Source organism: Plecotus auritus (genome assembly GCF_963455305.1).
Source record: "Plecotus auritus genome assembly, chromosome: 9".
NCBI lineage: Eukaryota > Metazoa > Chordata > Mammalia > Chiroptera > Vespertilionidae > Plecotus > Plecotus auritus.
The window spans coordinates 124,138,550-124,259,493 of NC_137783.1; the positions used below are offsets into that span (position 1 = coordinate 124,138,550).

Genomic DNA, 120,944 nt, shown 5'->3' on the forward strand with positions numbered 1-120,944 from the left:
AAAACTTACTGAAATGGCCACAGATCACTGCAAGGGAATCTGGAAAATGTAATCTTCTGCTAGGTGGCCATGTTTCAGGCTAAAAATTATATCAGTATATGAAACTATTTTAAAAAAAAAAAACACTGTCAGTATGCAATCAGAAAATAGATCATATGAAACTCCACAGGACAAACATCCCCGTTTGTTTTCCCCCAATAAATATATTGCAAAGGAAACAAAAAGTTACAGAGGAGGAACTTTTAGGTTTGAAGAAACTTAAAAGACAGATCAACCAATCACAATGTATAGGCCCTATTTGGATCCTGATTCAAAGAAACAAAAACATTTATGAGATCATTGGAAATTTGATTACTAATTGGATATTTGATGGTTTAAGGAATTACTGTTGATTTTTTAACACTTCCAGCCACTAATGGTATTGTGCTCATGTAAAAATTGGTTCTTATCTTTTATAAATATATAATCAAATATATGTAAGTGAAATGATATGATGTCTGAAACTTGTTTCAAAATAATACAGGAGGGGAGGAAGTGGGCAGGATGTTAACAGGTTACATTTGGACATGGGTTAATAGTTGGGGATAATTGAGCTATTGTGTCTATTTAAATGTTTGAAAATCTTCATAATAAAGAGTGAAATAGGAGGTTAGGCTGGAGAGGGAAGAGGGAGGGGAAGGACTGAATGGAATGGGAGCAAATTTGATGTACCCAGCAAGTCCCAAAGACCAGATATCTCTCTCTCCCCATCTCCCTGCCTCTCCCTAGTCCCTGGGACAAGCACAATCTGAGCCCTCATCTGAAAATCACTAAGGAGGGGCAGTGAGATCCAAAACCCCTGAGCCAGATGGGTCAGAGGCCAAATGTCAGGGCAGAGGGTGACCCTCTTGACCATAGAGAAATCAAATCAGTGCCAGCCCCTGGTGACCCTGTGTTTGCCTTTGAGTAACACAGGTGAAAGTGTCCCTGCCTCAAGAGCATGAGTGGGGCAAGTTCATTTTTATTCATTCGGAGAATGCTGGCCATTAAGGGGCCTCAAGAAGCCATCGACTCCATTCCCCTGTCCCCAAGGTCTGGACTTTGTAGAGTTGGCTGGGTATGTAGAGCCAAGAAGCCTATGTTCCTGTCCCAGAGCTGCCTTAGCTAAACTTATGAGAGCCCTGGGCAAGTTGGTACAGATTCCCTGTACAATGGGCATGCACATGGGAATAAATGCTGTCACTGGTGTTGGGGCAGGGCAGGGCCACTGGCCACTGCGATGTAAACTCTGCTGGGCCCAGCTTTCTCTGGGGATGCCTTGCACAGAGCTGCTTCCTTGGGCCTCTCCCAGCCCCCACCTCCTGGCCCTGCCTGCACCAGCCTCTCTGCATCTGTCATCAGTCCGCTCTGCTCCCCCAGGACCAGGCTTTGTTTGGGGGCGACTGGCAGGCTGCCCATGCGCACAGTGGAGGCAGTGACGCCCGCTGCTGCAGACAATACTTCACAGGCTGCATGGTTACCTACACTTCCAGCCACCCCACACCCCACCATGGCCCCCAGTTCCAAGAAGTCCAGAATAGCCAGGCCACCCAGTGCCCCATCCCCACCCCACCCACTGCTTGCTTATAGCTTCCATCCAAAGGGAGAGCAAGCAAGGCAATAATAATCCCCAAGCTCCTGCTGTGCACCACAGGAGATACATGCCTTGGCGAATTGAACTCTTACAGTCCTAGGAGATGGGTGCTGGGACTAGTCACATTTTACAGCTTCAAAAAGTGAGACTCAGAAAGGAGAAGTGACTTACCCAAGATAAGTAAAGGGCAGAGCCAGCATTGGCATCTGAGTTGATCTGTCCTCTAACTTTAGAGGAGACCGCTGAGAACACAGCTCCAGGCACTGGTCTCTGTGTCAGGCAAGATCAGCACCATATTCTTTTTTTTTTTTTTTAATATATATATATTTTTTATTTCAGAGAGGAAGGGAGAGGAGAGAGAGAGAAAAACATCAATGATGAGAGAGAATCATTGATCGGCTGCCTCCTGCAGGTCCCCTACTGGGGATAAAGCCGCAACCCGGGAATGTGCTCTGGCCGGGAATTGAACCATGACCTCCTGGTTCATAAGTTGACACTTAATTGCTGAGCCATACCAGCTGAGCCAGCACCATATTCTTGAAAGCCAAGTTCAGACAGGGCCCAAGAGGTTGTGCTATCTCTTCAGAAGAAGCCAAAGACTATCACATTCATGGCCCCTGGTGTCCACTGGGGTGGGGACCTCCTAGTCCAGGGCCTTTCAGTCTGAGGGACAGGTTTCTGCATCTCATGCTGAGCCCCGGCCTCACTCAGGCTTCTGCTTCACGCACCCCAGCCCTGTGCTGGGCCAGCGTAACAGTCAAAGAACAGGCCTCTGCCCTCCATACAGGGAAGGGAGGCCCACGAGGGAGGCTGGGAGGCCAGGCAGAAGCAGGGACCATGGCAAGACCTCTTCCTGAGTGTGAGCAGAGCCAGAAGTCCAATAGCTCATTCTACGTAGAGAAAGTGAGACCTGGGAAGGGCGTGGGAGGGTTCAGAGAGTATCACACAGCAGCACACAGCCAGCACAGTGAAAACCCTGGTCTCTGGGCTCCAGTCCAGGCTCTCTCCACTGCACAAGTTTGCTGTCCTCCCCTGCAATCCCTCCTCACTCTGCCATCTACTCTTGATTTAACCTGTTGTCTTGCTTGTCTTAACTGGTGGGCTTTACCTCAGACCCCCATGTATCCTTCTGGGGAGTCTGAGGGATCACAAGTTACCAAAGGTCCCAAATGACCAAAGGAACCCCAGATGCAATGTCAGCCACAGGGGGAACTTTGTATGTAGCATGTTGTCATGCCTTCGGGCCTTTGTTCCTGCGATTCTCTAAGCCTAGAGTGCCTTTTCCTTCAGTTCTCCCATTGGCCACTCCTTCTCCTCCTTCAATACCCAAGAAGACTCCCAGTATGTCCCCCTTGAGGAAGTCTTGGAGATTCACAGGAGAGTTCGTCACCCACGTCGGATACTTCCATAGGGTGTTTTGATGACTCATTTGTGGGTCTCTCACTCCCCACTAGATGGAGCTGCCAAAGGCCAGAGACCCTGTCTGAAACACCTTAGATCCTGCCACAGTGCCTAGCTTGGAGCCTGGGAACAGAATAGGTGCTTACAGAATGCTTGAGGAATGGAGGGACAGTAGGCCTGTTGGGGTACATAGACTGTAAATCACTTTTCAAAACCAGGGGGGAAGCAGCAATCCAGGAGTGCTTCATGGAGGTGGCAAGACAAGAAATGGAGCAGAGGCAGATGACAGGTGTCCCAGGCAGCCTGGATACCACTCATGAGGCCCTTGCCCTCTGTCTCTCTCTGTCAGGAAACCTGCCCTGGTGCCACTGGCCAGGGGTGGGCAGGTTTAGAGGAGAGAATCAGGCCCCAAGGCATGCGATCTTCCCTTGGAAGCGTATGCCTGGGGCAGCTGCTGGGGGCAACAGCTGGTGTCTGTCCCTGGAGCCCAATGGCTGTGTGTGCCTTAATCCCAGCTCCTTGGAGTCCCCCAGGCTGGCAGGTGGGCCGATTGGGAAGAATGGAGGCAATGGTAGAGGGGTAGGAGCCAAGGCCCCTCCCCGGGCCCCCACAGCTGCCCACTGGATCTTGCCACATGTGCTGCCCCCATCACCAGGCCTCCCATCACCAGTTCTCTCCTCTGCCCAGAGATGCTCCTCCCTCAGCCCTTACATGAAGGCCTGGCCTTCTCTAGGCAGGAAGATTCCAAGTAAAAAGTTTAAAATAGAGCCCTGGCCGGGTGGCTCAGCTGGTTGGAGCGTCATCCCCTACACCTAAAGGTAACAGGTTCGATCCCCGGTTGGGCACCTACTGGAGGCAACCAATTAATCTTTCTTTCTTTCTTTCTTTCTTTCTTTCTTTCTTTCTTTCTTTCTTTCTCTCTCTCTCTCTCTCTCTCTCTCTCAAAATCAATAAAAACATATCCTCAGGTGAGGATTTTTTTTTAAGTTATATTAGAAACTGCGAAGAAGAGATGGATGCCACAGCCCCCTTAGTGTCTTCTTTCTGGATGGAGTAGGGGACAAGTAGACATAGGTGGAGGGAAGTGTTCACACTGGGACCAAGGTGTGGTCGTACTTGATGCAGAATATGAGCAGTAAGTGTGAGACACGGGTGTGGTGTGGACATGGGCGTGAGGTGTGTTCTGTAGGTGAGGAGTACACAGCATGTGAGGTATATACACGTGTGAGGAATACAAGGAATATGAGGGGTACAGAGCATAGGATGTGGAATGTGTGTGAAGCAGAGATGGTGTGAGAGGTGTACATATATGGATGATATGTCCTTTATGTGAGATATACACATGAGTGAGGTGCACATGGTGTGGAAGGTATAAACAGAATGCAAGGTGTACATGGAGTGTGAGGTCCACATGGAGTGTGAGGTGTACATGATGTGAAAGATGTGTTCGGTTTGGGAGGTAGATGGAGTGCGAGGTGTCCACAGCTTATGAGGTGCTCATAACTATGACACACCACGAAGCGGGATGGAGGTATGCGGGTGAGGACAAATGGTCCATCCAGGGAAATGTGCCCGTCAGCTCTGTCCTGGACCCAGACGCTGGACCCTTGGCATCATCGGCAGGAGAGACAGAGGGACATCCTCTGGCTGGTCACAAATTCTTACATGTGTTGATTAGAAAGCTACTTGGAGAGGCCTTCTCATGAGCCTTCTGTCTTAACAGAACCCTTACCATGCCCGCCTTCACTCTTCCACAGTCACCTCATTTGTGTTGTTTTAGCAAACCACAAGAGTTTGTATTTCAGAGCCCAGGAATCTGGGTCCACGAAGACCCCTGTGCTCACCTCGAAGGCATAAAAAGGCTTTAATTACATGAAGAATAAGCTTGAAGGAGAGAGACCGAATGAATGAATGAGTTCAGGTCTTTCCAGGAGGCAGATATCAGGTGGATCTTAAATTGAGCCTCAGCCATCCCTGCCTCTGTCAGTCATCTGAGCTCCTGCTAACCTCCTTCATTGGCTTCCCAGTCCTGGGGGAGAACCTGTATGTAAGAGGGGAGTGAGGGATGCATGGAGTGAGGTGCACATGGCATGTGGGGCTGTTGGGCTGAAAAGCAGTGCAGGCTACAGGGGTTTCTCCTCCAACAATGCTAAGCTGGCATCAGGCACCCCTTCCCGGTGTATACGATGCACTGTACACACGCTTTCACGTGCAAGAAGCATCCCATCCTCACCTCCCCCTGTGAACCATCCCATCCTCACCTCACCCTGCCAGCCAGCCATCCTCAACCCCATCTCATGCCAGCCCCACACCCCTTACCCAGCCCAGGCAGCAGCAGACATTTGGGCAACATGTTCCTGGAAGAGCAGCAGTAATGCCTTTCTTGTTCCCCATAGAATCCCCGCTCCTGGCAGAGGTGACTGTCCCATAGAAGGTGCTCAGCATGTTCTTTCTGCCTGGAATGGGCTTCCCCAGATGGCACATGGCTCATCCCCAAATCCCTTTTACCTCTTTGCTCAAATGTCACTTTGTCAACCTGACCACTCTAATTCTGCAACCAGTCCCGCCCTGACACCCCAATCCCACTCACCCTGCTCTGCTTTTAGTATTTTTCCCGCAGCACATCTCACCTGCTAACATACTCGGTCATTTCCTTACTAGTGTGCTCACTGCTTCCTGTTGTTCTTTCTGTTAGAATGTCAGCTCCACAAGGGCAGGGAACTTTGTTTTGCTTTACTCCCAGCACTTGGCACAGAACACGAGCTGCATAAGTATTTGCTGAGTGAGTGAATGAATTAGAGTGGATGACTGACAGTGGGCAGGGGCCCCACGGCGCCCACAGTGCACACACCGCCCACACAGCCACCCCTGCTCACCAGGGCAGGAAGGAAGTATGCCTGCCATTTGTGGTCTCCCTGTGCCCTTCCCCCTCCCTGTGGATGCCTTTTCTCCAACTCCCAGTTCATCTGCTAAACTCCCAAGCCCTGCTGATATGTGGGAGGCTGGAAAGCACCTCAAAGTGGGAAGTGTGGCCATCTGTGAAGAATCTCTGGGACCCTGGCCCTGAATCTAGGACCATGGCTATACCCTCTGACCACCCAGATGGGCCCAGGGCGGGAGCCATGCCCAAGTGGCAGGCAGTTTCAGGCTTTCCCAGCGAGTAAGGTTGGCAGGGGACAGAGGAGTGTGCTCAGGGTGCATCCAGGAACAAGAAAGGAAAGCCTGGGGACAGAGAGGGGACCTGCGGCCGGCCCTGCCCCACCTGGCCCACTCATATTTTCACCGTCTGGCCCTGTGGCACCCCCATCCGGGGCCAGACATGTGCCAGGCCACAGGGAGAGGCTGCATGTCCAGTCTGGGCAGGGGCAGGGTGCTTGAAGACTGGGACAGGTGCAGGCTGGCTTGGGTTTCCAGAGGCTATATATATATATATAAAAAGGCTGCCGGGAGCCCGGGGGCCAGCCGCTCCCTGAGGGCGCAAAACTGCGGGGCCCAGCCAGGAACGCTCAGCATTCCTGTCCAGAGGCTGGCTCTCCATTTATAGCCTGAGGCAGGCAGGCCGGGAGCTGAGGAGGGGGGACTAGAGAGGGTGGAGGAAGAAGAGGCAGGGAGCCCTCCCCACCCCCTACCTGCTACCAAAGGAGCTCTTCCGTGTGAAGAACGGAAAACCAAAGCAAAGCCCTGAGTGAGGTGTGCACTTGCCCCAAGTCACATAGCCCACCAGTCCGCTCAGCCTTGAATTGGAGGAGGAGGTGCTGGGGGGTGGCCCCTCCATAGGACCCTCAGCACATTGTCATTGAGCTCACCCAGGACAAATCCCTGAGGGACACCCTTGACTAGACTCTGCAATATTAGGATTTGGACTCTTTCAGCTTCCAAACTTGATGTCCTTTTCTTCCCTGCCCCCAACCCAGCACCAGGGCCCAGGACATCCTTCTCTTGCTCTTTCAGCAACAGGGATGAGATGATGGTGCTGGCAAACCTCTCCCCAAAGATGCAGTGGCACAACCGGAGAGCAACCTTGGGCAGGCATGGGTCCCAGTCCTGGAGAGATCTGCAATGCTCACCGAGTCCAGGGATTCCCAAACTCATCAAGCAGCGGAAGCCTTGTAGCAAACAAAATTCCATGCAGAAGCCTAATATGAAGTGGCATGCACCACTAGGGTGTGTGTGCATTTTTAAAAAGAGCTTCCTAATGACTGAAGAAGAAGATAAAGCTCCAAATCAAGTTTAAAGCTACCAAAGCCATTTAGATTCCTAAGCCACAAGTGATAAAATATTAAATGTGTTTGGTAAGTTTAAACATAACATGTATTTATTGTCACCTTGATGACAGCCCTGAGGTTGTTTTTCTGAATGCAAAACACACAAAAAAGCCAAATTGTAATCATTTAAGTCTCAGCATCCGATTTATTTCTGTGTTTTCTTTGCTTGCTCAGGTTTGAGAAAAGTCTAGATTTGTATGGATATGTGGCTTGAAGAGCTCACCTGGAAATCTCAAAGTACTCTTCAATAAAATGGTTTGATTCAGCCAAAACCGGTTTGGCTCAGTGGATAGAGCGTCAGCCTGCGGACTGAAGGGTCCCAGGTTCGATTCCGGTCAAGGGCATGTAACTTGGTTGCGGGCACATCCCCAGTGGGAGGTGTGCAGGAGGCAGCTGATCGATGTTTCTCTCTCATCGATGTTTCTGACTATCTATCCCTCTTCCTTCCTCTCTGTAAAAAATCAATAAACTATATTTTTTAAATAAAAAAAAATAAAAAATAAAATAAAATGGTTTGATTCACTCGTTCATTCATCCAACAAATATTTACTGAGTGCCTACTATGTGCCAGGCATTCTGCTGAGGCCTGAGCAAGTAGGAAGAATATTTGTTTTGATCTAAATCACTAATGTCACATTCTTCACTGTGAGTGGTAGTCAAGTGAAAAGACTCAAGCTTACAATAAGCACCAAATCTCTCTTTGGTAAACTATTACAATTTTACAGCAAGCCATGTGTAATTGCTCAACATAAAGTAACATGCCCCAGGTCAATGGGCCTTAGTCTTGCCTGGGAAGAGCAAGTGTGACTGAGCATGTATGTCTAATCGTCTATGCAACTGTCCAGTTTCAAAGAAATACAACCATCCTCACTAATGACATATTTCAAGAAGTTCAAATATAGAGATTCAATTCATTCGACATTTATCAAGTTTGTCCTATGTGACAGCCTCTGTGTTGGTTTCTGGAAATGCCATGATGAACAAAACATCCCTGCCTTCGTGGAGCTTCATCAATCAATGAACAAAACTAATAAAGAAGATAATTAAGGAGTGGCTGTGCTAAGAAGGAAATGAGCAGGTTGATATGGCCCAGTTACCTTAGAGAGGATGGTGAGAGACATTTGAGCTAAGACCTGATACATGTAGAGCAACCAATCTTGAAAAGAGCCAGAGAGAGGGTGCTGTAATCAGCAAGAACAAGGCCCTGAGGCAGGACCGTGCTCAGAGTATTGGAAAACAAGAAAGGTGGTCAGGCTAGAATGGAGTTCAAAGGGGACAGTGATTCAGGTGAAATTCCAGAGATGGGCTGAGGCAGCTCATGCAGGGTCTTATAGGCCAGGGTGAGGAGATGACATTTTATTCTAAATGCAATGAGAAGCTGTTGGGGAGTTTGAAGCAGAATACATAATCCCATTTATATTTTAAAGGGATTGCTCAGGCTCATGTGTAGTGACTGAATACACTGGAACAAGAGTGGAAGCAAGGAGAGTAGCCAGGAGGCTGTTGGGGTTGTCCATGCCAGCAGTGTGGCAGCTTAGTCCAGGATGGTGACACTGGAGATAAAGAGACTTGAGAGATGTCTTAGAGGTTAAGTGGAGAGGTCCTCCACATGCACAGATCTCTCCTCTGGAACTCCGGCCTCATAAATCCTCTTGCCTACTCGACATCTCCACCTGGATGTTGAATATGCATTTCAAATTTTGCCCAAACTCAGACTCTTGATCTGTCACCCACAAACCTGCTCTTCCCCAACTTCACTCTTCCAGGAGTCATCCTTAAGTCCTCTCATCTCAGTGCCCACATCCAATTATGAATAAGCCTTGCTGACTCCATCTTCAAAATATATCTGGAATTCAACCACTTTCACCATCTCTATAGCTGCCACCCACATCAAAGCCACCGTAACTTGAAATATTGCACTAGCCTCCATTTGCTCTCCCTGCTTCTGTCCTTGCTCTCTATAACAACATGCTCCTGTTAAAATATAAGTCAGATTATGACATTCTTCTCTTCTGCTCAAGCCCTCCCATGATGTTCCAGAATACAATTCATTTGCTTCCCCTCTGACCCTATCTCCCACCACTCTCCTACTGGCTAACCCTTCTCCAGACATATTGGCCTCCTTGCTGTACCTTAAATCTACCAAATACAATCCTGCCCCAGGACCTTTGCACATGCTTTTCCTTCTGTCTGGCTACAGGTGTCTACTTCTGCTCCACCCTCTTCATTCAGAACTCTGCTCAGATGTAATCAGCCTAAAGAGGTCTTCCCTGACCACTTCATATAATGAAATAAACTTCATTACTTTGTTCCCTTGCCTTATTTTATTTTTCTTTATAGAACATATAACCTCCTGACATCATATACTTCTGTGTTTATTCATTTATTGTCTATCAACCTACCCTAAAATGTAAGCACCATGAAAGCACCTTAATTTTGTTCATTACTTTATCCTCATCACCTGGACCAGTACCTGGCACATCAAATTGATGCTCCATAATATGTGTTTAATGAATAAATGAAAGTGGTGTTATGGAGCAAAGGGAGGCTAACATTTCATGAAAGGGCTTTTCAGTACTACTACAAGTGAAGAAGGCAGGGCTCCAAAAGAGACCTCTCTGGGTTTGGTGGGAAGAGGGGGCTTCCCAGCATCCAGAGAACCAGTTAGGAAGGCTTCCAGAAGTTAGTGGGAAAGGCACAAAAATCATTCTTGCTTCTATCTCTGCGCTCCAGAAAAAGAGACCCAAGGGTGTGTCTAGTCCAAGTGAGACCTCTGGCCAGAGTGCTGAGAGGAAGGTGTGGACTGCAGATTCAGGAAGAGGCCGAGAAGCCCTATGGGGGTAGGTACACCCCAGGGCTTGTGAGGGAGCCAGAGATCTCATGGGGTGGTTGCCTCCTCCTATTCTCAGTCTCTGCAGTGGGCCTGCTGGGAAGAAATGCAGCTGCAGCCTCAGTAGGAGCTGAGCCCTGAGACTACGTGGCCCCTGTCAGGGCTCAATGCCCCAGCCAACAGCTGGGGAGCCTGCAGGGAGGGCACAGGCCACCGTGGCCAGCGACAGAAGCAAGCCCTCCTTGTGACTATAGCCTTGCACCTCAGACTGTGGGCTACCACGTCTTCTGTCTCCAGATTCTCACCGCAATCACTCCCAGAGATCTCTATTATTATCCCCAAATTTGCAAAGTGGAGAAATAGGCTCGGAAGGCCAGCGACTTCCACAAAACCAGACAGGAAACTGTGGGGTCTGTACTGGAACTTAGGTCACTGGCTGCAAACTCCGCGCTGAAGTGGTGCTCTCAGGATGGGTCTGGGCATCCGAGGCCTTTGCGCAATGAACTTTTCTGGTGCACCACTGCAGGCCAGGGGGGGCAAGACCTGAGCAGATGGAGTTTTCTTTCCAGATGAAGAGATAGTTCCTCCCAGAGCGGCATTGGATCCCCAGGTGCCAAAATGTGCAGGATGAGATGGGTAAGGAGTCCGTTTTCCTCCCTCAAAGCAGGGACCGGAGCTGAATTTGGAGCGCTTTAGTGCAAAGCTTTCGCATCAATCCTAGACTCCGGTATAGATGCAGCTGGATTTCCAAACGTCCAGGGAAGATGAGCAGGAACCGGCCTAATGACCAGGCGGTCACGTCCAGTTTGACTCAGGGTTACCCACTTAGACTGAGTTTGCGCGTTTCTCTGCCTCTGACTCTAGCCTTCTGCTTTCTGACTGTCTCTCAGCCTCTCTCACGGACTCACTATCTCAGCTTTGAGTTTGTCTCCAAATCTGTTCAGATCTGACTTCTACGCCTACCCTGCTTCTGGGTCCTCCTACCCCAAATCAGAGGACAGAGGAGCCCAAAGTCAGTTGGGAGGTGAGCGCCCTCGGCCAGCGTTCCCTGTGGACACAGGGAGAGTCTTGTGCCGGAGAGGTTTGGAAAGAGTGTGCCCTGTGCCCGGGAGCCAAGTGCAGCCGCGTTGTGCTGCCAGCTTCTACCTCCCTTCCTGCCTGGGGAGGAGTCAGAGTGCGCGCGCTCCGGGTGTGGAGAGGTAGGGGGATGGCCCCCGCGGCCACCCAGGGGATCCCAAGCTCCTCCCTTCCCTGCTCCTATTGGCCTCGGGCGCCCCCGCCCCCAGCAGCCCGCTCCAGCTCGGGGGACCAGTAGGCTACTACTGGATAAATAGCCCCCGGCGCCTGGCTTGAAGTTAGGGGTGGAGAACCCCAGGGCACTGCCGCCACTTTCCCGGGTGCCCGTCTGGCCGGACCGGACAGGGCAGGGTGGGGGGTGGTCGGGTATACATCCAGACCCCCAGCACTTTGCTATCCCACGGCGGCCGGGGCTCCAGAGTGGCAGAAAGTTTAGGGCAACCCTTGCTGCTGGGGTTGGGCAGAGCCAGGACTGCGCCGCCCAGGGCCGAGATATGGAGCTGCTGTCGCCACCACTACGCGACGTAGACTTGACCGGTCCCGACGGCTCTCTCTGCAACTTTGCTACAGCGGACGACTTCTACGATGACCCGTGTTTCGACTCCCCGGACCTGCGCTTCTTTGAGGACCTGGACCCGCGCCTCGTACACGTGGGCGCATTTCTGAAACCTGAGGACTCCCACTTCCCTGCGGCTGTGCACCCGGCCCCCGGCGCCCGCGAGGACGAGCACGTGCGCGCGCCTAGTGGGCACCACCAGGCGGGCCGCTGTCTACTCTGGGCTTGCAAGGCGTGCAAGCGCAAGACCACTAATGCCGACCGCCGCAAGGCTGCCACCATGCGCGAGCGGCGCCGCCTGAGCAAAGTCAACGAGGCCTTCGAGACGCTCAAGCGCTGCACGTCTAGCAATCCTAACCAGCGGCTGCCCAAGGTGGAGATCCTGCGCAACGCCATCCGCTACATCGAGGGCCTGCAGGCGCTGCTACGCGACCAGGACGCCGCGCCCCCTGGCGCCGCTGCTGCCTTCTATGCGCCCGGCCCCCTGCCTTCTGGCCCCGGTGGCGAGCACTACAGCGGCGACTCCGACGCATCCAGCCCGCGCTCCAACTGCTCGGACGGCATGGTAAGGCTGGAACCCCGGGCTAGGGGAGGAGTGGGGGCAGCTCTAGGGGTATATCTCTGAAGCATTTCCTCTGGGGGGAGGGTTGGACCGGGAACCTTCCGGGGAGTGGATCCCGTGTCCTGGGCAGCTGTCGCTGGGGTGGCCCTAGTGTTTGGGGGACTCACAGCAAATATGCGAGCTACCTGATTGGGAGCGCTATTAGAACACTGCTGCACCCTAATCTGCTCCCTGCCCCCATGTATTCCTATTTCCAAAGTTAAGATTTGTGCTCCTAGGTGACTGTCGCCTTCTATTTGGCCTGACAGCTCCAGACAGCTCCTGTCCACCCTAATCCCAACCCCACCATCAAGTAGGACAGGAAACGCGTGGCTGAGACTTGGGGAGCTGGGGTGGGGACTCAGAGAGGGATGCTCCAGCGTCCCGCGGGCCTGAGTCCATCGCCCTTGCCCTTTGCAGATGGATTACAGCGGCCCCACGAGCGGTGCCCGGCGACGGAACTGCTACGATGGCTCCTACTTCAGCCAGGCGCCCAGCGGTGCGTATTCGCGCCTCATTCCCACTTCCCCTTTGAACTATCCTGGCTTCCCTCTCCCTAGGACACCCCCCCCCCAACCCCCGCCCACCTCACCCACCTCCCCACCCACCCCCGCTCCACACACACAAATCCTGGAAGGAACGAAATCCTGGAAGGTACAGGGAACGAAATACGAAGGGCAAAGCTCCCTCTCTTTGCCACGCACTCCCGGTGGATCGCGCTGGACAGTGGCAGGCCCTGTTTCCGGTCTGTCCCAAAGCACCGGGCAGGACCCCTGCATACTAACCTCCCCCTCCCCGCGCAGAAGCGAGACCCGGGAAGAGCGCTGCTGTGTCGAGCCTCGACTGCCTGTCCAGCATCGTGGAGCGCATCTCCACCGAGAGCCCCGCCGCGCCCGCGCTGCTGCTGGCCGACCCGCCGCCCGAGTCGTCCCCGGGCCCGCACGAGGCGGCCGCCGCGGACGAGGACGATCGCGGCGCCCCAACCCCTACCCCCGATGTTGCCCCGCAGTGCCCCGGGGGCGCGAACCCCAACCCGATCTACCAGGTGCTCTGAGGGTGTCCACGGGCCCGTGTCGAAGGACGACGCTATCCACCGCCTGAGGGATGGTGCCCCTAGGGTTCCCTCGCGCCCCAAAGATTGAACCACTGCCCCCAATCGCGCTTTAAAAGCGACCCCTCCCGAGGGAGGAGAGACGGGAGAACTGATGTGTTTCCGCCTTCCGTACCCCAGAGCACGGACACAGTCCTTTTCCCCCACGCAGCACCCTTCCCTGAGACTCACTGCGGTGACCGGTCTGTGTTCCTCCGTGGGCCAGAGCTGATCCTGGAGGGGCCAGGCCCTTCCTCTTCCTCACCCCTTTGCCGCATGGGTGGGACTCGCGCAGACCTTTGCCCCGGACCCGGACACAGGGGTCCCTAATGCGGTCGGTAGGTGGTGGCCTCTCCTTTCGTGAGCCCTGGAGACACCAGCTCTTTCCCACTCCCTGCGCGCCGAGCTCCCGTCCCAAGTGAAACAACTGTAACGGTAACCTCTCCCAGCCCCTATTCAGGACCACTTTTTGTAATACTTTTGTAATCTATTCCTGTAAATAAGAGTTGCTTTGCCGGAGCAGGAGCCCCTAGGGCTGTATTTATCGGAGGCATGGCGTGCAGTGCGAAAGGAACTTTGTATGTTTATACCAAAGGAGGGCGAGCCGCTGGCCTCGCTCAGGTGTTGGAAATAAAAATGCTAATTTATACCAAGGTGGTCCTGGCTTTCCCTAGGGGTAGGGGCAGACTACTGACCCAATGCAGGTGGCAGGCGAATTGCAGAGAGGAAACCTGGAGCCAGGAGAACGAAAGGAGGGGTACACGTGTCTCCAACATGTGGGGAGGTTCCTATGACCATGACCAACATAATCACACGTCAGTCAGTGGTTTTCATGTCAGATGCATATTAGAATGATCTGAGTAGTTTATAAAAATGATCCATGCCTCCCCACACCTCACCCCCGAGAATCTGTTTTCTCTATCTGCCCCAGACACCTGGGGCCAGATATTGGTATTTTATTTTTTTTAATATTTTTTTATTGATTTCAATAGGAAGTGGGAAAGAGAGATAGAAACATTAATGATGAGAGGGAATCATTGATCAGCTGCCTCCTGCACTGGGGATCAAGCCTGCAACCCGGGCATGTGCCCTGACCGGGAAGGGAATTGAACTGTGACCTCCTGGTTTATAGGCTGACGTTCAACCACACACTGGCTGGGGTGGATATTGTTATTTTCAAAAGCTTCCCAGGTGATTCTGACGTGCATAAAAGATTGAGAATCACACTTCTCCATACACAGAGTGAAGCCCGAAGGATCACTGAGGAGTCATGGCCCCAGTGCCACTCAGAATCAGAATCCTCATGGGTACAGAGGGTGTGCCCTGGTGCTCACAGCGTCACGAGGAAACACTAAACGAGTGTAAAGGGGCATGGCAAGCTGTCGGGTACTTACAGGCTCTTAGCCATAGGTGTAAACACAAGGGGACATCACTGAAGATGAGAAAAGTACAGACATCTCAGCTCAGCCAGGAACCAGGCACGAGAGCATCTCAGCACTCCGATCTGCTAAGACCCAGAACCTGCAAGGGGAGGGGTGCGTGCAAACCTGCATCCCCACAGGTGGCATAGATGCTCTCATCAAGATATGAACACTCTGGGAGCAGCGAAGGGGCCACTGATTCAGCCAACGTGCTAGGGAGGAGGTGCCACTTGAGCTGTATCTTGAGAAATGAGAAAAACAGCAATGCTCACAGACCCACACACAACCACAGGGAGAGATCATATACACACATACACGCACAATTACACAGAGAGGCACTTCTGCTCTCCCATCCTCCCCTTGAAGGATAGCCTGGCAAAAATTCTTCCCCGTTCACATGCCACCCCAACCCTACCCCTAACACACATACACCTGCCACCAAGACATCAGTGCTTCCTAGTCCCACCCTTACAGACCCTTTTCCCCTCGAAAACCTTATAAGCCCACTTTCAAGGGCTCTTCTCACCACTTGGGGGGCCCTGGGGAAAGCAGGCCCGATGTGATGCCAGCAGGAAGGGCCTCATTTCCTATCTGAGGATCTGCTCTCTGCTCCCAGGAGAGCTTCTGCTCTCCCCAACGCAGGGTCCCTGAGGAGCCACCAGAGTTGCTCTGTTACTAATGATCCTCGGCTTTTCTCCTGGCTGCTTCCCCAGATGTGCCACAGGGTTTCTTACACTCTTTGAGAACCCTTGGGGCTCATTCATGAATTCATTCATTTAACAGATGCCAAGTCCTATGCTGGGTGAAAACAGAGACCAGTGGACACAGTTCTTGCCCTCGTGAAGCACCCAGACATTTGGGAAAATTGTATCTGTCCGCAGCTGGTTACATTAGAATGAATCGAGTGCTATAATGTGGGCATATGCAGCAGAGGAACACAGTAGGGACAGACAAGTCGGTCGCCCCTAATAAGAATCTTGAAGGAGTTGGTCAGGAAAGAGGAGCCAGATGAGGTTGCTCCAAGCTGAGGAAACGGTAAGTGCACAGACCCAGAGGTGAAAAACAGCAAACTGTGCCTTCATGGAACCCAAACTGCTCACAGGGCGGGGCTCGAGGTGAGATGGGGCAAAAGCAGAGGCAGTGCCACAGTGATCTCATTCGGGCTCTATCCTGCAGGCAATGGGGGGCCATAAAAAGTCTAAACAGGGGAAGGATGCAAGTAAATCTATATTTTAGGAAGGCCAGCCTGGGCTGGCAGAAAAGATAGGATGGGAGACATGTCAGAAGTGCCACCGGAGGACACACAACGTGGCCTGAACTGGGGCAGTGACTGGCGATGGGAGAGAAAGCCTAAGAGTGGAAATAGTTGTGCCAGATAAAGCGTAGGCATTGAGGGTACAGTGGAGAACCTGGAAGGCACTGTCCTTACCCTCACACAGCTGAAAATCCATTAGACAAAGAACCAAATGGATAGATGCGATGCTATAAATGCTGAGAGGTGCTTATAAGAAAAAGTAAAAGAGGGGGCATCTGTAATACTTTCAACAACAAAGACCAATTTTTTAAAAAGAGTGTGCTGTCAGATGATAATGGGGTATGAGAAGTTAACCAGGTGCAGAGAGGAGGAGGCAGAGTTTCTACACTGAGGGAATTAATTACAAAAATGAAGAGGGCTCTGGTAGCCTAGAGGGAGCGAGTGTGCAATTAGAAAAAGGTGTCCCTCCTTCCTGAGGACACTGCCGTGCACAAGGGTTCACGGAAGGGCAGCCACGACCGGACTGCAGCCCCACTCGCTTCTCAGCCAGGTGCGCTTGTGCAGTGAACAGCCTGCGTAAGTGTCACATGGGAGAGGCAATAAGGAATATGCAGCCCACCAGATGCAGTGGAAAGGAGTGGGCAAGACTGGCGAGAAAAATGAGCAAGAGGGGGAAGGCAGAAGAAAGAGGAGATGAGGTGGAAGACAAATACAAAAATGATGATGGTGCTGCTGATGAACAAAAGTTGGTCCTAGCTCAGGTTTTATCTCCTGTATTAAATATTAAGTCCTCTCCACACAACTCACCACTTTTAAAGGGAAATGTTAAAATGTGAGACAGTGTAATATTTATTTTTACACAGCCCATAGTTATTTTTTTTTCCAGACAACATTTAACAGCAGGTTTTAATTTATACAGAGCTTCCCCAGTATCAGAGGCGAGTGAGTCCCAGATGATGTCAATGGCTGCATGCTTCCTGGGATCTAAGCCTGGCTGTGCTGCTGACCAGTTTTGAGATCTTGGGAATGTGGCTTAACCCATCTGGACTTGGGCTTTCTCTCTGTGGAGGAGATTAGCGAGTTTAAAAGGTATGTTCTGAAATTCTTTAGTAATTCACTCAAAGCATTTCAGAAAAAGATAAATGAAGTACATTTTTTACAGATAAGGGAACTGAGACCATGACAAATAGATTTTTCTCAGCGTAAGCAAGTAATTTATAACCTCCTGCTTTACTGATCCTCCTTTTATTTTTCTCAATGTTTTATTGAGATATAATTCACATACCATAAAATTCACCCTTTTAAAGTGTCCAATTCAGTGGCTTGTATTATATTCCCAACCTTGTGCAACCATCTCCACTAATCTATTTTCATTTCTCTGGGTTTGCTTCTTCTGGGCAATGGAATCACACACTATGTGGTCTTTTGAGTCTGGCTTCTTTCACTTAGCATAATGTGTCCAAGGTTCATCCATGTTGTAGCATTTATCAGTACTTCATTACTTTATTTTGCTGAATAATATTCCATTGTATAGATACGTCACACTTTGTTGATCCATTCATCAATTGATAGATATTTGGGTTATTTCCAGTTTTTAGCTATTATACATAATGCTGCTATGAACATTGACCTGCAAGTTTTTGGGTAAACTTATGCTTTTAATTCTTGTGTGCATATACCTAAAAGTGAAATTGCTGGGTATATCGTAACTCTATGTTTAAATTTTTGAGGAACTGCCAAAGATTTCCCCAAAGCAGCTGCACCATTTTACATTTCCATTAGCAATGTATGAGGGTTCCAATTTCTCCACATCCTAACAACACTGTTATTCTAGCCATCATCCTAGGGGGTGTGAAGTGGTATCTCATTGTGGTTTTGATTTTGCACTTCCCTAATGATTAACGATGCTGAGCATTTTTCCTGTGCTTATTGGCCATGTGTATACCTTCTTTGGAGAAACTGAGTTTTTTAACCCTTTGTTCATTTTAAAATTAGGTTATTTGTCGTTTTATTGCTGTTATGAGTTCTTCATATATTCTAGATACTAGACCTTTACCAGACACATGATTTGCAAATGTTTTCCCTCATCCTCTGCATTGTCTTTTCACTTTCCTGATTGTTTGCTTTCTTGAAGCACAAATTTGTTTTCTATATTTTGGTAAAGTCTAATATGCCTATATCTTCCTTTTGTTGCCTGTGTTTTGGGTGTCTTAGCTAAGAAACCATTATCTGATCCAAGTTCTTCTAAGAGTTTTATAGTTTTAGCTCTTACTTAGGTATTGGATCCATTTTTAGTCCATTTTTGTAAGGGGTAGGACAAAGGAATCCAACTTCATTCTTTTCTATGTGGATACTCAAGTGTCCCCACACTATTTGTGTTGGAAAAAACACACACCTGTATTTCCCCATTGAATTGTCATGGCACCCTTGTAAAAAATTAATTGCCCATAAATGCATGGGTTTATTTCTGGACTCGCAATTTTATTCCACTGATCTATATGTCCATCCTTATGCCAAACATACAGTCTTAATTATTGTAGCTTTGTAGTAAGTTTTGAAATCACAAAGTGTAAGTCCTTCAACTTTTTTCTTTTTCAAGATTGTTTCAGCTATTCTGGGTCCTGTGCATTTCATGAGTGTACCTTTAAGTAGCTCTGTCCTGGTGGTATTTTCAAGAACCACAAACCTTGCTGGGTACAATATGGCATGAAAATTTAAAGCAGGTTCTTCTTGGTGCCCAGAAAAAATAGTCATAGGTGAGTATGCTGATTTTTTTCATTTCCAGTCATTTTTGATGCAGCTTTTACATAATAAATGTTTTTTTGTTTACTGAACATCATTCTGTAATTGCAAAAAACGTTGCAACTGTTTTGGGGAGCATTATGAATGCTTCTCTGTAACCATTAACTTACTTAAAAAGCATTATGTAGGTGTGTCAGGCAGTTAATAAAAATATTAAGCTAGTTTCCCTGGATTTTTTCATGTTTTTAATAATTGTCAGATTTTTAAAATTTGCATCTGGTCCTGATTTCTTTTCTAAGTCTAAATAAATATTCACTTTTGTGCCCAACTTTCTATTCTTTTTTTTTTTTTTTAAAGAGTGACTCCCAAATGTCTAAACTTCAGGCCTCACAAAACCTGGGCCCACCCCTGCACACTGCTGACCATGCTTACCTACAGACTGACTCACACACAGGTGCCCACCAGGAACATACACAGGAGAACCCACAAGACTCCTATCAAGGGAGTCAAAGAGGGAGGAAGGCTCTTGGGACAGCCTCCCATCTCCAGCTGTTTCTGGGAAAACTGTGGCCCCTGCCCAGTCCTTCTGGTGATGCCCTTGCAAAAATGCCCACACCCACCTGCTTTCCCTATGCATCTGCAGCCCTGACACCCTCATGCATCCTTCACCACAGCCATCATCATTTCTCACTGTCCTCCCTCACTCCCACAGCCAGCAGCAAGGGGCACTTGAGACCCATCTTCCCCAAAACCAAGCCTAGGCATGGCTGATGCTCTGCCCCTGGGCCATGCTGACACTTTGAGGGGTGGGTATTGCTGAGAAATGTCAGGAACTCATGGGGGTAAGGGCTGCTCACAAAGGGTTTGGAGGGGTGGCTGTCCAAGAGAAGGGATGTAGGGGAAGGAGAGGAAGTTCGATGAGAGACACTATCTCATTTAATCCTCACAAAATGTTATTTTCTTTTATGCAGACTAGGAAACAGAAACCTAGAGGTGAAAGTGACCAGTTTACACAGCTAGTAAGCAACAAAATGATATTTCTAACCAAATTTGAGGACATTTTACCCCCCAGAAGACATTTGGCAGTCTGTGGCCCTTGATTGTCATGACTGGGGAAGGGATTCTACTGACATCTAGTGGGTAAGAGGCCAGGATGCTGCTAAACTTCCTGCAATGCACAGTACAGCCCCCACAACAAAGGATTATCTGGTCCAAAAAGCCAGCGGTGCAGAGATTGAGAACCCCTGGCACTTCCCCAGAGTATTCTTCACCTTGGCTCCGTTCTCAGCTTCCTCAGTTCTAAGAGATCTGGGACCCACTTGCCCAGGGTTTTCAGGAAGGAACAGCTCAGCACTTACACATTCCCAGGTTAGGGACCAGGGTCCGTGCTCAAGCTAAGAATCCGACAGCCACAGTCACCAATTTCCCACTATTCCACCTTCAGATTCACTCTCCCCATCCATTAAAGGGAGGGTTCCTGTCTGGGGAGAAAATGCCTGTCAGTCCCATTGTTTACTATCACCCCAAAGCCTACTCTATCTGTGCCCAGCTTAGGTTAGCTTCCAGATGTAGCCACAAGATGGCACCCCAACCCATCAGGTATGCTAAGGCTCTGGGCCTGGGAGAGGAGCATGTAAGATGTGCCAACCTGGGCAAAGGACTGGGGGCTGGCCTTGGGCCAGTTCCAGAGCCTAGCAGGACTAGATCAAAGGCCTGCAAGTGCCAGGTGTGAGGACATAGGCCAAATTTGGCTTCAGGACTCCCTTCACCTTTTTTCTAGTCCAGCCCCAGTTCAAGTCCCACCACCGATCGTCCTGGAGCCCAGCAATCCCTCCCCTCTAGTCTGAACAAGAGAAATTCCAGAGCTGAGGTGTTACTATAGGGCTTATTATTATTCATAGCCAACAATAAAGAAACTGAGGCATAGAGAATTTGAGTAACTTGCCCAAGGTCACAGCTAGTCAGTGGCGGAGCTGGGATTTGAACCCAGGCAGTCTGGTTCTATGCTCATAGCCACTGAACACCAACCACTTCATCAGTGCACTGCCCCCTGCCCACCCCACACCACTGATCCTAACGACCCTAGCATGGGACCACAAACTTTCCTCTCTGAAAGGGAGGGGACAAATAGCTATGAGTAAGTGGGGCGGGGGGCACTCCTCAAGAATGAAAAGGAATGAGGCTGTTGGCTGGGCTGAGGGTCTGTGGTTAGTGGTTGTGGGTGAGAAGCTAAGGCTCCACCAGCAATTCCTCCTCCCACCCCCTTTTCTCTGGGGCCTTTTCCTTCTTGTCCTGTAGTGCCCTCTTGGTTTTTCTGGGCTGTCTGCAAATGCCAGCCTTCTTACAGTGTGAAGAGGGTGTGAGAAAAGAGACTTTTATGTCCCTGCTTAGGACAGAGAAGGTGGGGGGCATTCTTTGAGGCCTGCGCTGGGGGTGTCATCAAGGACAAAGGTGAGAATCCTAAAGTGGGACAGTGTGGGGTACCTCAGGGGTAGCTCCCCTCTCCACCTGGAAGGCTCTTCTCTCTGAGCCTTCTCTGCTGGGCTCATAGGGGATTTTAAGATGTGATGGACACCCTTTGACACTCCCCTGCCCTCCAACCCTGGCCTGCTTCTTTTTCTAGCACATCCTGTAGGACCAGGCCTGACCAGAGCTCCTAATCACCCAACCTTCTCACCTGACCTTCCCCCTCCTAGGAGCCCTATGCCTCTCTCTGTCTTTCCCCCTTCTTCACCTTCCCACTGTGACTCACCATGGGTAGTGGCCTGAGTGGGCTCCACACTGACTCCCTGAGAGGCCTTGGCTAAGTCCCTCCCCCTGTCTCAGTCTCAATTAAGGACTCCAGACTCCTTTGGTCTCTGACACTGGGATTCTAGGATCCTGGCCCCTCTCCTGGCCTTTCTCAGGTCATCCAGGCTTTGAATGAGGAGCTCCTGTGCTCGGGGCACTGTGGAGGGAAGCAAACAAGAAGCATCCCTGGAGGGGCTGATAGTCACTTTTTGGAAATAAGATGAGCTACAGTGAAGGTTGTGGAGTTATACTTTGATCCCCGGTGGTCCTGCAGGAGAGGGAAGGGATGGAACCCTGGGCCCCTGTGGCTGTCAGAGCCATAGAAGGTTTCCTAGGAGGTAAAGAGGGGTGACTATCTAGCTGGGAGGAAGGGAAGGTTTGGAAAGGCTCTTTCTCGTCTCTCCCCATCCTGATTTCTCCCAGCCAGGTGTATGTGTAACTCCATCTCTGTGGGTCTATCCTTTTCTTTTCCTTCTGGGGTGTCCATTTCTCTGTTTTATCACCTTATTGCTTTGGGGCAGAGCTTTCTGAGAGCCTGTGTCGAGGATATCTGAATTTGGGCTAGGCTGAGCCACAGCAGGTCAGGCCTCCTCATGGTGAGGGGATGGCGCTTACTGGTTGGGGTGAGAGGGAAACTCAAAGCACTCCCATCCCTGCGGTATTTTGAGATTGCAGGGGAATAGCTCCCATTTAGAGAAATAACACAGATCAATCTCTGGAGGGAGGAATGGCTCCTCCATCCTGGCCCCATACTCCAGCCTTCTCTTTAGCTCTGCCCATCTCCTCCCGTTTCTGCCCTAACTCTGCCTGTCTCCTGTCTCTCCTCTTGTCCTTCTCTCCTATCCCTCATCTCTTGCCCTGCCCCTGGTCTCTCTCCAACCGTCTCTACTCCTCCAAACCGTTTCCCCACCACTCACAGATTTCCCCGGGGCTGGGATTCCCCTGGTCAAATGAGGAGAGAGATGCCAGCAGCACAGCTTTGTCCCCAGGCCCACAACAGTGTCTGCAGGTCAGTGTCAAGGGACAGCTGTCGGCACAGTTAGCAAGTGCCGACAGGTAAATAAGAGTCTCATGTCTTCTTAATTAAATCGCCCTTTGCCCAGGCAGCCTTGTGTTCGATTGAGCTGGGCTGAGATCAATAAGCCTCTTTCCCAGCACAGCCACCCCTGGAGCTAGGCCTGACCTTCCCAGCCCTGTCCAGGCCCACCTGCCCACTTTCCCACCAGCCTGGGAGCCCCTTGAGGGCAGGCGCTCCTGTGCTCCTGTTACCAGGGACAGAGCCTGGAACAAGCAAGGAGTAAAGGAGTGATTGCTCAATTGAGTGAGCAGAGGCACTGGCAGCAAACATGGGCCAGGAAGGCTTGGAGGCCCAAACTGCTACTCCCACCCACAGGGTCATCTTTGAAGCTGCTCCCATCCAGCCCCAGACCCAGGATCTGCTTGCCAACCAGGGCAGCTGAAGTCCTATGGTGAGAGGAGGGATCGTCAACCTTCAGGACCACCTTCAGACCTCTAAGGGTAGAGTGCCCCTTTCATAAGGGATCCCCACGTAAGGATCCAGGGCTAGTGAGGGAGGATCAGTGAGCAAGATCAATATGGCAGAAGGTGTGGCACTCACAGGAGACTAGGGTCAGCCTACATTTATGAAAGGCCGGGGCCAGTAAGGGGTAGAAAGGGGTTAATAAGCATGCAGGATTATTGGATTCTTAGTAGAGAGCTTAGAGGACAGCATGTGTGTTATATGTATGGAGGTGGGGGAGACATTTTGAGGTCTATGAAAGAGGGTACCTTTGAAAGGATCATGTGGGCTTCAGATCCCGTGGCAAGGGTCAGTATTAAAGGGTTGCTTGGAGCCGTGTCTCTCATAGGAATAGGGCGTCTCGGTTCACTAAGGGATAAGACAGTCCCCAGTTTGAAAAGAGAAGGGCAGGTGTGACACTCCTCTCACCTCAGTCTGACCTGGGGAGGCTGACCTAGACGTCTCCCGGAGCCCTCGCCCATCGAGTGGCTTTCCCTTCCGGAAAAGTGAAGCGTTGACAGGTGCCGGGGAGCTGCAGGAGCCGTGCCGGGAGGGCGCCCCCAGCGCCGGGGTTGAGGGAGGCCCAACTCCTTGAGAGGCTGGGAGGGGGCGCGGAATCAGGGCTCTTTAGGACCCAGCGCGGCGCCTCCCTCCGGGGGCGAGTGCGGCTGCGCGCGCCGTTTGCCCGTGTCCGGAGAGCGGCGGGCTGGACGCGGACCGCGCGAGCGAGCAAGCGAGCAAGAGAGCCAGGCAGCAGCCCGGGCGGCAGCAGCGTCGCGGCGGCGGCCGCTCCGCGCCTCACCTCCCTGGCCTCGCCGCGCCGCGCCCCGACCTGCCACCCCCACCTCCCGGGCCCGACGACCGCAGCCCTCTCTCTTCGGCCGGCAACGCCAAGCGCCTGCCTGAAGCGGGGCGCGGAGCGCCGAGCGCAGAGGCACCGGAGCCAGTGCCCGCCGGCCCCGCAGACCGAATCCAGCCCGGAGAACCCCTGCCGGGCCCCACAAGGCTCCACAACTGGGAGCTGTCCCTTCAGCACCGCAGCCGGAGTCCGAGCGCAGCCCAGCGGAACCCCAGCTTGAGCCGGAGCGCAGCGCTCCACGGCAGCCTCACCGAGCAGCGTTCCTGTGCCCCTGTCCAGGGGCCCCGCCATCTCCTCCAAGAGGCGGGGAGAAGGAGCGAGCAGGGCGGGCAGGCGGGCAGGCGCGCCCGCCACCGGGGGGAGCAGGCAGCCAGGCAAGGAAAGAGGGAGGGGGCCGGAGCTCGCCCTGCGCCCCTAGCTGCAGCCCAGCCACGCAGGGAGGAAGGCAGCGGGCATCCATCTCCCCCGCGCCGAGAGCGCGCTGCGGCGACCACTGCACAACAGAGCGCAAATTTCCCCTCCACCCTTCCTCCTTCTGGGGGCTGGTCTATCTGCCTGGCTCTGGGAGCAGCTGACCTTACCCTCAAAAGCTTTGTGTCGCTTTCTACATTTTCTCGCTGAGATGGGGACGGGAGCCCGGTCCCCCCACCCCCTTTTCCCTCCTCCCGGGGCTCGCCGCTGAGCGCCCACCCCTCCCTCTCTTCCTCATTCCCTCTCTCCCGCCCTCCTTTCCTCCTCTGCCTCCTCCGCAGCCGGACCAGCTCCCTCCTACATCTGGCGCCTAGAGACCCTTGGGATCCCGCACACACTCCCTGCCCTGGACCAGCACCCGACAGAAACCTCCCTGAGAGGCTTGGGTCGCCAGAGCCGCTGTCCTCTGTACCCCCCACCCCCCGACGGCTGGGGGGAGAGGGGAGGAGGCCGCGCGCCCCCTCCCCGGCGCCAACTCCCCCTGGCGGTCGCTCCCATGGGTGTCGCTAGGCCGCGCCATGCCTAAGGGGGCGCCGCGATGGGCCAGGGGGACGAGAGCGAGCGCATCGTGATCAACGTGGGCGGCACGCGCCACCAGACGTACCGCTCGACGCTGCGCACGCTGCCCGGCACGCGGCTCGCCTGGCTGGCGGAGCCCGACGCCCACAGCCATTTCGACTATGACCCGCGTGCCGACGAGTTCTTTTTCGACCGCCACCCAGGCGTCTTCGCGCACATTCTGAACTACTACCGCACGGGCAAGCTGCACTGCCCTGCCGACGTGTGCGGGCCGCTCTACGAAGAGGAGCTGGCCTTTTGGGGCATCGACGAGACCGACGTGGAGCCCTGCTGCTGGATGACCTACCGCCAGCACCGGGACGCGGAGGAGGCGCTGGACAGCTTTGGCGGTGCGCCCCTGGACAACAGCGCGGACGACGCGGACGCCGACGGCCCTGGAGATTCAGGCGACGGAGAGGACGAGCTGGAGATGACCAAGCGCCTGGCGCTCAGCGACTCCCCGGACGGACGGCCCAGCGGCTTCTGGCGCCGCTGGCAGCCACGCATCTGGGCGCTCTTTGAGGACCCCTACTCATCTCGCTACGCCAGGGTAAGCGACACTTACCTATCGGAAGATGGGGCGGGGGGGGGGGGTGATTTCGATAACTGGTACCTACTAGTGAGTCAAAACGGAAAGGGGGTGAGTGTGGTGTGTGTAAGACAGGGGACGATTTTTTTCGAGGGTGACTAGTTTTGTATGTAGTAAGGTCTGTGTATTTCCGGATTTAATATGTATGAGCGAGTATGAATGGGTGTGTTTGTGTTTGTGAGTGGATTGTGTGTGCATATTTATGTAAGTGTGGTGGTGTATATTTATTTGGGTGGGTAAAGGAAGTAGTGAGAAGGAGTGAGCATGTGTAAATGTTTGAGTGTGCAGGAGTGCCTGTGCATGCATGTGTGTGTCTGCAGATGTACACGGTGAAGGTCTGATCCCCGCTTTGGGTTTAGGTGTGGGGAGGGAAGCTGGGCCCCCTTCCTTCTTGCCAGGTAAGGGCATCTGGGGTCAGCCAGGGCCCATGGACAAGGGCTTGAGGCCTGAGTCTGCTGCTTGAGATGGACCCACTCCCACCCCAGGGAGCAAGCAGCCTAAGGCCATTCTGAGGAAGTGGTCAAGGGGGGATCTTTATGGTTAACCCCTGGCTTGGAAGTTGGTGTAGGACTCAGCTGTGGGGAGGTGGATATGACTCTGAAACCTGCTCCTGGGCACAGAGGCTGTCCTTCTTCCTTGTCAAAAGGGCAGGGTATTGGAGGGGGGCGCTGGGCTTATGCCTTGACTTGTCAGGGGCAGAGAGGGGGTGTCCAGGGGGAGCCTACAAGGAGGAAGTCTGTGAGGGGATGGGTGTGTCTTCACCAGCCACCCCCCTTTCATGACTGACCCTAGTTTGTTTCAGGGAAGAAAGGGCATCTGACCTTGGCCCCTCAGGTGGCCTTTCTGGATCAGTTTCCTCATCTGTAAAATAGGAGAGGGAGGGCTGGTGAATTCTAAGGGGTTTTGCTACTGAACTAAGCCCAAAAAGAAGACACTGGCAGCAGCCACCTCCCTTGAAAGAGATAACCCTTGCCTGCACTGGACTCTGTCCTCAGAGGCCTGAATGGAGCCTAAGGCATGAAGGAGAGGGTCAGAGGTAGTCATTTAAAGCAGAGCCCCTCCCCCATCCATAGCCACCCCCACCCCCTTACCAGGCAAACCGCTGACTCTGCCCACTCTTTCTTTTCTGCTCCAAAGGCCTTCCCCCCTGCCCATTAGAACTGAGGGGGAAGGATGGAGCGAGGGAGGGGGCAGGAGTGTCTGCTGAGCTGCTGAGGATCATCAGTGTGGGAAGGGGGCTTGGGGACACTGAGGTGTCCACTAGCAGAAAAAAGCTGTGTTTAGGCACAGGCCTGGTAGATCTGTTACTGAGATAAACACTCAGTGTCTTAGCATCCTTTAAGGAGTGGTTAGGAGGTCAGAATGTCATACATTAAATCCTAGAACAGATGTGTGTGTGTTGGGGCGGGGGGATAATAGGGAGAAGGCCAAACTCCTCATGCTGCCCCTGTGGACCCTGTCCAAGGTCACCCAGGGAGCTAGAAGCTTAAGCAGGACTAGAACCGGTCTCCTGGGACCTCGTCCTCCTCAAAGGTGCCATCCTCCTGGCCACCTTGGGCTCATCTTTAGGGCTCTGACCTATGTCCCTGAGTTTCAGAATTGGCAGGGGTCATGTGGGGCAGGTTCCAGCCCCCTCTCCTGTCCATCTTCTCCCACTGAACATTCCTAGGCTGTGGGGTGAACTTCATCCAATGCAGATAAATGGGCTGGCTAGTGGTTTGGAGGCTTGTTGGTGTACAAAACCTTATTTAAAAGTCCTGATTCTATCAAGTGTCCATTGAAGAGCAGACTTGGAGGGAAAAGCTGGGTAGTAGAGGGGAATAGAGATAAGTTGGAAGGTGCCCCCTCCCCCACCCAGCCGATCAATGCTACTGCCTTTTCTCCCCTGTAGTCTCATAGAGTCGTTCCAACTTCCTTCGGTGACAGATGAGGACACCAGGGCCCACAGGGGGAGGGACCTGCCCAAGGGCACACGGAACCAAGGGCAGAGCCTGGATTAGAACCCAGGCTTCCTGCCGCCCTCCCTCCAGCAGGCCTCGCTGCATTGCGCTGCCTCTCTGCGGCTCATCTGCGCAGAGACCAGCGGGCTGCCCTCCCTCCCTCCCCCTCCATCTTTGCTCTGTTGCTGCTGCTGCTGCTGCTGCTGCTGCTGTCACCTTTGTTTACCCCTCCCCCAAGCCTCCTCAAAGTGGTGGGATTTACTTTTTTTTTTTTTTTTTTTTTGTAGATTTTAGGCCAAAATCCTGTATGTGTGTGACATTGTCTATGTGTGCAAAAGAAAAGCTGCAGGTGTGAGAGGATCTGTGCAAGAGAGATTCTTTGTGGCAGTGAGAGACTCTTCATGTGTGTGAGAAAGACTGTATGCGAATAAAAATATGTGTGAGACTCAGGGTGTGACAGTGGTGTGTGTGATGAGACTGACTGTGACATCCTGTCGTCTCTACCAGAGAAATTCCGTGTGAGTGTGAGAGACAGATTGTGTGTGTTTTGAGATGGACTTCGTGTGTGAGAATGAGACTGCGTGGGGGAGAGTGTGTATATGAGGAAAAGGACTATATGTGTAAGAGAGATACTGTGTGTGTGTGTGTGTGTGTGTGTGTGTGTGTGTGTGAGAGAGAGAGAGAGAGAGAGAGAGAGAGAGATTCTTGGGAGAGCTGTGAGACTTGAGGTGAGTGTGAGTGCATTGATGTGTGAAGCTGTGTGTGTAAGGCTGTGTGGGGTGGGGAATCTATGTGTGATACAGACTGTGTGTGAGAAACTGTGTCCGTGTTGGTGTGTGTGCTTGTATGTGAGATGTGAGGAAGACCTTGTGTTGCCTGGGTGTGAGTGTTCCTTGAGGAAGATGAAACTGCAGACCAGCTTCCTGCCTGCTGCCTCAATCTCCTGGGACCTCTGAGCCGCCTTAGTGAGCAGTTTTGCTCCTCATTTCCCATCAATAGAAATACTCTGTAGCCCTGGCCAATTGTTGCATGGACCAGGTGGTGAGGCCACCTCACCCAGGCCTTGGCATTGTCTCTGGAAGATAGGGGCTCCTTGGCTGGGGTGGGAGGTCCCAGTCTCTTTAGTGGTGACAGAGCAGCTGGTTCCCTGGCCTTCTCTCCTGTGATTTTTCTGGGCACCCAGGCTGAGGGGGTGAGGGGTGGGGAGGGGAGCTGGGAACAGTGAGCCCAGCTTGTATTCTGGGGCAAGGGGTGGTGCCCCAGACACACACGAGGCAAGGGTGATGATGGCACTATGTGGCAAGGGCTGTGAAGGAGCTTCCTGGGACTATGAGAGTAAGAACTGTCCCAGAGGAGGTAATGCTAAGGAAGCTTGGAGGGGCAAGTAGGAATTAGCCAGGCAGATGGCTGGGAACAGCAGTCCCAGCATGCAAAGCTGTGGGAGGTGTGGGAGCAGGCAGGACTGTGTTGAGGCGGCCTGCCCTCCTCTCTTCCCTGGGGGCAGGTGCAGGTCTGAGGCCTTTGGCTTTAATCTATGATTTGCATGTTGTCATCAGGAACATTGTTCTGTGTCAAGTCAGGGTCAATGGTGGGCCCTGTGCTAGAGAGTATCCCGTGTGTGTGTGTGTCTGTGTGTGTGTGGACATCTGTCCCCTAGAGTCACTTGACCTTCCAAAATAATGAGCAAATGCCAATGGAAACCCCTCCTCCATCCACCCCACTGCCCACCTCTCCTCCAGCTCTAGGTCTTTGTCACTCTGTCTTGTCCCCACCTCCATGGGACCTGCTGTAGTCCAATGCCTCCTCACCTCCCTGGGAAGGAAATTCACCTAGTGGTTGGGATGAAGAGTCCAGCCAGAGACTTTTGTTTCTCCCTTGGGTCCCAGCTGACACGGGACTCTTGGAGCCTTGGCTTGGCAGGCGGAGGGACTGGGGACAGAGCTGGGAGCAGGGCCTTTCTAGGTAGCTTGTCCCTCACCTCAGAGCCCAGATCAGGAAACCCATGAGCCGTGGTGAGGGAGCCACCCCAAGTGCTCCCTGCCACAGTGTATCCCCCATTAGGTGTTCTCTTTCCCAGGATGCTTTTACAGATGTCCTTGTGTCTTTGAATGGTACCTTCAACCCCCAACCCCAGCTCCCATCCTAGTAAAGAAAGGCTCGAACCCAGAATCTCCTAGTCAGAGTCTCAACCTCTTCACCCCTAAAATAGGCATAACAACAGAACCCACACCCAGAGGGCTGTAGAAAGATTAACTGAGGTAAGATGTGGTGAGACTCAAGTCACAGGGCCTGGCATGCAGTAAGTGCTCAGTAAATGTTGGCTGCTGGTGTTACTCCTATTAGTTGTATTATCATTTTACTTCATGACTCTCTAGACTCCATCCTTTGCCCTCTGTCTCCATGTCCACCCTCCTGCTTCAAGCCACCACTGTTTCCTCAGGCAAACTCTCCAACAGCTTCCTGACTGCTCTCCCACCTCCAGTCCCTGCACCTACAGTGCATCCTCCACTTGGCAACCACAGAGGTCTCTAACTCACAAATCTGACAGCTCACCTCCTTGCGTGCTTAACACCCTTTATTGCTTCCCCCAGCCCATAGCTGCCTGCCTCTTCAGTCTCCTGGGCCTGGCTGTCCTCATCACTCACCGAGCTCCAGCCACCTCGGCCTCATTTCAGTTTCTTGCGTGTGCCAGGTCTGCCTGCCTCAGGGTCTTTGCATATGCTCTTCCTTCTGGCCCACTCTTTCCTCCTGGTTTGCCCCTCATCACCTTCCAAAATGATGAGCTCCTTGGTTGGGGAGCTCCTTGGCTGGGGTGGGAGGTCCTGTCTCTTTAGTGGGACCTGCTTCAAACATCAGTTCCTTGGTGATGCCTTCCCAGACTCCACAGGCTGAATCAGGATTCAGAACCAGAGTCCTTGCCTTCAGAGACGCTATCTGGTTTGTAGTAAAATGTTCATTAGCAGCCTTGCTTGATTCAGGTTTGTCTCTGCCTCCAGACACTAAGCTTCTTACATAAGCAACAGGAGCTATTATTATGACAGATGAGGAAGCTGAGGCCCAAGGTCACACGTGAGCAGGTTATTTGGGAGGCTGGTTCAGAAACCCAAGCCTCTAAATTCCTGCTCAGTAGCCTTGGAACCCCCATCCACCTTAAGACACCTCAGGGGATGTTTGGAGTCTGGTGCTCTGGGGACAGCAGTTTGTGCTCCCTAACTCTGGGCAGGAGATCTAGCATCTGCCAGAAGCTTTGGAGGAGATTAGCTCAAGCCTTCCCCCCTCCCCACCGCAACCCACCTTGTCTCAGTGGTGGGGGAGGGGGTCTGATGGGGACTCATTTCAGGGCCGGATGCCTGGGCCAGGGATCTCAGGGAACTTCCAAGACAGCTGAATATAGTGCTACAGCTATTCTGAGCAGTCCCATGACCAGAGTATTTGCTCTGGACCAAAAGGTCAGGGCCTCAAGCCACTGCCTCCCATCAGCCCCCAGGCCAGACTGGCCACCACCCTGGCCTGAGCTTCCCTTCCCTGGGTGTAGGCTCAAAGGAAAATGTGTATGTGTTTGCGGAGAGTGGGGAGCTAATAAGTTACAGGGAATGCTGGCTGCCCAGTCCTTATTCAATAGGGAAACCACTTGGGTGGGAGGGACCACCCTTCACATACATGGGACTATTGGAGCAGATGGGTGCCCGCAGGCCACCTCTAGCCACTATTCTTGTCTAGTGGAGAAGAAACAGGCTCAGAGAAGGAAAGACACTTGCCTAAGACCACACAGGAATCAGTGAGACTCAAACTCACACCCAAGACTCTTGGTCTAGGGCAGGGGTGGGCAAACTTTTTGACTCGAGGACCACAATGGGTTCTTAAACTGGACCGGAGGGCTGGAACAAAAGCATGGATGGAGTGTTTGTGTGAACTAATATAAATTCAAAGTAAAGGAGCGGAGGGGAGAGCAAGAGAACCCTCCGCTCTTTCGGCTCCGCGGGCCGGATAGAACAGCCGAATGGGCCAGATCCGGCCCACTGGCCGTAGTTTGCCCACGGCTGGTCTAGGGTCTGGCTGTTTGCATTTCTTTTGGCTCTCAGCTTTTGAAGAACACCAAATCTCACCTGTGGCATTCTTTTCCTCCTCCCTTTATTTCCTCCCCCTGAGGAAGGGAGAATAAGTAGTTACCTGCCCTCCTACCTCTCTTCCCTACTCTGTCCTTCGGGCCCAGCACAGCTAGGTGAGACCTCCACAGGTCAGTCCACCCAGATTAGCCAAAATCCTGTTCTTATCATTCCCCAAGCAGGATTTTCCAGAACCCCCTTCTTTTCCTGAATCACAACACTACTGTTTACTAAGGCATTTGTTATGTGTCAGAAGTCTTAAGAGTTTAATTTACATATTCTCATTTAATTTTCACAAGAATCCCATGGAACTGTATTATAATTAGCCTGCCAATATCACAGATGAGGCTGCTGAGAAGTTTAGTAACTTATTCAAGGTTACTTAGCTGAGGAGTGGTAGAGCCAGCATTCAGACCTGGGTCGGCCTGCCACCGGAGTTCTGCCCATAACCACGGCTCAGTACTGCCTCCTGTCGCTTCCAAAGATGGTGGGGTCTCTGGCTTGCTGTGGCCCAGGCTTGGGTGTTTATCTGGTTCCCTCCCTCTGGCAGCTCCAGGAAGAGGGTTTTCAGAAGGTGCCTCAAGCAGCCCCCAACTGCAGGCTCCCTATGGCCTGCAGGGAGGTGGCAGAGAGCTTGGGGAGGATCACAAGTTATTCTGCATGAGGCGATGCATGGTAGCAATGCTGGCTCCTCCTCAGCTTGGCATTTGAGGCCTTCTGCTCTGGAACCTACCATGTCTCCCGCTCTCTTCCAACAGGCTCCTCGCTGGCATCCTCACCTTCAGCCCTCATTCCAACCTCTGGTTTTTGCTCATCTCTTCCCCTGCATCAGTGTCCTTTCTAGTTTTTGCTGAACATGGAAGACCATCCCTCAAGGTCCCTAATGCCTAGCCTGGCTACTCTAGCCCTTGATGCCCTCCTTTAAGAGTGAGGGATCTGGGTTGGGCACGGAGTCACCAGGTTTGCATGATTTGAGGTCGGCTATGGAGGCTTGTGGCTGGGGACAGGCAGGTCCTCAGGATTAGGGGCCTGCCCAGGTATGTGGAGAGATGAGGCCACAGACAAGGCCCCAGTTGCGGGTATGATGCAACTGAGCTGGATCAAGATCTGTAGCTAGGCCATTAAACCAACCAGGTTCCCTTGGGCAAGTTCCATGGTCCCTTCAGGCTGCAGTTTCTCCACCTGTAAAATACAGAGGTCATTCTAAATGACCACCAAGTCCCTTTCCAGGTCCAACATTCCAGGAGTAGAGGAATTCTGGGCTTCAACTTCCCAGAGGCTCTGTGGGAGCCACGTTAGTCCTTCCCCAGCTCTCCTTCCTCCTCCTCGGCTCAGCTCTTCTCTAGGGCACCTGTGAACTCTTCCTGGCAAGGGTAGGAGCCCATGGCAGCGGGGTCTAAAGAGCTTCCTCCTACACTCATTCAGTCTCCCTCAACCTGCTCTCATCCATTCATTCAAGGCACAGTAATCATGCTCTGCTTGGGGTCTGTTCTGGTGCTGGGCCCCTGGGAGACATCTGTGGCATGCTCTTTCATAGGCACAGACCCGGGGGTACCACCTCTTTAGGGTACCACCTCAGGCCTAGTGGGTGGCACCTGTTGCCCTCTTTCCCAGGCCCGTCTCTTGGCTATCTGCCCTCTGAGAGCTGCAGGAAGGTGCACTCAGAGAAGAGATGCTGTGCCAGGCTGTAGGGCTGGAGCAAGGTGGGGCTAGCTTCGATGGTGTAGGGTCACTGTGGAGAGGGGAGCAGCGAGCTGCTGCTTTGCTGGATGAGGCTGGGGTAGGGTTGTGTGCAATGGCTGCTACGGGGGCTGCAGGGGAGGTTGCTGGAAAACTCCCACTCATGGCTGACTCTCAGATTACTTGGGATGCTTCAGAATTGGTCAGGCTCCTGGGCTCTGTCTAGTAAGAATTTGATTCTTAGGTCATAGGGTCAGGCCAGTATGTTTCCACTCCCAAATGATGCTGTTGCTCAGAGAGCGAGGGTCTGCAACGGGGGACATGGGGGCTCTTGCTACTCAGTGTGGTCCTCTGAGCAAAGCATCAACATCACCTGGGCAGTGTTTAGAAAAGAAGAGTTTAGCGCCCCTCCCCCCAAGACCTACTCATTCAGAATCTGCATTTTTAAGAAGAGTCCCAGATGAATCATACATTAGAGTCTGAGAAGTGCTAGATGTGGGCAACAGTTCACAGTCAAGGGGAAGTGTGAGGATGCAGAGGGGCCTGGACGGGTGCGTTCAGGGTAGCAAAGCTTCACCGGTGATTCTGACCTTTCCTGGTGCCCAAGACGTTGGCGTCAGTTAGGGTGATGGGCCTGGGCATGAGTCCCCAGGTCAGTAAATGGCAACTGTGTCCAGTTGCTCAAACCAGAAACCTTGCCATCATCCTGGCCTCTCTTTCTCTCACGCCTCAGCAAATCCTGTGGTCTTCACGTTGAAAACTTAACCAGTCTCACCACCTTCACCGTTACCTTCCTGGTTGAAGCTGCATCTTCTGTCCCCGGGATTGCTGCAAACTGCTTCTGTCCTTGCCAGCGCCTTCTCCACACCATGGTCAGGGCCATCCTGGTAAAATGCTAGTCAGACCGAGCCACCCTGCTCTGTCTCACTCGGGGGAACCCAAGTCCTCATGAGGATTATAAGGAGCCCCTTACGATCTCCACTGAGTTCCTGCATCCCACCCATCCCTCTGCTCCCCTGCCTCTCTCCTCTGTGCTCATTCTGGCCTCCTTGGTTTCCACCAGCAGCTGCTCTGCTTCTGCCTCAGGACCTGTGCTCTCGAGGTTCCTTCCACGGGGGAGCACTTGCCCTCAGATTCCTCCTTCACCTCCAAGTCTGCACTCAGATGACATTGTCTCAGATCATGCCCTGCCATTCCCTCTCCCCTTTCATGCTTTCCTGTTTTCCCTTTGGCATTTACTGCCATCTGAGTGTAATTCTTCTCTACCTTGTTTCTTGTCTGCTTTCCCCCACTAGAATGTAAGTTCCCCGAGGGCATAGGTTTTTGTCTCTTTTATACATTGTTCTTTGCTCAGAACCTAGAAGAGGGTCTGGCACACAGTGGGTGCTAAATAAATACTGATTGAAAGAATGATAAGGAGCCACAGTTCAAGACACAGGTCAGACATTGGCACATCACCTTTGAGCCTGTTACTGCTTGGCCCCCTCCTTCCTTGCCTCACCTAGAAACACAGTCCCTCCATCCCACCAGCCTGCAGCCCCGATGGAGAGGCAGAGGCTGAGGCAGTGCTGGGAGTGCTGGGTGCCCCTAGTCAGGGTTCCACCTGCCACTGTCGCTGCCCAGGGCCAGATGAGGCCCTTCACACGCTGGCCCCTCCATCTTTCCAAACTCCTCCACGCGGCATCAGCCCAAGCACTACCAACAGCCGTGGCTCAGAGGCTAACAAGTTGTTTTCTAAAACCAGGACGCACAAGCTCTTACGATGGTGACATCGCAAGGACACTGAATTCCCGGGTCCAGTCGGTCCAGCCCAATGTCCAAGTCCAATTCCCTTAGGACTCTGTTTCCCCTGATGGCCAGCTAGGTTCTTTTTCTCCTTCTCCCTTCCCGACTCCTTCCCCATCCACTTCCCTCCCTTCCCTTTCCCCTCCCATGGGCCCCTTTCCTCTACCAGTTGTGTTGGTGGGAAGTTCTAGGCATTTGTTACTGGCTTTTAACACAGATTCTATCCCTCGAAGGCCTAGCATACTCTTTTCCCTCTGAATCCCCCTGCTTTGAGCCTTCATTATGTCTTCAGTAGAAAGTGGGTGGGCTTCACAGCTGGCCCCCTCTTCCTGGCTGCCTGACCTTGGCACTACAACCTGGAGCCTTGTTCTGTCCCAAGAGCACAGCCTCTTGAACCAGGTGACCTGCGTTCGAATCCCAGCTCAACCACTTGCCAGCTGTGTGACCTTGGACAAGTTCCCTAACCTGTCTGGGCCTCAAGAGAAGGATATTAATAGCACCTGACTCATAAGGAAGTCATGAGGATTGAATGTATTAAGCACTTCGCCTAGAACCCTGAACATAAGTGCCTAATTACCATGGGTTCCGTTATTGTCTTTTTATCAGCGCTTGGCTCAAAAAGGGCCAAGCAAACCCTCACCTGTTCCCTGTCTGCTTCCTTCTTTCTGCACTGACTCTCCCTTCAAATACCTCCTTCCAGAGTCGGCCTCCCAGGGGCCAGATTTGAGAGTGCCTGGCTTCTGCCTTGGTTCTGCCACAAATCTGCTGTGTGTCCTGGGCAGGTCACGATCCCCTCAGAGCCTCAGTCTCCCCATCTGTTGTAAGGACAGCTCATTTGGGCTCTACCTTCCTGCCCAGCTGTACTGGGGAATGAGAGAGATGAATGGTGGAACTTTCACCTACAGGTGGAGAGGGAGGGCGGGCCATTGACACCAGGCTGTGGTCAGGAGCCAAGCACGGGGACCTGAGATGCTGACAAGTATGCCAGCATGGAGAGGCTGGCAGGCGGGGGTATTTGTCACAGCTCAGGATTAAAGCATCTCCTCTTTACAGGGGATGCTCAGGCACGGGGAGCAGTGGCAGGAGCCTGGCAGACCCCAGGAGCTGCTGCAGGACAGGCGCTAGGGCTACGGCTCCTACTGATGCCAGTGGGTGGTACCCACTCCGGGGCTGAGCTGCCCCGCTACACCGAAGCCAGGTGGGATGGGGACGAGCTAATGTTAGCTGAGGTGGCCCCAGGCAGCTGAGCTCAGGAGGCTGCAGGGGCCAGCCTCACTGGGCCAGGGATCAGATGCTGCTTCAGCCTGGGCCATGGCAGCCAGAGGAAACTTTCTCAAGCCCGTGCAGGACCTCGGATGCCCCATCCACCCGACACAATCCAGACCCTGCTGGCCTGGCAGGCCTGATCCTGCTCACCCTGGCTCCAGCTTCATTGCACAAACCCCTGGACTACTGCCCCTAATGGCTCCCCCACTTTACCGCTTTCCTTTCCCATCCTCAGTGCAAGAAGGGACTTCTCTCCCTACATCCCTACTCTGCACATAAAGAGTCTGTGTAGGTCCCCTGCCAGGGGCTGCTGTTAGCACTCATTCATTCAAAAAATATTGAGCACTTACTAGGTAACAGACACTGGCCACAGAGGCTGCCCAGTCTGGACCTCCAGGCAGCTGGGCCTCAGAGAGGGGCCTCAGAGAGGGGAGGAGATTGTGGGGCCACTCATGGCCACCACACACTAAGGGGTGAGCTGTTCCCTGAGGGGGCTGTGTAGCTGGAGAGAAGTTGGTGAGGGAGCCAGAGGTGAGGGGCCCTTCCAGACAAAGTCCTGTGAGCAATTTCCATTCACATAGCCCTCGGTGGCTGCTCACCTGGCTCTCACTCCAGTTGTGTTGTTGAGAGAAGACGGTTAATATAGTAATTAGCTTAGCAGACTGGAGCCACACTGCCAAGGTCCACACCTAGCTGTGTGACCTCTGCAAGCTTCAACCACCTCAGCTATGTGGGGGTGATAATAAGAGTCCCCATGTCAAGGGGCTGCTATGAGACCAAAAGAAATAAGCTACAGAAAGCCCTCAGCACAGTGCATGGCACAGCCTAGTGTCCAGTCAGGCACCATTTAGCACATGAGGCCTCTTTCTAGGATGCTCTGCGGACACTGGCCTTACCCGCTGGAGGCTCTGAGAATAGGAACCTAGTGTCTCCAGGGGGGTTTCTGTGACCAGGGAGGCTTCATTGGTTCCCCAGGGAGTGTCTCTACCCCTGCAGGTGGTAGAATAGGGAAATGGGACTTCCTTGGGCCTTGTCACCAGGACTGTGAACATGTTTTAGACCCCAGGGCCAGCATCTTACACTTAGAGATTAATGTTTTATGCTCAACCTCAGGGGCTCTCTGAGCAGCTGTGAGAAACACAGTCACCTGCTGAGCTACCTCGAGCTAGCCAGAGCCCTGGGCTGAGGGCCAGAGGCTGGGCTCCTGGAAGCGCATGTGGCTGTCACCTGCTCAGGGTTGCCCAGGGCAGTGTGCTTCTCCCCTTGTTGCCATGGTGCTCCTAACTTGTCCCCTGACCAGTCCACACACCAGGAGCATGGCCCTTGTCCTTCTGGGCCTTAGTGTCTTCACCTATAAAGCATGCATAATGATGTCCCCTACCTCTCAGCAATGCTGGGAAAATCCACTAAGACCACAGGCAGAAAGATCAATTGTGAGGGAGAAATATGGGTCATTGCAGGGCCATGTGCAGGAGGAGACCACCATCTTGAGGGCAGGGCGAATACTGAGAGGGGACATGGTAGAGGTGAGAGCACAGGCCTTGGACCTGGCTGGGCCTGGGTTTTGATCTTCCCGCTGCCTTAGTGTGGCTAGGGCAAGTGTCATCTGGCTCAGCCTGTTTCCTCCTTGTGAATGGAGGGAGACCAGAGCCCCAGGATGGTACCTGGCATACAGGAGGCCCTTCTGCGGGTTAGACCTGAGGCACCGTTGTCCCCCTGGTCCCCCTGGTCCTGAGTTCAGATTTTCCAGGGAGCTGGTATAATGAGGCCCTGGCTGAGCCACAGAGACAGGGAGCCTGCTGTGGAAGCCTTGTCTGATGGCCCCACAGCCTCGGGGGCACGAGCCACTGTCGCCAATGATATATTTAGCGACACAAAGGTCAGAAATGCCAGGAACTGGCTTCCTTCTAGGCGGCAGGAGTCGTCTCTCCCGAGGCCTGGCTGTCACCATGCAGATAATTTTTTCCTGTCTGGCCGTCAGGGATCTGAGTAAAAGCCTCAGAGTGAGGAATCACTGTGGTTTGCCCTGGCTTGCTGCGCTTTCCATGGCCATTGGCCCTTCTCCAACCCTGTTGTGCTGCCCTTGGAAATTCCAGCAGTCCTGCCTTTCCAGGCTACCCACCCTTGGCCTCCAGGCACATCAGCCATGCCCCCAGCATGCTCTAGCTCCCCCTGCCTACTGCCTTTGCTTATTCTGTTCCCTCCACCAATATGCCCTTTCTTCCACCTCTACATATCTAAATGGACCCTCCTCCAAGGCCAGCTTTGATGGTCCCTTCTTTCTGGAGCCTTTCCTGACCACGCCCCCCAAAACTCCAAGAGGCTTTTCTCCCAGAGAACTCTTCCTGCCCTTGACCCAGCTGACCTGTTGAGGTTACATGTCTTCCCGACAGCTGCAGCCTCTTAGAGGACAAGGACCAATTTAAGCAATGATAGTGCCTGTTACGTAACATAGAGCCAGTCAATCTTGGCTGAAGCAGTATACTTCACAGCAGCCCTGTGAGGTAGAAGGATTCGATAATATCCCCATTGTATTGGTGAAGGAAAAAAATGCCCCGAGAGATTAAATATATTTATATACGACCACGTGGTTAGTAACTGGTGAAAGGAGATTAGACCCTAGTTTTCTTTGGGGGATAAAGAAGGTAAATTAGCAGGGCCAGTGTTCCTTCCTGTCCTACTATGCTATGGTTCTCTGGTCAAGAATGAGGTGGGCAGATGGATGAGGGACAAGTGGATGAAAGAATGGATAAAAAGATGGGTATGTGGATGGGTATGGATGAATGGATGGAGGGAAGGATGTATGGATAGATACCCAGATGGGTGGGTAGCTTAGTGGATGGGTCAACGAATGGATGAATGTGAGGGTAGATGAATAAATTTCTAGTCTCTAGGCTTCAAGGCAGGAGAGGAAGTCCCACCTCTCATTAAATGAAAACAGCCCAGGGAATGGCACTTGGATGCTGAAGACTTGAAGGTGGAAGGCAGAGTGGAGCAACCCAGCGCATGTGTGGAGAACGTGGGTTTGCCAGATGCAGGAGAGGGATGGTTTGTGGAGTGAGGGAGCTGGGAACTAGCGGCAGGGACTGGTCCACTCTCAAAGGGGACTGGTCCACTCTCAAAGATTAGAGGCTCTGATGGAGCAGCACCAGGACAGGCTGGAAAGAAATTGCAGGCAGTGCCATGTGACAATGGAGGCGTCAGGCCCAGGGTGTTTCAGATTCCCTGAAGCCACTGGAGGGCAGATAGTGAGTAGGAGATTGGCCTCTGGACCCCAGAACATGCTGAGCATACCTGAGGAATGTGCCTTCTTGAGGTATACCAAGGTATACCGAGATCCACCATCTTCCCACTGCTTTTTGCTGTCAATCCCAGGCTCTAGATATGAGCTCCAAGGCTTTCATTCTAATTGCCTAGCAAGGGCCAATAAAGGGACCATGAACATAGGTGGCTAATAGTTGAGCTTGGCAGGGCCTGGAGGCTTAGAATCTGTTACCCTAGACCAGTGGTCGGCAAACTGCGGCTCGCGAGCCACATGCGGCTCTTTGGCCCCTTGATTGTGGCTCTTCCACAAAATACCACGGCCTGGGCGAGTCTATTTTGAAGAAGTGACGTTAGAAGAAGTTTAAATTTAAAAAATTTGGCTCTCAAAAGAAATTTCAATCGTTGTACTGTTGATATTTGCCTCTGTTGACTAATGAGTTTGCCGACCACTACCCTAGACTCTAGAGTAGATGCTTTCAGCTGGAGCTAAGGATCTCCATTCGCACAAGGCACAGTGCTGTGAGCGTCTGTACTCACAGACACAAAGCCTTGCTCTGGTGTCCCCCGGCACCAGGCTGCACCCCCCCACACACACACACATACACTGACCCCAGCAATCTCCCTGGGAAACCAGGTCCCAAAGAGAATGCCTGGTGCGCTGCTAACTGCTCATTACAATCGTGGCTGCAGCTAAGTATAGCTCCCACTCACACAACACCAAGACAACAAGGGAAAGTCTTTCCATACAAAAGCTGCACATGCAGTCACACAAACATCTGCACACACATGCTCCCCACAGTCATGCATGCCAATGGCCTTGGATGCTTGTGGACCCATCCTTGAACCAACACAAAGTTTTTCATTCATTCACTTAGGCACCCATTCTATCAATGTTAGTAGAGGGTCTAGGGGAGAGGTTAAGAGCATGTGTTCTGGAATCAGACAGAGCCTAACTCCTTCACCTCCCAGGTACATGATCATGGACAACTTAACCTCTCCAAGCCTCAGTTTCCTTCTTTGTAAAATTGTGATGGTAACCGCAGTGTGGAACTCAGAGATGATGTATGGGCAATGAGATGAGTCATGTAAGAGTGCTTAGGAACGGGTCCAGCTCAGGATTAGTGTCAGCACACAGTAAGTATCTTTATCCTCATGATTGATACCTACTATGTGCTAGCTCTGTGCTGGGAGCTTATGTAAAGCTGTTATTTCTGGAGGTGGTTGTGAAATGTACCTGTTGTATAATAGGCACTCGGTAAATACTTGGTGATCGAAGCAACGAACAATTGTGTGAAAGCTGGATGGCCAGATGTCCTTGGAGCTTTCTTCTTTTGGGAGGAGCTGCTCGCACTTGTCTCTCACCCAGGCTGTCTCTGGTAGGATCTAGGTGTTCTTGTGGGTAGCACAGGGGTCCTGGAGGTAGAGCTGGAGCTTGAGTGGATCCAGGCCACTCTTCGCTTTGCAGATGGGGAAGTGCAGCCCAGTGGGAGCAGGGAGTTCTGGACTGGCACTAGGCAGGGCTCTGTCTATTGGAAAGGGGCTGGAATTCCATCCAACCTGAGTAAGAAACAAGCTTCAGGATTTGAAGGTGTTGTCACTGTACCCAGCCTTTGAATAGGCCGGCAGCTAAACTGGCTTGGCCATCTCCTCCCATTGCACCTCCTCAAAAAGAAAGTGACATTTCCTGGTGCTTTTTAAAGCCCAGGGTGGCTGGGCCGGCCTGGGTGTGGGGTAGGGAGGGGGCAGGCGGTGGTGGAGTCACACAGCCCAAGTCTCTCCTCACCTTGAGTGATCTCAAGATGCTGGGAATAGACATGGTCTCATGTCACCATGTGTCCCAGATTCCAGTTCTGATGCCCAGATTCTAGATTCCACACCCCAGTGCCCGCATGTTGGTTTTGAATTCCAGGTTCCCATGCCAGGTTCTGCCCCCTGGCAGTACTCGGGGTGTTGAACTTCATAACCTGTGCCTGCAGCTGGCAGGAGCCTCTGTGCCCTGTGCTCACGCTCTTCAGTCATTCATGTCAATGCTGGTGGGGACTCAGGTCTTTGTGTATTGAATGTGCCCATTGCCAAGAGATGAACATGATTGTGCCTGCTGCCCATGGGTATCTGAGTCTGCTGTCAATGAGTGTGCCCATTGCCAGTGTAGACGTGGGTCTGCTCTCAATCTCTGCCCGTTGCCAGCGTAACAAACAATCTCTGTGGAGACTGAGTTGATGAGAACATAGCTGAGTGATTTGTGAGTGCATGCGGGCCCAGTTTAGTCACAGGCTCGTGGATAGAGATTATCCTCTATCAGCGTAGATGAAGATCTGATGTAAGCGTGGTCAGTGCCAGTGTAAAGGCCAGTCTGACATCAGTGTCCATGCACATTGCCAGTGTAGACGCAGATACAGCATCAGTAAATCAGTGATTGTGTGCACTGCCCGTACAGAAGAGGGAAAGTGGGCCCCAGAGGAGAGGTTCCCTTCCTAAGGAGGCCGAAGGGAGTAAACTTCTTATGCCCATTGTGTCGATAGAAGGACTGAGGCCAGCGGACACAGGACATGTATCCAGGACCTTCCCACAGAGGGGAAGCTGTGCTCTTGCTTAGCTGTGCTCCTGGCTCCTGGCATAGTGTGCTGCATGTAGCTAGGCCTGGCGGCAGGGCCAGCCTGATCCCCAGATCCAGCCACTTCATGGGCAATAAATATGAAAACTCAGTAAATTAGATAGTGTCAAGTATCAATACTCATCCAACTGGACACTTAGAATGGGAGACTGTTATTGTGTGTGTACTCTACCTCAGTAAAGCTGGGGAAAAGTTCATGTTCAAAAATGGTACGTGCACTGTGCGGGGTGTGGAATAAGGAAAACCAGATTGGTTGGGGGGGTGCTGGTTGAAATTTAAAATAAAGTGGTCAGAGTGGGCTGGCACTTTCATGAGACGGTGAGGGAATGAGCCCTGAGGATACCTGGGCAGAGGGAACAGCCAGTGTGAGGGCCCTGAGGCAGGCATGTGTCTGGCATATTTAAGGACCATGTTTCAGGAGGCGGGTGTGTCTGGAACAAAGATGGCCAGTGGCAGGAGAGGAGCGTGGAGGGGAAATGGTGGACCTACAGGGCATTGTGAGGACCTTGGGTTTTCCTCTGAGACAAATGGTGAGCAGGGTTCAGGGCAGAGAAATGACACAGTCAGATTTACATGTTAAAAGGGATGTCTGGCTGCTGTGATGAAGGTAGTTCTAGTGCACCAGGAACCTTGCAAGCTGAAAGACCAGGTAAGAGGCTCTCACCATGCAGTGGTTCTCAACCTTTCTAATGCCGCGACCCTTTAATACAGTTCCTCATGTTGTGGTGACCCCCAACCATAAAATTATTTTCGTTGCTACTTCATAACTGTAATTTTGCTACTGTTAATGAATCGTAATGTAAATATCTGTGTTTTCCGATGGTCTTAGGTGACCCTGCTAGCGGTTCTCAACCTGTGGGTCGCAACCCACAGGTTGAGAACTGCTGCTGTAGAGCCTAAGACCATCGGAAAACACAGATATTTACATTACGATTCATAACAGTAGCAAAATTACAGTTATGAAGTAGCAACGAAAATAATTTTATGGTTGGGGGCCACCACAACATGAGGAACTGTATTAAAGGGTCGCTGCATTAAAAAGGTTGAGAACCACTGAATTTCTAGAGGGAAATGATGATGGCTGGGACAGGGTGGTAACAGTGGTTGTGGGAAGTGGTCAGATTCTGGATTTATGTCAAGTTGAGCCAACGGGATTTCCTTATAGACTAAATGGGATGTGTGACAGAAAGAGAGGTGTCAAGGATGACTCCCTGGTCTTTGTTAAAAATGGAGTTGCTATCTCATGAGATGGAGAAGGCTGCAGGCCGTGAGGTTGGTACAGGAGTTGGTTGACTTGTTATGTTGGTGAGAGAGCTATTAGACCTCCACCTAGAGATGCTAAGGACTGGGACGCTGAAGTCCTGAGCTCTGTAGGAGAGCTGGACAGCAGGTAAACATTTAGGAGTATGCTGTTAGTGGGACTTGAATGGGTGATGGTGTTTAAGCCTTGAAACAAGGTGAATCACTAAAGTGAATGAGTGTAGACTGAGAAGAGGACCAAGGACTGCCCGATAGTTAGAGGCTGGGACAAGAGGTTGGCAAAGGACATCAAGAAGGAGCAGTCAGTGAGGTGGGAGAAAGTCAAGAGACAGTGGAGCCCTGGGAAGTGTAATAAAAAGGAGGGAGTGACCAGCTGTTTCAGATGCTGTCTTTCTGCCTAGAATGCTCTTCCTTGTAGCCTATGTTTCCCTAGTTGATTCTTACCCATCCTTCCAACCTCTGCACTTGTCACCTCCTCCTGGGGCTGCTCTAACCCCAAGACTCGTTGCTAAAGATTCATCAAATGGCCCGGCCAGCATAGCTTAGTGGTTGAGCATTGACCTATGAACCAGGAGGTCAGGGTTTGATTCCTGGTCAGGGCACATGCCATGGTTTCCCTCTCCCTCTCCCTCTCCCTCTCCCTCTCCCTCTCCCTCTCCCTCTCCCTCTCCCTCTCCCTCTCCCTCTCCTTCTCCCTCTCCCTCTCCCTCTTTCTCTGAAATCTATCTATCTATCTATCTATCTATCTATCTATCTATCATCTATCTATATGTATCTCCCATCAAATGCATTGTGCATTCTTGAAGCCCTCATCACCTCATATAGGTATGTATTTGCTTGTACAGTTATTTGATAAATAGTTTCCTCTGCCAGGTGGCTGTTTGGTTCACTCTGTACTCAGTGCCCTACACAGGCCTGGGATTAGGAGTAAATATTGTTGGAAAGAGAGCAGGTGGACAGTCAACTGTGGTCCTACCTGGGCTGTGCCCACGCCCTCCTTGAGCTGTCCCTCTTGGGTCACCTTTTTATTCCTTTCTCCCCAAACATACACACACATATATATACACATGCATACCCTAGTGGGAGTTAGGACCCCTGACTCGATGAAAAAAAAAAATGGGCACAGGGGAAAATTTCCCAGTGGATTCCTAGTGGACATACCATGAAGCTTGGAGCCTTAGTTTTCTCATCTGTCAAATGGGGACAATCAAGACAGACCTGCTGATGGCCCAGGTAGTGGAAACTGTAGCACATAGTGGTTTGGGGGTCAGAACAGCCTGGTTTCAAATTCTGCCTATCACTTCCGAACTGTGAGGGTTTTGAGGTTTTGCACTTCGTAATCACGCTGAACCTCAATTTTCTTGTCTGCAAAATGGAGGAAATGACACCTCCCTTAGAGAGGTTTTTTAAAGATGAATGAGATCATGTTGGTAATGGCGGTCATTGTCACTTGATAGCAGAGGACAGTGAGGCTCAACAAAACTAAACACTCCTGCCACCAAGGGGATTGTAAGAATTGAAAAGGGTAAAGCATGTGATCCATTTAGCCATGCACAGTGAGTGCTCAAGAAAAGCAGGCTCTGAACCAGGCCAGGGAGTTGGCCCAAGACAGGGAGTGTGATGGAAGCGGAGGCCTGACCTGCAGCAAGGATGGCTCAGGAGTGGGGTCGGAGGCCCACCTGCAGCTGTGGGCAGGGCTGTCACGGGGCAGAAGGGAAGCAGGTGTGTTTGGTGACTCCAGAGGGCAGAACTGGGATCATGGGGAGAGAGGGGCAGGGAGGTTGACTTAAGGAATAAAAGCATGTCTCTAGAGCTGTCTAAAGACAGAACAAGTGGCCTCAGGAGCTCCTCTCAGGGCTACCACAGCGGGGATTATTGACCTGCCCCGTGGGAGGCCAATATACTCCATATGGGATGCCTTCCTACTTACTTCCTGACCTGGGAATCTCAGTCCCCTATTTCTTATCCCAAATAGTGGCACAAAAATGTTTGAGGCCCATGAAACACACCTATAACAGAACCCTTAGAAATGAAGAAGAGAAGAAAAGAAAAAAATAAGAATAATAGAGAAGAAATAGTGATACCCCAAACCCGGGTAAAAGATTAGTCCAGAGTCGAGCACCAAATTTAGTTGAGCTCCCTGGCAAGGACATACAAAGGGTTCCATAACTCATCGGACAAGTCCACCCAGAGACACACACCATTCTAAGCCGAGAACCAGAAGAGCAATCTCCTGTGTGGAATACCAGTATTTCTTCGAGTTTAAAATGTTAATGGGCCCTGGCCTGTGTATACAGTGGTTAGAGCGGTCGTCCCATGCACCAAAGGGTCGTGGGTTTGGTTTCCGGTCAGGGCACATACCCAGGTTGCAAATTCGATCCCCAGTCTGGACATATGCAGGAGGCGACTGATCGATGTTTCTCTCTCACATCAATGTTTCTCTCTCTCCCTTTCCCCTCCTCTCTCTCTAGAATCAATGAAAAAAAAAATACCATATCTCTAGTGAGGATTTTAAAAAATAATGTTAAAAATGCTGGGGGGCAAAAATGCTGTGTTTGGATATTTGTAGAGGGAAACTTTGGCTCAACTCCTGGAATCCCGTGTGAACCTCACTGTGCAAGGGAACTGGCAGCCCTGGGTTTCTCTTGCCCCAGGATTCTGCCCTGGATCTGGAAAATTTCTAGACACCCGCCTCAGTAATGTCTTCCTTCCTGGAGTCTATTATCATTGTCCTCATTTTAAGAATAAAGGGACTGAGTCTCCAAGATGTTAACTTGCCTGCAATCATCAGCCAGTGGCAAAGCTGGAATTTGAACTCGGGCCTCTGAGGACTCTTCCCTTCCACTGTGCTGCCTGCTCCCAGCCCCTAATGTTGTCTCAGGATAATGAGGTTCATTGTGCGTCAGAGCTGCCTGGCACTGGGTCTCATCTGGTCCCCATCCCAAATGCCAGGATGTGGCTGGTGGCACCAGAGCCACCGAGGGTGCGGATTAAAGGTAAATTCTGGTCCCTCCCACCACTACTGAACCCCAGACTCTAGGTGTGGGGCCAAGGAATCTGCATTTGCATTTCCACTCAACTGTTCTCTCCCAGCACCCTGCCTCCTTCATGCCCCACCAAACTGCCCCAGGGAGGGCCTCTCACTCCCTGCCTTCTCTTCCACCTTCCTGGGGGCTTGGGCTTAGCCCTCACCGAGTTCTCCTTGTTGCTGAATCCAGAGACTTCTCTGACCTTATCCCACGGGGTCTTTCAGAGGCTGTCCTTCAGGAAACACCCCTCCCCTTGTCCCCCAGGACAAGGGCTGGCTTCCTGGGGCAGACTGGTCACCGTGCTGCTCAGCCAGGCCCAGGCAGGAGCCCACTGGACTTAGGCTCACACAAGCCACTTGGGCTGAGCAGGGGCGGGCGGAGGCTCTCTGAAGGACAGTCGTGCTATTTGTGATGTGGGGCACATCTGCCCCCGTCCCAGGTGCTCCCAGCTCAGTGGTTCCCATTCGTGACTAAGATTCTAGGCTTTCCTGCATGTGAGGCACTCTGATCCCAAGCTCTCCGTTTTGATGGGAAAGGACCAGGTGGGAGGCCCACTGGAGGTCAGAGTGGGAGGTTTGCGTGGGGACTGAAACAATGTGTTTGAATAGCTCCTTCCTATTTTCTATGTATTATTTCATTTCATCATCACAGCTACTGGGAGGCAGGGAATCCTAGCCCACCTCCTCCCTATCAAGGAATGAAGGCTCAGAAAGGGCCAGTGACTTGTCCAAGGTCACCAGCCGAGCCAGGCCCCCAAACTCAGGTTGGTCTGAACTCAGGGTCCCACTATTTCTGCTCCAGCTGTTGCCTCCTTTGACAAGAGGGACTTGAGCTGCTTCAGACCTGGGGTCTAGAAGGCAGACGGGACCTGGAGAGAGGGGAGGGTGTTTTAAGCAAAGGCTCAGTGGCCATAATGGAAGGAAGCCCCATGCTAGAGCCCAGCACTGATGCTTCCGGAGAACCTGGCTCTCCTCCCCGCTCCACCTGAGAGCTCTGTGACCTTAGCCGGGTCCCTTCCCTCTCTGTGCCTCCCTTTCTCCATGTCTGCCACAAGGGGCAGCTTTTGGACCAGAAACCTCTGAGGGCCTCCTCTCTCTCTCTCTCCATCTCTCCTCTGTCTCTCTATCTCGATGTTCTGGGTTTCTAATGACCATGTGTTCACAAGTCCAAGGTACCACCGATTTAAGACATGCCATGAGTCAAATAACAGCATGTTGGGGAAATGGGAAGTGCACCTTAGAATGAAGCAACGTGGGAACCTCTGCAGCCCTTTCTGGGCATGACCTGGGTCTAGTCACGTCATGAGAATGAATTCATGGATGCAGTGAAGTGGGTTCTTACCTCTTGGGGAGTCTGGGCTCCTTGCACATGCCTCGAGTCAGGTCACATAAGCGGGTGACATGCCTTCACCAGGTACACACCTACTCCACATTTACACACTGCCTCCCCTTTCCGCCAGCACTCTCCCAGCACACAGACTTTCCCAAACAGGCGCCCACACAGCCATATTCCCCGCACACACTCACACCCTCCAGCTCCCACCCTCCACATAGCACCACGGGAGCTCCTGTCACCCACTGCTCCCTGCGCTGGGTGCCAAGAAGGGAGGACTGGTGAGAAGGAATAGGGGACAGGACCTGGACACACGGATGGCGTGCTCAGGACCCAGCCAGGCTGCTGGGAGTTGATGGTGTGGGCGTTTATTGATAGACCCGCAAAGGGACCCGACCCCAAAGTGCCCCCTTCCCTTTTTTCCCTTCCTCCCAACCCTCAACCAGCCCCACACGCTGTGGGCACGCCCAGTGCAAGGAAGCACAGATGAGTCTAATTCAGTTTCCAAACTCAACTCAACTGACAATTTATTTAGGCCAATTGGCCATCCCGCCTGCTCTGCATCACTGACTCCACGCAGATTGACTCAAATGCTGCACACCCCCGCAGGGCAGGTTTAATTAGACGGAAAATCTGACCTGGAGCCTCTGGGGGCCCGGGGCCTGGAGCCCAGCCAGGGCTCCCCGACTAGCCCCACTGCCTGAAACCTCGCCGAGTTTCAGAATCCTCAGCAGGGACCGAATCCAGTTCTCACTTTGCCAGTGATGACACTGAGGCCCAGAGAGGGGAATCAACTCGCCAAAGTCACAGGGCGAGAGCGCGGCCAGACCAGGACGTTGTCCCCCCATCGCCTTGTTTCTGGAATAAACTGCAAGAACACGGATCCCCACAGCGAACCCCTGCACAGTTCTGAAAAGCTAGTACAATTTTTTAAAGATGACTGTGGCATAAATAATTTATAAATGAAAGTCATAGCACATATTGGTCATTTTAATAGATAGTAAATTGCCTTTCTGATTTATGGTTTCAAGGGTGGGGCTATGATAAAAATAACTTGGTGATTTATAAAACATCTTCTTAAGTCAACAGATCGTTAGTAGGTTTGTTTGACTTTACAGCCAACAGCCTCACCACCCTGGTTACTATAGAAATGGGATGCCTTGCTTCGTTGCCATGGCTACACTTTCTAGAACACAATTGGTGGGTCTCCCATGGTTTGTGATTTGGTTCTGGGGGTGGGGGGCGGGGGGAGCCAGAAACTACCGGCATTATCAGGAGATCTTGCCGATACTGTCTTGAAATTTCACAGGGTGGTCGCTGAGGTGACCGGGCTGGATGACAGTTACCCCTGGGCTGCTGGGCAAAGCTGCCTGTGTGCCCCCTCACCAGCTAGCAGCCCAGGAGGGACTGGCCTCACAGCTGCCCTGGATCCTGGCCGTGGGGGCACAGATGCTGCAGGGGTGGGCTGGAGAAAGGAGACAAGGTCTGGTGGGTGACGGGAAATCAGGAAGCCTGTTGATGATGGGCAGGCCCTAGGGATGGGCAATCCAGGAGCTGGCACCATCAGATCAGGGAGGGAGGCAGAGGCGAGGCGGGCTGGAGAGACAGACACTGAGTCAGTCATACCCCTGGGGTTGCAGTGGGCAGAGGAGGGGCCAGCTGAGTGGCAATGCCGGGGTCAATTGTATCTGTAGTGGGTGCGCTGTGTGGTGACCACTTCTGCATCCTCTGTGTGCTCTGAGTGTACACGCGTGAGTGCTGTGTGGGGCTTGCAGGGTATGCATGTTTGGTGTGTGGCGATATGTTTCAGTATGCTCCATGGGCCCTGTGTTCTCTGTGTGTGTGTGTGTGGGCGGGACACTGTGCTGTAGTTTGTGTGGCCACATGCACAGGGTATGTGCTTAGGTAATGGGCGAGGTGTGTACTCTGGGTAGTTGTGTGCCTGTGGTCTGTGAGTGACTGTCCCATGTCCTCTGGGTGACTGGGATTGGGAGGCAGTCAGCTCACATGGGGTGCAGCCCTGCCCTTGCCTGCAGCCCCTACAGGGAGTGACAGCCCAGACTTGCTGCCCTGGGTCTGCTAGGCAGATGTTCCCTCCCTGCTAGGGGTCTACTGATCCCAGATCCTCCCCTCCCCTCCCCTTAAACTCTCCCCGCTTCCCTCTGGCTGAGCTTCTTGAACAAGTTGAAGTCATCTTCCACGTGCCTTCTGAGTCTTCAAGGAAGTGGGCCAGGTGGGGATGCAGGCTAGACCATCCAAGGCTGCTGTCAGCATTGATTCCCCGAGCAAGGTGTGGCTGCACGCCAGCCCCTGGGGCTGCTCTAGCCCCAGGCACTACCAAGTCCTGGGCAAAGCGGCCCATGAGCCATTCAGGCATGGTTGGGCTCCAACCTGTGGGTTCATGCATCCCAGCTCTCTCGTCACTGGAGATGGGCATAGCCTGCCCTCAAATAGTCTGGGCTGTGGGTGCCAGCCTTCAAGATGAACCATTCACACATGTTCAGGGTCAACTCCCCAGTGCACAGGGCTGTGTTTCTAGCCCCAAGAGTTGTGGTCACTCTAGTGGTGGAAAGAGCTTAGACTCTGGAGCTAGATCGATTCTGGTCCAAGCCTCTGCTTCATCCCTAGCTTTCAACACTTGGTTCTTGAACCTCTCTGTACCTGGGTTTGCTTTTTGGCACAATGGAGCACGGCCACCTGTCTGACCAGGTATGTGAGGATTAAGGTACAGAATAGGCCCTTAGCTTGGGCAGCGTCCTCCTCTCTCCTTCCTGTGCTCCGCTTCCCTGAGGCTGGGCAGAAGGGAGCTGGGGACTCAGCTGGATGTGAGCTCTTGCTCTGGCTGTGCACCGAGGCTGCTCTGCTAGTCTCTAGGCTTCAGAGAATGTGGTGGTCTGAGCAACCAGGGCACCTTCCTCCACAGCCGTCCTAAGAGCCCACTTGGACCCGGGTGTTGCTGGGGCTCTGCCTGTGACAAAGGAGCAGGTGCTGGCAGCTAAGGCCAGAAGGAAGGCCTCAGGGAGCCTAGGCAGGGCGGGAGGCCTGGCTTCCACCTCTGCCAGCTTCCCTGGGAAGAAGGCCTAGTGTCTGGCTCGAGGCCTGGCTGCTGCTGTCTACCCCATCCCCACTCCTTTGGCTCTGGAGCCCAGAGAGGAAGGAATCTAGACAGCATCTCCACTGATGGCTGAGAACCAGGGATTTTTTTCTATCCGGATTTTTTTGTAAGACTTGACTTCTTTCTGGGCCTCAGTTTCCCCATCAAGACCTGTCATGTGAGAGCAGCCAATGGGTTGAAAGCTCTAGGGGCCTGTGGGGCACCTGGGAGTGAGAAGGCTCCTGGGACATCAGTGCCCGGTCTGGGCTGTTCCCATGAGCCTCCCTGAGCACTGATGAGCGGAGTTAGAGATAGGCTGGCTGTCTCCCAGGGGTGAATTTAGAGGCTTCTTGGGGAGTCCCTTCATTTGCTGCCTCTTAAGGGTCTCAGCTGCAATGAAGAGCCCCACCTGGAGAAGGTGCCATAGGAGAAGGGCTACTTACTGGGGTGCTGAAGGATGATGGGTTTTTCCAGAGAAAAATGGGCAGGAACACTCTGGTGGAAGGAACAACAGGTGTGATGATGTGGAGATGGGGAGACACAGAGGTGTGGGGTCAGAAATGGCAGAGTTGCATCGGGCAAGAACGTTGGGTGCATGGAAGGAAGTCAGGGAGACCAGGGAACAGAACCTCATGCCCGGCTGAGGAATTAGGGCTTTTCTCTGTGGGCAGCATGGGCAGGCGGCATGCAGAGCTGGGATCCCAGCCAGTCCCTCCCTCTTTTTGGAGGCAGGACTGGTGGCCAAGACTGATACCTAAAACCTGTTAGCGTTGATGGCAGTAGCCCTGTTGAGAGAGAGTCACATATAAGCAGAGGGGACAGAGGAGGATGGATGTGGGTCAGATTAGGAGGGTGATGCCATGGCTGGTGGGGCAGCAAGGAGAGGTGCCTCCTGCCTTCTGCCATTGCCCAGGATCGGGAGCCCACGGGTGCAATGGGCCCTACCTCTTGGCATCCCTCCCTCACAAAGGCCAGGGAAGAGGGTATGACTTGGGCATGACCTGCCCATGGGTAGTGTGGGCTGTGAATGCCAAGCTCCAAAATGGGGCCCTCCAAAGAGAACCTGGGACCAAATACCCAGCAGACAGGGATGTTTTAGCTCCAAGAGCGTTGGCAACTCTGGTGATGGAAAGTGCTGATAAACCTGGGTTGGAAGTGTACCTCTTTCAGGTGCTTCCACTTTGCTTCCCTGGTCCACCTCTGTGGTGACCCAGGTCGGCACTGTCTGGACCAGGGGTCCTCAAACTTTTTAAACAGGGGGTCAGTTCACTGTCCCTCAGACCGTTGGAGGGCCGGACTATAGTTTAAAAGAAAAACTATGAACAAATTCCTATGTGCACTGCGGGCCCGGGACGAGTCAGCTGCTAAGCAGGACAGGCAGTGGCACCCGGCGGGCCGGATAAATGTCCTCGGCGGGCCGCATGTGGCCCACGGGCCGTAGTTTGAGGACTCCTGGTCTGGACCCTTGCAGAGCTGTTTCTGGAGTTGGAAGACCTGGTTTAAGTCCCTATCCTGCTCCACCATGTTCAAGCCTCACCACTTCATAGGGCTGAGGGGGCTCACCTTTCCAGTACACAGCATTGTCTCTGTGAGTGTCCTTTACCCTCCGCTGGGCAAGGAGCTCCCTGAGGCCTGGGCTGGAATCCTCCGTGAGGGTTCCTCCCTGAGGATTCCCCTCTGTGCTGGGCATAACTTGGCTCTTGATGAGGAAGGAAAGGAAGAAAGAATGGATGCATGCCTGTTGGATGGAAGAGAGAAAGGGAGGAAAGGGAGGAAGAAATAGAAGGAGGGAGGGAGAGGGGAGGAGGAACAAGGATGGATGATGTGTGGATGAAAGGGAGGGAGAGAGGATAGATGGAAGGAAGGAAGGATAGTGGATGGAAGGGAGGGGGAAAAGAAGGAAGGAAAGATGGATAATGGGTAGATAAAAGGAAGGAAGGATGGGTGAATGGAAGAAGGGTGCATAGGGATCACAGTCTCTAGTAGTCTAAATCAAGTTTTTGAAAATTGCTCAATGCTCTAAGCCTACAGGACTATCGGCATCCCATAATGATTGCCTGGGGCAGATATCTTCCTGTTTCTGGGCCACAGGCTTCCCCATCTGTAGCAGGTAGTGTCTTAGATCAGATAATCTAAAGGCTTCTCTATGCTGACATTCTGAAATGCTGATTTTGTCCCTTCCCCTTAATCCTCCCCTTCCCCATCCAAAATGTGGCTTGGAAGGTCCACATAGTTCTGGGCTTCTAGATCCCTTTCAGTTGGATGCCAGGTCTCAGGGCCATGGTCAACCCAGACAGGGCTGTTCTGGGACTTCCAGTGCGCACCCCCACCCCCACCCCCCCAAAAAAAACAGGTGGAGATGGGCATCAATGCAAACTAAAGTAATTACTAGAAGCAGCATGGCTGCCTCCTGCTAAAGATACAGGGTGAGACCATGGCACTCCTTGAAGTTATCTATGAGGGCACCTCTGTAGACCAAAGGTGCCACCTATTCCAGCCTGTAGCCCAGGGCTGCCTCCGGCCATGGTCTGTCTTGGCCAAGCGGAGAGAAGGAGGGTCCAGAGGGAAGGGGAGCAGCAGGAACATGCGGGCAAGACTGACCTGCTAGACCCCTGGAGGAGAGCTGACTGCCAGAGTTCCACCTGCCCAGGGCAATGCCTAAGGAGGCCATGGTCTGTTAGAGTTCTGGGGGACCCACCTGGAGTCTGTAAGAAGAGACCTTGCCTGGAATTCAGTCTTGAGCAGGAGGGTTTGAAGCTCAGACAGCTACTTGATTCTCTTTCCTTGGATTCCCATGGCTGTTGCAGGCTTGAGAAGCTCAAGGGGTCATCATATGGGGCCACCAAACCAAACCAAAGGGTTTCCTGAACCTTTCTCCAGGGGGCACAGGGCCAGAGCAGGTGGTTCTGGAAATACTGGGATATTCTGGCCATTTCCTTCTCACTGATGGGGTCTGAAAGAAGCAGGTACTCACATATGTTTGAAAAGTCCCAGCATCCCAACAGTTTCTTCCTCTTTCCCACCCACACCCCTACCCTGGGTCTGGCAGGCAGCAGGAAAAAAGCAGACCCTATGGTTATGGTGCCTTTGAGGATACCTTGTCCATTTCACCTCCTGATGCCAGAACTGGCACAGTATCTCTGACAAATGACCATTTAGCCTCTATTTGAATCCCTCCAAGGATGGGGAACTCACTTCCAGGTCGGGTATGTGAGTTCCTAGGAGGATAGAGGGAGCAGTTAAAAAAAAAGTCATCTAAGGCCCTGAGGCAAATAAACATTTTCCTTGGATCTAGATATCTTTAGATCTAGATAGGATAGAACCTGAAAGAGATTCCGTGAGTGAAGTACAGACGAAAGATGGGAGATGTGGCCAGATACTACCATAGCTGCCCCCTCTCATTTCTTTGCCAACTTCAGCCCAGCAAGCTAGGTCATTTTTATTAGTCAGGGTGGCTAAAGGCTTTAACCAATCTCCCCACCCCAAACCACAGTGGCTTAACGAAATAGTATACTAGTATTTCCCACTCAAGTAATAGTTCAATGAGAGTATTTAGTGGTCTTTCTTCTCAGGGACCCAGGCTCCTTCCTCCCGGTGGCACTGCTGGAAGTAGGGGGCGGGGGGGGGGGGAGAAGAGGGAAGAAAGAGCATGGAAGACTGAGTAGGAAGTTGACCCCATCTAACCCAAGGGAGACTGGGAAATGTAGTCTAGCTGCACATCCAAGAGGAATGGAAACATGTTTGTGAAAACAAAGCAATCTTCTAACTCCCTGAGTGTCCTTACCCCGTGCCCTGCAGAAGGAAAAGTGGCCTGTCAGCTTGGCCCTGTGTTGGCAGGGTCACTGTGCTGACACCTTCCCTGGGTATGTGAGTTCCTAGGAGGATAGAGGGAGCAGTTAAAAAAAGTCATCTACCATCTGACTGGACCCAACACAAAGGCACCCCACGTTTCTCTGCTCTGGGTGGGAGGACCTGCCCTCTGACACTGTGTTTCTCCCCCACAGTATGTGGCCTTGGCCTCCCTCTTCTTCATCCTGGTCTCCATCACCACCTTCTGCCTGGAGACCCACGAGCGCTTCAACCCCATTGTGAACAAGACGGAGATCGAGAACGTTCGGAATGGCACGCAAGTGCGCTACTACCGGGAAGCAGAGACGGAGGCCTTCCTCACCTACATCGAGGGCGTCTGTGTGGTCTGGTTCACCTTCGAGTTTCTCATGCGTGTCGTCTTCTGCCCCAACAAGGTAGAATTCATCAAGAACTCGCTCAATATCATTGACTTTGTGGCCATCCTCCCCTTCTACCTGGAGGTGGGCCTCAGCGGCCTGTCCTCTAAGGCCGCCAAGGACGTCCTGGGCTTCCTGCGCGTCGTCCGCTTCGTGCGGATCCTGCGTATCTTCAAGCTGACCCGGCATTTTGTGGGCCTGCGGGTCCTGGGCCACACGCTCCGCGCCAGCACCAACGAATTCCTACTGCTGATCATCTTCCTGGCCCTGGGTGTCCTGATCTTCGCCACCATGATCTACTACGCTGAGAGGATAGGGGCCCAGCCCAATGACCCCAGTGCCAGTGAGCACACCCACTTTAAGAACATCCCCATTGGCTTCTGGTGGGCCGTGGTCACCATGACAACACTGGGCTACGGAGACATGTACCCGCAGACGTGGTCTGGGATGTTGGTGGGAGCACTGTGTGCACTGGCGGGCGTGCTGACCATCGCCATGCCCGTGCCGGTCATCGTGAACAATTTCGGGATGTACTACTCCTTAGCCATGGCTAAGCAGAAACTACCAAAGAAAAAAAAGAAGCATATTCCACGGCCACCGCAGCTGGGATCTCCCAATTATTGTAAATCTGTCGTAAACTCTCCACACCACAGTACTCAGAGTGACACATGCCCGCTGGCCCAGGAAGAAATTTTAGAAATTAACAGAGCAGGTAGGAAACCTCTTAGAGGCATGTCGATCTGACCTTTCACCTCTGCCCCCTGTAGCGATGATTCCAGATTCAGTCAGACTGCTTCCTTAGTTCCATGGGCAATCCCGGACCCCCACACTCAATCTTGAGGTGTGGTGCCTGGGGGCCCAGGGAGATGCTGGGCAGCCAAGTTCACGAGGCGAGAGCCAGCTAGAGGAACCTCACTGGTGGCCCTGGGTAAGGAGGTTGACGTGCTGGTCTCATGAGGTTCTGAAGAGACGACATGGCCCTCGAGGCTGCTGAGGACTCTCTTAGCAGGAGCCCGGGAGCTGCTGCTCGGTGGGCAGGAGTCCAGCGTGAGTCTCCGACTCAGGCCACTGACCTGGTGTCCAGGCAGGGCGGGGGTGGGCGTGATTTGGAAATGGCAGACAGCTTCTGATTTGGTCTTTACACGGCTCCCTTCAGGCTGTGCAGACGGCACAAGTGGTGCATGGGATCTGGCAGGAGGGTCCCTGCAAAGGCAGTAGCAAGGATTCTCACCCCCAACAGAGCCTGTCTCCATAGCCGAGTAGAATTCGTGCTCTGATTCCGGCTGCCTAGCTCCAGGTGTGTCCTAGGAGACGCCTCCAGCCCTCCGTAACGAGCTTACTTCCCCATAGCATGCCGAACCAACTCATCTTCTACCATCACTCTAGAGTTTAGCATTTATCTTTAGAAACTGTTGGAGTGACTCTAGCTTTCACGTTGTCTGTTTGGGTTGATGGTTGAGTGGGAGTTTCCGATGGTCTTCTGATGGAAGTGGCTGGTGAGCAAAGGATTAGAGGGGCCACCACCCCGGGCAGCTTAGGCGAAAGCGCTACAGACCAGCAACCACCTCCCACCAATGGTTCTCCCCACTTCCGATGGTAGGGACTGCAGCAGCAATACATGACACCCCAACCAGTGTACAACCACTTTCCCATGAATTCGGTGGGGGTCGGGGAGGGGGGAGGGGGAGGGGGGCTGACACAATACTAGTCACCGTGGGATATATTCTAATATTCCATGGCTAGTGGTTCGTTATGGGACTATCTCAGTTTTATGAGAACCTGCACAAAGCACATAAAGTTGATCACGGGGCTCTGGTCCGAAGATATAAAGCCCATAGTCTACCTCTACCCATGGAATACCATCGACTTATTCTGTGGACACAGGGATTTCAAGGGAATGGATGACCCAGAGAAGAATACAGCACTGAGTGAAGCACCGTGGGGGGAGGGGGCTGAATGAGTGATAGGTAGCATTTAGTTTATGAAGGACATCCTGGGTCCAAAGTCTGGCAGGGGGCTGCAGGCTAGCTCAGCCCTAGATGAGCAAGTTTCCCCCAGATTGGTCTCCCCCAGCATATGATTGATTCTTTCTCCCTGCTGATGCTCTCTCTGCCCAACCGTCCCATCCTGCTCACGATCTGGCTTCATTCCACAGCTATGCTGCCCACAGCAGTACCCCCGAGGCCCACGTCTCTGCTCAGCCCCTTCTCCTGTCCCCATACCTTTCCCCTTCCTGGGATTCCTATAGGCACCTGAAAGGAACTTGGTTAGTGGCCTGGGCTGGGCCAGAGGGTGGCAGGGGTCTCAGGAGCTGGAATAGAGAGCCAGAGGGGAGCTGGGCTTCCCTGCCAAGGCATGGCTCCTGCCCCACCTCCCCGCTCTGGGTTAACTAGCTGTTTGACCTCAGGAGCCACCACCATGGCAAGGAAAGCTCCTGGGGCTCTAGGAGAGGGTCCAGGTTGGCCTAGCCCCCAGCTCTACTCCAGGCCCCTCAGGAAGAGCTGAGCCTGAGTGGCATCACCATGGTGCTACTTGGCCCTTCTGTCAATCCTCCCCCACACTGGATCTTTCCGGATCGGTGCCACAAGCATGGGCGCCCAGGCCACCCTGTCAAGAATCCCCAGTTCACTCCAGTCAGGCACCAATTGTCCACATTCCTGACAATGCCAGTATTCTTCATGTGCTAAGCTCACGCACACACACACATGCACGCACGCACACACACACACACATGCATGCACACACAGAGAGACCAGACTGTGTGCTCTGACATGTACACCAGCCAGTCCAGGGACACAAGCCCTCTTCCCATGCTGCACCAGACCTGGGAAGCCCATGCACCTCTGTTGGATCCCCCAGGCCCACAGCCATGGCAGTCCTGTTCCTGCAGCCTCCTGCCCTGGCCCCGGGCCTCAAGAACCCAGAGCTCTGGCAGGAGCAGTCTCTGTGACTGAGAAGGTATTCTGGGCCCTCCCAAGCCTGTCACTGGAGCCCAGCTGCCAGGATCCTCCTCCTGCCTTTCCCCCTCCATCCCCACTTTGGATCTCCTCTCCCTTCCCAAGTACTCCCTTCCCCTGCCGGTGCTGTTTTAATGTCCAGACCCATCCGCCCTGATTCTGAGACCCCCTCTGAGCTTCCCAGAACACCCCTTCCTCCAAAAGCTGGTATGTGAGACCTGGATTAACTGTCACTGAGAAGGGTGTGGTCCTTAGGTGTGTGTCCCCATCTCTGCCTCCCTGAGTCCCTTCCCATTCACCTCCTTTTCTGCTTTCAGCTATGTACCTGGATGGGCGAGGGGCTGGGGTTCATTCATGAGTGAGTGGGGGAGGCCAGAGGAAAGGAAGGCAAATGTGGGTGGAGACCCAGCCCTGCAAGGATTGAGGGGGGTGAGATGCAGCACCCAAGGCCTTTCCAGCCTCACTCTACCCCCCGGGGGGGGAGGGGGTGGGCAGTGGAGCGGCCTCAGGGAAACCCGGGGTTCTCCAATTCCTCTTTTAGAAGCTGGATTGGGGCCGAATTCAGCATGCTGGTCTCTGAAGGCACCTCCCCTACCAGGGCAGGATCCCTGGGACTCCAGCAAGGCCTCCCAGTCCTGCCAGCAGCCCCTTCCCCTCCCCTCTACCTCTGCTCTCTCCCCAAGCCTCAGGTCCCTTGTCTGTGAAGGATGATTTGGTCTTTTCCTCTGTACCATGGCTGGCATGGCCTCAGTGTTGGGGGGACTTATCCTGGGGGGCTGTAGGACCTTATGGGGGCTGCCAGGAGGTCACCCCACATCATCAGAGGCTGCCTGGGGCTCATAGCCCAGGAGAAGTTGCTCCTCTCCCAGAAAGGGGCTTCCCCACCCCCCCTCTGCAGCCAGGGGGCCCAGATCACTTGCTCACGTCCATTCACGTATGTCTTGTCCATCTCTGCTCCTGTGGTGTCCAGACTACCGGGTCCCGCCATAGGTGAGCAGGGGGGCTGGCCAGACCCCCTTTCCTGCCCACAGGCACACAGAGCTGCAGTGAGGCCCCAGCGAAGACCCTGCCCGGGCCCTGTGGGACCCACTGCAGTCTCTGGGTCATCTGTGGGGTGGCAGTGGGAGGTTGTCCCCTGAGCAGCGAGTCCACAGTGCCCCTCTCCCGGCCCTCCCTTTCCCTGCTTGTCTGCAGAGAGGGCCGGGAGTGGTGCTAGCCCGGGGCAGGGAGAGTGACCACTGGGGCAGAGGTGACCAGGCAGGGTGGGCAGGGCCCCTCTGCATGAGCTGATCAAGTTTCGCTCAGATACAGGGCCAGGGTGGGCCGCTGGAGTCCATGTGGGGTTCGTGTGGCCCCCAAGTGGGCTAAGAGGGAAGGTTCAGAAAAATGACGCAACTCTGAGGGCCAGGCCTGGTGTTCTTTTCTGTGTTTTTCATATTCTCTCTTTTTCTCTCTCTCCACTAATCATGTTTCTCTCTTTTTCTCTCCTCGTTTTGTTGCATGACTTGTGCCGGTTCTCGTGACTGTACTCTGCTCCTGTCTCTCAGACTGTCCCCCGATAGCCTGGGACTTTTTCCCTGAGCCCCCTACTGGGCAGACCCCTTGGAGCTAAACCCAAGGAAATGCCCAGCAACCCCCCCACCCTGCCCCAGCCCTGTGTGCGCCCCCGGCGCCCGCTGCTGGTCTGAACAGTAAGTACATCGGTGGTGCCTGGAGACCTGGGCGAAAAGCCAGCCCTGCTGGTGGAGGGCCCTGACACCGGGTTCTCCTTGCTCCAAAGTTTAAAAAAAAATGACCCTCTTGCGGACGCTCATCTATCTCAGCCCATTTCAAAGCCTGGAAACCATCTCTGCGAGCCGCTGCCCATGCTGCCATTTCATCATCGCAAGCCGCGGGTCTAGTGGTGCTGAGGGGCCCTGGGCAGGGGAGGCAGGTCTCCCCATCTTCTGGGGAGCAGGTGGGAACCGAGGCTCCTGGTGGCCATCTCATGCAAGGGGGGATAAGGGCAGCAGGGTGGGGAATCTTGGAAGAGCTGACCCTCTGGCCTTCTTCATGGGTTCCCCAAGTTTGGAAAGTTGGCCCCTCCTTTGTTTCTCTCTCTTCTAGCCACCCCTCTGGAGTTGGGGAGGGAGAATGCTCCCAGTTTCTGACAGCACCCCAAACTGCAGATAAACCAACAGCCCAGGGAGGCTGGCTCCTTCACAGAATGAGACCTAAACACTCTCACCCAATTACAGCCCCTCCTCAAAGTCATGGTTGAGAGAAGAAGCAGACCCAGATGTGTCCTGGGGTCCCTTCCGGGAAGGAAGGGTGCACAGCTCACCCACCCGGGGATCCCTGCCAGTTGCCCCTGCTCCCTTCCCTGCAGGGAAAACCAGCCCCAACTTTGGACCCTAAAGGCTGTGGGAGCTGGATGTCCCAGGGGCCTGGCGCTGGGGGGCAGAGCCATTGGGTGGGGACGCAGCACTCAGAGCCAGAGGAGTCTCGGGCTCCACCCTCCACCTTTGACCCTCCCCTGGGCAAGAACGTTGGCTGTGGACACCTCCACTGACAGATGATGGCCCAGATGGAGACACTGCCTGGGAGGACTTGTTGTTTCCCCTTGAGGAAAATTTGTGCAGGGTACTATGGGCCCTGACTTTCACACCCTCCTCCACATCCTCCTCCCTTATATTCCCACCCACCCCGCCCCCCATCCCCACCACCCTTCTCCCTCAGCCTAGAGACCCTTGGGAGGCAAGCCAGGGGCCAGCCAGAGTGGGAGGCAGGACGGGGCTTGTCTGTACGCACAGGTGTGTGCCCGCAGACACGCCCCAAGTGCTAGGCAGCCCCCCAACCCCAGAGAGGCCCAGCCCCAGTCACGTGGTGTCAGAGTTACCTTGGTAACTGGCCCTTCTGGCTCAGCGTAAAGCGGGAAGTGAAGCCCCTGGGATCTGTGGAGAAACGCACTGTACATGAACTGCTTTCCATCTTGTATGCAGACTTTTTTAAGTTCCAAAATTATGATGGGATTTTTTTTGGATTTGCTTTACGAATAAACCTGATTGGTCCATTTCACTTTTGACTGACTGCCTCTTTGTAGTGACATGATGTGCACACGGCCGTGATCCTGCCCGCAGGCATACTGAGCGTGTGCCCGCGGAAGAGGATCACCTCTGCGTGTAATGACATGATGTGAACAGGGTCAAATCGGGAGGAGACTGTCTCCAGCTTTTCCCCCCTTTAGTCTTTCCAAGTGCCTCCCCTCCTGTGGTCCACTCACGGTGGGGTCTGTCTTCCCTGGAGGCTCTCACCCTAGAGGAAGTCTTTGAGAAAGCCAGGGTGCCCACTGTGGGGACTGGCCAGGAAGATTCTGCTTTGAGAGCAGAGACCGTGGGGCAGGCTCAGTCCCCAGGAGTGGTGGGCGGGGCAGAGGCCAGACAGCGCTACCTCCGCCAGCTCCAGAGGTGTCCATGGTGATGTTCCTGGACTTGGGAGAGGGTGAGCTCCCTACTCTGGCCACGCTTTGCCCTCCCCCCTAAATGTGCCCCCCAGACTTCCTCCCAGGTTCCTTCTCAGGCTACCACAGAGGCCGTTCCTTCTCGTCTTCCCACCTGAGTCCATGAGCTGCTGTTGTCTTTACACATCCATTTGCTCTGCTTTTCGGGGGATGCTGCTGAGAGGAGACAGAGGAATGGGAGCCCCTCCCGATTCATGGCCGCTGTCACTGCCTCATGCAAACATCCCTGTCGTGCCTGTGCGAGCTGACCGGGCCTGCTTGGTGTGGAGCGCAGTGGACGCCACTGGCTTGGTCTGTGTGGGCCTCCAAGTGGACTGAATGACCAGCATAAGTCTTTGTGGAGGGTGGAGCGGATTGACTGGTCAGATTGGGACAAAGGAGGCTGTGTGGCTATGCCTAGTCTGCATGGGGGGCAGGGCATACAGAGTGACCAGATTAGACACATACGGGGGGCGGGCAGGGTATGTGATCAGATAGGATGTGCGTGGTGGGCAGCGTGAAGTGAGTGAGCAGATGGGATCCAAATGGGGACTGAGGTAGAGGTGATGGATGGGATCTGGATGGGGCTAGGGAAGCTTGAGCTGGATAAGGATGGGAGGCCGCTAAGCTCTGGTCAGCAGCAGAGGGGTCAGAAAAGGCTGCCTCTCTGGACTGCAGTGTTTCAGCATGTCTGTCTGTCTTCTCCCTGAGCTCTGTGTCTGGCCCTCTCTCCATGTCCGCATCCACACCATCTGTCTCATCGGCCCAGCCTTGGGCCCTGGGCCCAGCCCCCAGCACCGCGCTTGCTGGGCCCGCCAACTCATCTTTTTGGAAACTTTGAGCAAACCCAGGAGCCCCTCCTCCGCAGCACTGTGGGCAGCCCGTAGGCTGCCTGAATGAGCCGGAATCCCAGTCTCGTGCCTCCCTCCACGGCCCCTCACTTTTTGGTTCTCAGGGATGGGCTGCCCTTTGCCAATGCCCCACCTCCGGCCTGTCCCCCCCACTAAACAGTTTTCAGTGTCTCAATAGCTTCTGCTTATATGTTTGAAGATTCCAAACTGAATGGGGAGGTGGCGAAGGCCGCGCTGGCGAACGAAGACTGCCCCCACATAGACCAGGCCCTCACTCCCGATGAGGGCCTGCCCTTTACGCGCTCGGGCACCCGCGAGAGATACGGACCCTGCTTCCTCTTATCAACTGGGGAGTACCCGTGCCCACCTGGTGGAGGAATGAGAAAGGGTATGTAGAGGAGGCTGGGGCACTGCATCAACTGGGCCGCCTCACCTCCCGCTCCTGCAGATGGGTGGGCGGGGTGGCGGGCGAGGGGCGCTGAGGGGCAGGCAGGCACACTGATGGGGGGCAGGGAGCAGAAGGAGCCCCCAGGGTCAGCCCCTCAGGATCTGACTTCCTCTCTCCTAAGTGGGATGTAGGCTGGCAGCGAGAACGTGAGGTCAAGGCAGCTGTGGTTTGGTATTAAAGATCAGAACGTAAGGGATAGGAAGGGCTCGGGGACAGGCTGGCTGACTACGGGCCATGACCCTAAAAGCAGAGGGGTACCCAGGGGTGCTGTGAGGAGCCTCAACTGTTCCAGGCTGCTCTGGCAGGCAGGTCAGACCCAAAAGGCAGAGTGATCTTCCCATCTAGTGGTTGAGGAGGGCAACGGGATGGGCCCGGCCTGGCCAGGACCCTGTGGCCTTAGCCACCCAAGGTCCATGTTTTGGAAGAGGCATCCTTTAAAGAGAATCCACAGACCGTTGGGAGGGGAACCAGAAGAAAAAGGTGGCTTCAGGCCTTGGGGTTCCTTCTCAGGCTTGGGGTTGAAGCCAGTGTCCTTGCAGTCAGAATACTGCTAGTGACAGAGAATTTGCCAAGAGAAGGTTGTTACCATGGGACTCTGTGCAGCCCCTTCCATCCCCAACCCCGATTAGCCAGGCCCCGGGTGTGGTCAGCGCCCCCTTGTGGTTGGTGAAGGCTGAGCCCCGCGGAGGCCTCTGCTCAAGGACTCCTTCTACCGGACCCTTATCTTAGGCTGACACCTGGGGAAGAGCTCGATTGAGCCTGGGCTGGAGAGAGGTTCGGGCGGGAGCCCAGAGCACCCTAGCTCCAGGCTCCAGGCAGCGGCCCAGGGCCCAGAAGGCGGAGAAAGCCATCCTCAGCACAGCGGACTGGCTGGCAGCTCATGCCTGTCTGGGAGCACCTCACGCTCACTCACGTGGGATGCATGCTGACCAGGGTGAGAAGGCTGGGCCACAGCGATAGTTGGCTTTTTAGAGCAACAGTTGCTGTAGCCTGTGGCCATTCGCAAGTGCTCCAGTATTTGAAGTGGTTCCACAATACACAGGGAGAAAAGGCAGAAATCGAAATAAAGGGCAACCCCAGACGAGGGGAGGCAACCCACGCGGAGATGGGAAGTCCTCTTGGTCACTGGTGCTTAGTGTGCCCACCTGATCCAGGCTGGTCCCTGCTTCCTTGCCCTGCCTGGAGGTCCGCTGGACCCCAGCGCGGCACAGCGCTCCCCGCATGGTGCTGCATGGCGGAGGGCTGCCGGCCTGGGGGCGGGGGGCCATCCTTGGTACCTTCCATGGATAGGCCCAATGCAGCTGGCTTTTTCCCCCTGGGGAGGCTCTAGAATGCAGGAGCAGGGGCAGGCCGGGGAGTGAGGGGAAGCAGGTACCGTCCCAGGGGCTGTGCTCTGCCTGGTAAGGTCTCATGGGCTGCCTGCCTCCTCCACCCTGAGTGCTGGACCAATCTGTGTGGCCTAGGAGAGCAGAAAGGAGAGTCCCTTTACTGTGCTTCCAGCAGCCCAGGGAGTGTGGGGCAGAGGGAGCCCTCTCTCCCTGTACCCACCCCAATCCCACAGAGGCCTGGGTGCCAGAGTCTTTGGGAGGCACCAAGGGTGGAGTGCCCCTACCCACACCCACCCAGCCCTGCTCTCGTGGAGTCAGGACAGCGGCCAAGGACTTGATTTCTCAGGATGATTCCAGGCCATAAGCCATGTGCAGAGTAAGAGAGGAGTTAGGGACTCTCCCCGGTCCCCAGGAGGGAGAGGAAGAGGCGTGCTGGGCTGGCTCACTGCATGGGAAAACCAAGCCAGCTGGAGAAGAACCTGCCTGCCTCTGCATGCGGCTGTTCTGTCTTTCCTCCTCCTCCTTAAAAACTAAGTACCAAGCGGGATGGGAGAGCCAAGAAGAGACGCTCAAGTGTTAATTGTATTCTTTACATACAGATCTTTGCAAAGAAAGCCCTGTCATTGCTAAGTATATGCCGACAGAGGCTGTGAGAGTGACTTGACCAGGCGGCTTGGCCCAGGACACTGGTGGCTATTAAGCATCTGGGTGGACCTGCAGCCCCTCCTCACCCTCGGACAGAGTAAATTCACGCCATGCAGGTTTGCCGGACGAGTCCGAGTGGCCCAGGCATTGTACTAGGACGGACGTAGCTTTTTCTACGGCCAAATGGTAACTGACCGTAGAGAATTTCTTTTCCTTCTTTTCATTTTTTTAAAATTTTATTTTATTGGGGGAGGGGGGGTGGAGGGGTTCCTTAGCATGACTTGCATGAAGTAAAATAGAAAACCCAGCAAGCCAAACCCACCCACCCCCTGCAACTGTGTGATGACCCTAAACAACAACGAAGAAGAGAAAAACACAGAAGTCCTCTATTTTCTTTCAAAGCTCTTTACTTTTACACTCGTTGGAGCCAGACTGTAAGGGCATTCGGTAGAAACCTGTGCATTTCTGGGGAGGGGGGCGGGGAGGACGGGAACGCATTGCTTCCCTTTTTTGTACATGAGATCGAGAGAAAGGGTTCCCGAAAGGGCAGTCGGTCAGTCATCCATCGGTCATATTGACCTCACCTTCATAATCCTCTCTCACGTGGAAACTGAGAACTTTGCTCCAAATAGAAGTGTGGAAACTCGCACTGCCGCCTTCTTTCCTGTCTGGCATGCTTGTGACCCCGCGGACGTCGCCCGAGACCCCTGACAGCGGCTAGTCTAGGTCAATTCTATCATCTCTTCCGGTGTGTAGATCCAGCGTGACCAACTTTCATAACAAATCATTCATAGTAAATAACCAACATCGTATGGATTTCCCACGTGTCTCTTTAGAGCACCGAAAGATCAGGACCACGGGAGGGGCGGCCCTCCTCCTTTACTAAGGCACAACCTGGCATTGTATGCACTTTAGTACTTCAGAGTAAAACTGCATGCCCAATGTTATGCAAAGCGATTCTAGCATGAAATAAATTTTGTATCATGGTTTCTGTATAGTCTAAAGCAGATTTGTTTTCCTGAAGCAATGGGAGGTTTGCAGAGACACACGTCTGCATCTCGAATAAATATAGTATTTTCCCAAAAGACACAGAGGACAGTAACTTGGCTTTGGTCTGATTCTAAAATTAGTGGCGGGGGGTGGGGGTGGGGAAGAATGATATTTTTGAAAAACACATGCTTGAGTTGGAAAAAAAATGCAACGTCTCGAGCTCTGGCTGCAGCTCGCAACATTTCCTGGAAAGAGAGCAATGCTGCTTTAGCTCAACACCTCCCTCCCTGGGCCCGGGCCCTCCATAATAAAACGCTGACTTTCGAGATGAAGCACGGATCTGGGTTTTTATTGCCTCAGTCTGGGTGCCTTACCCTGCTGGCCCAGTCTGGTGGAGCATCCTATGCATACCCCTCCCTCAGCCTGGAGGTGTCTTGGAAGAGAGCGGAGCCCTCTCTTAGGGATCTTGATTTGCTTGGGTTGTTCACTTGGTTTTGGTTGAGGATAGAGTGGGGGATAGGGTTTCAATTCTTTTCCCAGCAATTAGGGAACTCAGGAACGCTCAGGTGGAAAAGTTCCTAGCAGTCATGGTAGTCAACCTCTGAATGGAGGCCCACAGTGGGGAGTGATCTGCTCAGGGCCACAAACAAGTGGGTGTCAGTCTCCCCTTGATTTCAGTTCCCTTGACGTCTCCCAGCCTGAACCTGAGCCCACAATCACATGAGGTGTGTGTGTGGGGGGTGAGGGGGGAGCCTGAAGGTGGGGCCCAGTTTTTATCTAAGTTTCTCATCCCCTCTAAGCATTTGCTTCAACTACCTGGTGCCCTGTGCGGCCTGGGAACCAAGGGATGGGGGTCGGTGGAGTGGTGAGTACAGTAAGGCCTCTGCCCCGGGGCCCCTGCAGCCAGAGGACTGGCAGATCTACCCTGTGTATGGAACAGCCATTCATAAGCATCAGGGCGGAGAAGCCAAGCAGCCTCGGCTGCTGCAGGGCAGGTCACATGCCCTCTACCTGGGCTCCCCCTGGAGGAAGTGCCTCTGGTGGACTCAGGTGGACTCAACACAAAGCCACTTGGAATGTGGGTTTTCAGGGACAAGCTAGCTAATGGGAAAAGGAGATCAACATACACTGAGCATCTGCTAAGTGTGAGGCATCTGAGAAAGTTGTCCAATGAGAGCCCATAGTAATTCAACATGCCCATGGTAGAGGCAAGAGAACAAGGCACAGTGTAACTGGCCCAGAGCCACACAGCCAATGAATGATGAAGCCACATGTGGTCGGACTCCAGAGCTCGGGAAATGATAGGAACACTAGAGTTGCTAGTCCCAAATCCCAGGACCCTCGGGACCTGGCCTCCTGCCCTCCTGCCCTCCTTCATGAAGTGCCATGGGTGTGACCGAGAGGCCACTTCATATGCTCCGAGCTTTCCACACACATCTGACCACCTCACTCCCCTGTTGCCCTAAGAATGCAGTTGGCTACCTTAAATTGGCCACCAAGGCCTCCTCTCCCAGCTCCCACTTGCCTCATGCTCCAGTCACTCTGACACTCTGAACTTGCAGCAGCTACTCATATGCACTGTAGGACTGGAACTCCCTCCCTCCAGCCCTCACCAGCACTTCCCAATCATGGGCTAACTCCCAATTTCCATTGATCACTAAGTGACCTCAGAAGCAATAGGTGTGTGGGGCCTGGGGGAGGGCTTTACTCTGAGCTCCAGGCCTGGATTCACCGTTCCCAAGCACAGGCTCAAGCACTTTTGTCCTAATGGCCCATTGGGACCAAAGGTGGTGGGTGTGTCAAGATGGGGTACCTGCCCTCAGGAGGGGGAGTGTGTGTGGCAAGTTAGGAGGTGAACACCCCACTAACCATCATTCCGAGGCAAGACCCAAGACCTGTGAGCACACAATGGGGTCCCGCCTCTTCATTTTCCTTTCCTCCTCTCACATGGAGGAGTGTGAGGACTAATTTACTCAGTCTACCAGGGAAAAAATGTAATTTCTAACAATGAGTGGGTATTTTCTCACGTTGACTCCTGTGGTTCATTAGCTAACCAGGTGGATGATATTGACATTGCCTGTGAAATGGTTATGTCATCCACAGCATAGTCATCAAACATTTGTAAGAAATAAGAACAGAAGATGGGTGGGGATGAGGAGGTCATAGCTTCCACATCTTAACCTGCCCACTCCATGGTGACCCTAATGGCGTAGGGACAAGTTCATCACTGACATTTGATGGGCACTTCCTTTGTAGCAGGACCCGTCCTCGGAGAAAGGATTCCAGAATCCATCTACACCTGGTCCTGGCCCTTGAAGAGCTCGGGCTCTCTTAGGAAGGATGGGCTTGAACATCTACAAGTCTGAGAAAGAACAACAGGGATCAGAGGGTTCAGAAAATAATCTGGGAGACACTGTCAACAGCCCCTCACACTCCTCCACCCCTGGAGTGCTCAGTCACCCACCAGATCCAGCCCATGAACTACCTTAAAGAAAGCCTGCCTGCTGCTATCAGGAGTGGGGAGATATCAGAACTGGAGGGACAGTCTGTGGTGCCATTCATCCTTCCAGGTGGACTAACTGTGCCCTGTGTGCTTCCAAGAGGGTCTGACTCGGGCTCTGAGCGAGGGGCTGAGGCTCAGGCTGCTGCATCACCTGACCTGTTTCAGGCTGGGAAGGTGCCCCAAGACACTTTCTTGTGCCCACAGGCCTCAGAAGAGGCATTAGGGCTCAGCCTCAGAGGACGTGGGACTGGGTTTCTTCCAGCAGGTGCTGAAAGAGGTAGGGGGAACTCGCACTGCCACGCTATGAGAGGGTGTGGTGGTTCCTCACGCGTGGAAACCCTGTCTCGGAGGTATGGGCCTAAGCACCATCCCATGTGGGACGGCCCCCTGGCCTGTGTGTCAGATGCAGACCACCCAGCCTGTGGGTGTTGGCCAGTAATGGTGTGCTGGCTCCAGTATGGGCCATCAATCATGTCACCTCTGAGGGCTTGGTCACCTGGGAAAGACCAGCTCAGAGTGCACAGCGATGTCCTTCCTCCCATTCCAGAAGCGCTTGGGGCCCCACTGGCCTCACTGGCTCCAGGAGATGGGGGACAAGGACTTTGCTGGCCCGGGCAGCAATGTTTCCAGGTACAGTACTGGGAGCAGGGCTCCGTGCATTGGTGCTCAAGGCCAGCCAATGGTGTGGGTAGCCTGTGGGTTCAGGCCTGGGGGGCCGCAGGATTGTCCTCATCCCCACTCTCCTGAGCTGACCCACTCTTGTCCTAGGGCTACCTCTATCTGCCTCCCCTTGTCTAGGCCCTGAATGGGTCACCTCCCAATCAGGACCCAGGGCCAGGAGTAAGGTCTATGGTCTTGAGATGATAACTTCCCCTTTTTAGGCCTTCGTTTTTCCACATGAACAATGAAAATATTGGATAACATCAGTGGTTTTAAACCTTTCTCAAGGACTCCTTGTCAAGTGAAATCTTATATGAAGTCTAATTAATATATACTATAGATTAAAATAAAGCTGCTGTGAATCAGGTGGAGGGTGGGAACCCGGACCTCTGTCCACTTGGCTTTCCTTTAGCAATAGCCCACCAGGTGGCCACTGAGTTCTCAGGAGACTCCTAGAGCTCTAAAGAAGCCGTGTGAGGCCATGAGGCTCGATCATTCAGATCCTCCTGCTTTGATGTCCTGGGATGCTGTAACTTCCTAAAGCCATCGGGGCCTAGCCCTCACAGGCCCAACCCTCTCCTGAGTCACGAAGGGAAGGCAGTATGGGATGTGCACAAGCCCGGCTGGCTAGCTGGGGCCACGGCCACTAAGTCCCCCAGGGAAAGCTGCTTTCTGAAACCCTCTGGCCACAGGCTGCCAGTGACAGCAAAGAGAGAGGAACTCTGTCCCCAGAGTCATAGTTGCCAACAGCAAGCCCATGGCCCAGGTCTGGCCCATCCCCATTTCACTTGAGGGCCCTCTTCCTGCAGAGGTTCGGGCCTGGGGGCAGGTGGGGGCAGGGTCTTGATGTTGCTGTCCCTGCAGACCCCCTTCCATGCTGTGGCCTGGCCCCCACCTGAAACTACAGAGCTTGGCAACAGTAGCACACAGACTAGCTCCAGAGCCTCGCCTGGCTCAGATGAAGTCACCAGTCTTCTGAGAGCTTCAGAATGGTGAGTTCTAGATTCTAGATTCTGTCTGCCCCAGGTCTTCCCAGAAGTCTTGTCTCCTCCTCCACTTACTCATCTCCACTTCCTTCCCCAACTCCAGAGCCTTCCTCCCTTGGTCCTAGTCATCAAGACAAGAACCTCTTCCTGCCCAGGTATCTACCCACCTGATCAAGGTGCCTGGATATCCTTGAACCAAAAGCTACACACTCTGGGCCCTGAGGATAAAACCCAGGAGAGGCATGCGCTGCTCTAAGCATGACTAGGAACCCTCAGTCTTGCTGAATCAAAGGCTGCTGGACCGGAACCATCATAGGGGATGGGCCTAGTTTCTGTCCCCACCAGGTAGGGAGGGCCTGGAGCTTTCCTGAGGCTTTCCATGTCCAGTGGCAAGGACCTAACCCTCATTCTCCTCTGCTGGGTAGAGAGGATGTGTGTCCCTGAGCCCAGACACTGGGCAGGGAGCCTCCAATCATTCTGGCCATGGTCAGCCCAGCCATAGTGCCTCCTGGGCCCTCCTGGCCAAACCCACAACTGGACAGCAATTCCCCAGGAGACTTGGAGTGGGGACAGACACTTTATTAAAGGGTCTCTGTCACAAGCCCCCCATCTTTGCACCTGTCAGGTTGGCTTTGGGTGGATGGTCCTGGTTGTCTTTCCTTCCAGTTTCTTTGTCCGTGGCTTCCTGAGATTTGGCGTCCTCGCTGGCATCTGGGGAAGGAAGGGCTTGCAGCTGGCAGAGGGCCAGGGAGTGGCCAGCCCCACAACCCACAAGGATTCCTGGTGACGACCGCAGAGCCTGCACAGGCTTCGGGGCCTGGACATCGGCTTCGCTGCCGTCCCCGCACATGCCGTGCTCGTTCCAGCCCCAGGAGTAGCACGCCCCGCCTGTGAGGGAGAGGAGAGGAGATACTGGAGAAGCTGTTTGGGTTTTGAACAGGGGGCTGGAACATGCCTCTGAGGCACAGGCATCATCATCATCCCAGTTTACACATGAAGAAGCCAACGCTCAGTGACCCCGGTGGCGTGCTCACTGTCCCTGCTCCCATCCGCCCGTGTTTCCCATTCGCACCAACCCACACGTGCTCCAAACCTGGCTTTCCCCCTTGGCCCTGCCCTCAGTGTCACTCCCTAACAAATGACCTAAGACCCGAAAATGCTGTCTCCAAACATATCTCAAATCCTCCACGTCTCTCCCTCTCCACTGCCACCTGCAAACCCAACGCCATTCTCCCTAATGGGGCTGCTCAGCATCCACTTGGGTCTTCAAAGACCATCCAGGGGACCTCTGAGCCTGTGAATCTAACCCTGTGACTACTGCTTCTAATCCCATGACTTCCCACCTTAAAGACCTTTCCTTGGCCTGTGACTATCTTGCTGGCCTCCCCTTGTACAACTCCACCCCTACCCGCTATATACCAGAACCCCGCCTTCTTACAGTTCCTTTAATATGCCCTGTGGGGCCTTCCTTTCTCTCTAAGTCCTAGCTTTACTGGGTTCCTGACCTCCGCATCCTTTGGATTCCAGTTGAAGTGTTGCTCAGAGGCCAGATTCCCCAGCTGCCCAATCCGACTGCGATTCCCATTACTGCCCTTATACTCTGCCAGCCCAGTATGTGGAGAGATGCCGTGCGTAGTGATGTGTTTACTGTCCCCTCATCACTAGATCGTCGGCTCACTGCTGTCTCCAGCACAGTGCCTGGTACACAGTTGGTACCCAATAAGGGTTTGTTGACTATATAAGAGATTGAATGAACGAGGAGCCACACTGCAAGAAAGCATCAGAGCTGGCACACAAGCACAGGTCTCTCCAACAGCCCGTCAGCTCCCACCCACCACAGCACCACTTCCTAGGGTTTGGACATGTTCCTAGGACCTAAACTCACATTTTTCTGTAGCTGTTTAACATTTCTTCGGGATATAAAAGTAATACATCTTCATGGAAAAATGGAAAATATGGATGAGTGTAAAGAAAAGCAGACTTCTAGAATTTTGCCCTCTACTACAAATATTTTAAGACATCTCTTTCAAACTTTCATATATGCAATTTGTAAATATTTGTGTATATTTTGTCCTGTTTTTATCCCTTAACATTTTTCCACGGAATTCAAATTATTCAAAAAGTAAATTAAAAACAATTTTAAAATAGCTCAATATGCAAAAAGGTACAAAAAATAATTAACAGAAAACACAATATCCCCATCAGCTTTAAAACATGGGTTAACATTTTGCCATATTTGCTTCAACCCTTCCTTTAAAAAAGAAAAATCAATCAAGCTGGTATATAATATTTGCATGCTTCTTTAATGTTTTTCTACATATATATTCTTAAATACTATGTAATATTTTTAGTTTCTTTATAGGATCATGCAAATATGTATCATTTTTACAACTTACTCTTTACACAGCATTGTTTTTGCAATTTATCTGAGCTGATAGTTATGGATCTGGTTCATTTATTTTAACTTGTGTAGTATCCAATTATGTGTAAGTCACATTTTGCTTATTGATTTCCCTTTCCTTATCCATTTTCAATTATTTAATGATAATAATTGTTGCTATTTTATCAGACAATATAATATACTAGAGGCCCGGTGCATGGGATTTGTGCACTGGTAGGGGGTGTGACCTGCAGGGATCAGCCGCTGTGGGAGCGCCGCCCATCCAGGTCAGCCAAGCGGCTGTGGACCCGCCCTCTGAGCTGCTGCTCCCTGGTCCAGCATCTTCTGTGGAGTCGGAGCATTCGCCTCTCCAGGGGACCCAGTCGGGCCGAGCCCAGGGACAACAGCATTGAGAGGCAGAGGAGTAGGCCTCAGTCCCAGCCTCCAGGGTCAGCTCTGCAAGCCCGGCAGTGGCACTACACAGCCTACAGGCCTCTTGAGGAGGATGTCTGCAGGGAGCAAGGAGGAGGAGCCTGGGGCGAGGAGGCAACAATCGCAGCCTGGGTTCCTGCCCATTGGCCCGGGGTTCGCAGGGGGAGCAGCCACTCATCCCGATCAGCTGAGCAGCGCTCCCACTGTGGTAGCACACTGACCACCAGGGGGCAGCTCATGCATCGAGCATCTGCCCCCGGTGGTCAGTGCGTGTCATAGCGACTGGTCCACCGGTCGTTCTGGTTTTCCACCATTGGGTCGCTGGGCTTTCACTATATAGGATAATATTATAGTACAACAATACTAATATTGTTACTATTATAAACAGCACTGCAATGAACATCCTTGAACATGTCTTCTTATACAAATTGGTGTTTGTGCGGGGCTGATCCCTAGAAGTGAGTGTGGTGGGATCACATCTAATTTAACTAGCTCTCCACAGAGGCTGCAGTTATGTACAGTCCCATCAGCAATGGATATGAATTTGTTTCCCTCTATCTTTGCCTTTAGACTCTTGCTATTCTGGTAAGTATATTTAATTCATGTGCATTTCCCTGACTACCAGTGAGATGCGCATCACTTTATGTTCATTAGCCCTAAGTTGCCTTGTCCATGAATTGCCTGTATCCATTCTTTGCCTGTTTTGCCCTTTGGTTGTTTGCCTTTGTCTTATTGATTTGTAAGTTTTCTTTGTGTATCTTTTATTTGTATAATTATTTATTGTTAAATGTATTGCCAAAGTGTGTGGTGTGTCTCTTCACTTTGTTTATGGTGTCTTTTGTTGCACAGATTTATTTAAAATGACTGCCTAATTGTCCATTATGGAGGTTAAACAATTTCCTTAACCTGTATTCTATTGTCAGATAAGTAGGTTGTTTCTGAGTTTTCATTATTCTGTATAACATTCTTATGCATGAATCTTTGTCTATCTCTCTAACCATTTTCTCAAATTAGACTCTTACAATGGGAATTCCTGGCCAAAGGGCATGGGCATCTTCAGGATTCCTGAGTACTGTTCTGAGTACCACTAGAAGACTTTTCAGAAAGGCCACTTGCTATACCTGCAGCAATCTGAGGGAATCTGTTTCACTCCAGCACTGCCAGTATTGATGAGTTATCCCAGTGTTTAAGAATCTTTCCTAATTTGAAAATAACAATGGTATCTCATTCTTTTAACTTGTATATTTTATTACCATTGAAATTGAAAACTATGTTTTCTCAGGTATTTGTATTTCCTCTTTTGTGTATTGTCTGCCTGGCATCTTTTTCCTGTTTAGTATAGAAAAGCTTAAGTGCTCAGACCTCAGAGTCAGATGGCCTGGGTTCAAATCCCAACTCCTCCATTTATTAGCTTAGCATCCCTGGGCAAGTTATTTAGCTTCTCTGTGCCTCAGTTCCCTAATCTGTTAAATGGGGATAATGATAGTACCTTTATCATAAAGTTGTTCACAAGGATTAAATGAGTAAGTATGTGTAAAACAGAATGGTCCCTGGCACTATCATATAAATATTTGCTACTGTTGCTGTCATTGATTAAGAGTCTTGTTGTTTTAAATATTTTTAAGAATATTAATTCTTTCTCAGTCATATCTGGCATAAATATTTTTTTTCTCAGTTTGACTTAAAATTTTGTTTTGGGCCTTGATATAAAACACAAGTTTTATGGTTCTAAGTATTAAAATTTATTGATCTTTTGTAATTTCTTCCATTGTTTGTAAGAATTGAAAGCCTGTCCATATCTAGATCAGAAAATATCCTTTTTGATGTTTCAATGATTTCAATTTTGTACTCTTTTTTAAAAAAATTGATTTCAGAGAGAGGAAGGGAAAGGGAGAGAAAGAAACATCAATGATAAGAGAGAACCAGAGCATCATCAATTGGCTGCCTCCTACACGCCCCTCACTGGGGATCAAGCCTGTAACCCGGGCATGTGCTCTGACCAGCAATCGAACCATGACCTCCTAGTTCATAGGTCGATGCTCAACCACTGGGCACACTGGCCAGGCTCAATTTTATACTCTTTACATCTCACTCATTATCCACTAAAACCCTGTTTTATAGACCACTCTTTCAACAGAGGGAGGCGGACTGGCCCAGGGTTCCCCTTCTCCCTACCCTTTTCCCAATGGGAAGGCAATACTTGGCCAAAAGCTTGGGTTTGGGGAACACAGATGCCTGCCTGTGGGCCCCCAAGTGAGACGTGCACGCAGAGAGGATGCACCCCAGGCCGCAGCTCCTGTGGTAAGGCGGGATGTCAGCCAGGGTGAGCTGAGGTGGGAGAGTGCAAGAGGCTTGGTACCTTCAGACCAAGCCTGGCACCTGGTGTGGGCCTGGTGCCCAGCCCTGGTGAGTGGCACCAGCTGACGGTCAGCGGGAATGGGAGTAGGAGGAAGGCAGAGCTGACCTACCAGCAGGACTGGGCACAATGGGCAGCTGGCAGGTCCCTCTCCTCCTGCCAAAGGAAACACGCTCTGAGGAAGCCGCACTCCAGGCCGGGGTAGCCGAGGCCTTGGGCCAGGGCTTTCATGCCCACTGGGTCTAGAGGCTTGGCAGAACCCCAGAAATATCTGCCCCCAATACTTCCGAAGAAGCTCACTTGAGGTTAGGTACTTTATAGTCTCTATCTCCTTTAATTCCAACAGCCCTCTGAGGCAGCCGTGTTTTATAGATTGTTCTCATTACACCGATGAGGAAACGGAGGCCTAGGACCTCTGAGGCAGTATGGCCACAGAATCTGTACTGAACTTTCCGTGTTTTATATCAGGGCTTCCAAAATAGTCTATAAAGGCAGACAACAAATATTTCAGGCTTGAGGACCTCATTTGGTTCCTGTCGCATATTCTTCTTCATTATTATAACCCTTTAAAAATGATTCTAAGCTCACAAGGCCATATGAAACAGGCCACGGGACAGATTTGGCCAGTGGCTCCTACTCTGCTGGCCCCTGGCATATATGTGATATATTTACCTCGGGCTGTGCTTGCTGTCCTGGGTCTTACATCCACACACAGCTGTGTGATATTGGTACTGTGTGACACTGGCCTCAGAGGGTTGCCAGGAGGACTGGTTATATATATAAATAAAATGCCCCAGCACAGCGCCTGACACATAGTGACAGCTCACGCCCACGTAGAAGGCAGGCCATGGGGAGAGAGGAACAAGGCAGAGAGGAGAGGGAGGGGCACCGCCAGAGCGGAAGGCCTGGGGTGGAATGACAAGCGTCATGAAGGTCTTGAACACCTTAAACAAAGCTTGGAAAGTGAGAGACTGGGACTCACAGCAGGACATCTTTAAAGACTGAGATCCTCCAGCATTTTAGCAGAGGCTCCTGCCCCCACATCTCTTAGGGCCACCTTTTCAGGGGTGCAGTGAAGACAGGAAGGGCCTCTGGACTCAGCACAATGCTACCATGTGGGCTATTCTTATGTAGAAGGGGTGGAAGGAGAATGTCCCGCGGTAAATTTCCCAGATTCTAACTGGAATGCAGAGTGCCCTGTTTTCAAACCAGCTGCGGCCAAGGCTGAAGAAGCAGATTCCTGCTCTTACAGAGGGCCCTCTGCACTGTGCCCAGCACATGCCAGGTCCTCGAGGACACTGACATCCCACCTGATTGACCCAGATCTGTGTTACCGGCCCCTGAGCCTTGGGTGGAGAGCCTATAATTACAGAGGGATTTCCTAGCCTCTTAGAGTTCAGGCCCCCTGCTCCTGGCACTCAACAGATTTGGCTTGACCAGGATGTGACAAGTGACGGAGCTCATGGCCCACCACACTTGCGTCAGCCTCAGAGCACTGCAGGCAGCGGAACCTCGGGACTGGCAGGGTCCCTGGCACAGGATAGATACAATACCCAAATCTGTTCAGGCTTTGTGGCAACTGCCCGAGCTTCTTGGCAACCTGGGTCCTCACAGGGCCTTATGGTGCTGGGACTACAGCCCAACGATAGGGAAGGGCCTTGCCAAGGAGGGCAAACACCTGCGCGTATGTGGTAGAGCTTCCTGATGCTCCCTGAACTACAGAATGAAAAATTCCCAACCGCTCTTGCAGCTGGTTGGTTCTGTAATGGCTAATGCAAGCTGGAAGTTTCTGCAACAGCTTATGGTAACCTGCCTTCAAAGGCAGATGGCATGTCCCCTCTGTCCCTTCTTCTGGGTCCCTTCCTTCCTCTTGTCACTGGGACTGTAGATGTGATAGCTGGAGATCTAGCTGCCAACTCATACTATGAGGATGAGGGCTTCAACCTAGGAAGGGTGCTTCTCAGGTTCATACAAATGTAACCTTGATTCCCACAACAACTCTATGAGGTGGTGTTATCTCCGCTTTACGGAGGAGGTACCTAGGCTCAGAGAAGGGAAATAACTGTCCGTGGTCCCATGGCCAGTCTAGCCAGGACTAGAATCCAGGACTTCCAAGTTTCAGGTTCCTCCACTAGTTCCAAACCATGTGAAAGTGGTAATACAACCAACAAATACTAGTGTTTAGTGCAGGGGTGGGCAAACTTTTTGACTCGAGGGCCACAATGGGTTCTTAAACTGGACCGGAGGGCCGGAACAAAAGCATGGATGGAGTGTTTGTGTGAACTAATATAAATTCAAAGTAAAGGAGCGGAGGGGAGAGCAAGAGAACCGGATAGAACAGCCGGATCCGGCCCGCGGGCCGTAGTTTGCCCAAGGCTGGTTTAGTGTGTGCCAGGCCCAGCGATAAGCACTTTTAAGTATTTATTCACTGAATCCCCAAGATAAGCTTATGAGGTACAATCTAACATTACCCCCATTTTCCAGAGACGTGGCAAGAACTGTGCAAGGTAACATGGCCAACAAGAAGCAGAGCTGGTCTCAAACCCAGGCAGCCTGACTCCAGGACTCTTCTGTTAGCATACGGTCCTCTCTAGCAAAAACTCTGCCTCCGGGCAATGAGGAAAAGGTACAGAGTCAGGGCCCACCTGTGTGGGGACAAGCTCAGCAATGGAGGGCAGAGCCCTCATGGTGAGAGAAGCGCTCTGGGGAGCGGCAGAACCTCGCCGAGCCTGTGAGCACTGCGGCCAAGGCTGAGGAAGCCGAAGAAGGCCGCCTGCACCTGGTGGGGTGGGAAAGGAGGGAGGGAGGGGAGGAGGGAGATTGGGGGTGGAAAAGTCAGGCAGCTAATGGTTCACCTTGTCTCCTGTCAAAGACCTCACAAAGACCTGGAGCTCTTCTGTGGAGAGAGAGGAGGGGTGAAGTTGGAGCACCTCACGGAGAGGAAGGCTCTGGACTCAGGAAGCTCTTATATGTCACTGTGGACACAGCTGACCTCAGAGCCTGGCCACTTTGGGGAAAACTTCTGAGTGTGCAGCCACCTAAGCTGAAGGGGATGCCACCCTTTTGGCAGAAATTGGTAGGACGGTCCCCAGGGTTCTGCTGTGAGCAAGAAGCCCAGAATCCAGACCTCCGAGGGGCTCTGGTCTGGGTGGCAACTTCAGGAGAGAAAGAGGTCCAGGCCCTCCCTCTCTCGTCTGGACAACTGACAGCCACTTTGTGTTGCAGGCCAACGCAGCTGGCCTGGGCGAGGGCAGTTGGGCTGACACAGCATAGTCTGGGCCAGTGGTCGGCAAACTGGGGCTCGCGAGCCGCAGTTTGCCGCTCTGTTGACTAATGAGTTTGCTGACCACTGACCTAAGCATTTAAAAGAGGAACACTGTGGCTCAGTAGTTGAACTTTGATTTATGATCTAGGACAGTGGTCGGCAAACTCATTAGTCAACAGAGCGGCAAACCGCGGCTCACGAGCCACATGTGGCTCGCGAGCCATGGTTTGCCAACCACTGGTCTAGGCCATTCCCTGGACAATTAATTCCTTGTCTCCCTACCATTGATGAGACCCAAATCACAGCGAAATCTGGCTGCTTCTCACCAGCCGCGTCACCTCCTGCAGAGGGCTTCCTAACTGGCCTCTCTCTGCTGCTGCCATTGCCCCCAGGGTCTCTTCTCCACACAGAGCCTGAGCGATCCTGTAAAAGCTAAGTCAGACGCGGCACTGCTCTGCTCAGAATCCTCTTCCTCAGATAAACAACAGCTGGTCGGTCTCCAGCTTTCTCCCTGACCTCATGTCCTATCATGTTCCACCTTGTTGACATCACCATAGCTACACTGATTTCCTGCTCAAACAGTACTCACCTCAGGACCTTTGCACTTGCTGTTCCTGCTATCTGGAATGCTCTTGCCCTTAATAGCCACAGGTTCACTCCCTCATGTTATTCAGCTATTTGTTCAAATGTCACCCTATCTGAGAGGCCTTTCCTGATAACATCATATAACACAGGAATCCATATCCCTCCCCATCTCTATCTCCTCAGCTGCTTTATTTCTTTATATTTTTAAAACTATTTGTTTATTATATCTCTCTCCCAACCAGAACCAGCTCTTTGAGAGCAGGGACATTTGCTGCTGTATCCCAGCACCTGAAACAGTGCTTGGCATTTATTAGTGCTTAATAAATACCTGTTGTGCAAATGAACAAACGAGTGAATGAATAAATGAATAAGTGGCTAGCAAGAGAATGAAACTGCCTTATTCTCTCAAGAGGGCTAAACGACTGCCCATGGGTGTAGGGTGTGGCTGCCAAGGGAAGGCTGATTTCCCCTCACCGTCAGGATGGACGCTGCCCTGCCCCTGGAGGTTCTGTGTCCCCAGCTGGCAGGGGCATTGCTGCAGTGGGCAGAGTCTGGGGTGAGAAACAAAAGTCCTTCTGATCCTGGGAATTTGTGTGGTGTGTGGGTGGGTGTGAGTGTGTATGTGTGAGAGAAGGAAGGTAGAGGCCAAGGAGCCGAGTAGGAGAACACACACCCCAGTCCGCAGGTGGCTCCTGCAGACCCACCAGAGGAGTGGCCTTGGTTCAGATGGTAAATAAAAACACGTTAATTTCTTGGTTTGCCTTCACAGTTGTCATTCTGAGGCTGCAAGGCAGGGACTGCTCTAGAACCTATGTTAGAACCCCATATCTCAAAAAGTTGCTCAGTCCGCTTCATCAATCTCTATCCCTTTACATAAGAGGAAACCGAGGCCCAAGGTGGCAGTACTGTGCCCAAGGTTCCCTCTACACACCTTCCCACCGCTCTCCACCTCCCTCTGCGTTACTGCAGGCTCCGCCGTTTTGATGGTTAGAGCAGCCCAGGGAGGAAGGCATTAGGATCATCACTGTATGGAAGAGAAAAGTGAGTCTGGGAGAGGTTCAGAAACAGCCCAGCTGGGAGAGGCAGAGGCCAGTGCTCCGCACCCTCACGCCCACTACACCCCCACCCCCCGGAGTAGGAGTGCTGTGGCGGCTGCGGGTACATTTCCGCAGTCACCTGCAGAGAGCCTGCTGTGGCACACAGGCTCCACTGGGTGACTATTCTTAGATCGAGGGAGCTAAGGATGATGGATTTAGAACTTACGAGGTGGAAACATGTTGGCCTGTTTTATAAACAACTGAAATCCTCCCCACTGACTCCCTTTCTGAATTCTGCGCTCTCCATTAGCACTGCTGGCTTGCTGGGCTGCTGGGCTGTACTGGGAGAGGGACAGAAAAGCAACTAACCCTTTCGAGGGCCTGCTATGACCTCCTGTGGTGCTGAGGACTTGTGCATGGCCCATCCCATTTAAGAGCAGCCCTGAGTACTGATCACACTCTATGGATGAGGAAACCAAGGCTGGGGAGGGCCAGAAATGAGCACTTCCTGGGTCGAGGATCCAGAGCGGGCTTGTGACGCGTAAGCCTGAAAGTGGAGTCTAGGGCTGCCAGCAGAGGTCTGGCCCTGGGGATGGAGCAGCAAGGGCACCACATGGCACCTTTGGAGTTTATTCCCGTTAAGTGTTTGCAGATAGCAATCCTATCCTCTAAGATTTCCTCACTCCAGGTGACATTATCCTCCCACTGAATGGCCCACTGGCCTGTCCCCATGGCCAGTCAGGGCCCCTCCTCTCAGCAGGTACCAGGTAGTCATCATCCCTCTGTGTGATCCTCAGAGCTGACCAAGCCCATCCAGATGCACACCTTATCCCAGAGGCTGCCTCTACCAGTTTAGCCTGAGGCCACTTAGCTGCTTTGAAGTCCAAGTCCAGTGACTCTCGCTGAACCCACAGCCCACGGACACTCCTACACTGTTTCCCGTGTGAGCTGCTGCACTATGTCTCCCCTGGCCTGGCCCGTATGTTGGTGTCTGGGACCCGGATGGAATTTTCAGTGGTCTCCATTAAATATCATCTTATTAAGTGGACACAGAAATCTCTGAGGGGCACTAGCAGAGGGGTAGGGACACAGAAGTGGCTCCAAGGCTAGGAGTGACTGGCCTGCTGCCATTCCTGGAGCCTGGTCACTGTCCTCCCCAGCCTGTTGGGAATCACCAGTGTGGAGAGGAAGCTGGGAGTGAGAGCAATAGTGTGGGTAGGAATAAGCAGGTCTGTCCTGGAACCCAGCAGGTGGGGGGGGGGGGTCAGGGGCAGACGAATCCACTTGCAGATGAGAAGAGTAGGGTTCGAGAGCTCACTGAGAAGCCACTGATGACACCAACCTGAGAAGGAATTCTCCCTGGGGTCTCCAGTCACTTAACCAATACCTACGGAGTGTCTACTCTGTGGTGGTGCACCCAATTCAGTTCCATCCACTCAGTATCCTCCCCTCTAGCCACACCGATCTCTTTGCTGTCCCTCCAACTGGCCAGTCATGCTTCTGGCTTCGGCCTTTGTACTGGCTGTTCCCTCTGCCTGGAACTCTCCTCCCCAGGTATCCACATGGCTCCTCTCTCTCTCCATTTGGGTCTTAGTTCAATGTCATGTTCTTAGAGAGCCTTCTCTGATCACTCAACCCCACCCTCCTCTCCCCTCACACTGCTTTATTTTCCTTCCTAGCATGTAACCCACTCCTCCCCCCGCTCCGCCGCCAATCATATGCTTATTTGTCTGTCTCCCCACTAGAATGAACAGCTCCGTGAGAACAATTTCATTTTGTTCAACTGCTGTATCCTGGCACTTAGAACAGTTGGAGGTACATAAAAGGAGCTCAATAAATGTTTGTTTTAGGGATGAACATGTGTCATTTGCCCCCAGAGGAGCTTAGTCCTGTGAGAGAAAGCCAAGTTAAGGAGCAGGGCGGGCTGTCCACAGGGGTCACCAATCCAAAGGAACTGTGTGTGGAGGGACAGTTGGGGCAGCCTGTGTTGAAGGCACTTGAAGTTCATAGAGAACCTGCAGCCCCAGCTGGGGGAAGGCAGACATTAGAGCTAAAGACTGGAGAGATTCCACTCCAGCTCTGGGACCAGCGCTGTCATGGTGGGCCTGGCCAGGAGGGGTGTGGGAACACTAGCTCAGCACGTGGTCTTGGGTGAGTCACCACCTCTCCCAGGGCCTCCATTTCTGCACCTAGAAGCTGAAGGCACCAGCTTTGCTGATCCCCAAGGGACTTTCCAGTTCTGATGGTTCATGTTTCAGGACAACAGAGAGTACTTTCCAACACAGTCGGGCTGCCATTCCATAGCCCACCTGAACCTGCTGGGCTGCAGCCTTGCTGAGCTCGAGGTGGCTCACAGAGACGCCATTTGCTGACAATGCCCTCTTCCCAGACACTGGAGTTTCAGACTTTCCAAAGCCCCACAAAAAACCCGAGGTGGGAAGATCAGGGAGCAAGATGTCTAGAAGAGAGGCGCTCACCTAAGAGCTGTACCCTGGTAAGTGATGGGGTTGTGACCCATATCAAGGCATTGTAACTCCAAGCCCTGTGCTCCTTACCTCACTGGGATCATATCTTAGGAGGAACCATAGACCCAAAGAGCCTTCCTTCAGTGGAGAGACCATCAGAGTTGGAATCACAGGCTGGGCCCACACCCCAACTCTCGCTCTTCCTGCGAGTGCTTTCAGGCCAGCACCCTGGTGTGAGTCTCAGTGTCTTCATCCACAACGTGGGCTATTGCTCCTGACAACCCCAGTGTTATGTGCGAGTGAATGGAACCCTTTCGCATATTAGAAACTACATATTAATTAGCAGGAATCCCATACATTGTGCCCACAGGTTGGGAGCAATTCACACCATCTGTCTTTCAAGAAACCCACATCCCTGGGAAGTACAAGTCCTAGGCCACAGGCAGCTGGTTAGGGGACTCAAACGGTCAAGTCACTTCACTGTGCAGGCTGAGCTACACACGCCAGACTGGGCCTGGCCTGGCTCCAGTGCTATGAAGACCAAATGGCACCAAAGCTTTATTCCAAGCACTCATCCGTTAACAAATATCCTTCTAATACCAACTCCAGATAAAGCTATTTAGGTTCCTCATGTGTACAGGAAAGAGGAGGACGGAGCAAGGATGTATAAGACAGTGACCATTTTTAAGGAATTACCAATCTCTTCATAGCTAACATTTCTTAAGCACTTACTACCTACCAGGAACTGTCCTGCATTACTTCCATATCTCATCTCACACCCATAACACCCCAATAGCATAGGAATGTTCAGGACCCCTATTGCACCCCTGAAGAACCTGAGGCTCAGGCCCACCTGAAAACGAAATGGTGGCACCAGGACTCAAACCCAAGGTCTGTCTGTCTCCAGATCCCAAGTTTTTAACCAATGTTCTATGGCCTCTATATCGCTGGTGGCCTTAGGCAAGCATTTTCTTCTTGGGTCTCCATTCCACTATGAAATGTAGGGGTTCAATGATTCCAGTGGGTACCAGAGATGTTACAAACAACTGTGAGCCAAAACAGAAAGCTAGAAATGCCCACCTCAAGTGGGTGCCGAGTGGGAGGAGTGGTGGTCAGTTCCCACACCTCAGGAGGGGAAGGCATGGACAGCATCTGGGTGGCAGAAGGCCAAGGGCTGGCTTTTGCCACACGTGGCTCAAACATGCAAGTTTCAGAGAAACATGGCTGACACCTGCCCACCTCTACCAATGTCTTTTCTCCCACCAAACCCAACTGCCCCCCATCTATACACTCACCTATCTCCCCAGATGGGCCTTTCCCTATCCTGCTCCCCCTACCCTTCTTCATCTCCCCTTCCTCTTCTCCTCCAGGAAGTTATTCTGACCCTGTGGTTCTCTCCAACAGACAGAACAGCTTTAAGAGCCACTTAAACACCATTTCATCAAAAAGCCGTCATGTCAATAGGAAGCATTTTCCTTTAAGATCCTGGTCCTTGGTGCATAGCTCCCTGTCTTTACAATTTGCTCTGTCTCTAATGGAGAAGGAGCAGTGGCCCTTCTCCATCTGAATTTTTCACAGTAGCAGATGCCAGTAAGGTTGCCTGGAGAGCCTGGAATTGCCATGTCACCATGGTAACGGCAGACCAAGGTTCGGATGCTTTATCCCTGATGAGCTGCCCTGGCAGTGCCATGCCAGGCTGCTGGTGGAATCTTCCCTGGTGAACCAAAAAAATCCATTAATGGACAAGAAACTGCTCCATGGTGCCGAGGTTTAGCTCCTGCAAACACTTTTGTGGGCCACTCACTCAGCCCCTGGGCTGATAAGGAGGCCAGGCCTGGCTCTCTGCACTGTGGCTCACTCGGGGGGTAACATGGTTTTAAATGGCTCACCAACAAAGCAGGCCCTCCCCCACTCCAGCCCCCAAATTACCACTTCTCTTGTTTGATGCCGCCAACCGGGGATCTGCCGGCGTGGACCCTGGCAATTAGCACAGCACCCGCATTTGTTGGGGAATTAAGAGCCACTGATTAGCCTAATTCCACGCCATTTATAGGCAGTGAGTGTCAGCCTGAGACTGGCTTTTCCAAACAGTGGCCCTGAGGGTGGCACGATCATGGCCTGAATTTGAAATGGAGGCAAGGGCCTGGTGAGGCAGAATGAGCCAAGAGCGGTGGCAGGACTCACCCCTGGACCTGGCTATGTATCAACCTTTGCCTCCCCTCATCCTGCCCACCCAAGGCAACTGAAGACCAGAAGAAGGTGTGTCCACATTGAATCATGCCCAAATCCCTGATGACAGTCTCCCTGATGACACCCACTGGGAATGCCCAGCCATAGGACTAGTGAGCCCTAAACTGGGACTTTGGGGGGCTGGAGTCCTGAGTCAATCTCTAAATGGCTGGGCAGGACCCTGACACTCTGCTGGGACTCTCTCGCCATCCCACCACTTACTACAAAAGGGCCAGAGCCTTTTATCTGTCCCCCAAGTTGCTGCCTGGCTGGAACCCCTTGGAGTTTGAGTGTATCATAATAATTTCCTTAGGATTCCTGCTGTCAGATCCCCCCTCCTTAGAGGGCCCCAAATGGGCTCTTCAGAATATTGACATCCAGGATTATACAGGCCCCCATACCTTGGATGGTTGATCCCCAACTGGACACAGCAGGCATCGACTCCATAGCTAGTATAGTTCCCTGGGTTTCTACCCTCCCCTGCCAGTTTGCTTGTATGCAGCACACATGACCGTGTGGAGCTGGCTCACTTAATATATGCCCACAAATACTAGGGAACTCCCCGATCCCTCCACAGAAACTCAGAGACATTGAGGCCTGGCTGGAAGGCCTGGATGACTGAGCTTCCCTAATGCAAACCCTAGTTTTCTTGAAAATGGGCTGAACCTGGTCTTCCCAGCCACTCATAAAACATTCATTGAGTTTTACTTGGTAGCTGACACTGGGATACAGAGTGAGCCATTCATCGCATCTGACATGAAGAAATATTTAAGCTAGGTGATCAGGAGAGACTTTCCGGTGGAAAAAAAGTTATGGACGAGGGGAGGAAGGGCATTCCAAATAGGAAGAACAGTGGGAACAAAGGCCTTGCTGGGGAGGAGATGGAACTTGCAGAGCTAATGGCGGCAGTTCAGTCTGGTAGAAGAAGAGGAAGTGCAAAAAAGTAATAGAAGGAAGTACATCTGAGACGATAGGTACAGGGCATATCATTGCAGATGGCTCAGGAAATACAATCCTCAAAATGCCTGACTAAAGATTTTGGACTTTACTCAGCAGCCACTGGAAGCCACTAGACTTTTGGGAAAGGGAGAAGCAGTCAAAGCTGTGTTTCAAAAGCAAAATCTGGGCAATAACAGTCATCATCCTTGCCATGCTGTTGTCACCATAGATAACGTCAGACGCTGCCAGGCGCTTTTCTAAACTTGAGACTGACTATGAAGGAGGGGCTCTGGGAAGATCTGTTTGAAGGCAGACACAGAGCCTGCACTCTCAGATGGGATGCAGAAGAGAGATGTTTAGGGAGAAAGCAAGGAGGCAGGAACACGATGACTTGGCATCTGTGAAGCTATGGGTACAGAGGGCTGAGAGGAATAAAACGGCCTTGGCCAGGAGGTCAGGATGGAAATCACATGCAGGTCTAGGATGGGAAAGTCTTTGATCCATAAGCCGAGTACATGAATCTAGAATCCAATCCCAAGGACACAGTCAAAATATTGCTCTTGTTACCTTGACTTCAGGAAAACATTTGGGGAGGAACAGACAATAGAAGGGCAGCAATCCCAGGAAGACTGACTCTTTCACACTCCACGCTGGTCTTGTGAATCAAGCACCTGCCGGCTAGAGAAGGAAAGACCTGGAGAGGAGGTAACCACTCCTAGCTTTGACACTTGCATCTTCTTGATGGAGGTCTTTCTGTCATGATATGCATCACACAGGGGCCACCAGATAGGAATGGAGCTCTAGTTTTAACCTGCCTCATTGCTGCTCTGTCCTGCAGGTACCACCGGTACCCCAACCCTGGGGACGAGGGCCTTCCTTCAGATGGAAGGCAAGAGCTGCCTCCTCTAAGACGGATCTCATTCCCCATGAGCCACATGCTGTAGTCAGGAGGGCTTCCCATCCTGCCCAACCCTCACCCATGCTCCACAGTCTCCTCCTCCCCCAACCAGGAAGGCGCTGGTCCATTTCTCCTGGGCCAGTCCAAATCCTAGGCTAGCCTTCAAGGCTCAGCTCCAGTCCTCATTTCTCTGAAAACTCTACGACAATCACTCTTTCACAGAGCTACAGCACTTAAAGTGGAAGTTTCAGGGCAGGAAGGGAACTTCAAGATCCCTGGGCCAACCCTCTCAGCACTACACAAGAGGAAACTGGGCCTGGAGAAGGGAAGAACTGGCCCAAGACAGAGGAAGGGCTATGGCTGGAACCCAAGTCCACAGATTCCCTGGACAGCCTCCAGTGAACTCATAGCTTGGCGTTGTTTCGCCTGTCCGTGTCACAGACTGTGAGACTGCCCGGGGGACGGTGCCTTCTGCATCTCTGTACCCGGTGCCTAGCACAGAGCCCTGGACTACAGGTAGCTCAAGGAAAAGAACCCTCAGTAGCCAGAGGCTTGGAAAGACAACAGGTCCTGAGGAAAAGCAAGACACAGGTGAAGGCAGCTAAGAAAAACCATTCCTTCCAGCAATTCTGCACTGTTCTGGGGTGCAAGCCAAGCCCGGCCATTGGACTGGGGGTGGGGATAGAGATGATGCATTCAAAGGGATTTTACATCCAAAAGAGATTTGCACATCCAATGCCAATGTTCTAGCCCAGAGCTTCCTGGGAGAGCAGCTTGGAGCGGCTGGCAGAGAGGTCATGCTGAGGTCAGCCACCAGCTGAGGGACATTGGTGATGGTGGCAGCAGCAGCTAGGGAAGATTTTCAAGTTAAATCTTCAAGTTTTAAGAGCAAACAGAATTCTTCACAATCACCCAATCCAATTCCCGATTTTTCCAAGCAGGGAATTCGAGGTCTCAGGTAAGGAAAGAGACTTGATTGGGTCATACAGGATGTCAGGGTCACAACCAGGACACAGTTCTGGGTCTCTCTGCAAGGCCACTTGTCTCAGCTGGGTCCCACCTGGGTGTGGTCCCACCTTCTGGGTCATCCATTTCTATGCTGTTTTTAAAATGACTACTCCAATTACTGACAGGCTGGTGATTCAACTTTAAAGGAAAGTATTGGGTTTGACTCAGGCTCCACGTGAAGGTGCCACTTGCTGAGATCATAGAGCTAGAAAAGGTGGAGCCAAAACTCAAACCCAGGTTAATCTGGTTCCAAAGTCTTCCCTTTCTGCACTGGCTCGAGCAGCCAGGCAGGCTTCCCCTTCACTCAAAACAGAGGAAGAAGGACAGGACAGACAGACCTCCTGAGCCGTCAGAGAAAAGATTTCATTACAGAGGAGTCCTGGGTGAGCGCCCGCCTTGGCCCCAGGTCCTGTGCTGGGTGCAGGAGAGAGAGGAAGTGAGGTCCAGGCATGTAGATTCCAAATGAGCAGCGATAAAGGTTGGAGGGGAAACAAACCCAGTCCTTTCAATTCTGAATTGAGAGTGAGGTGGAGGAACAGGAAAGGGATGGGTGATGGAACTCGCTGGCAGGGCCCTGCCTGGAGATGCTGTGGCCCCAGCACAGTCCTCTTTGTACTCACAGCGCACAGCAGAGTGCCTAGCACATCAAGGCGCTTAGTGTAGAGCTGAGAGTCAATGCACGGAGAAAGAAGTCTCCCATCCCCAAGGGAAGAGAGATGCAACTCCGGTGCCTGCAGAGAGAGGACCTGCCCCCCAGTGGGCCCTGTGCCCCCTCCATCTGGAGAAGGAGCAGGAGGCAGCTGGCAGGTCCAGAAATGCTGACACAGGGGGACAGAGCTTCCAGCCCGACTTCTCCATGGCAACAAGCTGACAGAAAACTGCACAAGAGACTGAGAATCCAGTTTTTAAATAACGACATAAAACACTCAGTCTAAAATTACACATGCAATAGCTCCTGCCTCTTAGCCCCTAGGAGGGGAGACACAATCACTAGAAAGGTACCTCCTTCCCTCCTGCCAGGCCCCTGCCGAGGGCCGGCGTGCCCCTCCTGCTGTCTATTCTTCTGCGAGCTGCCAGGCAGACTCTTGCTTTGCAGGATGTACTTCAGGGCATTGCATCAAATCTGACAAGCGAGGATAGAGGCTCCACCAGGGTTGGGGCTGGCCAGGTCCCACAGCAAACAGGCTTTGGCAGCTGGCTTCCTGTTGCACCACGGCAGCAACAGCCAAGAAGAACAGGGTAGAGGCTCTTTTCCTCCTCTGTCTCCTGATGGTCAAATCCTGCTTCATCCTTCAGGGCTCAGCTGTATTTGCCTTCCTGTCCCTGAGATGATGACTTAATGGCACACACCTTCCACTGTAAACCAAAGCCCGCTGTTTACAGTTCAAATATAAAACTTTTCATTACACTTCTGCTTACAGAAGTAGACAGACAGTCTACTTTGCATTTTACTTTTGCTTACTTATTCTGCCCCCGGTAGAGAAACTGCTCTGTGATAAAGCCTCAATAAATGTTTTCTGAATTGAATCAACAGCATCAGAAAACATTTTAATTTGAGTAGCTAGAGACCAACCCTCCTTCAGTTGATGTGAGTTCACCCACACTACAGTTCCCTCTGAAGCCTTGGTGCTTGGGGAGCAGGAGCAGGAAAGCAGGGTCACCCCCCTCCTGTGCTGCTGTCCTTCCCACTGGATCCCCCACCAGCCATCTGCCAACTCCAATGTGTGCTCTCTCATAGTTTTACAGACATCGCCATATTCCAAAGGGTACCCCAAACAAGCTGGACTAAGGACCCTGGGTTCAATTCTAGCGTGAACTCAGGCAAGTCACTGAATCTCTTTGAACCTTGTCTGCAAAATGGAGACACTCCCTTTCCATGTCTATGTCCTGCCCACTGCATGAGGTTGGTGAGGAACAGAGGTGATGAACTGTGAAGATGCTCTGTGCAAAGGGAAGGTGAGTGCTGTTTCCAGGACCTATGAGACGCAGCTGGGCCTAAACTCATGAGAGATTTGCCCATGATCTCTAAAGCAACATAAGGTTGGGAAGAGAGCTCTGGACCAGGGATTAGAAGACCAGGGTCCGGGTCTTCTAATCCCTGGTCCAGAGCTCTCTTCCCAACCTTATGCTGCTTTAGAGATCCCATCTAGGCATCCTTCAACTTTGGCAAAAGCAACTCCATGTTCCATTAAAATGAGAAGCATTTTGGATCACCTGCGGAGTATAAATCTCTAAAATGGAATGGAGTCCAGCTCTCTGCTTCCAGGCAGAATGCCACCTGAAACACTCTAGGCAGGGAGTTAACTCTTACTCCCCCACCAAGCCTTTCCTTCCAGCCCCGTCACTGCGAATTAACCCGGCCAGAAAGGTCATCCTGGTGGCTAAAACTTCTGGCTGTGGCAGAGCTCAGGTCTTCTCATCAAACCTCAGAAACAAAAATAATAACTGCAACTTGGAATATTAGAGCAGCAGATCGGGAACGACTTGGGTGGGATACAGAGGAAAACGGTATGGTGTGGAGTGCAGACTTTAACGGAGAACCACTAAGGGTCTAGGACTTGCCTTCAGAGGTAGGAACACTGATTCCTTGGGGTGTGAGGTCAGCAGGACAGACCTGAGAGAGACAACAGGAACACACAGGCCCACTGCTCAGGTTCTCACAGCAGAGGTCACCGAATGGAGCCTCTCCTGACCTCAGCAATGACTTGGGAAAGGAGGGAGGACAGGAGAGAGGGAAGGAAACCTCCTTGTCAGGAACCCTGACCCTTTCATGGTGTGATGGCTAATTTTGCGTTACCTTGGCTGGTCACCAGTTGTTTGGTCAAGATGTTGGCATGAAGGTTTTTTTTTCAGATGTGATTAACATATACAATAATTTTTGCTGGCCCTCATTCAGTCAGTTGAAGGCCTTAAGGGCAAAGACTGAGGTTTCCTGAAGAAGGAATTCTGCCTCAAGGCTGCTACATAGAAACCTTGCCTATTGCAGGCTGCAACATCAACTCAGCTCTTGTCTGAATCCAGCTTTATGGATTCTGGACCTCCCAGCCTCCATAATCATGTGAGATACTTCTGATAGATAGATAGATAGATAGATAGATAGATCCCTTGCGTTGTTTCCTTGGAAAACCCTAATATGTGGGGAGCAGGGTGCTTTCATCTGAGAGATAGGTTTGCTGTTCTGGTGTTTGTTACAGATGAGGAAGCCGAGGCTTGGAGAGTCAGGTCTCACAGTAAGGGAGATCTCAGAGCCCATGCTTTATCAGTATCCTCACTGTGGAGGAGGAAGCAGAACCTCTCTGAAGAATGCTGGGACTAGAATTCCTGGCCGGAGCAGAGTTGCTGACCCCCTGAGCTCTCCTTCTTGTGGAGATGCGGTTAATGCCAGCAAGAAGCAGGGGTCTGCATCCGTTTGTTCATTCAAGCATCACAACCAGCATCTGTCAAACGCTCTTTAGGCTCCATCCTTCCTGGGGGTCGGGATCTGGACGGAGGATCGTGTCTGCACAAGGACCTCAGGGTCTCATCACATCTAAACCCAAGCCCGAGTGTCAGGAGAAGACGAGGGTGCTGTTAGTCCCTGAGGGGTCTTCCTCCTGAAGGCTAATCGGGGCTGAGACCGTTTTCATTTGACTCTTGCTGGGAAGTGGTAAGCTTACACTGTGCTCAGACCGTGAGCACTGGAGGGGCTGCTTTCTCTGGGGCAGTGACTGAGCAGGCTGCCTTCACTCTGCCTCCTCGCCTGCCCTTTCCCAGCCCCAAAGTCTCTCACTGCCATTGTCTCCTGGGGAAGGGAGAATTCCTCTCCTGAACAGCTTTAGCCCAGGGATGGATGAAACCTCTTTCCTCGGTCCCCATTAGTGCAGCTGAGACAGGGCGCATTTGCAGGAGGAAGTCTACTAAATGCGAGAGGGCACTGGAAAGGAAATCATCGCAGCAATCCAAATACATCCCCAGGCGCAGGGCTGCCAACATGAGGGTTCTGACTCTTTAATAACCCCCTTCTCTCGCTCCAGAGGGCTGGGACATACATCTGCAGCAGCCTTTGCTCAGCTCCCTGTCATCTGAACTTGGTGCAGCTTCAGCCTCAAAGGCCTGGCTCCCAGGGCAGTGCTGCCCAACATGTTCAGGCACACGTGAAAAATGATAATGTTTGACACACTGGGTAAACAGAGACCGAATGGACCATCCCTGCAACAGAGCCGGCTAGCCCAAACCGGAGCTTGGAAAGATGAAGTACCTCGTCCGAGGTCCCACGGCGAAAGGCAGAGTGGGATTTGGCTCTTGATCTTTTCCGCTCTGCCTTTGGGACAAGGACCACAAGATGTGCCTCCCCGAGTGTCCAGTGCCTCACTCGTGCCAGTGCTCAGGAAATGCCAGAGGAAAAAGGACAGCAACCCCACACGCTCACAGGCCCTCCAGCTGTATCAGCGTCTTTGGCCAGAGATCTCCCCAGCTGCAGGCAAGCACAGAGCCCTCACACCAGAGAAGGTGCTGGCAAAACTCTAAGATGGCAAAGCACGGCCCGCTTCTCCTTTAAGTGCTATTTCTCTTTCTTAGTAGATATCCCTGCCCTGACCCTGGGCTCTAAGACCCCCTCTTCATTTCCAGCCCTCCATCCCCTCATTTCTCCTTCCCCCAAGCTTCCTGTCCATCTCTCAGCCAACAGTTGTCTCAGCCTAGTTCCCACTAGATCATAATACCTGGTAAAGCTAAGCATGGTCTTCCCATGGCCATTTATGTGTTAAACCAGTGGTCAGCAAACTCATTAGTCAACAGAGCCAAATATCAACAGTACAACGATTGAAATTTCTTTTGAGAGCCAAATTTTTTAAACTTAAACTTCTTCTAACGCCACTTCTTCAAAATAGACTCGCCCAGGCCATGGTATTTTGAGGAAGAGCCACACTCAAGGGGCCAAAGAGCCGCATGTGGCTCGCGAGCCGCGGTTTGCCGACCACTGTGTTAAACCAAAGGAGAGACACCTCAAACATTCTAGTTGGTCAGGAGGCCACAGGAAGAAAAGAATGGGCCTCAAAGTCAGACAACTCCAGGTTCCCAGCCCCAGTTCTGTTACTTCCTATTTGAATGACCTTGGGTAAATCACTTAGTGCCCTTCTGCGGAAAATGACAATAAAACCCACCTCACAGGTGAATATACAAAGTCTTACAGCCTCACACTGTGCGGCGGGTTGAACAGTGGCCCTACAAAAGAAACATCCAGGTCTTAACCCCTAGAATCTGCAAACGTGACCTTATTTGGAAAAGGAATCTTTACAGATGTGATGAAGTTAAGGATTTTGAAACGAGAAGACTGTCCTGGATTACCTGTGTAGGCCCTAAGTGTCATCACAAATGTCCTTGTAAAAGAAAGGCAGAGGGGCATCGACACACAGCAAGCAATGTGACCACGGAGGCAGAGCTTGGAGTGATGTGGCCACAAGTCAAGGAGTGCCAGCAGCCACCAGCAGCTGGAGAGAGCGACGCATTCTCCCCCAGAGCTGTTATTGACGTAACTAAGTCAGGGACCAGGATGCTCATCCTGGATTATCCACGAAGGCCTGAAGTCCAATCACAAGTGTCCCTGTAAGAGAAAGACAAGGAGAAACAGACACACCAAGGGGGAGCGATGCAAAGACAGAGGCAGCCAAGGAACACCTGGAGCCACCAGAAGACAGAAGAGGCCAGGAAGGGTCCTCCCCGGGAGTCCCCAGAGGGAGTAAGGCCCTGCTGACACGCGATGTCTGTCTTCTGGCCTCTAGAACTGAGAGTAAATTTCTGCTAAGCCACTCGACTGTGGTCATTTATTACTGCATCCCTGGGCTACTAATACCCACTATCTCCCTAATTAATTACATATCACCTCTTAGCACCTGCTTTATGCTAGAGCCATACAAACCACGTGTACAAGAACGTAAACTTTGGGGGAGTAGGACTTTGTCTGTCTGGGTCACTATTATAACCCTAATAACTAGCATGGTGTCAGATACATGGCAGATGCTCAACACATTTTTTCTTAAAATAAATGAATGAACTGTAGTTCTGAGGGCAACTGCCGTATGAGATTTACTTCTATATCCTCAGCACCCAAAGTACAGGGCACATGGCTCTACCCATGTGGAACGTCCTCCTCCTCCCATCTATTCCAGCACTGAAGGGGCAACTCTCCGAAAAATGGGGGGTGGGGGTGGGGGTGGGGGTGGTTAAGCTTGTCATCCTGCAGCCCAGAGATAAGCTTGAGGTTCCAAAGAGCCTTGTCTCCAAACTCCCTCTAAACAGGAGCCCTGAAGAGTCCCGGGGATGATACTGTTTAATTAAACAGAGACTCAAGTCACCAGCGTCTGGCTCAGGCTGGGCCTCTGGGACCTGAGCAGCAACATTTCATCATTAGGCGGAAAGGAAATGACAAACTCTTTCCTGAAAGAACCCAGCAGGCAGTCAGAATTACTGAATGTGGGTAAATAAAACCATTATTTCCAAATACATATCCCAGGCAGTGCTGCCTGCATTCCTGGTATCACAGGCGATACTAAATTTAGAACTGGCGGTTTGAGTCATATGCTGATTCCTGAAGAGAAAAACTAAATTCAAGAGGGAAAAATGAGGTGACGTATAAAAATAAAAATGAGACCTTGGTCCCTTGGAGCAAGCTGTCAGGAAAGGTTAGGCAGACATTTCCTGCACAGAATTCTGCCTGTGGAGGGATTCCAGAGGGGTGGGGCCCGCTGGGGCAACCCCTGGACTGTCTCCCAGTGTGGAGCTGCAGAGGCCAGAGGGGAATCTGCATGCTGAGCGAGAACGTGGGGACACTGTTTCCAAAACACTGTCACGGTCTCAACCCTGCCGTGCTGTCCTGTCCCCCATCACATAGCTGAGGAACAGAGCTTAGACAGGTGAAGTGATACACCCAAATCATACAGGCAGCAAGCAAGAGAGCAGGAATTTCTTTTAATAAACTTTAAAAATAAATCAAATTTATTGGGATAACAATGGTTAATAAGATTATAAAGGTTTTAAGTGTACGATTCTATAATACATCAACTGTATATTGCATTGTGTGCCCACCACCCAAAGTTCAATCTTCTTCCATCACTATGTATTTGACCCCCTTTACCCTTTAGTACCCTCCCCACTCCCTTCCCTCTGGTAACCACCATACTGTTGTCTGTGTCTATTAGTTTTTGTTTGTTTGTTTTTCTTGTTTGTTCATGTGTTGCTTTCAGTTTTATATCCCACATATGAGTGAAATGATATGGTTCTTAACTTTCCCATCTGACTTATTTTAATTTTTGGAATAGATTTACAGAAAAGTTGAAAAGATCCCAAATACGCCTCCTTCAGTTCCCCCTACTGTTAACCCATGCCTATGGTATATTTGTCACAACGAAGGAACCACCTACCATTATTACATTACTACTAACTAAATGCCACACTCTCTTTAGATCTCGTTTTTAATGTCCTTTCTCTGCTCCAGGACACCACAGTGCAGTTAGTTATCCCATCTCCTTAGGCTCCTCTGGTCTATTCCACTTCCTCCAACTTGCCTTGTTTTTGAGGACCGTGACAGTTTTGAGGATTATTGTCAGGTATTTTGTAGAATGACCCTCCCCTATTTGGGCTTTTCTGATGTTTTACTCGTGGGGTTATGGGTTTGGGGGAGAATGACCACAGAGGTGAAGTGCCCTTCTCATCACATCATATCCAAGCTACATACTATCAACACAATTTATTGATGATGATGTTAACCGTGACCACGTGACCGAGATCAAGTTCACCAGGTTTCTTCACTGTAAAGTTTTTCTCTCTTCCACACCCCCTTCCCCGCCCCCTACTTTTTGGAAGCAAGTCACTAAGCAAAGCCCACACTCAGTGGGTGGGAAGTTAAGTCCCAGATCCTTAAGGGGATCAGGGGGAGTCTACATAATATTTGGAACTCTTCTGTATGGAGAGCAGGGATTTAAATCCTGGTCTATCTGATCACATCATCTAAAATATGCCCTCATTTTGCTCCCTATTGCATCCTGTTGTGTGTTTTTTCCATGACAGCATTTCTCACAATTTGCAATCATGTATTTATCAATATTTTATGCATTTATCATTTTTTTTACATTACCCTTATTTTCCAGTATGTCTCTATAAGGCATTTCTTGCTTAAAGGAATCAGGTGAGCAACCCAGGATCACATAGCTAGAGAGTAGTGAAGATGGGATTTGAACCCAACTAGTTTCAACAGACTATGTCCTTCTATACCTTGTTGCTTCTCATTCAAATATTGAGTAGACAACTGGGTTTTTAAATGCTGAAGATTTCTTCTAAACGTAAGGTTTTATAATTCTGAATTGGGGTATGAAGGACAGAAAGGTCAGATGTCCCTCTTCTTGAAGGCTCCCTGCACTGCCAAGGCATTTAGGTAAACCTGAGCCTATGATTCAATATTCAGGTGTCCATTCAATGAGAATAGGTACCCATTCTGATATGAGGTACCTATTCTAATCTTTTAAATTAGAACCAGAGGCAATACCAGGTAATGCTGCTAGGGGTCTAGATCAGGGCCCCTGGACCACTATCTCCCATGGGGTGGGGAGAAGGCCATCAGCCAATAGAGAACACATAGCAAGCTCCAAACACAGCAGGAGCTACTGGAAGCATTTTTCCCCCATAGTGTAGTCACCATATCCCAGGAGATAAATTCTGAAGAGGAAGGAAGAGGATAGAGGAAGGATTAGAGACAGGTGAGAGGGCTCTCTGGGCTGTAGCCTCTATTTAAACCCCAGCCTATTGTTCTGTGGTAAGAGTAGACTTGTACTCACTCTGAAGCCAGAGCATAATCTCATGCTTGCCTTGGGAGTCCTCAGAAGTCCCTTGGCATCACCTTCTCCCTCCTGTCCCTTGATCTTGCCCTCTATGGAAAATGGATTTGGGAAATTGTCCTCAGGTCTAAGTCAGTATCATGAGCACCTACATAACAAAGGTATTATGGCCGAGGCAAGGGATGAGTGACAGGTTTTCTGTAACACTCGTCAGAAACCCCCAGATACTGACCCTGTTTCTTCCCCACTGGACAAAATGCAGACTTGCTGATCCTGAGTTTATGATGTTGTAAACATTATTTTAAAAGAAAACATAGAAATAGCTGTAACTTTAAGAATGAGCTTAACCTTGTGGACAAAAGAACTGTGATGCAACAAGAAGTGGCTGTTTCCTGGAAGCGGTAGGACTGACTCCACATGGACAGTGTCACCAACAGCTGCATGCTCCATAGAGAACCAGGGGCTAGAGGCGGCAAGGCAGAAAGATCCTGTGTCTACCCCTGTCCCACCTGGCCTCTGCTCCCAGAATGCACCGTACCTGATATCAGGAATGCTATGCTATGTAAATTTATAAATGGGGTGGGAGTGTGTGTGTGTTTTCCCACCAATCCACAGACTCTTGTGCATTTCCTCCACTCTCCTTGAAGAATTTCTTATTTAGCCCGGCTGGTGTGGCTCAGTGGTTGAGCATCGACCCATGCACCAAAAGGACACTGGTTCAATTCCCAGTTGGGGTACATGCCCAGGTTGCGGTCCAATCCCTGGTGGGGGAAGTGCAGGAGGCAAACGATGGATTCATCTATGTTTCTATCTCTCTCTTTCTCTCTCTCCAACATCAATAAAAACACATTTAAAAAATAAAAGAATTTCTCATTTAGCTGATCCCATTGCATGCACTTCTAAGTTGGGACCCATTTGTACGAGCTGCACGAGCTGCCCTATATATATCGGCAGCTGGAGCCACTTCCCGAGAAGGACCCTTGGAATACTGAGCAGAGCCGGCTGACCAGCCTGCCACGTGGATCTAGTCGGAGTCTGCTGGGCTCCACTCCACACAGCGCTCGGCTGTCGCCTGCTCACTTTGAGTGGAGGATCCGGCACTTTTTTTAGGCCCTTATAAATAATACATTTTGTCATCTTGATTCTTAGTTTAAGCAATTTTTTTCTCTTTGGGAAAACCACTTTCACTCTACGAGACAGTTGTTCATAAATCAAGAGGAGCTGCAAGTGACCCAAGCCTGAATCCCTGACTTCGGAAGGAGTGGGCAGCCACCAAACCTGATGATTCAAGGAGGAAACTGGCCTCGTTCAGGAAGAGAATCTTACTTCAACCACGAAAAAAATGTTTAAGTGTTTGATTCCTTGACCTCTGACCCAGGAAGTCCTACTATCAGAATTTTAAATACTACCTTCAGCCCCTGCCTCTTTGAGTCCTACAGGCTGACTGTGCTCAGTAACATGCTGAGGGTCCCTTCTATCTGTAAAGTGAGACAAGGCTTCCTGTCATGCAGACTTGTCCAAGCACCTGGCATAAAGTCACAGCTCAGTGTATGAACTCCCCTTGAACTCTCCTTGATACCCTGAAGCTCCCAAGAAGATGCATTTGTACCTTGAAGAAGTGTCATTTTTCCCCCTCTTCACTGACCAGGGACACTGAAAAAGGATGCTTTAATTAATATGGCATAAAGAAGCCCAGCTAGGCAGTGGACAGAAAACTGAACTTGGAATTGGATGGACCAGGCCTTGAATCCTGGGTCTGCTACTTGTTACAGGATCTTGTCCTTTTACCTCTCTGGACTTTAGTGTCCTGATTAAAAAAAAATGGTGAGAAAATTAACTTCAAAGTGTCTCAAACTTTAATGTGCATATGAATTGCTGAATACAGATTGTGATTCGGCAGGTCTCAGGTAGGGCCTGAGGTTCTTCATTTCTAATTAGCACTGGCCAAGATCGAGGCACTGGTTGGTGGAGCACTTTTTGAGTAGAAAGGACATACATGGTGAAGGGCTCTGTCAGCTTAAGGTCTGACCCATTAACCATTGTTGTCCTACCTTAAACACAAAGGTCATCCTACAATTCCACTTAGACCAGTGGTCGGCAAACTACGGCTCTGTTGACTAATGAGTTTGCTGACCACTGGCCTAGGGGCTTAATCACAAGGAACAACAACAGCCTGTAATTATTGGAATCGAGAGTCTAGGTCAATGGTCGGCAAACTCATTAGTCAACAGAGCGGCAAACCGCGGCTTGCGAGCCGCATGTGGCTCGCGAGCCGCAGTTTGCCAACCACTGACTTAGACCAATGTATTAATCCTTGATTCTTTAGTAAAATAACAAGGACTAGGGAAAACCACTTGTCACCAATCCTCTCGCCCCCAACAAAGCACAACAGCTCTATCAGCTGGTGATGTCAGAGGCAACCATACAAACAAGTCTCCAATAAACCTGAAAACCACTTCAGATATCCCTGGCCCAGTGGTCGGCAAACTACGGCTCGCGAGCCACATGCGGCTCACGAGCCGCGGTTTGCCGCTCTGTTAACTAATGAGTTTTGCTGACCACTACCCTGGCCAGTGTGGCTCAATTGGTTGAGCATCATCCCATGCACCAAAAGGTCACCAGTTAGATTCCCAATCAGGGCATATATCCAGGTTGTAGGTTCGATCCCCGGTTGGGGTTGGGGTGGGGGGTTACTGTTTTAAACCCAGATGCTTAGGACTAAACATAAGTACTGACTTCAGTGAAAGCCGATTTTGGTAGGGTGAGGAAGGAAAAAGCCGAGAATGCTGACTCTCTGAGACTGATTTGAAGAAGGAGGAGGGGAGGAAACTGGAGAGGATTTGATGGAATGAAAGAAAGAAGCCAGTGAAAAGGACTGTGAGGGGGGCTTCCGTCCTGAAACAATTGTGCTCGTGTTCAAGATGCAGCACCAGTGTCACCTCCTTGACGACACCTTCCCTGACAGCTGGCTCCTACTCTTGTTGCCAAAGCACTGATACCCACCCCTCTACCCACCTGGAGCCGGAGCACATCATAGCAGATTGAACACTCATTTCTGTATTGATCTCCAACCGCTTGGGGTCAGAGACTATATCTTATTCATCTCTATATTCTCAGCCTGGCACAGTGCCCTGGCACATATTAGGCACTCAGTGAATGATGCTGACTGAATGCATGCATGAGGTGGAGGGCATTGAAGAGAAAGCTTTAATGGCCTTGCTTCAGGGCCTCTCTTTCCTGAAGGTATTCATTCATATATTCACGTGCTTGGTGAACATGCATGCTCCAAGTGTGAGCACTCAGACCTTCTACCAGTTTTCAGTGTATTTCAATCTGAGAAATGTTCCAAACTTTCTTGACCCCAAGATTGTAAACTTAGTGATATATATATAATAATTATAGCTGTATATTAGTTTTATAAATATATGTAAAACTTGTAGCATTTTTTCAAAGTGATTTTCTATTTTCACTGTAAACTATATACATCATTTCCCATTTTTCAAACAAGGGAACAGGACCAGTCAAAAAAATTAAGTGATTTAAGACAGAATCTCAATTTCAGGTATAAAAACAAACAAACTTGATTCTTGTCCAAAATACAGATTCCTGGCCCCGCCCCCAGAGATTCTGATTCAGTAGGTGTGGGATGGAGCCGAGGAATCTGCCTGCTGGTGCCCCTAGGTTCTGAGGCTAGTGGCCTACAGGCCGGAGGCAAGGCGCCCATGATTAGAGGTCGGCCCGGTGCCCCCTTCAGGCCAGGCACCTGGCCTGCTATGGAGCTCGTGTCTGTTGGAGGTCGTCTCAGGGCTTTGGTTCCAAAGCCACAGTCATGGGATGGGAGACAAGTCACACAGACAGCACCTTCCCAGGGCCTGGCAGGAAACCTAAAACCAGAGACACTCAGGTGATGATGGCAGTGCCAATATCCCATGCGCAAAACCATGAGGCCAGAGTGGTGCCTGGAAAATGGATCACATTTCTGAAGACTTAAGACCTGGAAGCCCAGATTTTAGAAAAGGACTAGGCCCCCTAGACAAGAGGGATGAGAGAGAGAGAGAGAGAGAGAGAGAGAGAGAGAGAGAGAGAGAGAGAGAGAGAGAGAGAGAGACTCAATTTAGTAAAGAACAGCAACCAAAGAAAGTACCAGAAAGTACCAGTAGCCTTCTCCCTTTCACCTGCCTTCCACATCCATGTCCCACTAACTGCACCTCTGTGTCTCCTCCATCAGCCCCGTCCCCTTGCCCACTGTCAACAAGACCCTGATGAAAGACCTCCAGGATTACCTTTCACCCCAAAGTTTATATAAAAGCCCCCCAAGTCTCTGCCTGCCTTTCACTTCTCCTTTCCTTCCCACTAGAAACTCTGTCTACTTCCAGGAAAAAGCCTCATTAATCTTCCCAGAGCACAGATCCCATCACAAAGTGTGAGAGACCAGTGTATTTGAAGCCAGAAGATCTGGTTCTGGTTCTGGTTCTGGCCCTGGCTCCAGCTCCATCATGAACTGTCCTTGGATTAGTCACTTCCCTTTTTGGGATTCATTCTTTACCTGTGAGACAGACAGCGGGACTGGGTTATCTCTAATGTCCTTTCCAACCCTAGGATTTTATGCATAGTCCTACTTAGAAATGATCAGTGACATCTTATTCCCTACAGAATTAAAGATACAATGGCCTTACCCTGGAACATCTAAGGAGGCCCTCTGTGATCTGAGCCTGCTATGGACTGAATGTTTGTGTCCCCCCCAAATTCGTGTGCTGAAACTCTACTCCCAATGTGATGGGCTTTGGAGATGGGGCCTTTGGGAGATGATTAGGTGATGAAGGGATCAGTTCCCTGATAAGAGACAGGAGAGAGAGCTTGCTTCCTCTCTCTCTGCTGTCCACCATGTGAGGACACAGTAAGAAGATGGCCATCTGTAAGCCAGAAGGAGGGTTCACACCAAGAACCCACGATGCTGGCACCCTGATCCCAAACTTCCAGGCTCCAGAACCATGAGCAATAAAAGTTTGTTGTTTAAGCTTATGTTGTTTAAGCTTGTGGTATCTGGTTATAGCAGCTGAAACTGACTCAGACAGGCCCAAACTATTCTTAGGCATTATTCCCCTTATGTTCCCTTTGTTAGAGTCAAACTGATATATCCCCAGGACCCTAAATGTGCCAGGAGTTGTTTTGCTTCCTAAATGCTTTTGTCATTCTTTTATTTCAGAAGACCCACTACTACACCTATGTCAACCTGTTTGATTCCTACATTTGTCAAGGTCCAAAATCACATGGGTTTCTTTTATGTTTGCCCTCTATGCCCCTAGCCTAGAAGCCAACTCCTCCTCCCTGACTACCAGTCCTCATCTGTCCCCTCTCTCAGCCAGCAGAGCAGTCCCTCCTGGGCCTGGCTCACACACTTCTGCCAGCTCCGTGAGGGTGGGGCCTGTGATCTCCTACCCACGCAGCACACGGCTCTGCACAGGGAAGGGCTGGCCAAGTGCATGTTGGATAGATGTCAGAATCTAGCGGACGTTCCCATTTTAGTTAGACCCTGAATTTCAGTGGCAGCCGAGGCAGAAAGGGTCACATGGGCAAATAGTTTCCAGTCTCACACAACAAAGAATACAAATTCCAGTTCCAGTGAACAATTTTCCTTGAAATCAACCCCAAGGATGTGGATCATAAAAAGGGCCACCGAGTTTGGCAGGGCAGGGCACCCATTGCTCATAAAGGCCAGTGGCCGAATGCCTGAGACGATCTTCCTGCCAACAACGGCTGGAACTGAGGTGCTCGACGGGTGTCTGCAGGCTGACTGGGAGCTCTCGGCACCTGTGCAGAGCACATGCTCATGGCTGAGGCAGTTCAGTGAATTCTGGTAAGGCAGACTGTGTGATGTACTTGACGGGGTTTCCTCCTCTGACCTCCCCTGGCCCTGGATCTGGCCTATCCCAGCTTGTTCTCTGTTGACCTGGGGTCACAGTCAAGTGTGTACGTCTTATCCTCCTGACTAGACCGTCAGTTCCTGCCTGGAAGGATCTTGTTCGTCTCGTGTCTTGCTCATCTTCCCATCTCCCACATGCCTAGCACAACGCCCTGCTCACAGCAGATGTCAATAAATGCTCTCTAGATGGATACTTAAATTTAGATCAAATTGACTCAAATCCCAATTAAAATCCCTAGTCAGAAAGACAAGATTTAATTCATTTTCTCCCTACAAAAAGGACAATTTTGCTGTTTTAAATAACCTAATACGTTTTCTTCACAACTCAGAGGCAGACGCAGTTTCTGTTTTTAGAAGGCATATCTGAGATGCTGTGAAGTAGAGCTTGATTTTGATATTTTATTCTGATTAAACTTGAGGCCTATCAGTGATATGAGGGATGACTTGGCGTACTCTGAACCATCCTATTCATCATCCTATCCTGGGGCAGAAGCATGTGAGGGGCCTCAGAGGCCAACTGGGTCGTTATATAGCGAAGAAAACTGGAATTCAAGAGCTGAGATTAGCACCCAGGTTGGATGGTTGATGGGTTGGCTAGTTGGTTAATTTATTTTCCTTGATCATTTAGTCAACGAACAACACTGAGCACACAGCGTGTACCAGGCCCTGTGCTGGGTGCCGGGAATATGGAACTGGCAGAGACAATCACAACCACCGCTGAGATCTCAGACTAACAGTCACCTCCTGGTTCCTTGGTCCAGGACATTTTACTGCTTCAAAGGAGCTACATGGCCTTCAAAAGATCTTTCTGGGGAAAGGACCAATACAAAGCAGCCTTGAATTTACTGGAGCACTGCCCTTCCCTACAGGCCCAGAGCATCCATCAAGGGCGAGGGGACCGGGATTCCTGGAAAGCCTGGTACTTTATGCCTCAGCACTGCCCCCTTGGAAGCCATACAGCCATGGCCACACTCAGAAATATGTTCCTTAGGACTAGGTTGTTATTTCTCCCTTCAGCCTAATGGCCACTCTCTCTTCGGTATCGGGAACAATGGGTTCTCGCTCACTGTCCTCCACCCTGTCTTGCACAATGTAGGCAATTTCTACTTGTGGCTGATGAGACAACTGTAAAAGGTAGTTTTTGGTCCTAGAACACTTCTCTCTTTAAACTCATCCATAGACTCATCTCCTTTCGGGAACGGCAAAGAGGCCTCCTCCTCTGCCAATTCTGGTTGACTGGAAGTGACTGCCTGCAGTGCTATGTTGAGAACGTTTCTGAGGCTGCATCCAGACGCAGTAGGAAATGAGGAGTTGATTGATCGGCAGTCAATGGGACAGCTATTTGCTTTCCATCAACTAGACCCTGGCTTTAAGACCTCTGTTGGTTCCTGGATGCCTGAAGGATTAAGTCTGGCACTCTCAACGTGCCCTAAAAGACCATTCACAGTGCAGTCAACAACCTGACACACCAGCCTGTACCTCCCACCACGCACTCCATAATCCACCCACACTGAGTTGTTTTTTAATATACCCCTCGCTTGTAGGATTCCCAGCCTTTGCAAATGCTATTCCTATTTTCAGAAATGCTCTTTTTACCCCCTTTTGATGTCCAGGTTTTCTGTGAAGCCTTCCCCCACTTCCCCTATGAAAAGTCCTCTCCTCTGTGCTCCCGCATCCCCTTGCTTGTCCCTTTGCCATTACACTGACTCACTGAGATTCATCTATTTACATTTCTACCTTTCTAAGAGATGGGAGGGCCTCGAGAGCAGAGCCCTATCTTACCACCAGCACAACACCAGCCGCAGATAAGGCACTTGCCATAGGACTATTGAGTGAATGAACTCTTTTACAATCTCTCCCCTGTCCCTTCTCCCAGCTTTCTTTTAGAGATGAAAAAACCAACCTCTGTCTAGAGTCTCTCAAACTTGCAGAGGTGCACCTGGCAATGAGGTCTGTTGCCTCTCGAGTCTGCCCAGTGCCAGATGCCTCCACTCCCTTGCCCCAAGTTTAGGAATTCAAACTAGATATCACTGCCTTGGCTGGTGTGGCTCAGTTGGTTGGGTATCATCCTGTGGACCAAGAAGTCATGAGTTCAATTCCCAGTCAGGTCACATGCCTGGGCTGCAGGCTTGATCTCTGGTGGGGATGCATACAGTGCACGGGAAGCAACTGATGGATGTTTCTCTCTAACCTCCCTCACCCCCCTTCCTCTCTCTCTAAGACCAATGAAAGCATGTTCTTAGGCAAGGTTTTAAAAAAAACAACTAGATATCACTTTGATCTACACTAATTGGGCACTGAGTAGACTGAGCAGAATAGATTATTTCATCTAATCCTTCATTAAGACCTGTTGTCCTAACTTCAACATAATCACAAATGTATCTGCTTCTATTTCCACTGTCATAACCAAATCCAGGCCCCTGTCAACTCTCCTGGGCTATTATAACAACCTCGTAACTGGTATTTCTGCTTCCCTGTTCACATTTTACAATCCATTCTCCACTTAGCTGCCTCAGTGTTCTTTAACATCCCATCACTCCCTTGTTTAAAGCCCTTCCCACTGATTCTAGAAGAAAATCCAAACTCCTCTGTGGCTGCCAGGGCCCAACATGACCTAGCTCTTGCTTCTCTCTGGCCCTGTCATGTGTCCCTCTGGCACAATGTGTCCAAGCATGCAGATCTCCATGTCACTCCTTGTATGGCCACGCCCACTTCACCTCTGGGTTGTCTTCTCATTGCTCCCTCTGCCAGGAATGCTCCTGCCCAGCTTTTCATCTGAGATCTCAGCTCAAAATGTCCCCTCCTCGTGTTCTGTCCTGACCGTCCTTCCAAAGCACACAAGGCATCTCTTACCCCAGAGCCCCTCTTATTTCTTACATGGCACTTAAAATCTAAAATTATCTTACTGACTTACTTGTTTATGCTTTAGTGTCTACTTCTTTCACTAGAATGTGAGCTGCATGAAAGACAGACCTGTCCCCTTTGCTGCCACATCCAGGGTCTACCATGGGTCTGGCTGAGAGTAGATACTAAATATTTATTCAAAGCTGAAGGAATATGTTTCTGGAGCTCTCCAAAGATGACCTATTGCACACTCTTAAACATCAAATAATAATAAGCTGCAGAACATGACACTGGACACCAGGAGACCTGGGTTCCAGGTCACTTCCAAATGTGGCCCCTCATGAAACACAAGGTAACAACATCAAAGATCTAGGCAAGATACCACAATAAGAAAAACAGCCTGTATTTGCCTTAGAGAAAGGCAGAAGAGGGGAGAGCCCTGTGGCTGAAGAGGCTTTAGCAGTCTAGAACACAGGCTCAGGGCAAATGTCAGGAGTGTGATGCAACAAGCCAGGAAAGGATGGTGTTTCCTGAACTGGCATAAGACTAAACACGCAGTGCTCAGCCTTGAAGTGGCCTCTGTGGAAGGGGAGAGAATGTGATGGAGAGGACTTCAGCATGACCTCAGCTTCCAAATGTACTAGTATTAAATGGGATACAGCGAAAAGGCACTGGATTAGGAGTCAGAGCGGGGACGAGAGAGAGGAAAGATGCACTGCTGAGCACCCCTCAGCACTGCAGGGTCTGTGCTACACCCTTTACCCACATTGCTTCATTCAGTCCTCGTAATCACCCTCCCACAGAGGAGGTAATATTCTCGTTGAGAAACCGAGGCTCAGACAACCTATTTTTGGGATGCTCATCTATAAAACGGATAAATCAATCATAAAATAAAAATAAAATAGATAAATAAAACCCATCTCATAGCTCTTGCGTGAGCATGCAATAAGATATGATGTAAAGTACCTACACTGTGCGGGTGCTTTGTAAATGTTACTGTTATTAATATTAAGAACGTTAATAACTAGCTTGTGCAAGATCACACAGCTCATCGGTGAGATGGGTGATATTTTCACCATGTCAGGCTGCCCCTTAGAAGACCAGGATTTGAAACATAGTTTTGCCAATAATTAGCTGCATGACCTCAGACAAACTATTGCACCTTCCAAGAGAGCCATGCTCTTACCCTGAATAAAGGGGCCAAGAACTCCACCCTACAGAGCCTGCAGAAATGCCAGAGGAGAAAATAACCAGTGAACTCGAATCCGCAGAGTGTGAGGATGGGAACTATGATGACTGTGATGGGCACCCTCAACAAGGACAAGTGTCTTCAGGTTGGCGTGATCCAAGTGTGCTAGACAGTGACATATGAAGCCAAAGCCATGCCTGGGGTGCCAAGGATTTTACAAGCAGCACATGGCTGTGGATTTACCGTAACTATGCTAGCTCCACAATGTGTATCTGGTTTATGCTCCCCTGGAAAATTAAGGAAGTGTAAATCTCCTAAGACACCATCAGAAACATGCTTCAAGATTGTATCCAACACATTTGGAAAATAACTCCTCCTAAAACCAGCTTTAGGAAAGAGCTGGCCTGGATAAGGGACAGAGCCAGCATTCTAACGGGGTCAGATTACAAGCTACAGCCACCCTCAGCACTGGAAAGGATTTCTCTGAGGTGAGGACTGGGTTCTCTGGGGAAACTTAAGCCGGGTGGGCTAACTGCTTGCTGAGCGTCGTCTCCTCAGGCAGAATCAGGACAGCGTGTCCCAGCCCACCCCGGGCTGCCAGCAAGCTGACACATGCCAGTGAATGTTCTCCCCAAGCAGAGCATGGGGCTCGGGCCATGCGCACATGCCACAGAGCTGACAGCTGATCAGAGGCAGCTGATCGGAGGCACCACAGGCTTCTCCCCTTCTTACCTCCTGGGCTGCTGGCTGCTAGGCTTAACTCGGCTGACCCGCGCACACAAAACTCTGCACGGTATTTATGAACCTGCTTTTGCAGGCTGACAGAAGGAAGTTCGGAGAGCAGCTTGCCCAAGTCACTGTCAGAAAATGTGGACCTGGGATTTAGCCGAGGTCCTTCTGACTTCAAGGACACCTCCGTCCTTGACAGACTTGCCTAAGCAGGCTGGCTTTCCAAGATAAAAGAAGAACCAGGGGGTCCTAGAAAGGCAATTCTCAGTCCACCATCCCCTGCAGGGGGTCTCTCTGTCCACCCCCCCCCCCCGCCCACACACACGGTCACTCACACGGGCACCCCTGCAGGAGTACCTGCCCTCACAGGGGCGCACTATCTGTCCCAGTTGTAAGAAGTTCTTTGTTCCACAGACATAGGGAATGTCAGCCTCCCTTGAGCACCAAAGCTCACATAGCTTTCCCCCTTTCCCTCTGCACTACATGTTAGAGATACCATAGGACTTTTAAAAGAATACCACATCCCCTTTCATGATGGTAACCACTGGCCTGAATTCATGTGGCTCATGTGTTTAGATTTTCACAAGGCAAACATGTTCTTAGAGAGCGTATCTACCCCACATGGGTATTCACAGGTCCTATCACATGGTGCCAGGGCCATATGGGTCACTCCTCTGCCCACTAACCCCTACCCTCAGAGCAACCTCCTTGGCCACTCCACAGGAGGACACAGAGCCTGCCCTGCCACTTCTGCCACCCTCACCAGAACACAAAGATGCTCTCAGACAACAAACCAGAACACTTAGCACAGGGGGGAGGAGGTTAGGGGGCATGAGGTGGGGGCTCAGAATGCCCATCTGAACCCCATTCAAAGTCAAGAACGAGCATTGTGCTTGGGTCTTTAAAGTTACTGTCTAGGTAGACTGTACAAAAGAGGAGGTCCAGAGAGAGGCCTGGGAGTTACAGTTGCCCAGGGAGCCCCTGAAAAAACAACTCTCTGAACTCAAGGACGTGCCCCTGGATAAAAGCCAGCAGTCAGCACCCTGGAGAGTTAGCATTCAGAGGAAGAGCAGCATCCTGCTTGATTTCTCTATGATCATAAGAACAGCAATGCTGGTGGGTTCTGGGGATGTCGCTTCTCAAAGAACCAGGGGTCCTTTCTTACCTGGCATTGCACCTGCTACATTATAGATATACTAGAGGCCCGGTGCACGATAATTCATGCACTGGAGCAGGGGGCCCCTCAGCCCGGCCTGCCCCCTCTCACAGTCTGGGAGCGCTCAGGGGCGGGAGGCGACCCGGCAGTCAGGGGAAGGCGATGCCCCATCACACCTCTGCTGCTGCCACTGCCGGCAGCACAAACCTCGGCCGGCCCTAGTTACCTGAGCCTCGGGCGGCCCTGGGTGGCTGGGCAGCCGCCATCCAAGGCTTGCCTGCACCTCGGGCCGGCCCTGGGCGGCTGGGGGGCTGAGGGGACGAGGGGACTCTGGAGACAGGCACGCAGAGCGGCCACCATCTTGTGGCTGTGGGCGCCGCCATCTTTGAGGGCAGGACAGTCAATTACCATATTCCCTCCTTATTGGCTGTGGGTGCTGCCGTCTTTGAGGGTGAGGCAGTCAATTAGCATATTCCCTCCTATTGGCTATGGGCACCACCATCTTTGCGATGGCTTTAGGGTCAATTAGCATATTCCCTCTTTATTCGATAGGATATTAATAGCAAATATTTTAACTAATGCATGAATAATGAAATAAAAGAACACATACCAAACACAAGTATCTCACCCACAGATTTGGAAAAAAACACTCACATGACATGCATCAATATTGGAATTACCAGTCTCTCTCCCCAGACTGGTCATACCCTTCCTAGGCTGAATTTCTCATGGCACCCTTTTCAGAATATTCTAGTAAGGAAGCAGAACCACAAGGGATGGAAAGCAAACTATGAGTCCTCCAACCAACTGGACTAACCGACCTGACCCCATAGAGGCAGGGGCTGGGTCAGATAGCCCAAAGGGATTCCAAGGCCTTTGTCCTACTGTTGGTGGCAGGGCATGGAGCATCTGCTCAGGATGTCTAAAAGGCCCCTCAAGTGCAGTATGCTCAAATTCAGATCAAGATCTTTCTACCCAAACCTGGCCTTCTTCCACCTTTTTTCCTTCCTCTTCTTTTTTTGTTTGAGTTTAGAATGGCCGGGTCACGATCCACTCGTGCACTCAGAAACCTGGAGATCATCCTTCCCACTTTCTCCTTCCTCCCAGCTATATTTAACCCATCATCAAATCCTGCCAATTTTATCTCCTAGATATCTCAAAACTCCTCTTCCCTCCCATCCCTGCTGTCATTAGCCCGATCCATCATCATTTCTTACTGGGACTAAGGCAAAAGCTTTCTCTTCACCTGTTTCCCTATAAGCACTCATATCCTCAGATCTATTCTCAAGACGGCTGTCAAAAAGGTCTCTTGTAAATATCAGACAGGTCATCTCTCTCTCCACTTGTAAACACACACATATAATATCAGCCTTTACTCCAAATCCTCCAGCGGTCCCCATGCTCTTAGAATAAAGAAAAACAAACATCCTTAACAAGGCCTACAAGGTCCTGGTCTCCCTCTCCAGCCTCTTGTCCCACCTCACACTCTTCCCCACCTTCTGCACTCAAGTCATACTGATCCTCTCAGTTCTCAGGAAGCACTGAACTGCCACTCACCTTAGGGACCACATGGGTCCAAGTACCTAGAAAGCTTTTCCCCAACCTCATCTACTCCGTTACCTTGTAAACTGCCAATGATCTTTCAGATCTCGGCTCAGATGTCACTTCCTCATCCGAGCTATCTCTGATCATTTGAGGTAGACCAGAGCCCCTATTATATGATCTCATGGTAACCTGTCCTTTTCTTTCATACCATTTATCCCAATTTGTAATTTTATATTTATTGCAATTATTTTAATAGTCAGATTCCCCCAAAGAGACTATAAGCTTCTTGAGGGCAGGGGTTATGTGGATCATGTAGGTTTTATCATCATTGTATCTCCAGCTTTTAGCAGCAGGTCTGACACATAGTAGGTGGTCAATAAAACTCCACTAAATTAATAAATAAAATGCAGCTCTTGTCTGAATTTATTGCAACCAATTCCATCAGGTCCTTTTCTAACATCATTCCTGGGGTGCTCTTGAACTTGTCTTAGGCCAGTGGTTGGCAAGCTCATTAGTCAACAGAGCGGCAAACCGTGGCTCGCGAGCCGCAGTTTGCTGACCACTGTCTTAGGCTACTTGTAAGTGTCGATATTTTGTCATCTCTCCTCATCCCACTAGTGTCCACTATAGGGGCCTACCTTCTATCAAGGAAGAGATCATGGCATCATCACTGTCACCACAGCTACATTTATGGCGGATTTACTTACCATATATTAGACGCTGTCGAGGACCACCCATGTGGTATTCACACAGTCCTCACAGTACTATGAGGTATACATTATGTAATCCTATTTTGCTAATGAAAAAAAACTGAGACTCAGAGAGGGTTTTCTCAAACTTGGTGGGGCCAGATTTTAAACCTCAGTCTAACTCTAAAGTCTACAGTCTTAATTACAACCTGTCGCCTTGTGAAACGGGGCTAATAATACTCACTCATAGCGGTATCATGAGGATTCAAGCACAGAGGGCATTTGGTAAAGGCATTTGTTGTGGTGCTGGAGGCATTGTGGGGAGGGATAACCATTTACCATTTTACCCAGAAGAGAGCTAATCTGACTGCCCTTCTGGGACTAAAACAGCTGGACTTGGTTTGAAAAGAGGCTTTTATGAAAAGCAGCATGCTGTGGCAGTTCCAACACAGAGTGTGTGGAGAGGGGAGGTAATCTACTAACAAAGCCAACCCAAGGATCTCTGGCCCAGGGAACTAACCATTCTGTGGTTAGAGGGGTAGGAAGGGGAGACTCGGGAGAGCTCAGTGTTAAGGAGGCTAAATGTAGAAAGGGTTCCAAGGAGAGGCTCAGTGGCAGTGCTGGGTGAGGAGGCAGCTGCTGGAGGCCTGGAGGTGAGACTTGGGCCTTACAGACCAGCCTCCCCATCCTGGCTCTGTCCCTGATACACTGGGCAAGTCATGCCCTTCTTTTAGCTTCATTTATCCCGTCTGTAAGTGAAGAAATTGAACTAGCTTATGTCCACGGTTCCCATCCAGATTCTGAAATTTGAAAATTTCATTTTTGTTCTCTTTGGCATTGGGTACAAATGACTAAGACTGACACTGTGATTCAACGACAAATGTTTATAATCCAGAATCACAGATTCTGAAATCTTATAGCTAGGAGAGATTAATGAATCCAGTTCTCTCTGTCCTACCCATTTGATGATAAGGAAACTAAGGCCCAAAGCGGGACTGTAAGTTCTGGGAGGACAGGAACTACCTGTCTTGTTCTCTACTGCACACCTGGTACATTTTCAAAATGTTTATTGAATGAATGAATGAATGAATGAATGAATGAACTAATAATCTCCCTCCGGAGTCATACAGCCTGGGGGCAGGGGAAATACCCTCATCCCTTGCCTAGAAGGAGGGAGCAGGATAAGGCAGAAGCCTCCGCTGCTTCTAGCCCCTGCAGGTTGGTGCTCTCCAGCTAGAGAGCCAGAACGGAGCCAGGAACAAATTCTCAAGGCTGGTGGTGCTCGCAGCGGTTGGCCACAAAGTGGGCTTCTGCTGGAGTCCTCTGTGCTGTGCATAACGAATCACGCAATGTCAATTACTGCATTCTGTTAACAAGCTCGTGTCCGCCTGCGCATCGCCAATGAGTACCCTGCAATTTGCCACAGATCTGCAGTTAGTATGTGGCACAGCAAGTGGGGCAGAGGATTTCGAGACACTCTAGGCCCAGGGAAATCAGGTGGTGTGTTTTAGGCAGCTACTGGACCCAATGATCGGGCAGCAGTATATAGGGATGTCCTTTCTGCTCACTGCAGAAGAGGTCTGTGTCCTGGGTACCCTTTCCTGTCCTGGAAGGAGCAGGTTGTCAGACTCAGTAAGTCCAGCTGGAGAAAGCCATCACCATACTGTTACCTCTGAAGTATCAAACAACATGGGCAGGGACAGAGTGGGAATTCAAAATATCACCGCCAGCGTGGCTTGACGGACTGGTCATCCAGCCAGTGACGTCTCACACAGGATTTAAAATCTGGCTGTGCTAAACATGAGCTGTGTAATCTATCTCTGTGACTTTGTTTCCACATCTGCAAAATAGGGATAATAATCCCTACTTTGCAGAAGTATTTGCAAGGATTAAGTGAGATCATGGGGATCAAACCCAGATTAGTAGCTGCCATGTATAGCAGCTGATACTTAGTGAGTGTACAATCCATGCGCCTCTTACCATGTTTGAGATCTTTTCTGAAGGGATTCTCACCTCTTGAGGAAGATTGGGGCCAGGACCCTGGCAAACCCAGACAAGAGCCTCCGTGTCTAAGATGTGCGTTTCCCCCTGGGTGGCTCCACAGTGACAATTACAACGGCAGTCATGTGAGGATGTCAGGTCTGCCTTCTTCACCTCCACCCTGGCTGCCAAGAGAAGCAGTGATGAGCCTCCCCGTGAGAGGGGAGGTTGCTCATTTCTCCAGCAGCACCGCTGCAGCCCCTGACCTACTTTCTTACTAAAAATAGCCCCTCTTAGGTCACTGCCGCAAATTGAATTCCACTGCTTCCCTGTACCCAGCAAGCAGGTGGGTGGGCGTCAGAACACATTTGGTGAGCAGGAGCCTCTGCTTATGTGGTGCATGGCTGCCCAATAACCACGCATGCACAGAGGGCAGAGAGCTCCAGGGCCCACCCCACCAGGCACATCTGCACACAGCAGAGCTGCTCCTGACCCTGCAGGGATGCCGTGGGAGTGGGGTAAGGGGCCGTGAGGGAGATTCTAGTACCTGGGCTCTGAAGTCTGCTAGAACTGAATCCAAATATGCATTCTTGTTATTTAAACTTGGGCAAGACCCTTAACTTTTCTTTGCCTCCGTTTCCTCATCTGTAAAATGGAGATAATAAAACTGACCTTAAGCTACTGTACAGATAAAGTATGTTGATGTAAAGCAGTTCTTGGCACAGCATAGGTGGTCAACAGTGAAGCTGTTACAGTTATTCTTCATTGTCAGGCTGTTACTCCACAATGCCCTCATGCTGAAGCCCCTCACGGTGGCGGTAGCAAGGGACAGGGGCCCCTCCCAGAACTAGAAAGATTATAAGCTGAAAGCGCCTTGGCGTTACTAAGGTCAAGGGTTCCCACACATGGCTAAGCAACACAATAATCAGTATTAGCAATACTGATTCCAGGTCCTTGCCCTGGAGATTGGGGATCAGGAAGCCTATCTCGGGATGTGGGAATCTGCATTGTAATAAGCTCTCCACCTGATTCGGATGCACTGCCAGGTCTGAGAACCTCTGAGTTAGTCCAGCCACCTCCTAGCAGAGGGTACAGAGCCTCCTCCCAGGAAGTCAGGGAAATCTGACCCTGGATGGGAGGACAGTAGGTTCACCTGCTAGACAAGGAAGGGAAGGGCATTTCAGGACTGAACAGGACATACTAAAGCACATCAGGGAAAAAGCTGTTAGGAAAATGTCCTAAGGTCATCAAAGTGAGGTCACCACCATGGTAAACAGCGATGGCACAGATCACAAAGTGTCTTGGATGATGTTGACAATGTTGCCTACATCCGAAAGTATGATTTTTTCCCAATATTTTTTTAATATGTGCCTTTTTGTTTTCATTTTTACATGGCCAATGCTGTTGTCTCAGTAAATACTGCAAATCAGTCAAGCAGATGGGCCATAATTTATCTAACCCTAATCATTGGACATTTAGGCAGCATCATAATTTTACGAAATTATAAAAACACTATGAAGAACATCTTTAACCATAAAGCTTTTCTACAGATCTTTCCTCAGGAGACAATTCCAGGATGTGAATTAATAAATGAAAGTGAATGGACTTTCCTTTCACAATCCTCAAGGCGCTTGATAAATAGTTACCAAGGATTTTCTAAAAGTGACCAGACTGTTTTTATGAATGAGGAGGTAACGCCCAATGAGGCTGCAGTTCTTGTCCAAGTCACATTGTTGAATGGGGTGGAACCAAGAGCAATATAGGAGTCTCCTAACTTCAGATCCAGTGCTCATTCTTCCACATCACATCACAGACCAAGGCTGGGTGCAGTAGACCTATTCGGCCAATGCCTCTGATCACTTCTAACTAAGGGTTTTAGGTTAGCAATGTACATGGGTAGGAGATGAGAATAATATATGTATGTTTACATGTACATGTGAAGCACTATGTGTGAGTCTATTCTTCCAACCTTATCATGCATGCTCCCCTAACAATTAAGCCAAGCATCTCTTACACTGTCTTACCTCTACTCCTTCTATCCTACATAAAATGTCCCCTGTTCTATTCAAATTCTGAGTCCATTTCAAAAAGACAGACCTACGTGATCTAAAAAGCATTTCCAGACTGTGGACATTTACTATCAATAACATCCATATACGATACTTATTTTATTGTTTTGCAGCATCTCTTGTATGAATGTAAAATTATTTAAGTTTACCTACAGAATAAAGTTTGTTTCAGGCCTTTGTTATTAGAAAGAAACAACCCCCCACCCCACCACCGCCTTCCTAAAGCAAATGAGAATAGATTTACTTCAAAAAGGCACTTTTAGAGTTTGGTGGGTTCACAGCAGGTCATGCAACCCCCTGTACCTTCCATATCACAGTAGCAAACATTTGGTAGATTGGAAAGAGCACTGGACTAGGAGACAGAATACATTTCCATGAGCTGAGGACCTTCTCTGACCAGGCACAATGCTAGTTGCATATATATATATATATATATATATATATATATATATATATATATATATATATATATATATAACTTAGAATAATCTTAAAATAATCCCAGCAAGGGAAATATAAACCTCTCCATGTTACAGATTGAGTAACTTATTCAAAATCAACACCATTATTAGTGTCAAAACCGGGATTTAAACCCAGGTATGTCTGACTCAAAAAACAGTATTTTCTGCTTTACTACACTGTCTCAAAACTGAAGCTGCCCTACTTCAGGCACATTATGAGAAGGCAGGGTTCTCTGGGAGAGATAATAATGCTGGGAAAAATAGAAGGCAGCAGGGAAAGAGAAAGACCAAATATGAGAGGGATTGACTCCATAAAAGAGCCAGAGGCACAAGTCTACAGGAGCTAAGCAGGCTGCTGAGGACAGGACAATGTGGGCATCACTCACTCATAGGGTCACCAGGAGTCAGAGCCAACTCAATGGTGCATCTCACACACACACACACACACACACGGCTATTGCTGTGATTAAATTATACACTGAGTGTAAGAGACCCAGACAGACAAACAGATTGTTATTAGAATCCTGAACATCACAAGTTGTCATTCTGATGATGACCAGAGACCCTGCCAAGATCCCCTGTCACTTCAGAAGGACTTAATTACACTCACTAAATAGCCCCTTCTAGCATCAGAAAGTGAATGGCTGCAATGCATTTCATAATAACCCTCAAACCAAGAGGTGAATATTCCGAGAAAAATGCATTAACCACATGCTGATTGTGGAACACTCTGGGGAACCATGGTTTCCCAGGACATGCTCCCGCTCCATCATTTATGTGTGTGCATTAGCACACAATGTACCCCAGCAGCCTGTTTCTAGAAAGCAAGATTCAGCAGAGGGAGCTGGGCTCAGACTCCACCACGAGGGCTCAGATAGAGATGGGTTTGGGGCATTTATTCCAGTTTTCTGAAGCTTCCAGTGAAATGTCAGGAGACCTGGCTTATAGTTCAGATTCTGTGGCTTTCTGGCTGTACAACCTTGGGCAAGCTCCTCGACCTCTCAACCTTTCACATAAAACAGGGATCATGCCTATCTTAGACAAATGAGCTGCTCTTCGCTATAACTGATGTCACGGTGACTGTGTATCACGTGCTGTGTACCTGGCCCTGTGCTGGGGCTCCCCATGAATTCTTCCACTCATCCTCACAGCCCTGTGAGAAGGGTACTATTCTGTCCAGTTGACAATGTGGAAACTTATGCGACGAGAAGTTCAGTAATCTGCCCTGAGTCACACAGTGTTAAGTTGCAGAGTTAGGATTCAAACCCTGGTCACTTTGATTTGAAAGCCTGTGCTCTTAACCACTAAACCATATTCCTGCCTACGAGAGAGCCATTGCAAGGAATACATGAAATAACACTTATTATTATGTGCCCCCTGGGTGCCCAATAGTCTGGATCCCTCCTCTACACCATGTGAGTGCCAGGAGGTGCTCCAGGCTCTGGGACGATGGGGCCCTGTGGGGTATATATGCATCTTGAAAACAGAGGGGAGAGACAGGACCTAATGCAAACTATTGACTACTATGCTCCCCTAATTTGTGAAGTCAGCCTCATTGTGAACATGAGCAGGGGTGATGTAAGAAATTCCTCCAAAGGTTCAAAAGTTGGAGATTTGGCCCAACCAGTGTGACTCAGTGGCTGAGTTTCGACCCATGAACCAAGAAGCCCCAGGTACGATTCCCAGTCAGGGCACAGGCCCAGGTTGCAGACTGGATCCCCAGTAGGGGGCATGCAGGAGGCAGCCAATCAATATCTCTCTCGTTGATATTTCTATTTCTCTATGCCTGTCCTTTCCTCTCTAAAATAAATAAAAACTTTCTTAAAAAATGTTGGAGATTTGAAAGCTGGTTTGGCAGTGAGAGAACTTGCTGAAGACTAGAGTAAAACACTCATGTTCATGCATTGTCACGGATTTCCTTACGCTGATGGTGTCCAAGGCGACTGTGCTGGCTAATGATGAGGAAAAAGACGTGACTGTGAAGGCAGGAGTACACGCCTGCAGAGAAGCTGGACAATCCCTCCCCCGCCGTCACCACGACCCTCCACTGCTTACACAGAAAGGATAAAGGGACACTTGAGGAAGGCACATTTTTAAACCTTAGGCTGGATCTAACTAAAAATAGAACTGTGATTCAAACACCTATTACTGCTGAGTCTTCTGCTTTTGCATTCTAAACCAGACTGCTTCACCCTTCATCAACTCTACCTCCCTAAGGTGCTCATTCCCACAACTTAAGAGACACAGGGAAGAAAGAATTATTGAGAGTCTAAAGAGCATTTGGTACCATGCTGGGCCCTTCACACCTACAATCTCATCGGTGCTGTACAACAACCCTGCGAGGCAGGTATGAGCACTCCCGTTTTACAGATGAGGAAACTGGGGCCCGGTGAGGTGAGAAGACTTGCCCAAGGTCACTCAGTTGGTAAGTGGCAATGCTGGGAACAGAACCCATGCTCTTTTAAATACATCTTATTACATTTCACAGTAAGAAGTAGAGCTTTGTTTTAAGCTTAGTGAGAGATGAAAGCAGCACTGCTCTCCAATCTGCCCTGTGGCTTTGGGAAGGACTCAGCAAAGCAGCCATTGGCAATATTCATTCCCTCCTGTGACTGACAGGAAGACTGCTCTTGGTTATAGCTTCGGCAGCTGCTAAATCCGCCACACCACCCCCTCCAGCTGGCTCTGGGGTGGAGTTATTCATATAAGAATTTCAGTGGCCTCAAGGCATGATAATCAGAGCCTTTTAGGTGATAAAAATGTCATAAATCATAATAAAGGACAAGATGAGCCTGGGTCAGGAAGGTAACAGGAGGGAGGCTATTCTGGAAAGCAGGGCAGTAGGTACAGATGCAATAGAATAACTCCCAAAGTTCACAACAACACTCTCCTAGCAACTTCTTCATCTGGTTCTCATAACACGCCAGGAGGCAGACGATGATGAAAGTGTGGTTCTGGAAAGTTAAGGTCTCAGGTCCTAAAGCAGATTAGTGAACTCCTCTGAGCATAAGTTCCCACATTGTCAACTGGAGATAATAGTACCCATTTCATGGGCAGAGGCTGGGCTAAGAACCTGTCTCCTAATCCCCACCCAGTGCTTCTCCCAAGCCAGCTACTCCTAAAAGTTGCAAAGACAAATCTGTGAGCCCTGTAGAGAAAGAACCTGTATCTCACTGCCCTGCACGATGGGACCCGGGAGGGGAAGTGGCTGTGTCGGTATCAGAGAGTCCGCAGAGTCTGGAACTTCCTCCGGCTTGGCTATCAGAACACTTTTCCAAATCTCACCTTAGATATCTACTCATTGTGTGACCCTGGGCTAGTCACTTAATCTCTCTGCCTTCATGTTCTCTTTTGTAAAAATGGCCAATAACAGTACCTGTCTTACACAGCTGTTGTGACACTTAGAAAAAAGAAACCACACATGCCCAGTGCCTGGCACTGAGGCACATACTTGGCAAGTGGGAGTTGTCCCTGTTTTCATTCTCAGCATTGAGCAGATAGAGACCCAGCACTCTGCTAGGCATATAGGAGGTGCTCAATGAATGTCCATTCCCTCTCCTTCCTCATGTTCCCAATCCACCCAGGGCACAAACCCCCTCCGTTATCTGCAGCCCTGTGGGGAGAAGGTCTAGGGTTGGAAATTGGGAGAGCGGAGGGTGCTCCCACTCAGGCAGCCTGACTGGGCTGGCCTTGCTGCTACACCAACTCATTCAGCATAGCGTGTGCTGTGTGCTTTCAGGTCACTCCCTGGAGACTAGTGACTCCATCCTGGATTTTCCTCAAGGAGACAGAGCCTGCGCATGTATGGGCTCCTCCTGAGGCCTTAGCCCTCACAATGACTTCTTATTCTTTTTTTTTAATCCTCATCCGAGGATACAGTGATTTTAGAGAGAGTGGAAGACAGAGGGAAAGATAGAGAGAAACATCGATGTGAGAGAAGCACATCGATTGGTTGTCTCCTGCACGTGCCCTGACCAGGGCCTGGGTCAGGGAGAAGCCTATAACCGAGGTACATGCCCTTGACTGGAATCAAACCTGGGACCCTTGGGTTGCAGGCCGACGCTCTATCCACTGAGCCAAACTGGCTAGGGCAACTGCTTGACCTCTAGGGACAAAGTTTTGCAGAATGGGTAGGTCCCTGCAAAATAGGGATAGGAAATCAGTCTCTGCCCTGAGCCAAATTACAGCTGCAGCAGAAATAATCACAGACTAGTCACACTGATATCATGTTATCAAAGGCATCGAAACACCACACCCTATACCAAGGATATCTCACAGAAACATTATCCACATATACATGGAGAAAACATTGCTCAAAGAGATCTACTTCACTAACCTCTACAATACCAACTCCCTGACCTTTCTAAAGAGCTAAAAATCTTCATTCCAATCTCCTAGTTCTATTTGGATGTTCCACAGATATCTCACACTTGGTTATGCTCAATACCCAGGTTGGTGTGGTTCAGTGGTTAGAGTGTCAGCCTGCGCAAGAAGGGTCATGGGTTTGATTCCCAGTCAAGGGCACATATCTGGGTTGCAGGTTCAATCCCCAGCCCCAGCTGGGGTGCATGCAGGAGGCCACCAATCAATGTGTCTCTCTCACATCAATGTTACTCCCTCTCTCTTTCTCTCTTTCTCTCGCTTTCTTCCCTCCCCCCTCTTCCTTCCCTCTATCTCTCTCCCCTCTCCTTCCCCTTACCCTCCCTCCCTCCCTTGCACTCTCTCTAACAATCAATGGAAAAAATATCCTTGGGTAAGTATTAAAAAAATAAATAAATGAATCACCTTGCCTTAGGCTTACCCTTTCCTCTCTCCAAGTATTTCCCTTACTCAGTGATGACGCACCTACCTAGTCTACAAAGCAGAAAACTGGGTGCCATCCCTGATCCTGCCCATTGTTCTTCCCTCCTCAACTCTGTTCACTGTTAATCCTGACTCAGTTGCCACTACTTAATTCAGGTCCTCACTACACCCTTCCTTTAAGGTAATTCTCTGATTTCTCTACTCTGGGTCTCTCTGCTTCCAGACTTCAACTCAGCTTGTCCCCAGAATGATTTTCTTAAAATACAAGTTGAACCATGTGATGGTCAGTTTTCATGCCAATCTGTACCCAGTTAGTCAATCAAACACTAATCAAGGTGTTGCTGTGAAGGTATCTTGTAGATGTGATTGATATCTATAATCAGTTGATTTTATGTCAAGATGATTATTCTGGATAATCTGGGTGGGCCTGACCCAAGCAATTGAAAGACCTTAAGAAAAGAACTGGGTTTCTCTGAGGAAAGTTTCTGCCTGTTGACTGAGCATTGCCTGTCCTTCCTGAAGATCTGCCCTAAGGATTTCAGGCTTGCCTAGCCATCTCCATAGTTGTATAAGCTGACTCTTTGCATGACATCTCTTAATATATATCTCCTACTGAGTTTGTTTGTGGGATGATATACTCTGCCTCTGAAACAAAATGATTACTTTGATAAAACCCATTAGACTGGTAAAAATTGATAGCCAGATCTTTCCAAGTTGGCAAGGATGTGGAGGCTACAGAAATCATCATGTACTACTGGTGTCATGTATCAGGCATTAAGCTAGGTCCTTTACATATATTATCCCCTTTGATTGTCATAATAACTCTGAATATTCTCATTCTCTTTACGTTAGGAACACTGAGGCTCTGGGAGGTTGTAATTCACTCAAAGTAACATAGTTAAAAAATGGCAGAGCTGAGATTTTGAAACCTACTCAGGTTTCTTTTGTGGACATAGTGTCCCCCCCATCATTAAATCAAATTTATTTGAGAATTATAATAAAACAATATTAAACCTATGATGTTCTAACTTGCTTTTTATGCAAAATTATAACCTTTCTTTTATAACCATGCTTACA

The 120,944-nt window shown here is 51.1% G+C and overlaps 3 protein-coding genes across 8 annotated transcripts in view; 2 read left to right on the plus strand and 1 right to left on the minus strand.

Moving 5' to 3' along the window:
• Positions 1-11,400: 11,400 nt before the first annotated feature.
• MYOD1 (myogenic differentiation 1) lies at positions 11,401-14,081 on the plus strand. The gene is made up of 3 exons (XM_080688065.1): positions 11,401-12,306; positions 12,763-12,841; positions 13,146-14,081. The coding sequence occupies exons 1-3, from the start codon at positions 11,680-11,682 to the stop codon at positions 13,394-13,396; spliced, it is 957 nt and encodes a 318-aa protein (XP_080544191.1). The 5' UTR covers positions 11,401-11,679; the 3' UTR covers positions 13,397-14,081.
• Positions 14,082-23,649: 9,568 nt separating this feature from the next.
• Positions 23,650-65,928, plus strand: KCNC1 (potassium voltage-gated channel subfamily C member 1). The gene is made up of 4 exons (XM_080640392.1): positions 23,650-25,597; positions 55,011-55,944; positions 62,718-62,906; positions 64,894-65,928. Exons 1-4 carry the CDS (start codon positions 25,028-25,030, stop codon positions 64,956-64,958), a joined length of 1,758 nt encoding a protein of 585 aa, XP_080496518.1. The 5' UTR covers positions 23,650-25,027; the 3' UTR covers positions 64,959-65,928.
• Positions 65,929-67,661: 1,733 nt separating this feature from the next.
• SERGEF (secretion regulating guanine nucleotide exchange factor) overlaps positions 67,662-120,944 on the minus strand; it is a 201,624-nt gene continuing 148,341 nt past the window's right edge. For 5 of the 6 annotated variants that reach the window (XM_080640397.1, XM_080640395.1, XM_080640393.1 and 2 more), the window contains one exon: positions 70,267-70,966. In XM_080640397.1, coding sequence (XP_080496523.1) covers positions 70,674-70,966 — 293 coding nt within the window. In that variant the 3' untranslated portion in view covers positions 70,267-70,673. Of the gene's footprint in view, positions 68,292-70,266; positions 70,967-120,944 lie in introns of those variants that run through there. The other variant, XM_080640394.1, reaches the window with a different exon arrangement.

What these genes read in the sequence shown, in the direction of transcription:
- MYOD1 (XM_080688065.1), top strand. Translation starts at nt 11,680, where the DNA reads ATGGAGCTGCTGTCGCCACCACTACGCGACGTAGACTTGACCGGTCCC. An exon ending in CCAACTGCTCGGACGGCATG is followed by an intron (nt 12,307 to 12,762) that starts GTAAGGCTGGAA and finishes TGCCCTTTGCAG; the next exon opens with ATGGATTACAGCGGCCCCAC. An exon ending in CTTCAGCCAGGCGCCCAGCG is followed by an intron (nt 12,842 to 13,145) that starts GTGCGTATTCGC and finishes CTCCCCGCGCAG; the next exon opens with AAGCGAGACCCGGGAAGAGC.
- KCNC1 (XM_080640392.1), top strand. Translation starts at nt 25,028, where the DNA reads ATGGGCCAGGGGGACGAGAGCGAGCGCATCGTGATCAACGTGGGCGGC. An exon ending in ACTCATCTCGCTACGCCAGG is followed by an intron (nt 25,598 to 55,010) that starts GTAAGCGACACT and finishes TCTCCCCCACAG; the next exon opens with TATGTGGCCTTGGCCTCCCT. An exon ending in TGGTGGAGGAATGAGAAAGG is followed by an intron (nt 62,907 to 64,893) that starts GTATGTAGAGGA and finishes CTTTACATACAG; the next exon opens with ATCTTTGCAAAGAAAGCCCT.